This window comes from Pinus tabuliformis, chromosome J, assembly GCF_031772625.1.
Source record: "Pinus tabuliformis cultivar Carrire ecotype Pingquan chromosome J, CPIR1, whole genome shotgun sequence".
Lineage (NCBI taxonomy): Eukaryota > Viridiplantae > Streptophyta > Pinopsida > Pinales > Pinaceae > Pinus > Pinus tabuliformis.
The window spans coordinates 1,013,597,590-1,013,741,768 of record NC_142295.1 but is presented as its reverse complement, the minus strand read 5'-3'; the positions used below and the strand labels follow the sequence as shown (position 1 = coordinate 1,013,741,768).

Here is a 144,179-nt window from a genome sequence, read left to right as displayed (position 1 = left end):
AGCATTTCTTGTTGCACACTTTTCAACAGACAATGGAGGCATCACATTTTGGGGAAGGAAACGGTCATCCACACAGACCACTGACCCTTGCAGTTCATACAAATGCAAGGGAAGTTGTAGAATGATTATCATCAGAAGTGGTCCACATACCTACAACAGTTCCATTTAAATATCAAGTATAAGAAGAGCAACACCAATAATGTTTCAGATTGCCTCAGTCGACCACTGATCATGGCGTTAACCACCGTGCTCAATTGTTGTGGGCACGAGACTTCTGATTGGCCATCTCTCTACAAAAGCGACCCAGGATTTGGCCACACATACCAGACACTTTCGGAGGGTCAGCATGTTCCAAATTTTCACCTCCAGGATGCCCTATTATGCCACCTAGGTCACCTTTTTGTTCCTTCAAGCGAGCATGCCAAGATGATTTGGGAAGCGCATTGTAGTTGGGCTGCTACACATTTTAGGGTTGAGAAAATGGTGGCAGTACTGTAGAAGTATTTCTATTTGACGAATATTTGATAGGATGTCGAGAAGTACATCAGATCCTGCACTGCTTGCGACATTGCCAAATTGACCATCAAGAAGCAAGGCCTCTATCCTCTACTTCCTACCTCTAGTCGACCTTGGGAATCCATCTCCATGGATTACATGTCAGGCCTTCCTTATACTAAACATGGAAATGACCGTGTTTTTGTGGTCGTCAATAGATTCTTGAAGATGGCCATTATGGTGGCCTGCAAGAAGAATATCGTAGCAGAAGCCACTACTAAACTCTTCTTTGAACGAGTGTGGGTACACTTTGGGATCCCACTGTCTATCATCTCAGATCAGGATAATAGGTTCCTTAGTACATTTTGGTCCAGTGTCTGATTGATTCTAGACACCAAACTCACTAAATCCATAACTTTCTTTCCCCAAACTGATGGCGAGAGGTTGTCAATAGGATAATCACACACATTGTAGGCATGTACAACTCAAAGCATCCAAACACATGGGATGAGAGCCTCCCTTATGTTCAACATAGCTATAATCGGTCACTCCATAGCTCAAATGGCCACAACCCTTTTTAGGTGGGCTTGGGATTCCAGCCACTATGTCCCATTGATATTTCCACGCCATTTGCAGCTACTCAGGCAGATTTGGCTCATGTCCAGTTCGAAACTGATAAGGAAAACAACTTCATTGAGAAATCCAACATATCCACCAACAAGTCAACGAAATTTTGGAGAAATCAAATGCCAAGTACAAGCGACAACATTTTCAACATCGAGTGCCACATAAGTTTCAGGTGGCGAAAAAGTTTGGTTTCATTTACAAAAGGAACGCCTTATCGGAGCCTATTAGAAACTCAGACCACTCCGATATGGTCCTTACACCATACCAAGGTTGTGGGAGATAATGCATTTGAGCTCAGCATTCCCCCATTCCTTGGCCAGTACCTAGTGTTCAATGTGGACCGCCTTCGGCCATACTTTCGACCATTACTGGACACATCCAACATTGCATAACAACTCACACCAACAGAGTTAAATCCAGATTGCATGGAACAAGCTACAACTGATCGTATCATGGACACGCAGACCAATCACACTCACTAGCAGAAGATCCAACTGTATCGAGTTATTAAAGCAGGACAACTCCTTCACCAGGGCAAGTGGCTCACCAGGGACCAAGTTCAACAGAAGTTTCCTCATCTCATGGAGGAACTCAATGAAATGGGGACCGTTGCTTCCTAAGGGGGAGGAAATATTTGGGTGGATATTGGTGGCCACCCACCAATTCCACTTGGACCCCCACCATTGTTTCTTTTAGTTTTTCAGTTTCCTTAACTGTAGCTCAATTTACTATTTTTAGCAGTTTTTCGGGTCCTAAAATTCTGGAGCCATTTTGAAGCCCTAAACGACGTTTTTTTGGAAATCTACCACTAATGAATTAAAAAAAAATCATCTTTTCTGTTCTAGTCCTTGGAGAGATCTCTCCAATGGGGTATCATGCGCGTCAAATGGAGATAATATGACCAAGTCACGACCCTGGGAAGTTGGTTGTCCAACTAACCCCAACAGGACCCATAAACTCTTGGTGTTACATCTCCTCGGGTTAGGGTTTTGGTTGTTTAGGGTTTTCTCTTATTGTTCAATAATAAAAGGTCCTTGAGCCTCATTGTAAGGCAGTTCAGAGGCATGTAATTGCCACATCTCTTCTCAGAGATAAGCTACCATCGCCTGAGCTAGTTTATTTCCACTTCTGTTTGTAAGCATATTTTAGTATTTTACGTTAATGAAATGAAGTATTATTTCTGCTGCATCTCTGTATTTACGGTTATGTTTATGATTTGTTGTGTTCCTGTTTAAATCTGGATTAGCGATTCCAGTGGGTAATCGGTCCCATTGTTACCAAATTTCAACTGCCTTTACTGCTATGCAAGGTTCATTGATACTTGCGATTAGGGAAAATTTTAAGGATGGAAATTTATCTTAAAGTTTAGAAACCTTGGCGAATCCCACTAGTCCATAATATGAAATCTATAAAATGTTTGGAGATATTTTTGTAAAAATATTCAAATTTACAATATTTTTATATAGTTTATATATAATTTTTTGGCGATTTTTAGGGTAAAATAATTTCATTCTATAAAATTTCGGCTAATGATTGTTACAAAAAAATGGAAATTAGTGAATTCTTTTGGAAAAATTATAGAAAATCAGCCCATGGGCGAATATTAGCCCCTAAAATTTTCCTTGCTTGCAATCAATAGTATATGTCTCTCCCTCTCAGCCATGGTCAGAAATCTAAAATGTCTATAGAGGATGCAACTTTTAAAGTACACCTGTGAGTATAAGTTTCCCATGGGATTTCATGTTCATATTTTATATATTCTTCATATTTTTAGCTGTTTGCAATGTGGTTTGTCAATAAATCCACTCCGCACTTGGTTACATTAGAAAGAAGATTACACCTAACAGTATAAAGTTTTTCATTTCAACTAGATAGAGGTGTGGGGATTGAATAGACATTCTGAGTTTCAACATGCAGTAGATCAACGTGTTGGTTGTTTATGAGTGGTGTGATTTGAAGAGTATATGATAGATCATCTTATTTTTTCAGTCTTTATAAATTTTCATTTTTCATATTTCAGTATGAAAGAGTATCCCAATTAGTGTAGGCATATGGTTGCATTTCACAATTGCAGGTTGCAGTGTGTAGTAGCAGAGTATTCAAATGACAACAATGATACATTAGGATTGGTTATATTTCTACATAAGATGGAAGATCAATGGTTGATGGTTTTATGGTATGACTCCATGCCCAACACTAAAGGCAACCAGTCTACTAGTTCTCTGCATCCCACGAGGGGAGGCAGTTCCTAGTTGGAGCCAATGATGTAACATATTTAGTTTTGATAACTTAAATTTGCTGATATAATAGGTTTTAGTAGTTTAGAAATAATAAATGGGTCTGAAAGAGGAAATGTGCCCTCAAAATGTAAGTTTAAGTTTCATTAGCTGGTTGATTTAGTTAATCATGCATTCAGACATGATTAAATGATGTAATAAAGTAAATTCAAACATGGTTTAAAAACATATGAGAATGGATTTTTAGAAACTAAAAGAGGTTTCTATTTCTAACATCCTCTTGTGTAAAAACATCTGTCAGTTTTCTAACAACTATTATGATTTGGGAGATGCTAATGATTCTTTAAAGACATATTTTCTAAAAATTTCTTGTTTCAATCACATTTTTGCACAGCGTATTATGGATAATAAGAAATGAATTGTAGTAAAATGGAGGTGGTTTTTGTTCCCCAAATTCTAATACACAACAACCTCTCTCAGGTTTGTAACAAAGGTTATGGTTTGGGATATTCATATGAATCTTTGCAGGTATGTTTTCCCGACTTTTCTTATTTTTAGCTAATATTTGCCAATGCGGTTTCTAAGTAGGTGGAAATGAATTTTCACACACGGAAAGAGGTTTTGTTTCCAATATCATCATTTACAAAAAATTCTCTCCATTTTCTAAAATATCTTATGGTTTGGGAGAAACAAAGGTATTACAAGACCTTATTTTTCATAATTTCGGGAGGAAAAAGCTGAAAGATGGTTAGTGACTTGGAGGCCATCTCATGAAATATGAGTTGCAATCAAATTCAAATTGATATTCTTTATCAACAGAAATCCTTAAGGATAGTACCAAAACTCTTCAAATAGTTTTAGTTACCTTTATTTGTGTTCTATTTTTGCAATACAGTTTTCAGATATTTGTTATAGCTCTTAATATTTTTATCAAGATATTTTGTGAGGAAATTGTATAAATAATTCATCAATGGAAGTAATATGTGTGAGATTTTGATGCCGAGGCTCTTCACTTTGTAATAGGTTCTATTATAATATTTCTAATGAAAGCCTTCCGGCTCCAGTTTGATAGACTTTTGTGTTTTCTAGTATGACTTTCTAGTGTTTCATATCTTATTTCTACACATGTTCAAAGCATTTATATGAAGGTGTGGGTAAGTGTAGATTAAGTCTTAAACTCTCTGAAATCCCTTGTAAAATTATATCCTTTAGAAAGAGGCTAGGTTATTGGACTGTTTGTCCAAGATAACTCCTCTTTAAATGGTTTTTGATTTATGCCTTCTGATAGCCATTAAAATATAGTAGCTTGTTGGACTATCTATCCAAAATAGATCCTCTTATATTGGTTTCAGTTTGGCTTTCAATTTCCTTTGAATATATTTTGTTGGGCTATATAAATCTTCTACACGCATCCAAATTTTCCTATTTGTTAAGAATTCTATCTGATCGGTTAATTATTAGGAATCTTCTTACATTATTCTATCATAATCTTTGAAAAGCTAAGTCATTCTATTAGGCTAGAAGCTGAAACATTATGAAGGGACCCTATGAGAGAGGCGTTTAATCATGGATAGGGATTGTCATTGATTGCCAACCACCCCCAATTAAAACCATAAATCTCGCCATTGTGCTTCAAAGGTTGTTGTTTAGTGACAGGTGAACAACGTTAAACAAAGCCTCATAACACTTGAGGGAGCCCCCTCTAGTTCAAGGGCCAACTTGAACCTAAAGGCTAGTTGAGTTGGTTTCCTGGCGTGGTTTTTACATCCAAGGACTCCCTGTGGGAAATAGGCACAACATGACACTTAATGGCCACTACTTCAGTTGCCACTGGCTTGAATTTATTAGTTGAAACTATGATCTCATATAAATTCTCTTCCATATGTCTGACTTCTATATCTCTTTCTGATATAAGTCTTGCAATTATAAATTGTTTGTTTCTCAAAAGAAATCCTTGAGGAAGACATATCATATCTCTTAGCTATGTTATCTCATATCTGAATCTACCAAGGTGATAACCCATATATTCACTTAAATATCACAAACAAGTGCATTCATGCAGCTTCTGAAGCATGTTGAAATATTGCAAACAAAATTGAAGGACCATTTCTAATGCACATTTTGAAATGGAATAACTATAATTAATCAAACAAAAGTTTTGATGGATTATAAGATGGTGCAACTCTTTCTGTTATAAGCCTTGTGGCTAGCAATTCTTTGTTGCTCAAAAGAACTCTTTGAGGAAGACATCATCCTTTCTCTTAGCTATGTTATCTCACCTCTGAATCTACCAAGGTGATACCCCATATCTTCACTCAACTCTTGCAAACATGTGCATTCATGCAGCCCTTGGGGCACGTTGAAATATTACAAACAAAAGTGAAAAGATCATCTAATGAACATTTCTAAGATGGGATTTATGAAAGAAAATGTAGCAGAACTAGCTAAGTCTCTCTCATGTAGCTAGTTGTACTCTAAACTTCCATACTCTTCCCACCCAAAACATGTTTAGAATTAGCAGTACCATATTTTTATATATGAGAATAAATGTTGGTTTATTTTTTTTATATATGTGTACATAATTTTTGTTCCCACAACCATTCAACAGATGTCTAGGTATGACATTCAATCTTGTTGAATGCATGTTTTTTTTATATATATAGCTTTTCAATTGTCTGTATCCTACACGTGCTTGTTCAATTATCTCCTTTAGTGTTAGAATGAGCACCATTCTCATGGGAATACCTCCTTTAGGATCAAATATTCTCTCTAGTGTAACTTTGAACTAATCTGAGGTCTAGTACCCTACGATAGGAAGATAAGGTGATGAAAAGTATCAAGAATAGGGGCATATTGAACGTGCTACCCATCCCTAAGATAATATGGTCAAAATAATGTATAAGAGGGATTTGTCTTTCCTCAATTTATATAAGATGACAAGAAAGCCAATGACATAAGGTGAGACTAAGCCTTTGCAGGTAACTCAATTTTGTACAAGAACATAAGCCCTCAATTAAAATCAGGGTTGCATATTTCTAAGATAAATAAGGATAATTTTACAACACTGAGCAAAAATACCCCCATATTTGAGTAGCCATGAACCATGATATCCACTTGTCCTTACTCTAGATTCATTTGTAATAGTATGTTCTAGATAATCTCTGAATTTTACATAAAATTTGTACAACGAATCGTAACCACTCTATAGCCAAAGGGTAAATATAAAATTTCTTTAAATGTGTACTAGAAAGTTTGCTTCATTACTGCACGAAAATAAACACTATTAAAGTAGTAAGCTCTGATCAGGATATTTCTTTGAGATTCTTGATTCAAAAGGTGTTGTTCTATTCATGAGAAGCTGAAATGGCCAGAAATTCTACACATCGAGTTAACAACACATAGACACCAACATGAGCCAATCCTTGGCAAGGATGCGACTTCATAGTTTACAAGAGAAATTTTTCATGCTTTTTAGTTGGATGAGGATCCCTAGAATTTTGAAAAATAGCATAGTCATTACCCAAGTCTGCATAAAATCCACCTCTATGTCTTCTAAATTTCAATAATGATGCTGGAAAAAATAAAAAGGCGGTCTTATTGGTTGAGAGAAATCAATGTCAACCAAATTGCTAAAGTTTTGGCATGGTTGTGAAGAAACATACAAGACTGAATGTTATTATATAATAGTTAGGAAGTCTGAATTATGAATAGAAACTGCTATAGGAAAATAAATGTAGAAGAACCCAAGCACACCCCAACATTGCAGCACAACCATCTAACATTTTCAAGATCAGAAGAAAGATTGGTTAGAATTTTACTTTCCAGAAGGGAAAATATAGTCGTGTATGCCTTTGAGAGAACATATTTGGAATAGGGTTGTTGTTGTTTCCTTCAATCCCTTGAAATAATGGCTTCAAGATACATACATCAGAGCCTCCTAGAAGGATATAATAGGAGAACTCTTTCAATAAGATTTAGCAAGGGTGAATAAAGACTAGTAAGTTGCAAAAAATTCATTGACAAGGGTATATATTGTAGGACTGAAAAATGAATACCCATTTCCTGTTTATACAAGGAAATGATAACTATAATGTCTATCATGGATTTCTTTAAAAAAAATAACCACAACAATCTCAAGCATGCTTAGGCAAGAGAAACCATGTACTTTGGATTTATGGAATATGCCACATGGGAGATGACAAATAGATATCCCTGCATAGCTGGTATTGTTGAAGGTATAAATACCTTTCAAAACTAACTAGCTCATTCTGAAGAAATATCTTTGTTTATGAAAAAATAATAACACATTCCTTGTCAAAGATAGGGGGTGATATTTTATTGAAATTTGATTTTACACCTATTCATTAAGTGTAACCATATCTTGAATGTAAACATTCCTTCTAATCTTTGTTTGTTTTTTTTTTGACTGAAAGTTCTAATCAACATGAGTATTTAATCTTGGAAGTGAAACATCTTAGCACACAACAAAAATATTGTTTGGCTACTTCACATTTAACACTAGGATAGAAATGTCCTGCTACACTACAAAAGTATTATTAAACTATTTTAGATTAATACTCCCTAATGCAATATATTTGACATGAATGCAACAAACCCCTACAAAATCCTAAGTCATGGAATTGACTTAATTTGGAATTCATACTAACTTCTAAAATATTTTTCTTATTGTATAATAGAATACTTGTTTTGCCAAAGAAGCCCAAAATAATATAATCCAAGTGAAATGATACTAAATTTGGCTACTTCCAAGCATTGGAATTGTGCCTCCACTACCTTTGGCACTCAGAAGTGTACTTCCAGTTAAATTTGGGATATATAAATATGTTGTTGTAAAAAAAATGTTACAAAATACCACTTAACACTACAAGAAAAAAGGACATTTGTGAGGGTCGAAAAATGTCACCATAATCTCATTGGTGGCGGTCAAAAGAGCCTTTGTCACCAAAATTTGAACATCACCAAAGGTGGCATCGCCAAAAGTATGTTGTGGTGACATTCAAGGTCTGTCACCAATAATGATTTATAATGATATATAGTGACCATCACCATTTCATATGAGCAATGCTATACGACCTTAGTCTCCGTCACCAAAAAACTAAATGTCACCAAAGATGGCGTCTCCAAAAGTATACGTGTTGTGGTGACATTCAAGGTCTGTCACGAATAATGATTACAGTGACAAATAGTGACGGCCACCATTTCATATGAACAACAACAATTTACTATGATGGACCTTTCATGGTATTCACTATTAATTCATATATATGGAAACATTCATTGACCGCCACCATTTCATATTTTGGTGAGGATTGAAAAATGTCACCATAAGCTCATTTGTGACGGCCAAAAGAGCCTCCATCACAAAAAATTGAACGTCACCAAAGGACACACTACCAAAAGCATATTTTTTGTGGTGACATTCAAGCTCCACCACGAATAATGATTATAATGACAGTTAGTGACCATCACCATTTCATATGAACAACAACAACTTATGGTAATGGACCTTTCATGGTCATCACTATTGATGCACATATATGGTGGTGTTCATTTATCATCACCATTTCATATTTTGGTGAGGGTAAAAAATGTCACCATAAGCTCATTGGTGATTTTCAAAAGAATCTTCTTCACCAAAAACTAATCATCGCTATTTCATATGAATATCATGCCACAATGGAATCGAACCACCAACCTCCTGCTTGTAAAGCAAGTGCTCTTCCATTGAGCTAGCACCCTTTAAATAATTAGATTTTAAAAAATTAGACATTGAAGCTTTATAAATTGTAAGTTCTATAAATTTCAATAAATTATAAAACTTTGTAAAGCCTTGGAAGATATTTTACTAAACAAACAAACAAAATAGCATTGAAGTTGCATGTCCCTATCTAATGTTTATGGAAATTATGAAATGTGGGAGGGAAACATAGTTACCTATAAGATACTTAATATGTTTATTTGAATACTCAATTAGAAGTGAAAGTTTAAATACATTTATAACCTACAAATGGCCTATAATTATCAAAATAAAATTTACAATGACACCAAAGATTGGTTTCTTACTTTGTGAATCATGTAAATCTGTTGTGACAAAATAAAAATATGCCTCTTAAAGACAGATTTCCATGCTAAAAAGTAAAAAATAGTGAGTATATATGATGCAGATATGAATAATCACCTACAATACTTGAATCATATTGATTATAGGGTCTAGAAAACTAATTGGGAGTTCTTCTCATTATTAATTAATTCAAGATGTCAAAATACAATGATCAATGAAAATGATCTTGAAATATAAACACTAAACATATGTTAAAATTGTAAGCACAAAGTTTTGCTAATATTTGTTACACCAACAAAATATCCAAGGGGCATTACAACACTTCCTGATCCACACCAAGCATGAGTATCCAAAGATGCAATTACATGGGTACAAAGAAAGAACTATCTACCTCTCAATGATAACTATGTCCTCCCACAAGTACTTAAACTAGAAAAGGGGTGCAAAGACAAGAACCTCAAAGAAAAAAAACCTACACAATACAAAAATACACTTCAACCCCCCTCTACCTTTATACAATATATCTAGGGGGATAACGAAAAGATCCATAGAGAATAGTATTAGAGTGGGAAAATTAAAGATGATAAGCAAAAAAATAAGCAACAAAGAAATCTACTAATTTGAACATGTGTCCACATGTACCTAAAGATTAGAGGAAACAAAAGAACTAGACATGATTGGTTATGCACTTTATACAATGGGATTTAATTCTTTAGTAAGAAGGAATAAAATCCCAGCCTCTTTTCTACTCTCCTCTAGAATAAATCTTCTATATATGGCATTGGGGTTTATGATACACTCTATGCTTACTCTGCAATATTAAAACAAAGGGAGTTATGAAGCAACAAATCGCTAGGAATCCCAATTGAAGAAACCTTGAACTCTGAAAAAAAAAAACTTAAAAATACTCTCTAAATGAGGAAAACATCAAACATTTTTGCAATCTCCTGATAGGTGCTAGTTATAATGAAATATGCACGACTCATTGCAATCAAATCTGCAATAAACTGGAAAGAGAAGTGGTATTTTGTAGTGGTTTCCTCGTGATATGTTTTATGTGAGGAAGATAAACACAAGAAGAAATATCAAAAATTCCCTGGCTACAATAGGCTTATTCCTGTTTTTAGTAGTTGCATAGACAGTCACAACAAGAAGGGGTGTGTAACATTGTCATAAGAAGTAGTTTTACAAATAAGAATGCTGCATAGTTTGAGGGTATTAACTATGATAAATCAACAAGAAAAAGCTCTAGATATAGTGGTGTTTTAGCTCTACAAAAATCATCTAGGTAATACCATGCAGACATTTCCAGCTCTAGTGGGGCTTGGAGAAGACTGTGTTGTCATGAAAATTTTATACTACATACAAAACACAAGAGGATTAGAGCTGAGTTTGTGGTTGTAAAATTAGTACCAGAAGATTATTCTTTGGCAGAAACCATGTCATGACATGAGTAGGCCTATATACAGTTTGTGTTACTGTTTGTAGGTTGTTCATTCACAAGGATGGATTATGTTTTGGAGATTCCAATGGTCAAGGGAATTTTACATGCTACCTCATCTTTGTCGCAATCCAATTATGAAATAAAATATTCCAAGTTTGAACCTGGGTCATATTATTCTTGATCATCCCACTCTTCCTTTGATATTTCAATTTCTAATGCCTCGATGGAAAAAATCATGGGTTGATAACTGTTGAAGGGGTCTTGATGAGGGTTTACTTATGCTTACTGCCATATTTCTCTTCAACAATAGTACATAGTGAATGCACTAGCTCATATGCTTCACCGAGTTCTTGGGCAAGAAACGGTGCAGGATTTATTTGATAATTTTGCAAAATGGCATCAAATATTTCGCTTATTTCAATACAAAATTTGAGCAAGAAGTCCCTATCAAAATTTTTAACCAACTACTCATAGGACTCATTGTCTTCTTCAATGCTAAGAAGATTTTTTTTAGGGATGTCATTAAATATTGAAAGGTATCTTCATACCTATGAAATATTATGCCCCAACACTTGAGAAATTATTCAAAGAAAACTCTCATCGAATATTTTCTCTTTGGTTTGGAATAATATGTAAGCCAATTCCATCTCCAATACATTATATCCTTCAAAATGCAAAATACAAAACTATCATTATTTTCTTATCTATCTAAAATGAAGAGTGAATTTGTTTTTGGCACCTGTGACAAGATATAGAGAAAATGAAGGAGAGCCCAATATAGTTGAATTTACATTTTATAGTATATACTCCCCATGTATAGGCACCTAAAGAGGTTGGATGCATTTGCAAGTATTCATTGACAAGGTTTATTATCTTCCTTTTCTATCTTTTGCAATGCAGGAAAAACATCCAAGAAAGTAAAAATATATATGATAAAGACATCTACTATATCCAACAACTTTACAATTCATATCTAGGAATGAAACTTCCAATATATCATTGACTACATCTACACTTATAGCATTTTCCATCTTTATTTTAATGCACTATGGGTCTACAATGCAGATATTGACCTTCCATCCACAAGGTGCTCCTTGAATTCCGATTATTCAGCTACAGAAAGTTGTTCAACAATAAATTTGTCAACATTGATGCGAACATATTTTGATACACCAGGCCTTGGCCGTACCACAAGAACAACCCATGGTGGAAGAATGATGACGTCTTGAAAAATAAATCATATTGTCATGAGAATGAAATAAATATTCAAACATTTTAAGACAACTACATTGATTTTGAAATCAACTACTCCTTTATTTGAATAATGTTGCATATTTGTTAAATAATTGAAAATATTATTATACATATGTAGACCTAAACATATCTCTAAATAACCAAAAATGGAGATTGGCATTCATCATTCTCTCCTATTACCTCTACTAATCCATCTAATACTTGATGAGACTGCAAAATATTCTTCACATGTGATGCATATCTATAACCATGCAAAAAAATAAAAAATATTAATCCTTCATAAAACCATAGGATTAAAGGTTCACTTGGTGTATATAAACATCTTAAATGTCTAAATTATGTAAATCGTCCCTGATTTCCTCAATTTAAAGGCCATACATTCTGATAAAAATATTCATTAGCGAAGAGAGGTGGAAATCACCATGAAATCACAGAAGCAAATGGGAATTCCATAAAATTGAGAGCTTGTGTAGTGGGTTTAACAATAATCTATTCAATTTTAGGTTGGTATTGAGATCCATTGCTAGTTATATAACATGTTATGTTATGAAACCAGCTCACAAAAAGATAGAGAAGATAGATGAATGCCTTAGAAATAAGCCTCTTCGAGGGGTCAACCTCCTTTACATTACACAAATGAACAATTCTTGGATGATACAAATGACAATACCTCCTTTCTATATATAGGAGTCTCAGGGGTCATAATATAATCAGAGATGACATAAAAATAATAATGTAAGGGCACAATAATAACAATAATGAGATTCTATGGGGCACAATAATAACAATATGGGGACTACATGGGCACAACCATATAACAAGGGGGTTGTACTAATAACAATAAGGGGCTACACTAGTAGTATAGGGACCTAACATGCCCCTCTCCTTCAAAAAGTGTTGTCCTCAACGCTTGAGCAGTTCTTGATGCTTCCGTATAAATTCTTGTCCTCCCATGTGGAATATTTAGTGGGTAAGTTCTTCCACTTGATGAGATACTCTGAAATTGATCTATTTCGTAGCTATTGATTTCTCGGTTCTGTGACTTCTTCAAGTTCCAATATGATTTTTCCTTCCTTTTCAAGTTCTCGCAATATTGTTTGAACTGGGATCTTTTGCAACTTTTGAATGAGTTCCCACTCCTTTGGGCATATGGATATCTGTAAGGCCTGATGTTTGGAGGAACACTTCCTAGAATCAAATGAATAGCACGATCATGATCATGAATAGGTGGGATGCCTTTGGGAGTCTCAAATACCTTGGAATGATTGTCCAAAACGTTTTGGAGATATGAAGAAATACATGATTTCGATGTGGGATCCTCTAGTGAACATAATTTTGCAATTACGCCGCGTTGTTCTTTATTTAGAAGATTTTTCATGCTGTTAGAGTTGATTATATTTCCCATTTTCCCTTCAATACCCCTCAATTAAACATCCTTTCCTTCCCGAAAAAATTGCAAGAAAAGTTCTTGAAAATTAAAAGCTATCATACACAAAGATTGTAGCCATTGGACTCCTAGTAAAACATCAGCACCACCCATTAGAATGGAAATCATTGGGCTATTCAATACATATTCTCCCATGTATATCTTGATATTATGGCACTATCTAGAGCAATTTATGGTTCCTCCACTTGCAACCATCACTTGACACTCTAGTGCTGGATATAGGAAGCAATTCAATTCCTTGGCTATCTTACAAAATTAAATTCCTTGGCTATCTTACAATGAATAAAATTATGGGTACTTCCAGAATCAATCAACACTATCACCTTTTTCTTCTTGATATGTCCTTCTATCTTGATAATTTGAGGAGTGGTAATTTCTTCCAATGCATTACAAGATATGGTCGGATTCATTTCTTGATGCTCAATGTGATCTTTCACTTCTTGAACATTTTTCTTCTTGATATTTCCTTCTATATTGATAGTTTGAGGAGTGGTAATTCCAGCTAATGCATTACAAGATATGGTCGGATTCATTTCTTCTTTCTCGATGTGATCTTTCACTTCTTGAACCTTTTTCTTCTTAATATGTCCTTCTATCTTGAGAGTTTGAGGAGTGGTAATTCTTGCCAATGCTTTACAAGATATGGTCGGATTCATTTCTTCTTTCTCTGGGGTTGGTTTCTGGTGTGTATCCTCTTCTTTTGATGTTTCTTGATCCTTTTCTTCCTCCTCTTCAAAATCAATGTAAAATAATTTCTTCTCAGCACACTTATGACCTTTAATGTATTTGTTATCACAATTGTAACAAAGTCCTTTTTCTCCTTTTTCTTCCAATTTTTGTGGTGTCAACCTTGTAGGTTGTGGAAGGCTAGGAGAAACAACATTTCCATATTTATAGTTGTGAGGGGTAGAATTCCTTGTTGCCATAATTTTTCTTTCCACTTTTCTTGCCAACCCGAATGCCTTCTCTAATGAATCAGGTTCCCAAAGACGAACGTTATGTTGAATGTTATCCTTTAAAGTCCCTATGGAGACATCAATCCTCTGATTCTATGGAATATAATTTTCCCTTATATTCAATTTTTGAAAGTCCTCAATGTGCTTTGCCCTTGAACACTTTTGTTTGAGATTTATCAATTGGCTAAAGAAGGTGTTTCTCTTTGTATCCCATTAATGTGTTATCATTTCCTCCGTGAAAATTGACCACGTAACAAGTGGTTTACGAGAACAAAGCCCTTTATACCATAAAAATTGATCCTGTTCTAAATATGAAGATGCAATACGTACCTTTTGTAATAGTTGCACCTCATGTAGATCAAAATATTGCTCCATCTGTAGTATCCAATTTACTAGATCCTTGCCATCAAACTTCCTCATATTTCCTTTTCTTTAATTTAGGAGCTTGATCTTGAAACGACTCTAACTACGTAATTTTGGATCTTCCAATTCTGAAATCGTGACCTAAAGTATCCCTCTATGTCCTCTTTCAAGTGCCACCAGTGTGATCAAAATTGGATTCTCCAAGAAAGGGTTATGCACAAACTCCCAAGATGACCTGATTATCTACATTTTCAGAAGAGCGAACTTGTATGAAGTTACACGTGTCACTATTTTGCCCTTTGGATATAAAAAACATACACAAAAAACTTCAGTCTATCCTCTTTCTGTAACTTCTTACTAAATTGCAATCTGATGCTCATAGGGAAAGTTATGACGATTGTCCCAAGATCACCTGTTTGAGATATAATTCGGAAGTCTACAAAAACCCTAACTTCCTCATATCATATATCTGAAAATATAGCAAGAGTAGATCTGAAATTCAGAACCAAGGTTTAGACCGCTTTCTTCTCAAATTGGTTTTTTTTTAGCTTCTGAACCTTCGTAGAAAACATGGTATAGCGAAACTTCCACAATGACCTGTTTTAGATGAAATTCTGGAGCTTGCAAAAACCCTAACTTCCTCAGATCATATCTTCGAAACTATAGCGATACAAGATTTGAAATTTAGACCCAAGGGTCAGTGAGTTTGCACCTCAAATGGGTTTTTTTGTTAGATTCTGAAATGGTGCAAAACAAAAGTTATAGCGAAAATTCCATAATGACCTGTTTGGAGCAGCGAAACCCTAGAATCCAAAGCTCTGATACCAAATGTTATGAGACCAGCTCACAAAAAGATAGAAAAGATAGATGAACGCCTTATAAATAAGCCTCTTAGAGGGGGAAACCTCCTTTACATTACACAAATGAACAATTATTGGATGATACAAATGACAAGTCCTCCTTTCTATATATAGGAGTCTAAGGGGTCATAATATAATCAGAGTTGACATAACAATAACAATAACAATATAAGGGCACAATAATAAAAATAATGGGCTTCTATGGGGCACAATAATAAAAATATGGGGACTACATGGGCACAACCATATAACAAGGGGGTTGTACTAATAACAATAAGGTGTTACACTAGTAGTATAGGGACCTAACAGGTTATGATTTATTTTTGATGTTTTATTATCTTTCTTGTAAGATCAGTATGAACGTAGTAAAAATGTCAAGACATTGTTTATAATCTCATATGATGCCACTTGTAAAGTTTTCCATTCCTTCCATTTTCACCTTAGAAAAATACTCCCTTACATTGGACTGGGAAAATTCAGTCTTGGGGGTTATCTGAAGGAGTCACCTCATGAAAGAAATGTTTCATTGGAGAAAATGTAGTGTGGCATACTTAGTCTTATAGGTGGTTTGAGTGTGGGTCAAAGAGAGTTACAATGTTAAGTTATCCTTCAAAATATTTACACAAGTGGAATAGTTTTTCAATGAATTATATTCAAGGCCATGTACTTATAGAAATAACGAGCGTGTAATTCATAAATAAAGTACTTATAAATGTCATTATGCAATTACAATATTTTTTATAGTATTCCAAGTTATTTTCCTAATGGCATATGAAGGAAACACTCAATATTGATCACACATGAGTCACTTCAATATTCTTAATAGTGGTATCAACATCTAATATATCAGTGATACCAAATAATTATAAGCAGTATGTCGCAATACAAAAACAAGTAAAAAAGCATTGGTAATCCTTTTCAAACATGTGTACTTATTGATATTTTAGTATAAATCCAAAATTAGATTCATGATAACACATTCTAAGATTTCATAATAGTCATATCAACATCCATGTAGATATTAGCATTGAAATAAAACAAAGCTAAGTCCTACATGTTGCCTAAGTTAAGGGATGATTCAATAATATTTCTAGGCCAAAAGTAGAGGATTTTTCATGGGTAATTAATGGTGAATCAATGGTTCATGTACTCTTTCACCTTATTACAATATTGTTGACGGTGTTGGACCCACCAACATGTAAGGGGATCTCCCCGATGAGAAGTCCCAAATAGACCTCATACTGTTTGGTGTAGAAGTTCCAGTAGTGGGTCGTACGGTAATGCCTTGATTGCTATTTCACACAGAGGCAAGTAAGGTAACTATGTTGGCAACAAGGGTGTGACAGCTGCAGAGGTGCATGAGAGGTTCCAAGACACTGAGGGTGAAGTGAGTGTGCCCCTTGGAAACCTGTAATAGTACTCGTCTTGGAAGGGAACACACAAGCCAAGATGCATCACAAGATGGAAAGCAAGTTAGCGAGCAATCCAAAGTGATGGTTAAACCAACATCACATTTCAAAAAGATTCATACATACTTATACATAATAGTCCATACATGCATGCGTAAGAAAACTAATACATATATCATTTAGAGTAATCCATATAGCATAGAATACAATACAACATATGCATGAAACATTCTAGCTTTGTTATATAAGTGTAAGTTCCAGTCATACAATACATCCATGTCCAATCACTAGTTCCAATAGTGGAATGTTACAACCACAACCGCCTGCTCCTCCAAACAGATGTACTAGCTTTGCATAGTGGAGAAGCCAAGACTCGTTACAATATTGTCCAAGCTTTCTCTAAGATATTCCTATCGAAGCTTGGTTTAGCAAAAGCCTTTACAATGAGTTATGAGGTTTTATTTATACAAAAGAGTGGGGTGACACTTGACATTCTCCTTTGTGACAGTTCGTCTACCCTAACGACTCTTCATCTACTCTATGACTGTTACATCTAACTATTGACACTAGAACTTCCACTTGACATGACGTTACATTAGAATGCACATGTTCTCATGTGAGACAAAATGGCTTGAGCAAGCCATGCAAGACATGCAAGACATCACTGACACTCTGTCCATTGTGGTGAGACCAACTCTTTGACATGCTTGTGATGGTGAAGGTGGTGAGCTGATTCCAAGCTTGGTCATCCATGATGGTGTGCATGCACCCCATGGTGACATCTTGTTGAAGCGAACTCTTGCCTCTGTTGCATTCAAATGCATTGGTGTGGCTCCTTCATCCAAATTGTTTGCTGGCATATACATGGTCTTCTTGGTGCAACCAAACTGGGAACACACTCATGCATAGTGTTCATGCTGATCTTCCAGTATGTGCTGGTGGTCATGCAAATCAACTGTCAACGACATGCTCAACTCCAGTCAGAATTTCTTCTTGTATTTTCCTTGGTGAGTGTGCTGAATGGGTTGGATCGCATGCGTGCACACAATGACATGCATGGTGCTGAATCTATTGCATGTGATCAACAAAACTACTCATCATCTCTTCTTCGTGCCAGCTACTAGGATAGATCTATTACTTGTATGGGCATAGATTCATCTGTGAGTGCATGTTGCGCCCCCTGCTATTCTTGTTCCTGCTGCAACTCATTCACTTGTCTATATAGCTCATGTTCTCCCTTGAGTTGCTACATCAGTACATGCAACTCATTCTTTGTTCCATTCTCTATCTTCACATGATTACATTGTCACCTCACAGCCTGAGTCTCCAAAGTTACCTTCATCATCAGTGGATCTACTTGAGCTTTCAACTTTGTTCTGCCTCCATGTTGTCAACAACCTTCCTCTTGCATTCATTGCATCTACTATGTTGCCTTCAATTATTTTTCACGATTCTTCTCACTATGATGTTGTTGTCGTCATATCTTGATGTCCTTATCTATGAACAACTTGATGGCTTTGTGAGTAGGCAATCTCATAGACACTTGATTGACTTCATCCCCATGTACTCTGAATGGCGTCTTTGACTCTTCTCTCCTGGAAACCATTCTACTTGTGTCGATGAGAGGCAGATGAACACCTGTGATACCTAGAGACATGGAAACACTCATGGAAAGCAATCTGTCAATTGAAAGCCAAAATGAACTTGAGAATTGACTTGCAACATACCTATGTGAACGATCATGAAAGTTGTGTAATTTCCACCGGGAGGTTGGGAGATTGACTACCAAGGCTGCATAAGGCATATTCTGGGCTGTTGGGAGGCTAATTGATTACTGGAACTGCACAATGCAAAGACAAATATGGCTACTGACTGCTGGAATTGTGCAATGTGTAATATCAAATACCAATGGTTGCAGGCTCAGTGACAACATTCCACAATTTTCTGTGCCAACAGTCACTATCACTCATTATTGCGCAATGCAATATAGGAGGATAGTCACTGGGTAGAAATGTGCATTTCTTGAGAGGAAGACAAAGCCTTCCCTCTCAGGATTGCACAATGTTGTCTTGGTGAGGCGGAGTCTGGGCCAAGGCTACCTAGACTCGCCGATGGGAAACTAAAAGTGGAAGTGAATGCGGATGCATGGAGATGCTAAATGTAAGCATAAGTGAATGATCATGCATGCAAATGGTGAATGAAAGATTCATAAAATGGAACAACAAGAATGTGAGTGAGGCGAGTCGCTAAATCAGTGATCGTTCGTGAAAAAAAATTTCTTGCATGCGACAACAGTGAGATGTTAACGAAAACTGAAACAGTGCTAGTACAAGCTAGTATGTATCAAAACAAAAACAAGCGCTCACTGAAATCAAGTAGATAGTGTTCATACAAAGTGAAACACAAAAAGCGCCAGAAATGAAACACAAGACATGGAAAGTGGGCTTACCCCAAAAAAACTGAGCTGAATGTGCTGACAACTCCTAGATGCGATGTGGGATGTTAGAGTTGCAAGGTTGATGTGAGGAGTGAGATCGATAGCATCTAGTTGATGAGTTTTGATAAAATCGAGGTTGTGATGCGCATGCCACAAATCTAGGGAAAGCGACACTTGGTGGGAGGTTTGTAAAATGATCCTTGCATGTAACCTCCAACTACCAAAAATAGATCCCTAGAACAAGGGATGCCTTTGCATGCTGCCTTGGGAGAAGCAACTCATGCATGCAAGTCTATTTTGCTCGGTCTTGGAGGGAACCGGTGAACTCAGCTACACATGCAAGAGGATGCTCAATTGCAAGGAGAAAACGTGCACTTCTGGCTGGGAGCTGGGCTGGCTGCTCAGAATATTTGTGCAATTTCTGGGCAGAGCAACTGACTGCTACCCAAATTTGCACAAATTTTGGGTTGAGTAGCCCAGCTGGGAAGGATCGCGCAATTTTCTGGGTGAAGCTTGCTCAGTAGAATTACATAATTCTGGGGCCCATCAGGTTGTCAGTCAGGCTTCCATAATTTCTGAAGGGAAGGATGGTTTCCCTCCAGATTTGCTCAAATTCTTGAAGGAGCTGCTCAACCTGCTGCTGGACCAAGTCCGAATGGACATCTTGTGAGGGGAATGCATCAAGGTTTGATTGACAGGTTGTCATTCTACAAGAAAATCACTGAAGCTTGTGTACTTGATGAAGCAAGACATGCTACTCTGAAAGGTTGGTAGCGAGGCTCCAAAATGAAGCTAAGGAAAAATTTTGGAGGGTGGTTGTAGCCACTACAACACTTGGTGACACACTGGTAGAACTCCAACTCTCTTAATGGACCTTGTTCATGAAAAAAACGTTTAATAGCTCCAGAAGTATTGTTCAGTCCTTGGTTTCCACACTTTCTTGATTGTAAGATGTAGCATCCACCAAGCTCTTGGTCGATTGACACACATTCCAAGCCAAGCCAATATAATTGTTTCGATTGGGGCTGAGGGGTATATTGATGCACAAGCATTATAGTTGTCAGAGTCTTAGTTTCATCTTTGGTGTTTCTCTGCTACCAACAGACCTAGACAGTATCTCGGTGGAGTCACATAGGAAGACAAGCATGGCTCCACTGCCAGTGAGCCTGATCAGTGCCCTGACAAAGTTACTTGCATCAGCTCTCTGTGCAGGAATCCTTTCTCTTCTTTTGCCTTATTTTTCATTTTTTCAAACTTTTTTCACTTTTTCTTTTTTTCATTTTTCATCTTCATAACTGTGCATATAACTTATTCATTTTAGAGGCATAAGAGGGATCCCAACTTATTGAGAGAAGAAGAGGTTATTCATGTAGAGAATTAGCTTATTATACCTCTGACATGCCTATTAATGTTTTCCCCCTTGCCTTAATCTACTTGACTGAGCTGACAAGGATTAACCCAAATACAACCGACTAGAGTAGGTGATACTAGTTAGCGCACAAGCATTGTCTTTTGACCAAGGTTCACTTCGAAGAGTACGTATTTTCCATTGATGTATCATGGACTTAAGATGACAAGTTATTACATAAGAGAGAGGAAAACAAATAACCAAATGTTGATAACTGTACAAGTCCTCTTGTACTTTACCCATATTATTTCAAGAGTCATACATGGTTTCATGCGAAACTAACCTATGAACAAAACAAGGAAACAAAAACAAAGAAAATCAGAAGCAGAAGAAAAAGTGAAAGAAAAGCGAGTTAGCAAACAAGAAAGCAAGCAAACAGACAAAAAAAGTAAGTAAGGAAACAAGCATGCAAGAAAACATACTGAAAGAAAACACTACTTCTACTCCTAAGCTAACGGTGCATGGGCCATCTCATGTGAAGTGATACCTCCAACGTAGCCATCGGTGCATTGGTTGACCCATGTTGGCGAAGGCATGGTTCGTAAACAAGACAACTATGCAAACCAACAAACGAGAAAGATATAACAGTGAAGACAAACACACTCTGAGTTTACAAGTGACCATAGAACAAAGATGAGTGAAATTGCATGACATGCACTCTGTGGAGCTTCCATGGTGCTGTCTACACTGCATGCAAATGTTGAGTGTATTCATTCTCTTAACCATGACATGCAAGCAAACGTGATAGAGGTAGACCACTTACATTGTGCATGTGTGCTTGCTGTGTAAGATTCCTCCAATGCATGAGTGATGGGATCGTGTAGTTCGAGTGGAGGAAGCGAAATTTGGGTGTTTGGTTGATCTTCAATGCAAAGCAGAGAGTGATGAGGAGCCTTGAGTGTTTCAACAATTTCCTGATTGAAAGTGAAACCAACCCCAGGATAGTGAGGGCTTGACATAACCATCAACTTGAGCTGAAGTGCCTCGACATTCTGCTGGGTTTTGACTTCATTGGCAGATAGATCATCGTAGACTAGTGTCTTAGACAGATTAACAATGATTGAATCAACATCGTGATCAGATGAGGAAGTGAATAGATCATGACGACCAATATCATAAAATTCTGGATGTTTGTCGACATCCTCATGATTTGATGAATCAGGTGAAGGGGTATATGGGAAGCAAATATGTTCACCCTCTTTGTTTTCAGGAAATATAGATGACATATTGGACAAATTTTCTGAGGAATATGTGTCCTCTCTGCATTGTAATGACATACTGACAGATGACATGTCCTGTGAATGATAGGAAGTAGAAACATTGGGAAATGGGTTTTCACAGGGAAAATCAACAGTGGAAGAATCATAAGGGATCTCAGGATGAAGTGGATGAGGCACGGCTGGAAGGGAGTCATCCTTCACCATGGGTTCTTCTTTAGATTCCCACACACACTCATCACTGAAGTGTGTTGAGCAGGGTTTAGATATGTGAAGAAGATACTCAAATCATCCATAAAGAAATTCCCAATCGGTTTCATCTTCAGGAAAACGGTATGCAAGATTACAAAAGCGTGTGTAAAACTGATCAATGGATTCATCGAGTGCTTTTCATAATTTCATAATTTCTTGATCAAGTGCTTCATGGTCAAAGTGATTGAAAGCATGATATATCTCTGTGACTAGATGAACAAGAGAATGAATATATTTTTCGGGCGGTGTGACACACTAGTGCATTAGGTTCCCTTGAAGCGTGTGGATGAACAATGTGCAACTCATGTATTATTCAAAGAATCCATGTATTTCGCATGAGCCTATAACACCAACCACAAGCCTAACCAAGGTTGCATAGCCTCCACCATCATATGTTTTATGAGACAAGTTATCCGAGAGCTCTTTCGAGATAATGAAATCGTTTCCGTAAGACATATATTGAGAAAGAGAAACTCAGTAATTAGTCATGACAGATGTGTAGAGATTCAAAATAGATGTGAGGACCCAGCTTGTCATATTTCCCTCATTCTAGTGCCAAACTGTTGACGGTGCTGGATTCGCCAACATGTAAGGGGATCTCCATGGTGAGAAGTCCCAATTAGACCTTAGACTATTTGGTGTAGGAGTCCCAACAGTGGGTCGTATGGTAATGCCTTAACCACGATTTCGCATAGAGGCAAGTAAGATAACTCTGTTGGTAGCAAGGGTGTGAAAACTGCAGTAAGACAAGGGAGATACATGAGAGGTTCCAACACACTGAGGATGAGGTGAGTGTGCCCCTTGGAAACCTGTAATAGTACTCTGCTTGTAAGGGAACACACAAATGAAGATGCATCACAAGATGGAAAGCATGTTAACAAGCAATCCAAAGTGATGGTTAAACTAACATCACATTTCAAAATGATTCATACATACTTATACAGAATAGTCCATACATGAATTCATAAGCAAAAAAGTACATATATCATTTAGAGTAAACCAGATTGCATAGAATAAAATACAACATATGCATGAAACATGCTGGCTCTGTTATATTAAGTGTAAGTTCTAGTCATACAATACATCCATGTCCAACCACTAGTTCCAATAGTGAAATGTTACAGCCACAACCTCCTACTCCTCCAAAGAGATGTACTAGCTCTGTGGAGTGGAGAAGCCAAGGCTCATTACAATACTGTCCAATATTTCTCTAAGATACTCCTATCGAATCTTGGCTGACCAAAAGCCTTTACAATGAGTTATGAGGTTCTATTTATAGCGAAGGGTGGGGTGAACCTTGACATTCCCCTTTGTGACAGTTCATATACCCTCATGACTCTTCATCTACTCTATGACTTTTACATCCAACTATTGACACTTGAACTTCCACTTGACATGACGTTACATTACAATGCACATGTGCTCATGTGAGATAAAATGGCTTGAGCAAGCCATGCAATACATCACTGACACTCAGTCCTTTGTGGTGAGAATAAATCTTTGATATGCCTGTGATGGTGAAGGTGGTGAGCTGATGCCAAGCTTGGTCATCCGTGATGGTGTGCATGCACCCCATGGTGACATCTTGCTGAAGTGAACTCTTGCCTCCGTTCCATCTGGGTGCATTGGTGTGGCTACTTCATCCAATTCGTTTTCTAGCATGTGCATAGTCATCTTGGTGCAACCAAACTGGAAACACACTGATATGTAGTGTTCGTGTTGATCTTCCAGTGTGTGTTGGTGGTCATGTGCATCAATTTTCAACTACATGCCCATCTCTAGTCGAACTTTCTTCTTGTCTTCTCCTTGGTGAGTGTGCTAAATGGGTTTGATTGCATGCATGCGCACAATGACATGCATGCTCCTAAATCACTTGGATGTGATCAACAAAACTGGTCACCATGTCTACTCCGTACCATCTGCTGGGATGGATCTATAACTTGTACAAGCGCAATTTCATCCGTGAGTGCATGTTGCGCCCCCTGTTCTTCATGTTCCTACTGCAACTCATTCGCTTATCTGAGTAGCTCATGCTATCCCTTGAGTTGTTGCTTCAACACATGTAATTCCTTCTTTGTTCCATTCTCTATCTTCGCGTGATTGCTCCATCACCTCATAGCATGAGTCTCCAAAGTTTATTTCATCATCAGTGGATCTAATTGAGCTTGCAACCTTGTTCCACCTCTGTGTTGTGAACAACCTTCCTCTTGCATTTGTTGCATCCGATATGCTACCTTCAATTGTTGTTCATGACACTGCTTGTTGTGATGCTCCTGCCATCATATCTTGATGTCCTTGTCTATGAAAAACTTGATGTCTTCGTGAGTAGGCAAGCTCATAGACACTTGATTGATTACATCCCCAAGTGTGCTCCGAATGGTGTCTTTGACTCTGCTCTCCTGGAAACCATTCTACCTATGCTGCTGAGAGGCAGATGAACACTTGTGATTCCTGGAGACATGGAAACACTCATGGAAAGTAATCTGTCAGCCGAAAACCAAAATGAACTTGAGAACTGACTTGCAACATACCTGTGTGACTGATCATGAAGGTTACGCAATTTCTGCTGGGAGGCTGGGTGACTGACTACCAAGATTGCGCAAGGCACAGTCTAGGCTACTAGGAGGCTGACTGATTGATGGAACTGCGTAATAGATAGTCTAATATGTCTGATGACTAATGGAATTTCGCAATGTGCAATCTGAACTGGCAATGGTTGCAGGCTTAGTGACTGCATTACACAATTTTTTGGGTTAGCAGCCACTATCCCTCAGAATTGCACAATGCAAGACTGGAGGATAGTCACTAGGCATAAATGAACATTTCCTGAAAGGAAGACATAGCCTTCCCTCTCAGGATTGCGCAATGCTTTCTTGGTGAGGCGAAGTCTGTGCCAAGGCTACCCAGACTCGCGAATGGGAAACTGGAAGAGAAAGTGAATGCCGATGCATGGCGATGCTGAGTGTATGCATAAGTGAACGATCATTCATGTAAATGGTGAATGATAGATTCAGAAAACAAAACAACATGCATGTGAGTGAGGCAAGTCACTGAATCAATGAACGTTCATGAAAAACAGTTTCATGCATGCGACAAAAGTGAGATGTTAACGAAAATTGAAATGGTGGTAGTACAAGCTAGTATGTATCAAAAAGACAACAAGCACTCACTGAAATCAAGCAGATAGTTTTCGTACAAAGCAAAACACAAAAAGTGCCAGAAATGCGACACAAGACATGGAAAGCGGGCTTACCCCAAAATAACTGAGCTAAATGTGCCAAAAGCTAGTAGATGTGATGTGGGATGTCAGAGATGCAAGGATGATGTGAGGAGTGAGATCTACAGCATCTGGTTGATGATTTTTGATAAAATTGAGGTTGTGACGCGCTTGCCACAAATCTAGGAAAAGCGACACTTGGTGGAAGTTTCTGAAATGATCCTTGCATGTAACCTCCAACTACCAAAAATAGAGCCTTGAAATAGGGGATTCCTTTGCATGCTGCCTTGGGAGAAGCAACTCATGCATGCAAGTATGTTTTGCTCAGTCTTGGAGGGAACTGGTCAACTCAGCTACACATGCAAGAGGCTGCTCAATTGCAAGGAGAAAATGTGCATTTCTGGCTGGGAGTTGGGCTGGCTGCTCAGAACATTTGCCCAATTTCTGGGCGAAGTAGTTGACTGCTACCCAGATTTGTGAAAATTTTGGGCTAAGCAGCCAAGCTGGGAAGGATTGCATAATTTTCTGGGTGAATCTTGCTTAGTAGAATTACGTAATTTTAGGGCCCAACAGGCTATCAATCAGGATTGCAAAATTTCTAAAGGGAAGGCTAGTTGCTCTCTATATTTGGGCAACTTCTTGAAGGAGCTTCTTGACCTGCTACTGGACTAAGTCCGGATGAACAACCTATGAGGGGAATGCATCAAGGTTTGATCAACAAGTTGTCAGTCTACAAGAAAACCATTGAAGCTTGTGTACTTGACGAAGCAAGACATGCTGCTGTGAAAGGTTGGTAAGGAGGCTGCAAAATGAAGTTAAGGAAAAATTTTGGAGGGTGGTTGTAGCTGCTACAACAAGTATATTAGTAGTATTCAAGTCTGCGATAAGTGCATTGGAAAAAAAACAAGTTTATATCATCAAAATAGGAAATCATCTGTATAAAGAGGTCTAATGTGTGTGGGTAAGATCAGGGAAATGAAGAAGGTGAATTCCAATGGTTGGAGTTCATGAAACCTAATTCAAACCCTAGTTTCAGGGCTAGTAAAAGCTTATATCAGTACTAAATATGTAAACTCATAGCTAATGTTATGAAATGAGGTAAGGTACCTTGCCTAAGTAGGGTTAGTTTTAGTATTTTTAGGTTTTTAGGGTATTTTAGATTTGTTTTAGGGTTTTAAAAGTAAAACCTTGGGTCAAATGACCTAGGATGTATGGTTAGTGTTTTAGATAAAAGAGTGAGGTTAAGACTTTTAGAGAAAAGGCTAGTGGTTTTCCTTCAAGCCTTCATTGGGAAAATGGAATAAATAGTTTCCTAGACTAGGGTTTGATACATACTCATCCAAGATGAGTTATTGAAGACATATAGGGTTTTAATGATGGTCTTAACCAAAATAGGCCCTACCAAAACAAGCATTCAAATAAATACTTGAGCCCTAGAGACAATGGGGCGCCTTTACTAAGCTAGATGCTAGCTCCACAATTAATATCTAATGACCCAACTTCAAAACAAAGGCAACTGTACTTACCTGTCAATGAAAAAGAAACCCTAGCGCACCACATTCACTAAGCACCAATTCAAGAGAGAGATCAAGCCTTCAACAAGTTCACTATGTCATAGAAGAGCATCCAAAAGACAAAATAAGACAAGAAACAAAGTCAAAAATAACTTTCCTTCTTCACCAGTCAGTTAATATTTCTTACAAAGAGTTGAACCTCTACTTATGTGAGGTGCTAGGACCCTATTAGACATAAGAAAGTTTTTTTTTTGTCTTTTATATAAGCTAAATAATTGTGATGGGTAAATATCTTGTTGGTAAGACTTGGCAGAGGTGAGTAAAGGGAAAGGAAGGAGGACTTTTGGTATAAAATATAGAAAGAAAAATATGTGGATAATGCTGATGAGATTACCATCATTCAAACATAGGGCTACTAGCTTGGATCACTCATATGGGGTAATGTTTGGAACAACAAATATCTAGTCTGAAACCACCATTTTTTGGAAGTCAAGGTTAGAATGTCTACCTTCTTTTCAGATGATGCATGGAAATTAGAAGCCAAGATAAGGATGAAAATTGGACCTCTAGGATAACCATACCTCCCTCCTTAACCAGGGTCATATGCATATAAACCAAAATCAGTCAAGAATGAGTTAGAGTCACCAAGAAACTCATTGTAAATGTGTATTATGTGAAGGGAGAAATTAAAAGGAAGTGATATTGAAATAAGAAGGAAAATTTGGAAAACCACCTTTGAGACAAAAGAATCTACTATGATACAAGAAATGATATCCTAAGATGGGGCTCTTAATGATGAACTTTTTTTTTTTATGAAGGCATATATTATTGAGGATAAGCACAATGTTTTGTAGAAATAAACCATCCAAGAAAAGGTTTGGAATGCATAACACTATCCAAATATTTCCTTTTGCTTATTGAAAGAGGAATAATACTTATATAGGACAAAATAGTCAAGAGAGGATTTGAAAGGCCTTCAGTATTCTATATGAGTAGAGCCAATGGAGAAATGACTAAACACTTATTCAATGGGTATCTAGGAATTAATATTCTATGGGATGAAGGAGTTAGTATCCTTTTACAATTTGATCACTCATGGGACAATATCACCCAAACCATGGAAAATTGGAGAATCCTACCTTATGAGAATATAATTTTTAATCATTGTGTGGAATAACTGTAATCAAGTATTTAAAAAAAATTCATTGGAAATGGGAAGAAATTTGGATTATGATTCAAGAGAGCATTCAAGAATTAGTCAAGTTGCTCATGGATTTAGTCTAATGAAGGGAAGGTCAATGGAGGAGTATCATGTTGAAATATTCATGTATATAACTGCTAGGCAATTCCAAGGTTGTGTAGTTTGAGGCTGCATACCTCTAGTTCACAAAAATGCCCAACCTATTAAACATTTAAACTTGAGATATTACTGTAGCTCTCTAATCTCCAGGTGCATGTAAGACTCGAGGTTTAGATGGCTATGTACTATTTTATTTCTAATTGAAAAGAAAATGGACATTCCCTAAAATTGATAGCTTGTGTAGTGGGCTAACAATAAACTATTCAATTTTAGGTTACCATGATCCATTACCAATTATATGACAAGTTAAGATTTATTTTGATGTTTTATTATTTTTCCTTGTAAGATTAGCATGGTCACAATAAAAATGGCTAGACTCTTGTTGAATAGCGAGGACAAGGACCTTACATAAGCTAATATTAATACCCAATCAATCCTTTGAAGAAAAGATCATTCTTGAGAGATCTTACCTTTATATCAAAGTGTTGGTCCCCTGCCAAACAACCCCTTGTAGAATAAGGTATTGCAATGACCTTATTTGGTCTGGCACAGGATTAAGGGTAGCCTTATTTAAGTTTGCAATGATTGGGAATGGTATAGATTGGAAATACTTATTAATCATTTAGCTTTATACATACTAATACAACCCACAAACTAGGAATAATTTCTCCTTCATATCTATAAGATTATTTTCAAATGTTAAACTATAGCTTAAGAGTAAGGTCTTGTAGGAGACCATCATTTTCATGTTCTCTAGATCATTTTTTTCATATTCCTTTATTTATGGTTTAAAATTTTGACTATGTTTGTGTGTAGAGGATGTGATAGGTGTTTATTTGTGGTTTAAACTATAGACTACATTTGTGTGTGTGGGACGTGACAGGTGTGGATTCTATTTTTAGTATAGGAAAAGGAGAAATCCAACCTAGTCCTAACAAATTTGTTCAGGGATTCCATCTAGTGAAGAAAAATTCAACTCATCCTATGAAGGATTATCATGTTGAAGAATTCAAGAAAGTTTGGGACCATGAATTGGGACTATATGCCATATTTGATGGTCAATTAGGTGGCAATGTTCCCTCATAACTCTAGAAGAACTTGTTTTGAAATATCTTAAGTGAGCTAATTCAATGAGTGTAATGTTGTTAATATATATTGCAATCTATATGCCCATCTAATGGGTGTTTTCTGTAGACTATGGAATGCAAGACTGTTGTATTTCAACAATACTTTTTAGTGTCTTTCTGAGTTAGGTCTAGGCTCCGTATCTTATTGGGCCATGGGTTTCGATGGATGTGAGACAAAAGTGTTTTTTACTCAATTGAATCTATGGCATGTAATTAAAAACCCGAAGCTAGTAAATTATGACGTTAAAAACATGGTTAAAGCTTATGAGAATATGGACAAGGAATTTTTTTAACAAACTTCAAATTTGGATCGAGGTGGTTCTACAACTATCACAACCATCTTGATTTATGAGAAAAATCTCATTGTCACAAAATTTGGTGACTCTAGGGTAGTTTTGTGCCAATAAGGAAGGGCCATATAACTCTCAATTAATCATGGGCCATCCACCAGTGTTGAATGTGGAAGCATATAGAATAGAGGCGTTTTCATCTGAAACATGCTAGCTTTATTTCCATTATTAATAAAAGACAATCAAACATTTACTTCAGACTTAATATGGAAATTTCATAATGTAGCGTGAGTAATATTCTTGTGGTTTGTCATGAGGTTGTTATATTGGTTTAATCTCCTACAATTTCTTGAAAATGGAAATAGTATTCATTACTTCTGTTATTATTGTAGCCTTTCAACATAGATCTAATCAACCATTCAAACAATGAAATACCTCATCAAGAAAGTTCTAGCATGACAATCCAAAGCATTCCTCAATGATAAAGTAGAAAAATAGTCAAAATAGTATTCCCTCCACAGGATCTAATGAGTTTACAAGGTTAGGAGATTCTCTTTATATAAGAGGAGAGCTAAAAACCTCCTTAAATCAAAATAGAATGTCCATCCTAGATATGTTCTAGAAAGACAAAAAAAATTATTATATCTCAACTAATAGGGAGAGATAATGTATCAGCGACACATTCCAATTGACTTTTAGTGACCATAATGTCAAATGCATAGTCTATCGTGTTTCCACTGAGTGGGCAACAAATCATTTAAATTGGAAGAAATCAAAGCACTTTGTAGCCTTGTAATAATAATTAGTGAATTGAAAAAACTTAAAAAACAAACATAAACCATGGGTGCCCCCATGCATATTAGGAAGCACTTTTCATGAGAAGTTTGGTTGGTATATTTGAAAATGGAAAGGACAAGTATGGAATGGAATCTAGAGCAGTAACCATAGTGAGAGTTATAAATACATGGGGATGCTAAACACTTATAATAACAAAATTAAAAGCATGTGATTTCGGAAATTGGATTTCACACTACAAGAAAAAAGGACATTGGTGAGGGGGGGAAATTTCACCATAAGCTAATTGATGACGGTCAGAAGAGCCTTCATCACAAAAAACTGAACATCACCATAGGTGGTCTCGCCAAGAGTATATGTGTTGTAGTGAAATTCAAAGTCCGTCACCAATAATGACTTATAATGACGGATAATGACTGTCACCATTTCATATGAGGTGACAAACCATAGCCTCCGTCACCAAAAACTGAACATCACCAAAGGTGGCATTGCAAAAAGTATAGGTGTTGTAGTGACATTCAAAGTCCATCACCAATAATGATTTATAATGATGGATAGCAACTGTAACCATTTCATATGAGAAATGGTGACGAACCATAGCCTTTGTCACCAAAAATTGAACATCACCAAAGGTGGCGTCACCAAAAGTATAAGTGTTATGGTGACATTCAAGCTCTGTCACAAATATTGATTATAATGGCGGATAATGACCATCACCATTTCATATGAACAACAATGATTTATTGTGATGGATCTTTCATGGCCGTCACTATTGGTGCATATATATGGTGACATTTGTTGACCATCACCAAAATCCGCATTTCCAGAAGTATGTGTTGTGGTGACATTCAAGGTTTGTCTCGAATAATGACTATAATGTGGGATAGTGACCATCACCATTTCATATCAACAACAACGATTTATGGTTACAAACCTTTGAGGGTTGTCATTATTGATGCGTATACATGGTGGTGTTCATTAACTGTCACCATTTCATATTTTAGTCAGGGTCAAAAAATGTTACCAAAGCTCATTGGTGATGGTCAAAAGAGCCTTTTTCAACAAAAATTGATCGTCGTCATTCGATATGGATATCAGGTAACGATGGAATTGAACCACCAACCTCTTAATTGTAAAGCAAGTGCTCTTCCATTGAGCTAGTGCCCTTTAAACAATTAGACTTTTAAAAATTAAACCTTGAAACCTCATAAATTGTAAATTATACAACTTTCAATAAGTTAAAGTCTCAGAAATATTTTACTAAACAAGCAAAGCAACATCAAAGTTGCAGGTCCATACCTAATGGTTATGGAAGTTATGAAAAGTGGGTGAACGAAAAAGTAATTATGTATAAGAGAATCAATATGTTTAGTTGAATACTCAATTAGAAGTGAAACTCTGAAGACATTTATAATCTATAAATGACCGATAAATAGAAAATGGACCAAATATTGCAAAGAAAATGTCATAAGTGGATAGCATATGGAAGAAGAACATTTATGAAGACAAATTCAATATGTTATATGTTGAGTGAAAGAAAAATCTCAATGTTGTTGTTGCTTGGTGTTTAGATATCTAAATGATATCTAAACTTCTGTGCAAATGTAACACGGATCTCTAGAAACCATGAACGACATATGATAAAAATTTATATATATATATATATATATATATATATATATATATATATATATATATATATATATATATATATATATATATAGATATCCCCTTTACATTAACCAACATGCAATTTGGAATTTCACAAGTTCGCACTCAAAACATGACAACAACCAACAGATAAAAGAAATTGACTTGGATAGAAAGCAATAGCTTCACCTTTTTTTTTTCCAAGGAAAAAAACGGTAACTTTTTATTAAAAAGATAATGAAAAGTTACACTAGCAGATGCATTGAAGCATTCCGTATGCTGCCACAAGGGCCCGAGTGCTTTCGCACCCCACGCAACGTTAGAGGACTAACGTGCAAAAAGAATAAGAAAAGAGAAGAGAGGAGAGAGTATGAAAGGGGCAAAAACTGGAATCCAGCAGTGAGTAGAACTCACGCTTCAAGTTTTTCTCCCCTTTTTCTTTTCGACCTTGCGCCACTCTCCTTGTGTGGGCTCGATCGAAGCAATGACTAACTGTGTCTCTGTATTCTGTGGGCTAGGTTCTTTGTCTGAATCTGAAGTATCTGAGTGGTGGTGCCGTTTGGTGCCTCCCGTACTAGGATCCATGCTTGTCTCCATTGCCTTGTTGTCTGATGAGATTCCTTTCTGTTTCTCCATTTCTTGAGTTACCTCAGTTTTCTCTGCTGGAGGTTCTTCCTCTGCTGCTTCTGATTCTTCGTCCTCTGAATCTGGGGGAGAAAAATTCCAACCTTTCCTCTGCTTCCCTTTCTGCTTCTTTTTATTCTTGGCTTCTGGACATGTGCTTTGTAAGTGTCCTGTCTGCCTACAGATCCTACATCTGAAAGCGGTGTTTTCATAATCTAGTACCTGCAACCAGTTCTGTTGTTTGTAGATCAACCTTATATTTTCCGGCAGCCCTTTACTTAAGTCTGCTTCCACACAGATACGTGCGTAAGTGTAGATCCTTTCATCGATCCTGTCCAGGTCTGTTTTGATATATTTCCCTATGCTGTTGCCAATGCCTTCCAGAACTCGTTCATCCCAAAAGTGCAATGGAAGATTGTGTAGTCTAACCCAAACTGGAATTCTGGTTACCGTCATTTTATTTGGATCAAAATCTGGGAACCATGGAGTCACAAACAGCCCTGCTGTTCCCCAAAACCATGGCCCGACACTGATGTCTGTATCTCTGACTTCCTTGGATGTAAATCTTACTATGAAAAAACCCTTTGCACATAAATGAATGTCACACTCCATGGTCCAGCTGGTGAAGATCCAATGGAAAAGATCCATAGGTTTAGGCCAAAAGCTGTTGAAACGGCAAATTAAAGCTTGCGTTTCGTAGGACTTGACAAAATCATCGAGCCCTGAGGAATCTAAGTTTAAAGCTGGGGTTTGCTCTGACTGATATACTATGTATGGCCTGGGCATGTGTCCTCCTTGATCTGGGGAGAACCCTGAATTTCTGCTGCCCTGTAAAATGTTTTTATAGGATCCTTTTGGTTGCTGGGCTGCAGCTTTTTTCCCCTTGTCTCCCCCTGAGGAGCTTGTCTGTCCCTGAGGTATAGCCCCTCCTCTCAATCTGAGATTTAAAATAATGATTGATCCTGACCCAATCTCATAACTTTCCAAAGATCTACAGTCCTGGAGGGACCGCCTTCCACTGACCAGATGCTGGGCCTGAACTGGGTATCCCATTTCTGCCCATATTTGTTGTTTTAGCTGCATGGAGGTGTCTCCTGCATGAACCCATACTAATCGAGATTTCCCCTGAGGGGGTTTAATCAGAATCTGAAAACAAATATTTGTTACCTGCTTTGGCTGATGGCGAAATTCCAGATCTGGCTCCGTTTTGATTCGTTTTTCCTTTTGCATGTCTAGATCTGCATAAACTCTGCCCGATCTAGGATTGATGTCTCCGTTCTGCCGCCTGGACTCCAGCTGTACTCGGATAAAGGCTTGGTCATGTTCGATCTGGTGCCTCGGATCACTCTGTGCTCGGATATAGACTAGATCGTATGGATCTGAGCCAAAACTGCAATGATTGGGCCCGTGTGTTGTAGAAGGGAGCGGATCTGCATCATGCAGTCCCCCCCTGCCGATTCTCCGCGCGATCTGGGTTGGACAATGCCTAGCCTCTAAATGCCATATGCCAGGCAGGCTTCTTTGTTCAGGGCTGCAGATTGGAGCCTCAATCTTTCCCAGGAGAGTACCCTCCTCGTATCTCCACGCAACAATGGGAACCTCCGTTAATGCCTTCACCCTGTCTCGCTGAAGACTATACACAGAGCCACGCAGATCTAAGTGTATTTGGACCATTTGTCTCCGTGAGACCGACCATTTCTGTGCAGGTGCTTTCAGAAGAGACGACCTCCCACCAACGATCACCGTTTCCCCAGTCCCTGGTTCACCTTCGGCCCTTGAGGCAAGCTTGGGAACCGTTGCGGCAGCAACCAGATCTCTGTTCGAAACCCTAACCATCGCCATCGCCGCCTCTCAAAGAACTTCGCAATAGCTTCACCTTAATTCTTGAGCTGCTTCTATTTATTTGAGTTTGATTTGTGACATTATTTATCTGACAAGGAATCAGAATCACCACCAGTATTAAATTCATCCAACATGGAATTTGGAGATTCCACTGACGTCTTTGTTTTTGTTGCCATGTCTGAAAACCATGGAGATCCATGTCAATAGTAGAATAAGATGTGCGTCTTTTGCTCAAGAACACATTCCCTATTAACCATTGTTACCTAACAAAAGCCAAAGAGACAAGACAATATTAGCATACACATAATCCCCTACCTAAATATAATCATAACTTAGCTAAGAAGTCTAAAAGACATTCTTAATTAATAAACTTTGTATTTGGAAATTTTGTTTCTTTAGATTTAAAAAAGACTGTTGTACAACACTTCTGTCTATTTATCTAGGCAATTATATCATAGAATATGTCACATGGTAGCAATCTATAGTACCTAAAGTAAAAAGACAAATTCGCTCAAGAAAATAGATTTAGAAAAGAGCTTTGAAAACTATATGTTTGTCATCAAAGCTTTAATTAGTTGAGAAACAAACTAGTTGGAGTTTGAAAATAAAAGTCATTCATAGGAAACAAATAAGACAATGGCTAAAGTTTCTTTCATACAAATAAATCTAGAGTCACTATTGCCATTGTAGATAACTGAAATTTGGGCAGTGGTCTAATAGTTAGAGCTTATTTGTAGGGAAGACTCATCAATACCATCATTTTTTTTCCTCGACCTATTGTGTCTCTAGATCCAAATCATATAGCTTGTTATTCTCGAGTTCTACCTTACAAGTGTTGATTTTTGTCTCACCCTTTAAAAAAATATTCTACTACTCCATTTGATTTTTTCTTGTCAAGAGAATTGATAGGAACTTCCCATCCTCTGTTTTTCATCAATCAATAACCATCCATCAATGATATAAATAATAACAGATACACAACAAAGGACAAAGATGCACTTGTTGTATACCTATGTTCTAGGAATCATTTGACCTTACTAGTGCAAAGAGCTCACCCTGAAAAAATAACATCGGCGTGGAATTTACAAAAACAACTTAAGTCAACCTCCAAGTAAACCAATCAAAATATGAACATCCTTTTAATCAATAAAATCTCTGACTTAAAGTAAAAGTGGCCTAGAATTGAATGTTATATCAACCATGTCAAGTAACTAACATCGGGTGAGAAATATAGGACATGCATATTGGATTAGCGAAATAATTGATGTGATAAATCTCAAAATCAAACATATGACTTACAGCTAAGAAACACAAATAAATGACTTATAACTAAGACATGAGGTTGCCCTTTCAACCCTGTTGTTAAATAACTCTTCTTTATGTCATAGGCCATTAAACTTTTTCTAATACCAGGTGGAAGTGGTATTGTAACATTAACCTTTGATAGATTCTGTGTTCGGTACTACTTCTCAAGATCTACTCCATTACTAGCATTTGGGGCTAGATAAGATACATGCAAAAACCATCAACATGAAAATGAAATCTACATCCTTGTAAAAAAATGGGAGGGAAAAAAATCCACAAATTGAAACAGAGTATAGGATAACTCATTCCTACAACATGATTATCCTATCATGAACAATAAAAAAAATAAATCAGGAGAAATGTAATTTTTGCCACATTTTGACACTCATTTCCTTTTGCATATTCTATAAGAAATTGATGAAAAATGTTAGATAAAGCTTTTCAACATCAAGATTATATTAAAACATAAATTAACCACTCCAACACATATAATCCTAAACATAAGTATCTATACGTATAAGTATTTATTGAGGACATTGTATTTTGTGAAAATATGGAAGTCAAATCTTTGAAATAACACAATTTATGGTACCACTTCCTTACGAAGTCCATTCATTCGAGTATTTACAAAGTCCATTCAGGAATTTCTTCAAAGTTCAAAGTTCAAACAATTAACATGTAGCCTAAAAAAACTCAGATTTGAAAAGGAGATAACATAAATATGTAGAGTATATATCTCACATTTATATATCCTAATTTCCACACATTGAAATGACACTTTTTAGCATACTATTGTGAATTCAGCCCAAAATGCTAGAAAAAAATATTGGTAGTTATTTTTGTTAAAAATGGAAACTAGGGCCAAATTCCACTTTGAAAGGCTCCTTTGGGGAATATAATTGTGGCATTGAATTTCTCTTTTCGAGAGGACCAAAATCGATCTAAATATCGTCAAATTTGGATAAGTAGAAGTGGAATTTTGAATTTATGTTTCTCTCATGTAAATTATTTATGTTGGCCTCAATATATGTCAGCTTAAGAAGATCAAAAGTCACGTCCCCTCAACTCCATTGAATTGTATATATAGAGGAGAATTCTCTTTCATTTGGGACACATCAATCAAAATAAAAAGATATCTCTTTGGCAACAAAGATTAATGAGGATACATTTTGTTTATTGTTGGGATTGTTTTGGTTAGGGGTTTGTCATAATAGGTCCGAGTTTGGAAGCGATGCTTTGCTATGGTTAAGGAAAATCTTATATATGGGTTGTGACTTGTTTTGTATGGGACTTCTTCCTTTAGTTTGGTCGTATCTAGAAGATATTCTCACAGCTTGACCACAGGCCTTGAATCACCTGCCCAGGAAGCTGAAATACAATAGAAAGTCATTGACCTTATATGATAGTATTTAGGTTCTTGTTGAGGATGACATGGAAACTTAAAAACATGCTATGACTACTACAAATAATAGAGCCCTTGTAAGAAGAAAAAGTCCACATTGTTTACAAAATTCAAAGGCTGGAGTAGCATGCTTCAGAAGCCCTAATCCAAAACCACAAAGATAATATCAACGGTGACCTTAATGTGGTCATAAACCAGCTCCTTAAGTCAACGAAAGGGAGAATCATGTGAAATAAGGAAGGTCACAATATAAAGGAGGATTTTTGGATCTATCAACTTAGAAAGTAGTGGAATGTTGTTGCCCTAACCAGACCGATCTTGTACAACAATATGATTTGTCCTCTATGAAAAAGTTTCCCAGATTATAGGATTGAATGAATCTAAGAGAAGTGATGCCTAATATTCATATTGGCAAGTTATTTTATATCATTTATCTCTATCTTTCTCTACTAAACATTTGATGATAATAATAATAATATTTGATCAAGGGTTTTCCCGATCTTGGGGCTTTTCCCTAGCTTGAGCCATATTCTCGTGTCTTGGCTTGTCTTCTGCATCTATCATTTATGTTATTTCATCAGTTACTATTATATAATGTCTAATGTGATTGGTAAATGGATTAATGGGCATATGGTTGAATGAAGTATCTAACCTAAGCAAAGAACATGTTAATTGAAAATTAACATGATATCGGAGCTCAGGTATAGGTAAATCAAATCAGAGTTCAAATATAGGTTATTTCTCAAGGCCTTCTTCAAGACCTAATCAATAAACATGGGCAACGATCCTAAATATATTAAACTATCACGAGCAAAAGTTGGAAGACAACAAGGTATGTTCTTGTACTTTATAATAGTCCTACTCATCAAGCTTAAGACTATATCATCATCGTAAGCTTATAGAAAGATATTTTCTATGATCTCTGGAGGTACGGTCAATCCTCTACAAATCTTTATTTGAAATACTATTCTCATCTCTAGAAGGCTGATCAAGTGTAGGAGATATCTATGCTGGGTAGCGGATCCCCCCATAGCGGGTTTTTGGGGCTTGTAGTTTGAATTTTGGTCATTATAGGGTATAGACCCCACAAAATGCGGGTCAGAGTGCGAGAGTCTAGGGTTGTCCACCCTAAAATATTGTAAATTAATATAGAATGTGTCGGCCTACCCATTGTCCGCGGACCATGGGAATGTATAAATAGAGCGAGGCTCTAAGTGTAGAAGTCAGTTTTTAGTCTAAGCTTAGAAAAGTGATATGGGTTTGGAATACTGAATTAGCTCTGAGTCTGTAAGTCTGAGTCTTGGGTTGTAGGAGTAAGAAGAGGATCTGCAGCTGTGTGCGCAGAGGCTTGGTAAAGTCTACAACTATGTGTGCAGGCCCCTGCAGCTGAGTGTGCAAGGCGGAGTTGGGATTGCACTGGAACAGAAGATTAATAAAAGATAATCTGACTCTGGAATATTGTGCATCTGCTCGTAGATCTGTGTATTTATGCTTCTGTTATATCTTTGCATCTATTTACAGTGTATGATTGCGCACACTTATTATGAATGTTGAATGATTGATGAGCATATTGGGCGTACATAATTAAATTAAGATCTATAATAATAACACAGTAAGGACAAATAATCTAGAAAATGCCTCTTTACACTCTTTATAGAGCTACGTGAAGGTCAAACAACTATGTGGAGCAACGCAAGCATGCAGGATCGGTCCACGAACATCCCAAACTTCATCAAGACATCCCTAGGGTGTGGAAACCTGGTTCCAGCACCCTCCCCTACTACCTCGGGGGAGGCCTCAGTCTGTGCACCACAGACTGTTACCGAAAGGGCCGGTAGTTTTGGGATTTCTTTGGCTAAACCACTTCTAAACTTGGGTCAGGCCCAAACAAGACAACAAATGGTTCCATTGTTGGGACCGAGATCTGCCTAAGGGATGTCTGATGTTGGAACGCTAGAATCCCACGAAGAAGGAAATTGAAGAGTGGTTGGATTAGAAATTCATGAGTTTGTTATACAGAAAAAAAGAACTCCGCAACTATCTGAGAAAAGGTGGCTGGATCGCTACGTGTATATGGAAATCCACGAGATCTTCTTTGCATCCTTTCCACCAGAGCTGTATGATTGGATCACGAAGTTAGCCGACAGCTAGGGTAGGTACAAGCTCGATCAACCGATAGTGTGGACTCCGAAGTTAGTGTGAAGAATAGAAGCATAAGAAGATAATATCGTGTGAGCTGTGGACCATTGGCTCGACCGGATAATAGGAGGGTTTATCACTGAGTTTGCGATAGACACGACCATGAGCTATAGCGAAGAAAAATGGTGTTTTCTCAAAGGACCATGAGGTAGGTACATTAAATCCCTGAATACCTAGATTAATATGTTGTTATGTGAGAAGCAGATTATGTGAATACATTAATGTTTGGAATGACGCAGAGTGGAAAGATCTACAAAGGCACCGAGGGATTAGGGAATAACCACTTAATTTCACCTTCACGAGAGAGTGAGGAAAAGTGCGCTTGGGCTTCTTCGAGAAGTGCGGTCAGTTTGATAAGGCATCACATTCCGCAATTATCACCTCCACTTATGCCATCACATACTTCACCTACTTCACCTCCATCTTCAACCACCCCACCTCCACCAAACCTGAAGTTTAGCATGGTGAGCACGATCAATCTACCCGTATTCAGAGGAGTAGGAAATGAGGATCTAGATTAGTTCTGGTTCGTGGTAAGATTAGTGTGGGAAGCACATGGGGTCATAGATGACAACATTAAGAAGGCCACATTGGTGAGTGCGCTGCAGGATCGCGTGTTGACATGGTATCTCAAGCACTCGAATGATCACCCAAATGCAGGAATAGCAGAGATCCAGAATGCACTGAACAGAGAATTTAGCTAGCTGAAATCAGAGACGCAGTCAATCATCAGTTTCAAAGAAATCGTGATGCTTCCGAGTGAGACCCTCTGGGATCTAGATCAGCAGCTGAAGAGTATGATCCACGAGGCTAATATGACACTAACGGATGTGTAGCACCACACATGGTTTGTGGTGTCTTTGACACCACATCTTAGGATGGCCTTGTCACAGTAGAAGCTTTCAACCCAGGTAGAAGCATTAGAAATGGTGATGAGGTTGAATGAAACACCAATACAGGATCCAGGGTTGGGAGTACAACAAATCCACGTGCAACTATAGAATCTATGATTAGAGATGTAGAGTTTGAAGCAGGATAGGGCACCCCAGGCGGAGGCATGCAAAGAAGTGTGGTGCATAAATGCAAAGGCCAGGGCCATGACAAAGACCACTGTCCAGTATTCGCAAACTACTTGGTAGGAGGGGGACCAATTCCATTGAGGCCAGAGGCACAGGCAGGGCCAAGTGTGGCACCCATGCTTTGGTGTGTGATCTATCAGATAGGAGGAAAACACATGACAGATAATTGTTATTTGCTGTAGAAGTATACAAAGACTCCGCAGCAGCTGTTTTGTAATTTTGTAGATCGGTGGGCCATGACGAGCGTACTTGTCGCAACTATGAATTGATGATGGACTGGACCCCAGCATATATAATGCAGACAGAAACACAAGGCCTTGACCCAGCCGCGAGGATGGTGCATGCTAGATTTTAGGACCGAGGTTAAGGACGAGGAGGAATGGGACCAGGAAGGGGCTGCAAATAGTTAATTTGTTACAATTGTGGAACTACACTCGCGATTGTACCAACCCGATGAGAATATCTTATTCATGTTGAAATCAATTTGATCATGAAATGGTAGATTGTCCTTCATTGATTGCACAAATGTGCGAGAAAGGGGTACTATAGACTACTCCAACTCAAAATATTCAAATGATGAGGTCTGAACCACGCGAAGAAGACCCCATTGTGAATATGGTGCTCAGAAGTGGTGTAAGCACCAGAGAAGATAAGGGAAAGCAACTTGAGGAAGATACATGGGTTTGCAAGGCTCGTACAAAGGAACCTGAGTTTGACTTGGAACGTGCATAGGAGAGATTTATGGAAGCTAAGAAGAACTTCAAGGAGGCCTCTACCTCAGGTAGTAAGAATCAACTAGAGACAAGAATGGATCCTTCTATGCTTACTACCTTTCTAGAGACCTGCATGAAGTTCTTGCATGACAATAAGGTAGTCAAAGGACTACAAGTGCTGATCACTAGGTGCGCAGGGTCGGGTGAACCACACGTAGTTCGAAAACTAGGAAAACATACAATGCACACTAGGAGGGAGATGAGATTAACGACTCAGATTGGCAAATATGAGATGGACCAGGTAATCCTAGACTTGGGTTCGAATGTGAAAGTGTTACCAAAGTAGACATGAGAATGTATGGGTAGCACCGCTTTACAATGGCCCCCGATTCAATTGCAAATGGCGAACCAACAGAATATTTTGCCTATGGAGAGGTTGCAAGGGGTAACAGTTGATATCGAAGGCACGAGCACACATATGGACTTTGAAGTAATAGAAATTTTTTATGACAACAATCCTTATCCCGCGTTGCTAGGAATAGACTGGGCCATTGATATGAATGGAGTCATCAACCTGAAGAAGTGGAAGATGATATTTGAAAAAAAGTCCCTACGTGTAGTAGTTCCACTACAAGCAGCAAAAGGAGTGCGCTACACTAAACTTGTGCGTGACGATGACAACGATGATGAGATAGATTGAATCTACTAGATAATGGCGCAAGACTAGGATCATTTGAGCCTGACTGCAGATGGGAGAATCTCATGGGAACATGACAATTCCTGTACTTCAGATTCAGATGAAGAAGTAGAATGCTGGCAGAACTGGTTGCATAAAGTGACAACGATGAATTACAACATGACAATTAGATCACTGTGGTGCATGACGAAAGAAGCAAGGGAACTACCAACATATGATGGGGTAACAATGGTAGATGAATTCCTAGACAAATTTGAAAGTGCAGTACCGGAGAAACAGTGGTACGGTGCGCTGGAATGGGCATTGTGCGTGACACCCATGCAATGGTGGAGTACATATCAGAAGACTATTGGAAACTGGCGTGAAGTAGAAGTCAGATGTGCTTACGGTTTAGAATTTCCCAGCATCGAACGAGAGTTGGGCAACATGGATGAAGCAGTCTGCGCACCCACCTGTGTCGACGGATGCAGACGTGTGTTGTGAAAGCACATCCCAGACTTAGGATTGGAAAACAGAACCCAACGTGGCAGCAAGGAAAGTGACACACACCATAAATATTCCACTTCGGAGCCTTCACAAAGCTATGCGGAATCATGAACAGAGTTTACCAGACGAGATGAACTGATTGGGACCTGTGTGTGCCAATGATCTGATGGGCCTATAGAGCCATGTGCAAGAACCTGAGCACAGAAATGACTCCGAAGATGACGAGCAGAGTCGAGGCCATAACTTTGGGAAGGAATCTTCATGCAATTACGACAGCACGCGAGGACTAGAGCGAAGAGATTATGTAGCCATGTGATGAAAAACATATGCAGATCCAAGAAGCCATTCAGAAAAGGAATATTGAGATTTGCAAACTTGAAGAAGATCGAATATGACTGAAGCAAAAACACATATTAATGGACAAGGATGTTAGGAAACTGGAAACCAAAATCTCGCAAGCATTACGCATCGACAGAAGGACGAAGCCATGTATGGGAAGCCCTACCACCGCACTAGAAGATCGTCGCTGAGAATTTTTTACTACACTACCATGGCTATGACCGCACCTTATCAGACAATGTAACCAAGGAAGCACATCGTGTAAGGAAGAACGCAAGGCACTGACTGGCATGAGGATAACTAAGGAAGGCCTACAGACCGGGTTGGAAGGTGACTTAATGCCTCGCACCAATAGTACAACCACCTGACTAGCCAGAGGAAGCACAGTCTCAGTGCTCCCAGCAGTTGAAAGAGAGCTTGGGACTATAAACAAGTCTATAGGAGAGCTGCTTAGGAAGGAGGTTACGCGTAGGGTCAATATGTCATAGGGGTTGCGTTCATGCACAAGGGGCTGTGCTACCGTGCGGGTAGGCTGGAAAGTGACCATTGGTGTGACTGTTCATTACAAGATGTCCAAGTTAAGGCAATGAGGAGCGGGCAGCGGGCAATTAAGACATAAAGTCAGACTTAAATTTCGGGTTATCTACTGCCACTCTCGCATTAATGAGCCTAATATGCAGGGAATGGTCGAATTTGAATTCAAAAGGGCCTATAAATCACAGGTGGTTTTCCATCGAATGACCCTTGGAATTTTGAGAATTCAGTTGTTGCGTTATCAAGTGGGTATGAACCTGACAAACTTGGAGGTTGTAAGAGAAAGTTTGTGGTTTGAAGCATTTTTGAAGGAGACATAGGATTCCCTGATCAGCATAATGACAACAACCAAAGGAGCCACACAGATTTCTATGCCACCAGTAGTGGATGCACCGGAAATCCCTAAATCACCCCGGATGCCAAGGCCTAAAAATGACCCACAGGCAGCAGGGCCGGTCCGGATGTCTCTATGAAATCTGTGGTTTGGGAAGCTATCCATGGAAGAGAAGGGAAAAATGGCTAATATTGAGAGCGATGACGAGGAGGAGGATTTCCAAGAATTTGTAGAGGAAATTGAACCAAAGGTAGAAATGGAAGGAGACATCCAACCAGTACGCATCGCAACAAAGCTACCTAAGTATGTCCCTCTGCGAAAAGGGAGGGTAAAAGTACTTAAAGACTTGCATGCTATCATAAGCACACTCAAAACCTCGTTCCTCCCCGAGGGAATTCCGTTTGAAGGTTTGGTTGTGGGCCACGTACCCACGATGAAGTTTGAAGACTGGGACCTCGCGAATAACGAAAAGTTCCCTCGTTTAGAAAGAAGCTAACTAATGGAACATAGCAAGAAGGGGGCAGTTACAACACTGCAGCCACGAAAATGGCTACACAGGGTGGAGGAGGCTGAAATACTCCACCTCCTATCGATTCCACACTTTCATCGATCACCAATCATGATATTTTTCATCATGCAACTGCTTTGCCTAGTGCATAATGGGTACTTGTGGCTGGAGGAGCCCATTCCCATCACGGTGGAGCTTATTCATAGGATTTCTTGGCTTCCCTGTATGGGAAGGGGCCCCGCAGAAATAGCCAGTACAAGTGGAGACTTGGCGATTGTAGAGGCCATGAAAAAGAAATATAAGTTGGAGAAAAATCAGAGGGGTTACGTGATTACTAGCATTCAAGACAAAGGGGTCCGAGTTGCTACCTAGTTGTTGGTAAGAAAAGTGATGAGAAAATGTCATGGCAACGAGGTACTAGCAATGGTCATCGCGTTGGCTGAGTAATGCATAGAAGGGGTATGGTTCAACTGGGCAAAGTTCCTCTGCGAAGAGTTCCTGACAAACTGCAAGGAGGCTCAGGAGCAGGGTAAGACCTTCCACTATGTGTGGTTGCTCTTATCCATCTTGTTAGTTGTAGGGGAATTGCTGGAGGATTGTCCATTTCATCCCATGGACCAGGATTGGCCAGAGGTAGCAAAGTACGCGTCACTATGGGTGATGAAGGATGCCACGCGAATTTGTGAAACCAATATCTTCTAGGTACTGATGGAGGCAAGCATACGAATGTGGATCAACAAACGGTTGCACCTATCCCTATCTGTATATGACATTCTGCAGAGCTTTGTAGACTTTAAAGCAGATATGAACAATGTGTGTATTAGGGCACAGAAGGACCCGGAGTAGAAGTGGACCACACTCCCCTTTATCGCAAAAGATGATGTTGTTTTCGTGGTGCTCGACTCATGGCCACCGGAATGGCGTGCACTAGATCTGATAGTACGCAACGAGGCAGTAATACAAAGACAGAAGGAGGCTGCCAAGCTGTTGGAACAACAGAAAAGGAATGAGCAGCTTGCCAAGGAGGTAGGGATTTCCTGCGAAGCAGCGAAGGCCACCGCAAAGTAGACCAAGTCCACTAGTAAAACAACAGTAGCAAGGGCCACCACAATGCAAGAGGACAGAGGCCCAGACCTGACCACCGGACAAGGGGTAGATGATATGATGGAAGGCGTGGAGCCCACCACCACTTCTACACAATTGAAATGACCACGTGGGACGGAAGGAAGAGGGCTGTGTAAGAAGACCAAGGCTTCCAAGTTGGATGGGGAGCCTATTACACTGACCGAGGGTGACCTGTACGAAATTGGTGACACAGTCCGCGAAGTCACCAGAGAGGTGATCTAGGAAGAAATTATGGAGTAGCAGAATGTGTTGGGAGCACTCAGGGCGCAACTCCAGGAACTTCAGGTGCGACCCCCACAGTAGGGAACGATAGTCGTCTACGGGGCTACGGGTACATCAGCAACCGAGCAGTTGCTGCAGGCCAAAATGGCTAATACTGTCGCGTTGCTGAAAGGAGCACTGACAGTGGACAACATAGAGGATAGAGCCATGGTAGCTGGCTCAAGGGACTTGGCCTCAACTTGGTTGCCCTTCCGCGAGATGTAGTATACCAGCTTGCAGGATGGAGTGATGACAGAGCTCCACACTAGGGAAGGACATGTAGTATAGATTCTCAATGAACAACGAAGCAACATCAAGCAGTTGAACCTCCAACATGATGAAGCAATAGCATAGACTTAGCAGTTGGAGAAAAACATTGAAGAAGCATGTTGCCACGTCCTCGAGTTAGAGATTGCACCAAACTTACTAGTAGGAATACGGATCCACAAATTGGCCAGTGGATTCTGCAAAGCAAAGGAGGAAGCAGTGAGGATCCAGCTGGACCTCAACCTACAGATCGTGGAGCTATGGCTGAAGGAAAAGCCCTCTACACCCCTGAAATTCAGAGAGAAATGGCACTACGCCATTCAATCGGGGTTGGAAGTAATAGAGCGAGCCATACGGGATTGCACGAGCTTGTTAGATTAGTCACTAGTCACCCTCACTTCACTGCAGGAAGATCCAATGCTACACCGTTTAGAGACGCAAGTGTGGGAGTTGTAGCAGGCCTATGACAATGTCCGGGGGACCGCGCAGATGGTCGCCCTTACTCAACGACTTGTTGAGTCACAAAATGGGTATGTAGTTGCTATTAATTTCATCATACTTTTTCCTTTATTCTTATCTTTTCTATATCTTAATGTGTTACTCTATTGAGAAATTATGGTAAGAAATGAAGGAATTATTTGCAGTTACGATTTAGTTAACTTTTACCCTTCTTTATGTAGGAAAACAACAAAAGGGACAATTGTTGTTCCCTAACGAAGGGACAACAAAAACCAAAAAGCAAAGGCAGGAATGTGGCAACTGCGGACAAGGCTAAAGGCAAATCAGAAGGATCAGCGAAAGAAAGGAAAGGAGGTCTGAAGTTAGAAATCAGTTGTGAATCCCTCAGGATCGAGAGATCCTGAGGGATCACATTTACCATTTATCTTTTACCCTTTCTGATTATAAAAGAAGACGATTGTAAGAAGAAGGGGGGAATCTCTGTTATTATTGAAATTGTAATTTTAATTACAGACTCTTGCTGTTGAGAGAACATGGTTATATTGTAATGTTACTTAAATTCAATGATTAATACATAATTGAAGTTGTTGTTCCCTTGCGTTATCTGAAGTAACTTGGCAGTGTTCGCTGGAGGCTAAGGGCTCGGCCTCTGGTGGATTTAACTGCTTTCTTTGTGCCATACATTTTTGATTCTCACAGGTGTGATGGTTTGATAATTTTCTTGCTTTATGTGATTTTATCTCCTTCACTGTTTATTGTTTTCTTGTGTTGACAAAATATCTCTGCTTTATATGATTTACAACAATGTTGTTTGATTCTGTTTACCTTCATTGCATATTGAATTACTTTCAAATTGATTTAATCAACTGTAAAGAGTTTAATTATCACTATTGGACTCTCAGATTGATATCATTGCTATTTGGATTATTTAATGAAGATTGAGTTTAACTTAGTTTAAATTAGTTAAGAAGAGATGAGTTATCACTACTGTACTCTCAATTGATGCTGTTGTTACTTGAATTTCTGTAAGATTTGATTTTGTTAGAGGATTGAGTTTTCTTTAATTGCAATTGGAATTTATTAGATGCATCCATTTACTCTTGTATTAAAAGATCTATACTGCGATTTAGGAAACATTACTCTCTGAATTAATAGTAGCCACATACTGTGTACACTCTTGAAATAAGAGGACTTTCCCGAGTTGATAATTAATGTGGGATAATTAGGAGTTTTAAAAGGCACCTTTTATCATTCAACATTTTAGCGTCATTTCCGGGGAGAGTGTAGCCATTTTCAAAGAGTGATGTATATCTGATAATCGCTATTGAGGAAGAATTAGATATTGAAAATGGAAGGTAAGAACCTACATAATGAGCAAGTAAAGTGCTTGCTCCTCCACCCGCTTTTCAACACAATTACAGAAAACTGAAGTAGGTGTTTGATGCTTGTTTGTTGAGAGAGAACTAGATATTAAAAATGGAAGGTAAGAACTTGTGTACGGAGCACGTAAAATGCCTGCTCCCCCGCCCGCTTTCCAGCAAAATTGTTAGGAACTTAGGGTAGAGATAAACATTTGAATTGTTTGCATGAATGACTAAGAAGAAAAAAACTGAAAACAATCCAATTCCACTACCCAAACATGAAAAATCTAGGGGACCAGTGACCCTTAGATGATAAACTTTCATAGACGACATCTTAAAGAAAGTTGAATCTCAGCCATCAGTAGTTCCTCGAAATGTTTCTTCCAGACAACCTACTGTCTCCCATCGGGCCACAAGCTCACCATCTATAGCCTATGCTGAGGTCCACAACAAAACGATAGGAACTGAGTAGAGTTTTCAAGAAATTGAAAATTCGCGCTCAATTTCCTTACAAGAAGGGAATTCTTGTAATATTCATGAAGGAGGAGGAGAAACAAAGGAACCAAGATCCCCTCAGTTAGTAATTGAGCAAGGAACACCCAGTATCCCAGACCAAGGGAATGTTGTTAAGATCATTTCCAACCCTTCTAGAGACCCTAGGGATAACTCTCCAGCTCTAGAAATCCTGGAAGGGTATTGGCATATATTTGATAAAATGGCCAACAATCCGCAAGCACCCCAAACCTCTACATTACAGTATCCTATTGTTGACACAGCCGTCAACGCACCCATGAAATCCACCCCCCTACAAAATATTCCCACCTTTCATGGACTCACATCAAAGGATCCAGATGAATTTCTATTTGAATTTGATGTATTATGTCAGGGTTATTACTACACCATCAACCCCGAGAAACTAAAGCTGTTTCCCTCTATGTTAAAAGGAGCAGCACTGTGTTGGTTTATGGGACTAGGTGGGGGAACCATAAATGATTGGGATCAAATGAAAACCGCTTTCCTTAAAAAATATCAGGACTATTGCAGATCTAGGGAACTGAAAGACGAAATATTCCAAATGGTAGCAAGACCTAGTGAAATGTTGGAGGAGTATGTGGAGCATTTTGAATATAACCTCCAAAGGTCTCCCTATGAAAATCTACCTTTGCTTGATAATGTGCTAAAAACTACACTGATTAAAGGGATGAAAGACAAATGGATAGAGACATTAAATATTATGGGTAAAGGTGATATATATCAAGAAGACTATGCTAATATTATTAAATTGTGTATCAGGTGCTCAAGAGGGAGTACGAGATTGAAACCAGCAGAACGTAATATGACCACCAGGGACAATAAAATATCTGGCAGCAGCATTACTCGGGTAGAAATCGGTAACCTGCTGGAGGATTTCAAAATAGATATCTTGGGAACTTTGACGACGAAATTAGACATCATGCAAGCCAAGAAAAATTAGGTTGAAACAGAATAGAACCTGGTGATCTTCTACCCTAGATGTAGGAAGAATCATAGTCATAAAGAATGCTCACTAGATATAGTACAGACCTGTGCCATATGTACTAAAGATCACACCACAGAAAGTTGGGCATCACTCCTAGGGTTAAAAGCAGTCTTCAAGGAGGCAGAGGAAGAAACAGAACCAGTCTACCTGCTAAATTAGCATCACCAATGGCAAGCACAACAAACAGGTACGCCTACTAACCCATCTTCTTTCTTTCAACCCTCAGAATATAATGCTCAACAATACACAGGAGCTATGTGGCAGAATCAACCACCTTTTCCTTATTGGTCACAACAACCATTCTCTATGCCACCTTGGCCCAATCAATCAAATCAAAAAAATAGTTGGCCAAATTCCCTTTACTTCCCACCATTTTGGCAGAACAATACCTATCCACCCCAATGGCCACCCTCCACTTCACAGAACCAGAACGGGCAGTCAAGCTGGAAAAGACCTACTAACCAGCCAGTGTGAACAATCCCCCTGTCTCAACCTACACTAGCAGCACCTTACACATTGCAACAAAACCCTCAAACTAATCTACGACCATAGCTCCCAGCCCAGCCCAACCCAAATCCCAACAATAGACCCGTTCAATCTGTACAAATTATTGAATGACTAGAGACAAAAACTGAGTTGAGGGAGTGTAATGAACTCAAATTAAGGTCTGGACGGATAATTGAGTCAGAGGGGAATAAAAACATACAAATAGAAGATCCATTACCTATAAAACAAACACCTCAAATGGAGAATACGGTTAAATAGAAAAGCCACGATCAAACTATTATCTCTTCTCCACCATTTCTAGAGAGATTGATTATACCTCACCCAATAGAATATCCCGATTTCAATCTTCTGGGAGAATTAAAAAATATTTGTGTAAAAATACCCCTCCTCCAAGCTATTCAGGACATTCCCATTTATGCAAAAACTATTAAGGAATTATGTACTAAAAAGCCTAAGAGGAAAATAAAAACAACCCCAACTGTCAACGTAGTTGGAACTTCGTCCGATTTATTATCAGGCAAAGAAACACCAGTGAAATATGAGGACCAAGGAAACCCTATAGTCACAGTAAAATAAATGGATGTCCTTCCCTAATGCATTAGTTGATTTAGGAGCAGCCATTAATATTCTCAAAACAACAAACTGTTAAAAGCTTGGCATTACAACCCTGGATCCAACTACAACCCTACTGGAACTTGCTGATCGATTGGTTGTCAAACCAGAAGGGACATTACAGGATGTAATGGTGTCTATAGATTCTTGGGAATATCCAACATATTTCCTGATTATTAATCCTAGAAAGTAGTTAGATGGACATCCCCTAATTCTAGGAAGACCTTGGCTAGCAACTGCAGATGCTTACATAAGTTGTCGAATAGGCAGCATGATGATAGAAAGAGGAAGTAATGTGAAAAATCTAGCTTTATATCCTCCAGCCTAGCCAAGCCTAACAATAATAAAAATTAGAAAACAACCTGTATCATATTTAACTGAAAACATTTGATCACCGCTAACTGTAGAAGATGCTCTTGAATTTAAGGATCAAATAGAAGATGACATCATTAACACTTACATTAACTAACCAGATGCCGTATCCAATCTAAAATGTCACATGATCGAAGCAACCCTGGATAACGAAATGGAAGAAGATCCCTTAAAAGAGATTAATGACCAGAAAATACCAACAACTACTATTTATAACAACAAAACCATTGAAATTGAGCCAGGGAAAGTCCTAAACATCAACAAAAACCTAACCGATGACTAGGAGCAGACGCTTGTTCAACTCCTTAGAAAATATAAAGAGGCTTTCTCTTGGGATTACCCAAACATGAAATGGATTGGTCCCCAATTATGCATGCACCACATCTATACAGAGAAAGATGCGAGGCCCATTCGACAACCTCAACGGAGGTTAAACCCTCACCTTAAAGATGTTGTTACAGATGAACTACAAAAACTGTTAGATGTAAATTTTGATATATCCTATATATGATAGCAAATGGGTTTCTCCATTAGTTGTTGTGCCTAAAAAGAATGGAAAGTGGCATATATGTGTCGATTATAGAGAGCTTAATAAAGCAACCCAAAAAGACCATTTTCCCCTCCCGTTCATCGACCAAGTCTTGGACACATTAGCAGGTAAAAAATTCTTCTCTTTCCTGGACATCTTCAACGGCTACAATCAAATCCAAATTGCCCCTGAAGACCAGGATAAGACTACCTTCACCTGCCTTTGGGGAACATTTGCTTACAAGGTCTTACATTTTGGACAGTGTAATGCACCTGCCACATTCCAAAGGGCTATACTCAGCATTTTTTCAGACTTGATAAATTAAGGGCTTGAGGTGTACATGGATGACTTTACACTCTATGGAGATGACTTTGAGCCAGCATTAAAAACACTAGAGAAAGTTCTACAAAGATGCATTGCTACCAGGCTCTATTTAAGCCATGAAAAATGCCACATGATGATGACCGAGGGCCTCATCTTGGGTCACTACATCTTAGCAGCTGGAATTCAGGTAGATTCAATGAAAATTTAGATAATTCTCTTAATACCTACCCCATCCACACAAACTAAGGTGCGTAGTTTTTTTGGGATTTTCTGGATATTATAGAATATTTATAAAGAATTTCTCCCAAATTGCTACACCATTATATGCATTAACATGAAATATTGATTTCATTTGGATTGACAAATGTGACATTTATTTTGAAGATTTAAAACAACTAGTATCAATAGCCCTAGTATTATGGGGACCAAACTGGGATTTTCCATTTCAGATCTCATCCGATGCATTAGATATGGCCATTGGAGCAATTCTCTGTCAGGAGGAAGATATGAAACCATATGCGATATACTACATCAGCAAAAATTTATCTTGTAGGAATTTACAGGGTAAGTTCCTCAGATAGAACACCAAAGGACACCGCTCACAAACATATCACAGATCAATACACCAGTACTTTTGACGTGGTTAAAACCCTCAAAGAGGGAAATAGTCCACGGCCTGAGCCAACGCGGCCACTTCAGGCAATTTATTAATAAAAGAATGAAAATTTACATAAGCTTCTCTCATGAATGGTTAACCTACAAATGACCCTCCATGCTCTTTAAATAGAGATCATGGACCAATCGGGTGTTAAGCCACGGATCAAGTGTCGATAATACCGAGGAGAGAATGAACCGTCGGATCACTACATATCGTGACCGTCGGATTGTAAGTTACAAAATGTACATAGTAAAGAAACACACTTTACCTAACTCTATACTAGACCAAGTTATACTTAACTATTTCCTATGTGTCGGAATATCCTAACATCCCCCCTTAAGAACAAATTGGGATAGGATTGAAGGATTTACAAATATGACACAATAGGAGAAGGAAGGAGGCACTAGAGCCTATACCCCCTTAGTGACAACTTCCTGAACTCCAACCATAAATCGAAGTTTAGTGAACTTCGCCTCTGTGAGAGCCTTTGTAAAGATGTCTGCAACTTGATCATCTGTTGAACAATATTGCACTTCAAGAACATGGTCGTGGATGAGCTTTCTGATGAAGTGCATGTGCAGTTCAATGTGTTTGCTGCGCTGATGTTGGACTGGATCTTTGCATAGTTGAATGGCACTTTGATTATCACACTAAAGTGTGGTCGATGCTGCTGCTGAAATCCAAACTCTGACAGGATCTGACGAAGCCACAAGGCTTCCTTACTAGCTTCTACGGCACCACGATACTCTGCTTCTGCTAAAGAAAGAGAAATGGCACCTTGTTTCTTGCAAGCCCATGTAATAGGTCCTGAACCAAGAGTGAACACATAACCTGCAGTAGACTTCCGATCATCAGGGTCACCAACCCAATCGGAATCAGTGAAACCAACCAATAGAGGAGATGCTTCGACACTGTAATGAATCCCAAACTGAACTGTACCTCAAACATAATGAAGTATTCTCTTAGCTGCTTTCCAATGACTTTCATGTGGGTTTTGCATAAACCGAGCAACAAGGCCAACAACAAAGGAAAGGTCAGGACGAGTATGGGTTAGATACAAAAGTTTTCCTACAAGTTGACGGTATAAGGTAGCATCAACTTCAGGAGAAGTACAAGTGACTAAAAGTTTGACTCCAGACTGAAAGGGAGAAGGGGCTGGCTTATAGTCTTCCATGTGAAAATGGCGTAGAATATCACAGGCATACTTGGATTGGGAAAGGGAAATACCTTCCTTGGATTGCAAGACTTGAAGACCAAGAAAATAATGTAAGTGTCCTAAGTTTGTCATTTCAAACTTCCTTTTAAGGCTAGTCTTCACATGGTTTATAAGGTTGGGATCACTACCAGTCATGATAAGATCATCAACATAAAGACAAGAATGATAAGAGACTTGCCCACATTCTTGGTGTAGACAGTATTGTCAGAATGACACCTAGAAAAACCATTTTCTAAAAGAAAGTTATCCATTTTGGCATACCAAGCTCGAGGAGCTTGCTTGAGACCATAAAGGGATTTCTTAAGCCGACATACAAGGCTGGAGTCTGTTTGTATAAAGCCAATAGGTTGTTCCATATAGATTTCTTCATGCAAGTCCCCATGCAAGAAGGTGGATTTAACATCCATCTGATGGACTTCCCATTTGAAAGAGGCAGCAAGGGAAAGAACAAGGCGGATAGAGTTCATTTTGGCAACAGGGGAGAAGGTTTTAGTGTAGTCAATGCCTTCAACTTGTGAAAAACCCTTAGCAACAAGACGAGCTTTATGTTTATCAACTTTCCCATCTGGTCCATACTTGGTTCTATAAACCCATTTGCATCTAACAAGTTTTCATCCCTTTGGTAGAGGAACAAGATCCCATGTATCATTTGCCAATAATGAATGATATTCTTCATTCATAGCTGCTTCCCAATCTGGATGGCCTGAAGCTTCTGCAAAGGTGTCAGGATCATAATTCACTGAAGCTTGAGCCAGTAAAGAAGAGGCTCTATCAAACTGAGAACGTGTACGTCGCTGATCTGTAGGATCACCGGCAAGATCACTTGCTGCATCCCGAGTAGTACGAACCCATTTTGGAAGCTAAGGAGCTAAAGGAGGATCCTGAGAAGGTGGGGGAGGATTTTCATCCTCGCTTTCATCATCTGAAGAAGAAATATTTTCAAAAGTAGAAGAGATAGGGAGAGGTGGCACATCCACCGAACTAGGCTCGTAGGCCGATATATTTTCAGCAAACTTTACATCTCTTCTAATGATAACATTTTTGGACTTAAGTGGAATAAGTCTATATCCTTTGACATCTTCAGAATATCCAACAAAAATACATTTTTCACTCTTAGGTTCTAAAGCTTTATGTTTCTCATCTGGAATATGGGCCCATGCTTCACTTCCAAAAACAAGAAAGTGACTTACATCTAGTTTGATTGAGCTCCATTCTTCTTCTGGAGTGATATTCTTTAAAACCTTAGTAGGAGTGCAATTTATTATGTAATTTGCACAGTTAATTGCTTTTGCCCAATAATTAAGACTAAGTCCTTTAGATTGAAGCATACAATTAGCCATTTCCTTTAAGGTGCGATTCTTCCTTTCAGCTACACCATTTCGTTGTGGAGTATATGGAACAGTATGTTGCATTTGAATTCCATTCTCAGTGCAAAATTTGATGAATTTGTTGTTAACATATTCTCCGCCATTATCAGATCTTAGCTTAAGAATTTGATGTCCAGATTGTTTTTCAACAAAGGCCTTAAAGGCCAAGAACATGTTAAATACTTCACTCTTGAGTTTTAAGAAGTATACCCAAGTGCGTCTGGAGAAATCATCAATGAAAGTTAAGAAATACTTGTAGCCAGAGAATGAAACAACTGGAAGTGGACCACATAAATCACTATGCACGAGCTGTAAAGGGGCTGAGGCATGCCAAGAGGCACGTTTTTCAAAACTGTCCCGATGATGTTTTCTGAGTACACATCCGGAACAAACACCATCTCTGCAAGATACCATGGGAAGACCTGTCACCATATTTTCTTTACATAGATTCTGAAGAGAGCGATAGTTTAAGTGACCAAATCGCTCATGCCAAAGTTTGCTCACTTCATCATTATGAGCAAAAAATACTGAGGGAAGATTTGATGACCCAAAGTTGTGAAACTTATACAATCTTGTAGAATCATCAGCAATGCCAGTAGCTAAAATCTATCTAGGATCTCTTAGGTCCTTAATTACAACATCATGAGGTGAAAATTCAACGATTTTACCTTCACTTGAATGAGTTATCTGATATACAGATAGAAGGTTGCATGATAAGGTTGGAACACATAATACATCATTAAACTGACCATTGTCTAGATGAACAGTTCTAGTCCCTACAACACTAAGAGATCTATCATCACCAACATATATATTTTTGGTGTTACAATCATTTAAAGAAGAAAACATGGCTTTGTTTTTGGCCATGTGATAAGAAGCTCCAGAATCAATGAGCCACTCATGAGAATGAGAAGAAGAAGATACATTTAGTGCATAGCCAGACCGAGATGCTTGACAACCACATGCAGAAAGTGCCACTCCTGAAGATGAAGTTGAAGTTGAAGAGTGCTCCAAATGGATGTTATGCTTCTTCATTGCTGCTTCCAAGGCTTCCATCTTCTTAAAGCATTTGGATTCTAAGTGGCCATCTTAATTACAAAATTTGCAATGTCTATCAGTCTTCTTCCCTTTGTTTTTATTTGTCTTATCATTTTGTTGAAATGATTTTTCATTTTGAGGCTGAGATTGCCTAGGACCCTTGTTTGGTTTAGGACCATTCCTTTTAGGATACAACTTCTTAGGATTCTTTGGATTTGGTTGCTGCTGGGCGGCTAATGCTTTCTTAGAAGAGTTTCCAAGATTAAGAAGACCAAGGTGTAAGAGTTTTTCTTGTTCTCTTATTAAAGAATCACAAAAAAAATCAAAGGAAGGGGACTTGTAGTCTTGTCCTTGAGAAATGAAGGCTTCTCTTGTAGAATGGAAGGTGGAAACAAACACAGAGTAGGCTGGTCCCAACTTAGTAAGAATGGAATAGATAAGGTTACTATCTTCTTTCTTAACCTTAACACCTTCCAAGAGAATTATAAGGGTCTTGAATTTGGACAAAAAATCTTCAATGCAAGAAAAATTATTGGGGTCCAATGTAAGCAACTCATTTTCAAGTTGATGGGCTCTAAGTTCATTTTTTATTCCAAAAACTTTAGTAATCTGTTTCAATGCTTCATCAAGAGTATCAAGTTCTGCAATATGGAATCTAAGATCTGGAGAAATAGACATCCCTATCAACCCACATGCTTGATCTTGCCTATTTTCCCATTTAGCTGCCTTATCTTCATCTTTTGGTTTGGTTTCTTGGCCTGTGGCTATTCTGTAGAGACCTTTACTTCTAAGTAAATCCATAATGTAGGACCACCATTGGAAGTAGTTGGTGCTGTCAAGAATAACTTGGCATGGATTTTCCATTTTAACAGAAACTGAAGCTATAGATGCTAAAACTAAGTGTTCCAATGCAAATATCTCGAAAAATTAGGCTGTTTAAAAAAAAACGGTTCTGAAAACGGCTTCCGGATGAAGAAGTTATGGCATTTTGAAGAAAATTTGATGAAGATGCCAACGAAGTCCAGGAATGTGCAAAAATGGAAAATCTGCCCCCACAAAAAGGAGACTTGAACTCAAGACCTCTACTCTCATAAATTAGCTTTGGACCAAGTGAGCTATACAAAAAGTTTGAGAGAGAGAGAGAGGGGGGGGGGGGGGGGGGGTGGAGCTTTGGGTTGTGTGCTTGCTTTGAGAAAGCTCTTTTTCCCTACAAAACAAAAAAACACAAAACCCAACACGGACATGCAAAAAAAACGAACCTTGAGGCTCGAAGTTAGCTTTAGCCGGAAACTAAATATTTTCCTCAATGTTTCTGATTTTCCGAGATCACACTAAGGCACAGCGGAAAAGAGCATACACATCAGAAAAATCCTTCCTTTCTGTTTCTGATTTGCCCAGATCGCACAGAGTCGTGGGGCAAAGAGCATATGCAGAAATGAAAGGTATAGATCCGGTAATAAAAAAAGCTAAATAAACCAAAACCGAAGTAAACAGAGAGAAAATAACTGTAAACTGCAAATAAACACTGTATACCTCTAGATCTTAAAAATGACGCAGCTAGGGCTACCAGAAACCTTTTCGCGTGAAACGAAAGGGGTTCCTCACTGGAACAGATGCTACCAACACAACAGAGCAGTCCTCTAGGCTCGACAGCAGTCAGAAATAGTAGATCTAGGAAACAATAGTCGGATGCAGTTCTACCGGCTTCAGATTTGGATCACCAACGGACGCGGCCCTCAAATAGCTCTGATACCATGTAGGAATTTACAGGGTAAGTTCCTCAGATAGAACACTAAAGGACACCGCTCAAAAACAGATCACAGATAAATACACCAGTACTTTTGACGTGGTTAAAACCCTCAAAGAGGGAAACAGTCCACGGCCTGAGCCAACGCGACCACTTCAGGCAATTTATTAATAAAAGAATGAAAATTTACATAAGCTTCTCTCATGAACGGTTAACCTACAAATGACCCTCCATGCTCTTTAAATAGAGATCATGGACCAATCGGGTGTTAAGCCACGGATCAAGTGTCGATAATACCGAAGAGAGAATGAACTGTCAGATCACTACATATCGTGACCGTCGGATTGTAAGTTACAAAATGTACATAGTAAAGAAACACACTTTACCTAACTCTATACTAGACCAAGTTATACTTAACTATTTCCTATGTGTCGGAATATCCTAACATATCTCCTACTAAGTTGAATTACACTGTGACCGAAAAAGAATTTTTGGTTGTAATCTATGCTATTAACAAATTCATACATTGTATAACAGGATACCCTGTGGTTTTGTATACTGATCACTCTTCTATTAAATATCTAGCTAATACACCTGTTACAAATGGGAGAGTGACACGATAGTTGATCCTTTTGCAGGAATTCGACATAACAATCAAGGATTGACCAGGAAAGGAAGATTCGGTGTCCTATCACGTATATCAAAGATAGATGACTCGATAGCAGTAGAAGACTAGTTCCCCAATGAACACTTATTTGTTGTAACCGTGAAAACAACATGGTACATGGATGTCGCGAACTACCTAGCAGTGGGAAAATTACCCAAGCACTTGACGCCTAGTGAAAGAAAACAAATAGTACAATGCAACACTTGGTTCTCCCGGATCGGAGGATAACTCTTTCACACAAGAGCCGATATGCATATCCAAAGGTGTGTGAGGGAAGACGAAATCGTTGACATCCTAAAAGCTTGCCACAATGGACCTTGTAGTGGATATTTTGCAGACCGCAGGACTGGTCACAAAGTCTTATAGATGGGCTATTATTGGCCCACCATTTTTAAGGATGCCAAGAATTTTGTTCAAGCATGCGATAGTTGCCAAATATTGGGCCACCTTGGACAGTCTGACGAGATGTTCTTGCATCCACAGTTAGTCATTGAACCTTTTGAATGATGGGCGTTGGACTTTATCGACCCAATAAACCCATCATCTAATCAAAAGACATATATACTAGTTGCAACAGAATATGTGACAAAATGGGTGGAGGCAGAAGCATTACCACGGGCAATGGAGGACTCATTAACCCACTTTCTTTTCCAAATTTTTGTGCAATATGGCTTGCCAAGAGAAATAATCACGGATGGAGGACCAAAATTTGTAGGCCACAAGATGGTTGCTACATTAAAAAATCATCATATTATGCACAAAATCACATCTCCATACCACCCGCAGGCAAACGACCAATTAGAAAGTATCAATAAAGTAATCAAGGCTATACTAACAAAGACAGTTGCATCTCATAGACATGACTGGGCTACCCAATTGCCAGAAGCCCTGTGGTCATATCGCATGACATGGAGAAATACCACAAGATACTCCCCATACTAGTTAGTGTTTGGCAAAGAACCTATCTTCCTAATAGAATTTGAAATTCAGACATTGAGGATAGCTTAAGAAGTAGGTTTGGACCTGAATGAAGCACAGATTAATAGAATACATCAAATTAATGAATTGGATGAAATCCTACTATCAGCTCTTCAACATACTGCATTGATTCAACAACAACGAGCAAAATCGCATGATGCCCTCATTAAGAAGAAGATATTCCATGAAGGTGATTGGGCACTGCTGTACGATTCTAGGTTCCAGGATTTCCCAGGCAAACTCCAGACCAGATGGTTAGGTCCCTATGAGATAAAGGAGGTGCACGATAATGGCACCCTTACATTAACCACCATCGATGGGTCCGGTTACTCTTTTAAAGCAAATGGGCATAGAGTGCGCCTCTACCATAAACCGCTTACAAGGGAGTCCTTTTGCTAGCACATATGTGAAGATCCCATAATAAAAATTCTTGCTGAGGAGGGAAACCCTCCCATAACACCAGTCCAGTGAAGAATTTATTATGTTTTTGAAACCTGTACATAAATTTATCTTTCTGCTTTTTTCTATTTGATTGGATTTGCTTGGATAATAGATTGTATATTAGTTTTTTTATTTTGCCTTTGTTGTTCCTTCTAGGGAACAACGGTTGTTCCCTACAGGGAACAACAATTTTCTTGTGTATTTTGATTTGTTGTTCCTTACAGGAAACAACTATTGTTCCCAATTGGGGACAACAATTTTTGTGTATATTTCGCTTTGTTGTTCCCTCTAAGGAACAGCTATTGTTCCCTACAGGGAACAGTTGTTGTTCCCTAGAGGGAACAACAATTTTCGTGTAAATTTTGTTGTGTTGTCCCCTACAAAGAACAACTGCTATTCCCTCTACAGAATAGCCATTGTTCCCTCTAAGGAACAACCATTGTTCCCTCTAAGGAACAACAATTTTGGCTTGCAGTTTTTCTTCTTGCTGTTCCCTACAAGGAACAGTTGTTGTTCCCTCTAAGGAACAACAATTTTGGCGTTTAGTTTTTCTTCTTGCTGTTCTCTACAAGGAAAAACCATTTTTCCCTCTAAGGAACAACCATTGTTCCCTCTAAAGAAGAGCCGTTGTTCCCTTTAAGGAACAACTGCTGTTCCCTCTAAGGAATAACCGTTATTCCCTCTAAAAGAACAACAATTTTGGAATGCAGTTTTTCTTATTGTTGTTCCCTACAAGGAATAATTGTTTTTCCCTCTAAGGAACAACTGTTTTTCCCTCTAAGGAACATCAATTTCGGCGTGTATTTTTTCTTCTTGTTGTTCCCTACAAGGAACAGCTGTTGTTCCCTCTAAGGAACAGCTGTTGTTCCCTATAAGGAACAACAATTTTTTAGAGTGTATTTTCCTTGTTGTTCCTTACAGCAAACAACAATTTTCATGTGCATTATCTTTGTTGTTCCTTATAGGGAAAAACTACTGTTCCCTATAAGGAACAACACTTTTGCGTATGTATCTTTTTGTTTTTCCCTATAGGGAAGAACACCATCTGCGTGTACTTTTCATTTTTTGTTCCTTACAGGGAACAACTGTTGTTCCCTCTAAGGAACATCACCTTATTTTGTATGTATTTCCTTGTTGTTCCCTATAAGGAACAACACCTTCTATGTGGAGTTTTCTTTTACTGTTTCATAGCACTTTGGGAGTATTTTTTTGGAGAACACCCTTTCTTCCCTTTGCATGACCATCCCTTCTCACTCTTTATAACCCTCTTAATGGCATGAAAGATACAATACATATTTAAGGACAACAAATATGGAGTCTAGTGGAACAGGAAAATACCTTGAATACTATCATCTTTAACAGGATTGCTTTGTGATGATCAAAAAATGGAAAGGACATAGTTATCTATATCAGTTCACTATTCTCACTTTCACTATAAGCTAAACTAATTGATTATCTATAACATGCTGGTTCACCCTTTCCTATATAACCCTCTCTGTGTATTATCAATAATATTATGGGTATATTTTTTTTATATTGATATGTCAAACTTCTTCCGCCATCCCTACTCTTAAGGAGTGATGAGCCACCCTCTATGTATATATATATTCACTAACAAGTTTTATGATGTTTTTCCATAGATAGAGGATAGGGGGTCTCATCACGAGCCAACCTACCATGATCATAAGGAAACAACGAAGTGGCATTCCCACTATGGCCACCACACCAGGGATATGATCCAATGGATGCATAAACAAGCAATGTCCTTGGAAATAGGAGGTCTCATCACGAGCTAGCATGACCACTTTCGCTACTTCCCAGTGAATGGCAATGTATTCACCTGGTTACCAAGCCAACACATTGGTCTCTATTATGGACTTCATAAGACACTTCCCCAAATTATACATAGAGGACCATGGTTCCAAGGGTTAGAAAGGAACTCTATCGATGCTATGGACGCCTACAGGCAACAGAAGCTCTGCTGATGGTATTGAAGCTTTATTTTACATCAGCAATTATTGTAACACCCTATTCTTATGATTTTTTTTTATGGAGAGACTATGTCCCTAAAGTCCCCTGAACCTTTATACATGACTAATTTTGTACAAAATCAATCACAACAGTTTTACGTGGAATAAGGTAGTAAAGTATTATTTCTAGTGCATACTATCCCTCTTTCCTTCTCATATCACATCACGACAGCCTATCACTTATTGATAATTCTCATGTACAAGCCTTGATTTCACCACTCCAATATTCATTATGATCCTTGCATTAATAAGCGCACCTTGTCAAGACATTACCCCTGTACTTCGCTGCCAGCACTTTACGCTTTCATTCATTCGGTCGTAGGTGACCTATCATTTTGAAGGGGGGCGGGGACCTCCAACATACTTATGCATATGTGTCAGTTTTTCATTTGGTTTTGCAAAATGATACGACACTCTATGATCACAGAGCATGTGGTATGATGACAACCCTCAATAACGGTATGTATATTTATAAATTATCATCTGATATAGCCATTATAACAATTTGTTGTTCCATCACTCGGCTTTGTTTGTTGCATGCTATCTCTGTCACACTAACTATTTGTAGAATTCAGGTAGTGTGGGAGGAAGAACAGTATGCAGAGAACCGCTAATATTGAATGTTTCTGATGCAGCCAAAGAAATTTTAGCTCGAGCTAGGTGGATAGCATACTTTACATGATTTGAGCCACCCAGCGAGGAAATTTCCATTGAATTCCTATGAAATCTACAAAATGGACAATCCATGGTAAGGGGCAGGAAAATCACAGTATCAGACGTTGTGATAGCAGAAGTATTCGGGTTGCTAGCTGAAGGACCCGTATGGGCTAACAAACATTTGAAATTGCATGATGCGATCAAAACCTTAAAGGATGAAGGACATGAGTTGATCATCAAAGGAAAAGGTGTTCAACCATCATCACTTGGAGAAACATGGGGAGAACTAGCAAGAATCATCCAGAATTACATCACATGTGATGGGTGCAAAGACGTGGTAAGGTCGCATAAACTCAAACTCTTAGCAGTTCTGAAACAAAAGTGCTCTGTAAATTTACCTACATTATTGAATTTTTTACTGCATGACACTGCCGAGAGGATAAGATGATCCTAACACATAGAAACTGTAGTAAGCCACCACTGTCTGATTAGGCTGATAGTTAGCTATAACCTCGCCCAACAACAATCAAGCTGGGAGGAACTAATATTTGCTATCGAAGGAGGTTTAGCTCTATCTGTGCCTAACCCTGTTCCAAAAAGGAAAAGGACTACCCTTGCAAGAAACATACCCCAAAAGCGCAGACAATCCATAAGGTTGAGGAAAAAATTAGGAACGACCGAAAACCCCCAAGGCAGTATCAGTCAACCTATAGAATTATCTAGCCCAAGAAGTGAACAACACTTGCAGCTAGAAGGATAGGATAACCCTGAATCAGATCATGAGGAAGAAACAGGGCATTCTGGATATGAGCAAAGAAATGAATTAGGACTCCCCTCAACACCAAATACAAGTCCCCCAGGTGATTTATTGCACAATATCGAATTGTCCTAGATCCTGGCGAATATGAATGATTTCATACAGCCTGAAAGCCCACTCAATTTTAATTTGGGAGAAACCTAATCTCTAGAAAACTCTAGCCATGACAGAATTCTATTAGAAAATGTAAGTCGCGAAGTGGAAACAGGCACAGAGGCCATTCAAGAAGAGGTGAACCAACCTGGTGACATGCTTCCAGGAGAACCTAGCTTAGTAGGCCTAAACACAGAGAATATAGGGCAAATAGAAGGAGTAGAAATAAACCAGGAAAGCGATTACCAATATGGGGACACGGTTCTTTTAGAACAGAGCCAGGATGAGCAACCGGGCTCGTTAGAAGCAGAAGATATTAACAGAACAATTTCTCCTCCGAAAAAGTACAGAGAAAAATTGAAAAAACTTAGGAAGGAACAACATAGGCTTCACAAAATGGTAAAAATGCTTAGAAGAAAGATAAAAGAAATATCAGCGGGGAAGGTTCCAGACAAAACCCCAGAGACAGTAAACGTGGATGTTCAGACTGAATTATATGAAAGTAGGGCTACAAGGACTAAAAATAAGCCCATATTCACTCAACCTCTTAAGAAACATCATGCAATTCTTACAGAAGTAGCTTCCCAGACAGAGGTTGTACCCTCTTATAACATAGCTACTCAGATGGAGGTGGTACCCTCCTACAGAATGGCTACCCAGATAGAGGATTGGACCTCCCATAATAAAGAAACACAGACAGTAGGAATCACTTCTCATAGCAGAAGTACTCAGACAACCATTCAAGCCAAAGATGTCATGACACGCAATGAACCCATTATATTGAGTCTTCAAGAAGAATTAGCACAGGCTTGGCTCGCCTTAGAACGGCTTGAACAAGAAACCGTTTCCTAGCAAAAATTCCAATAATTGCTTAGGAAACTTCTGGACATGAATACATCAGAGAGTGAGACATTCGATAGATACCGAAAAGAAAAAGAGAAAATTGAGAAAATTAAGCTCAGATTAGAGAATTTCATGAGTCAAACAGACACTATCTGCTCATTATATACTAATGTCTTGGCATGCTAATCCCCTACCAATAATTATGCCTTATTTTTGTTAGAATGATACTTGTTGTTAAAAATTAAAGTCGTGAAAGCTAGAAAACCAATTGAATTAAAAAAAAATTTGAGGATTTTATAAATTGTTGCAAATAACGTGGGGTAAAATTTCAAAGATTGCTTTGTGAATTTTACCTACACAATTTTGTATTAGAGGAAGAGGTGGAAAATAACCCCAACCCTTTTGTGGGAGATGTTCAATTCCAAGCCTTTATCTCATTTACAGTCAATCAACTGAAATGGTTCAAGGTTCATAACGCGTTCCAAAGACAAGAGCATGGACTGGATCTTTGGGTAAGAAGTGAACCCAAGCACCCTTTGCAAATGCTTGCCAATCATAAGAGTCTGATGACAAGGGAAGGGGTGATTAAAATTTTAGGGCCTATTCAGAAAGAGATTGTACAAAAGGAGTAGAATACTTCCTCTCCATTCAGGAAAGCTCTTTGGCTACAACCAAGCTCAGGTGGACAGTCTCCACTAGTATTGTACAAGATAGAGATCCATTTAATTACAGAAATTTTAAACTAGCTGCGGACCGTTTTGTCACATATAGCAATCTCATTTTAAGAGAAGTTCCTTATTGGTTAGGATTTCAGTTCCATAGCCCCATCATTTGGTATCCTATTGAAGGTTATCGGGCTATATACGAATTGCTTGAAGGACAGACAGGGCCCGTTTTTGAGCTCTTGGCCTGAAATCATGGTTTTAGACCACTTTACGATGTTCCTTCTTTAGCCTATCCTTTAACTTCTCTGCATACGAATTACTTGCTTTTCATGAGACCATGAAATAGGGTAAGTAGAGGAATATGTTGAGTCACGAAATGGGTATGTAGTTGCTATTAATCTCATCATCCCTTTTCCTTTATTCTTATCTTTTCTATATCTTAATGCATTAATCTATTGAGGAATTATGGTAAGAAATGAAGGAATTATTTGCAGTTACGATTTAGCTAACTTTTACCCTCCTTTATGCAGGAAAACAACAAAAGGGACAATTATTGTTCCCTAACGAAGGGACAACAAAAACCAACAAGCAAAGGCAAGAACATGACGGTGGTGGAAAAGGCTAAATGTAATGCCCCACTTAAATCTTATCCTGGAAATTTTATTAATGTTTACATTATCTGAAAATATTGAGAAATATTGGTCTAATATAAAATCCATGGTTTCTGTTACACTAAAAAATGTCACCATGGCTATTTACAGTTAGTATGGCTCTATCAACAGTCATGCTATCCTCTTAGGCAAGTCTTATGCCTCTGCTCTCCATGTCAAACTCCAAAAAGAGAGAAAGTCTTTATAAATGTATTTATCTCTGGGTACGCAGGTTCTCTCAACCTTACCTGCGGGTACACACCCAATGTTCACAAAAGCTGCGTACTTGTATGCTCTGTATGTAAAGGGGCAGGTGCGTCCCCCTGTAAAGGTCAAAATGCACAAGTTTCATCTTTAAAAAGTTACTTGTGGTCATTTCTAGAGCATTCTAGAAGGTTGTTCGACGTGTATTGAGCGCCTCCAGATGGTTCATGTACCCCTACCAAAGAGGAACTTATCCCATCAATGAGGGAGCTATCCCATCCAAAGAGGGGATTATCCCATTGATGGTGGACCTGAATAACTTCCTCTAGACCACTATAAATACAGGCATTGGGCCAGAAGGAGGGGAGGTTGGAAGCTAAACATTTCTAAGGGTAGATGCTACTGGAATTAGGACTCCCATTTAGAAGCTTGTGAGGAGAGATTGCCATCTTTGCTTGTTCTATTTGGAAGTGGGTGAGCTTTGTCAAAGTAAAGGAGAACTCTTGATGGACCCTGGGAGGGACTTGCACAACACCAAGGCTCAGGTTGTAATTGTTCCTTTTGTTTCCTATGAATGCAAATGAGTCCATTCTTCTCAATAACTTGCTATTTATGAGTTGTTTCATGTACTCCTTGGTCTATGTGTTAAATATGTTTTATTCTATGAGATTATCAAGTGCTATTTAATCGTTTGATTGTTAGTGGATGCAGGTTTCAAAGTGAAGGAGGAGCTCATCCGGATCAGTGAGGCTGGACTGCTACAACAGCGTTGGATTACAGGTAGGATCTAAACACTTGATTTCTTATATAGTAAATGCATGTTTAGAGAAGGATTGCTCTTGTTTGTCTTGTTTTTCACTAGAGAGTCTTAGGCTCCTAGGGAGGTTGGTTGTGTCCGCACTATCGACTCTTTCCGCCTGACAAATTGGCGACTCCACTGGGGAATCCATTGATGTGAAAGTCTTTTCCTTTGTATGCAACTTTGATCTGAGAAAAGTCATTTATTTTCTGGTTTTTGGCTCTGTGACTTTGTTTTTGGGTGGGTTAGCTTAGGGTTAGATTGAATTTAGTTTTTCTTGGTTTTTTCAGTAGTACGCACCCTCTGAGAATTGCACAGTGCGTACTTGTACGCACTGTTGTTGTGTGCACAGAGCGGGCCCGCACCTGGCTTAACCGGTTGCCTTTTTTCTCTTAGATTTTTCTTTTTCTTAGTTTTTACTGCCCAGATCCATTAGTCTCTTGTCAAAGATCTTCACCTGAACTTGTTTCGATAGCATTGAGTGTTTTAGTGGATTTCATAGAAGTTTAAGCCCTAGGGTTTGATTTTTGAGTAGGTCTTGTAGTGACTTTGGCGGTAGAAGTTGTCAAGCCTTTGATCTCTCTGGTTTTGTCAGCATTCTTAGAAGTTAGACCTGTCATAAAGTCTACCTGTGAGAGCAACTTACCTTTGAGTGGTCTCTTTGGCAAATTTCGAAGTGCTTGTTGATTAAGTATTGAATTCCATTTTACAAAAAGAACAAAAAGATTTGAGTTTTGTTTTGACTGGTCTTTTGATTCTGCATTAGCTGGTCCTTGACTTGATTTTGGTCAAGTAAAACAACCTAGAATCATCTTTGTAGGCTTTTGCCTCGTTAGGTTTGCTTAGAGTAAATTTCTTTTTGATTTGCTTGTGAGTCAAGTTTTCATAGATTTTATAACTTTTGAGATTGATTTTCGTTAAAATAGATTTATATGCTTTATTAAATAAGAGAAAATACAAAAACATCTCCTTTGAAAAGTTTTGTTTCAAGTAGCTTTGAAGAGTTTTGAAAGAAAAAGAGTTTTTCGTGCACGTAAGGAGTGGTCATGTTTGTATGCTTGGAAAGATAAAGAGAATTGTTTCTTTGATTGTCTTTACTAAGAAAGTTGTTTTCTATAAAATTTTCATTTCTCAACTCTCTTAGTTAGGAATTTCATTGAAAGAGAAAAGTAGCGTAAATCATCCTAGGTGCATTTTTGTAGTGGTATGAGTTGAGTCTACACACCATTGGTTTCACTTCTGCTACCTTTTGTCTTTAAGAAAAACCATAAAATTAACGCTTAAAGTAAAATCAACGTAGTAACTTTTATTTACTAGGGCTCTGAAACACCAATTTAGATCAGGCTAGTGTCTTGGAGTAGGAGAGTAATTAACTCTCCAAGACAACAAAACCAAACAAGTAGCTTATCTTGTGATAGAATAAATCCAATTGTCTCATTTGTACTCTGGGAAAGCTCCTCTTAAAGGAGAAGCACGAACTCGTGTCCAAACCAGTGAGGGGATCAATCCTCCCTCGTTGGGAACGACGCCAGACACGCACGTATTACAAACGGTAAACCTCGGATTAACCATTGTCGAGGAGCCAGGGGTCACTTGTCGGTAAACCTTGGATTATTGTCAAGGAACCGGCAAGGGGATTGAGCTTGATACTCTGCCCTTGCGTGCTGTCGGAGTGTAGACTGTTCCCCCAGGTGCATTTGTTGCGGTTGGTAACCTTAGTGACCATTATCTTTAGGATTCTACCGAGGTGACGGTGGAGGGAAGATCCCACTGTACCTGGAGCAGACGTCGGCTAGACTCACTTGGATTTTCCGGGGGGTTCACTTCACTCGAGACGGTTAAAGTGGAGGAACTTGTGCCGGTCTATTCATTAAGCAGGTTGCCGGGGTAACTGTTCCACCCGCCACTTCTGTACTGAATCCGGCGATGTTGGGTTTCATCTCCAACTAGCGTTTTCGGTCTGGAAGGCTACTGTTTGTACTTGGTTTGACGCCCTAGATTCTTTAGGCGTGTGATTCAAATTTGTTTGGTTCTTTAGAGACTTTAGGTGGTTTTGATTTGAGATTTTACTTTGTTTTCGTGTGTAGTAGTTAAAATTTTTTAGCTGTGGCAGAATTACCGAGACAGTCCCGTAGACTTCGGGGCCAGTCTCCTGAAGTTGTTTCTGTAGCCGAATTGTTGAGAAGATCCCGTAGACTTAGGGGTGACCCTCCTCGAGACGACCCCAGTAATCTAGAAGGTTTGAAGGTCCTTGTAACTCCTCCTAGTGGCAGTAGAGTAGGTTCACCTGAAGAAGGAGAATCCTCCTTGGTAGTCCATTCAAATTACCAAGGTCTAGAGACAGGTTATAATCCCGAAGCTGTTACAGTTTCTGAGCTTGTTGGTAGTTTTTCGTCTGCTAGTGATACAGGCGAAGAACCTGAAATATCTGAACCTGTTACTCCGACTTCTAGTGTTCCAGATTCACCAAGAGTAGAACGAGTTATCACCGAAAATCTTCCTACTGGTCTGATTGCTATCGAAGAACTTGCTCCAGAGGAAGAAATAGGCGTCTCTAACCTTGAGGATCAACTTACTATTGAGCTCAGGGAGCGTGAATCTATCTTTTACAGTCCTCCTAGAAGTACTACTTGGTACCTTTCGTTAACCAATTATTTAGACAACTTAGGGGTAGGTTTTTCTACACCTCGTACTCCCTTTCCACCTAGAGGTATTTATACTCCTGTAAATATGTCTGGTCAGTCGTCCGTGTTTACTCAAACTCCTGAATCTTTCTTACACGGCGGTCCTTCTGTTCCCACCGGGTATCAATCACTTTCTGGTACCTTTGCGGGGGCATCTCCTCAACCCGTTGATCATGGGTTATTAGCTGGAAACAATGGTAATATACCATTGGGTGTAGGAGACATTTACATGATGTCAGGTTCAGTTCCCGTTTCCCAACCTCAAGGTGGCCAATTACCGCCTGGGGGGCAGCCTCAGTTAACGCCTGGGGGGCAACCTCAAGGTACACAAATCGTGTCTGGGGGGCAACCTCAAGGTCAGTATGTACCTATGGTGCAATACATGCCTCAAGGTCAACCCCAGCCTCAATATGTACCCCAGGGTCAACCTCAGTATCAATATTTACCCCAAGGATGGCAACCTCAAGGGTGTCAACCCCAAGGGTATCAATCTCAAGGGTATCAACCTCAAGGTCAAGGTCAACCCCAGTATCCGTATTTACCTCAAGGTCAATACTCGAGTCAAGGTTATCAACCACCTCAAGGTCAGTCATATGTTCAAGGTATGGGAACTGCACCTTTCAATTATCAATCCTATCCTCAATCCGGTTATGGATCTCAGTATCCTCAACCTGTTACGGGTCAATACCCCGGAATGATAGTGTGGGATCCATCACAAGGTCAACAGGTGTTGCAGCCAAGTATACAGTTGGTACCTCAAGCTGGACAACCCGTAGTTTCTGGTCCACCCCAGCAACCACAACCTGTCCAGTAAAATGTTCAAACTTCTGTAACTTCGGTAGCTACTCAGCCGCCAATTGCACCTAGTACTCCATCTCAAACGGCTGCTGCAACTGCCGCTACATCTGCCACACTTACTTCTGGAGTATCGACAGCTCCAGTTTCTACTATCTCTGTAACCACTCCTCAGACATCTTTACCGTTGTCTGGATCTACGATTCAAACCACGGTCCAGATGCCTATAGGTCAGCCTGGTATAAGTATGGTTGTCACTACTCAACCTCAATTTGTTCAACAACCATACCAGGGACAGTACCAACATGGGCAAGCTGTCCAACAGCCGGTTTACCAGTATCAACCGTATCCTGGGTACACTTATCAACAACTTCAACAACCCCAGTACGGTCCGGTTAATCCTGGTTTTCTAGGAGGACATAATATCCCTAATGCGACTCCTGTTCCTAGTTATCCTGGATATCCTCCTCCTGAGACTGGTCTTGTGACCCAGAGTTTTAGAGATCCTAACCGGCAGTTACCGTTTATCACAACTTTGGATTTACCAGACTTGACGCGCCTAACGAACGATCCAATTCAATATCTTCAGTTCTGGCCGCCAATGCCGAATAAGTTGCCCAGTGATATACCCAAGTTCGAAGGTAAGTCTGGAGAGGATCCGTCCAATCATGTGATGACTTACCACCTCTGGTGTGCTTCAAATTCTATCTCGGATGATTCGATCCGCTTACGTCTTTTCCAGCGTACACTCATTGGTCTCGCGGCCAAGTGGTACATTGAGTTACCACGGGCCTCTTTTTACAATTTTAGCCAGTTAGCTACCTCGTTCTTAACTCATTTTCAGTTGCCGGTCAGATACGATAACGGCACGGAGCTATTAACTTCACTAAAACAATCAACGTCCACGTATATTTCTGATCACATTCATGAGTGGAGACGTCGAAGAAGGTTAGTGAAAGTTTTTATCCCGGACCAAATCTTAGCTGAATGGTTTGTTAAATCATTATTACCGAAGATTATTGAAGATGTAGCTAAGGCCGGAGTAGTTACTGAGGAGCAAGTCATTGCTCAGGCGCAATACCTTGACTTAGTTTATACTCAGTCGGGTACGTTACACGAGAAGATTCCAGATCTTCCAAAATCGAATCAAATCGCTGCTGCTCCTTCGGGATCTCATGCCGCTGATGGTATGATTGGTATCGTGAATACAAAGAGTAAGAAGAAGCCTTCCAAGGCTTCAACTACTCCTATAATCACTTTGCCCGATTCCCCGACAGGAGAGTCTTCTCCTGAACTTTCTGCCGATATTCACGCTGTAGAGTCATCTACGGCCAAATCAAAAAACGGTGGAAAGAAGAAGGCTAAAGCAGACAAGGCTCCGAAGGAGAAAACGGAAAAGTCGGAAACCAATGACGAAAAGCGCAAACCTCGATATCCTTGTCTTATTTGTGAGGAGGATCATTTTACGAGAGATTGCCCTCATCGGGCCGAGGTTGTGAAAATAGTCAAAGGTTCTCCCACTCCTGCTGTGTTAAAAGACCCATTTCCAAAGCAGGAAAGTAAGATGATAGGTTCTTCCTCGACTGCCAGTGAAGAACCCATTTTGATGATGTCTCATGTGCGGATTGCGACTCGATCGCAAGATTATGGTAGTAAGAATCCTGTTGATGGTAAGGAAGCAGAATCTTCTCATTCTAACCCATCAACCTCAGCTCCTGGTTCCGATCCACTACAGATCGAAAAACCTAACCCGGACTTAGTAATCAAACCGCCCGCCAAGGGTGTACTTCGAAGGTCTTCTTTCAATCCACATGCGAGAGCAGCCCAGAATTACAACATTGTTGAGGACTTAGCTGTTTCACCCTCAGCAATGTCGGCTTTAGAAGTGCTGCAATCATGCCCAGCACAACGAAAATTACTTTTGTCGGCTATCGGAGCTGTTGATGTTCAGGATCCGAACCTAATAATCTTCGATCTAGAAAATAGTACACCGCGTCTACCCCATCAAATGGCTTTCCAAATTCCAGTGATAGTCAAGAACAGGCCCATTCATCGGACTGTGATTGATGAGGGAGCTTCTACGTGTATTATGTCGATTCAATGTTGGAGATCGCTTGGTTCTCCTTCGTTGAACCAATCCCCGACCATCCTTAAGGCCTTTGATGGCCGTGGGTTCCGTCCGTTTGGTATTCTACAGGAATTGCCTATAGGGGTAGAAGGTAAAACCGTTAGTCTGGATGTGGAGGTGGTTGATGCCCCTCTAGACTACAACCTTCTTTTGGGTCGAAGTTGGTCATATGCTATGACAGCGGTCGTTTCATCGGTCTTCAGAGTAATTAAGTTTCCACATAACGGTAAGATCATGACGATTGATCAGCTGACATACTTTTCATCCGACCCAGCCTCTTCAGAGAGTATCCAGCATGTCGGTAAGACGACAATCCCTTATAGGGACGTTGGCATAGGTTTAGTTAAAGATTCCGGTTTACTGGGAACTTTTCCTTTCCCTCCAATCAACGCAGACCCTTCATTTGCATCAATTCATATGATTACATCAGACAACATTATTTATGATGATCCTTGGATTGTCCCATCTGAATCTGAGATAGACTCATTCGGTGATGCTATGCCTTTGAGTCCATATGAAATTGCTTATGAAGCTATCATGTCTTTTACCGACTCGCGTTCAACCCAAATCGACCAAATGAATGTGGTCAGTGAAGAATCACTTTTCACATCAACCTTAGAACGGATAGCGTTTCCCGAAGTCGTGTCATCTGACGAACAACTTCGCGAAATCCTAAGTGTAGACGATCTACCATGGGAAGATCTCCATCACAGATCTTCGTTTTTACCTAAGGATGATGTTTTTGAAAATGATTTTTCATCTATCTTTACCGCTGAATACGTCAAAGACGCTCAGAATCCAACGAAACATTCTGATTTAGAGTTGAATTTAGGGAATATTTCTCGCACTATTCCCATTGATATTTCAGTGAAGCCCGGAATTGAGGAAAACATTCATATAGGTGCCTCATGTACAGAAGATGAAATCCAAACTTACAAGGCCCTATTCCAAGAATTCCGCGACGTGTTTGCCTGGTCGTACGAGAAAATGCCAGGAATCGATCCTATCATTGTTGTTCATGAAATAAAGACCTACCCGGACCCTAAACCCGTCCGGCAACGGCTGCGTCAAATTCACCCTCGGAAAGCGGCTGCAATTAAAGCAGAAGTCGAGAAGCTGTTGAAAGTAGGTTTCATTTATCCAATCCCGTTAACAGATTGGGTATCGAATATTGTTCTGGTCAACAAGAAACAAGGAACAATAAGAATCTGTATCGACTATAGGGATATAAATTGAGCTTGTCCAAAAGACAACTATCCTACGCCTTATATCGATCAAATTATTGATGATTGTGCCAGAAGTGAAATGTTTTCCTTCATGGATGGTTTTTCGGGCTATAATCAAATCAATATTCTACCTGCCGACCAACCAAAAAAGGCATTCATTTGTCCATGGGGGACATTTGCTTATTGCAAATTACCTTTTGGACTTAAAAATGCCGGGGCCACTTTTCAACGGGCGATGTCTTACGCATTTCATGACATCAAGCACATTGTGCAACCGTACCTCGATGATTTTCCTGCTCATTCTTTACATCGAGCTGATCACCTTGTCCACTTACGAGCAATCTTTATGAGGTGTCGGCATTATCGAATTCGGTTGAATCCCCACAAGTGCGTTTTCTGTATAGAAACGGGTCAATTGCTGGGATTTGTTGTTTCAAAAGCCGGCATTCGCGTCGATCCCTCGAAGGTCGAAGCTATCATCAAATTGCCTCCTCATTCGAGTTTGCACCAACTCCAAAGTTTGCAAGGGAAAGCGAAATTTTTACGCCGATTCATTCCAAACTACACCGAGTTCACTAAAGGTTTTACACGGTTGTTGAAACAGAACGCTCAATTCTTTTGGGATGAGATTGCCCAACAATCTTTTGATGCACTTAAACACGCGTTGACCCATGCACCGTTGTTGCATCCTCCCAACTACAACCAGGACTACTTCTTATACCTCGCAGCTTCACATTCCACTATTGGAATGGTGTTAGTTCAAGAAGATGAATTCGGAGCGCAACATGTGATATATTATCTTAGTAGGACATTAAACCCCACTGAGCTAAAATATTCACACGTGGAGAAATTGGCCCTGGCAGCCGTTCAAGCTGTCCAGCGTTTTCGTCACTACATTCTTCTCCGTAAAACTACAGTTATTTCGGATTGCAACCCTATGATTTATATTTTGACAAAAAAACTGCTAGGGGGCAAGTACTCTAAATGGATCGTTATCCTGCAAGAGTTCGACTTGGAGTTTGAAAAGTCCAAGTCTAAGAAATCCTTAGTTTTTGCGGAATTGATGTGTGATTTCCCGCATGCTGACACAGAAACTGTGGCAGAGGAGTCCATTGCGGACGAATCGTTGTTTCTTATCAGTACTTTAGATCCATGGTACGGGGATATAATCATCTATCTCCAAACCCAAACCTTCCGGCCTGAAGCTTCAAAGTCGGAACGTCGAAAAATTAGGTTTCAATCCCAGCAATACACGATTATTGGAGATACACTTTATCACCGGGGGGCAGACTTAGTTTTTCGACGTTGCTTAACTCACGAAGAGGCTGAGAGGGTTTTGAATGATTGTCACTCTGGAGCATGTGGCGGTCATATGTCTGGGTATGCCATAGCTCAGAAGGTGTTGCGCGCTGGCTATTTCTGGCCATCCATGTTTAAAGATTGTATCATTGCAGTCCGGAAATGCCACAACTGTCAAGTGTTTGATCGCAAGATGCGCGCACCACCTGCTCCTCTCCATCCTATAATTTCCGTTGGTCCATTCGCCAAATGGGGTATCGATTTTATTACTTGTAACCCTCACTCGGCCGGGGGGCATGCGTATATCATCCTCGCGGTTGATTATTTTACTAAATGGGCCGAGGCGATGCCTACATTCGACGCAAGCGGCAAAACAGCTGCAGTTTTCGTATTCAATCATATTATAACTAGGTTTGGTGTCCCACAAGCAATCATCACTGACCATGGGAGCCATTTTTGAAACATCATGATGACTGAGCTTACAAGCCAGCTTGGTTTGCGCCACGATAGCTCTACTCCTTATTATCCGCAAGCCAACGATTTGGTTGAGTCTATCAACAAAGTTCTGGTTATCATGATCCGACGAACCATTGGTATTCATCGGTCGAATTGGCACAACATGTTATTTTCAGCGCTATGGGCATACCGAACCTCAGTGAAAACTTCAACAGGGTTCACTCCTTTCCAGCTAGTTTATGGCTTGGAAGCTGTGTTACCCATTGAATGCGAAATCCCATCACTTCAAATGGCTGTCGAATTACTCCCAGCTACTTCCGAAGAGGAGAAACGTTTATTATACTTAGCTCAGTTAGATGAGACTCGACGTGACGCTGCATTGGCAATCGAGACTCACACAAAGCGAATGAAAGCTCAGTATGATAGAAATGTGACCCCTCGAAGTTTTTCGGAGGGAGACCTAGTGCTATTATATGATCAAGCTAACGATAAGCTAGGTGCTGGAAAATTCGTTCCTATGTGGCATGGACCCTACATTGTAAAGCGAAAGCTAGCAAAAGGGGCCTATGAGCTGGTAGATTTTGATGGGGACTCTTTGGGTAAACCCAGAAATGGACTTTACCTAAAGAGGTATTATGCTTAAATGGTGGGTATGGAGAATTTTTAGTTAGGTTAGGTTTTCTTTCTAGCTAGTATGTTTGTTAGTTTAGATAGTGTGCTTAGTTTAGAGAGTGTGTTTTTCGTCGTTATTCTGGCTTATCTTGGTTTTACTCTTGATATTGCAGATGTCGACGCCTCTCCAAACATACATTGGATTTGCTGATGGTGCTTGTCGTAGTACACGAAATATCTCTTCTGCAGCTTGGGTTATCTATTCGCCCTCTGACGAGTTAGTTTCTATGCATGGGGTAAGCCTCGGTCAAACGACGAACAACATTGCAGAATACAGTACAATGGTTGAATTATTATCTGAATCTATTTCATTTGGAATTCGATGTTTGATAGTGAGGTTAGATTCTGAACTTGTTGTATTACAGCTTAATAGAGTATATGCCATTAGAAATCCTGTGTTATTAAGATTGTTTTTGAGAGTGCGTCTCTTGGAACGTGAATTTGATTACATTGAATATCAGCATATTCCAAGGTCTTTAAATACATTAGCAGATGCAATTGCTTCTCGAATGTTGGACAGACATTTACAATAATCATGCAAGTAAATTTAAAAACATTTCATCACATATGTTAAACAAAATGAGCCGGTAATAATGATATATATATATATATATATAGGAGTGTGTCAAAAAAATATACATCGTCTTCGATCATAGGTTGAAAAACACCTTATGATCGGCAAAAATGATAAGTACAAAAAACCAAAAATGTCATATGTGTCTACAAAAACGACTAGCCAATCATTGGTGGTGCTCTCTATACGAGACCACTGCCCGCGCTACCCTACACAAGAACCTCCTAAAAGGTCCTGGGACTGCGACCACATAGCGCTGAAGTCGAATGGGAATGTCATCTATGGTGGTCTCTGGTATATCCGCCGTCAGACGCTCTAGATCCTGTTCCAGCTCGGCTAAGGTCTCTGCGGCCGCATCCTGTGGGGCTGGTGCTGGTACAGCTGGTACTCTCCTCTCAAAAGCCCGGAGGTTGGCTGGACGCCGTGGACCTACATCTGCATTTTGAAAATTTGTGCTGTCAGTTTTGAGGCGATATAAAAAACCAAAAAATACATAATTTAAAAACTCGTGGAAAATGAAGTACCTCTGTCGTCCCATTGTTCTCCCTGTGGAAGAACCATGTCCGGATCACCTCGAAAATCTACTCCGGCATACGGAAAGTCCTGGATCGCAAAAACCTGGTCCTCTAACTAGTGAAAATAACCAGTAGGGAATCGAACAACTGCTGCGCCCTCGTCAGGATGCCGGGCCATCACCGTAACCCATCGTATCAGCTTTGGCTCCCGAGGACCCAAGATATCAACAGTGAGATGCTGAGGGATCAGCATCGGAACTCTCTCTAAGGCAAAGCTCACAACTAGAGGCCCATATCCAAAGGTCTTCAGTTGTCCGTTCTTTGCCCTAGTCAGTTGGCCCTTCATGTTGGCCGACACAGCATCGCACCAGTTGAAGATGGTGCCTCGAAAACAGTCAATCGCCATCCGCATTTGGGACCCGGTGGCAATATGTAAAGCGGCTGCGCCACAAATTCTGGTAACCGTGAAAGCTATAACCATGAGTTCACGCCAAGAGATGTATTTGATTTCTATGCCTTTCGCATGGTTTTGATTGGGTATGCACCAATCTGCCCGGAGACTAGCAAGGGATTGGCCACCCGGCCTAGTCCCGGCTAGATTGAGTTGCTCGCCCCTATTTGGCAAGCCAGTGAGAAAGTATATGTCAGAGGGCTCTATCTCGAGCTGGTGCCCTCCGATGTAAAAGCATTGCTCATGAATGTTCCATCTCTCAACCAGCCACTCCAAGAATCTCACCTGAGCCCTCATGCCAGGTATGGCCCAGTATTTATATAGTCCGCATGCTTTTAGGGCATCAATGGAAGGTTGGTGACCCATTGCGGCTAAATCAACGTCCTCGTGCTCTCTTTCTCTCCAATCCAACATGGTGAGTGCCCTACACACCAAGAAATAAAGGTTAGAATTAATTTGGGAAAATTTAAATGGTTATTTTTGGGGTTTGGGGTTTCAAATTCCGCCCTTCGCGGGGTGCGCACCCAGCGTTTAGGACACAGAGTGCCGGTACGCAGCTGGCCTGAAGGTGGGCTGCGTACCCCGACCTTTTTCCTGTGTAGGAAAAGGTCGGGGGACGCAGGTCACCCTTAGGGCACCTGCGTACCCCGCATAGCGGTTTTTAAAACCTAAAAACCCCCCAAAAACCAAAACTAAAACCTAAAACAAAATTTTAATCGGATGAAATTGAAGAAGAGGATGTTGTGAAATACCTGGAAGAGACGGCATTCGATTCTGACGGTCGGATTCTCCGCAATGACCACGGGAAGTTGCTTGCCAAAAGCCCTTTTCTCAACCTCAACAGTAAAATGGTAAAAATGACATGGTAAAAAGTCTTTTTATAGGTTTTTTGGATGAATGAATGCTAGGTTTGTTTATTTTTCACCATGGAAGGATATTTTTCAATGCATTTTTGCCTATCTTAAACAGGTATGAGTAATGTGTCGTTTTTGTGCAGGACAAAGGGATTTAGAGGGAAAATTGTCATTTTTCACGAACCAAAATATCAGAGTCATCTTTTAAGCCCTTTTCTAACTCCTAAAATATGAAAAGATTGCCGAGCGTTTCTTTTACACTCGTTAAAACAGAATTAAAAGACGGTCCCCTTATAGCCCTTTTCTGACCGTAAAAACAGGAAAAGGTTGCCGGGTTTTTGTTGTTTCAAAATCGATACTGGAAATAAAACGACGTGTCCTTGATCGCTTTTTACTTTTCAGGTCAGTGGCACTAATTATGAAAGTACTCCTTGGTCGCAAGATCAAGCGGTTCCCCCAGGTATTATTTTATACTTTTTCGGGCTTGGGGGACACAAATCTACGAAAAAGTTCAACTTGGAGTCTTCTTAAGTTTTTCAGACTCTCTAAAATTGAAAAACGCCGAGTTTCTCCTATACTGGGCTCGTTAAAATTTCACAGTAAAGGACCTGTTCAATTACAAACAGGAACGAACTACTCCTTCCTAGGGTTCGAATCAAAACTAGGTTGGACTCATCCGAAGGATGAGCTTATAATCAAGCATATGTTATCCTCCTCAAGCTTGTTAAAAATAAAGAGGTACTTGCCAGAAATGGTGGGGGAAAAGAGAGAGGAATGAGCCTATTTGTTATCTTTTGTCTCAGAAGAAACTTTATTACCACTCTTGGACACGACACTTTTCATTCACCTGGGTTGGGAAATCCTTTACCTCACAGTTGATCAAACCACTTTGAAAGCCTTCAGTCGGGTTTCGGGGATTAACTTTGAGTTGTTTATCACTAAACCATTTGTTGTGTCGTTATGTGTTCAAGAGGTCTGCAAGCAAAACTTTCATCTGCAAAATACTTGTCATCCATTTGACCATCCCTGAGTCAGTCCTTACAGCAACATTTCTTCAACTTGAACAAATGATTTCGTGTTGTGGGCTTGCCTGCAACGGGTCACTTTCTATCGACATCAGCACATTATCTAGAGAGATGACTTAGAAATCGTCAGTACCTTGAAGTCTGCATGCATCAATGGCAGGTTTCTCGCCTTTGACGTCAGTTTACATCATTGACTCTCGATCGAAGGATTCCGTGAAATGTTCGACATCAACTCATTCATTCACATCTCATGGATTGTACTGGGTACTTTGAGAACCATTGACATTACTGGTGGTCTCTCTCACACTTGTTAACAGTTTACATCATCGACTGGTAATCAAGTGGTTTCTACCATGTTCGACATCAACTCATTTATTCGCATGGCTAGAATCGTACCAATTCGGGAAGTAGAAATGAAGACCCTGGATCTAGTTTCCACCATCCAGGCTGCGAGGAGTTTTGTATTCATTATCTAAGTAGACTAATCATAAACAGATGGCTGCGCCCATACTGTGTCTACAAAAGTCTATGATTATGATGTACTACAAGATCATTCCTGTATCAGAGTAGTTAGTCTGTTAGTTAAAGTTTTGATCTGAGTATGGGAATGCCTACCTCAGTGATGATATAATCTCATACATGTATTTTGTGTTGAAAATTGCAGGTTCTGACCAGGCTCTCCATGAGATAATCCTTGAAATGATAAAGCGCTTCACCCTTCCTAGATAATACAAAACCCTAATCTATTACAGGCTTCGCACTTTAGGGGGCAATCTGTTACACTAAAAAATGTCACCATGGCTATTTACAGTTAGTATGGCTCTATCAACAGTCATGCTATCCTCTTAGGCAAGTCTTATGCCTCTGCTCTCCATGTCAAACTCCAAAAAGAGAGAAAGTCTTTATAAATGTATTTATCTCTGGGTACGCAGGTTCTCTCAACCTTACCTGCGGGTACGCACCCAATGTTCACAAAAGCTGCGTACTTGTACGCTCTGTATGTAAAGGGGCAGGTGCGTCCCCCTGTAAAGGTCAAAATGCGCAAGTTTCATCTTTAAAAAGTTACTTGTGGTCATTTCTAGAGCATTCTAGAAGGTTGTTCGACGTGTATTGAGCGCCTCCAGATGGTTCATGTACCCCTACCAAAGAGGAACTTATCCCATCAATGAGGGAGCTATCCCATCCAAAGAGGGGATTATCCCATTGATGGTGGACCTGAATAACTTCCTCTAGACCACTATAAATACAGGCATTGGGCCAGAAGGAGGGGAGGTTGGAAGCTAAACATTTCTAAGGGTAGATGCTGCTAGAATTAGGACTCCCATTTAGAAGCTTGTGAGGAGAGATTGCCATCTTTGCTTGTTCTATTTGGAAGTGGGTGAGCTTTGTCAAATTAAAGGAGAACTCTTGATGGACCCTGGGAGGGACTTGCACAACACCAAGGCTCAGGTTGTAATTGTTCCTTTTTTCTCCTATTAATGCAAATGAGTCCATTCTTCTCAATAACTTGTTATTTATGAGTTGTTTCATGTACTCCTTGGTCTATGTGTTAAATATGTTTTATTCTATGAGATTATCAAGTGCTATTTAATCATTTGATTGTTAGTGGATGCAGGTTTCAAAGTGAAGGAGGAGCTCATCCGGATCAGTGAGGCTGGACTGCTACAACAGCGTTGGATTACAGGTAGGATCTAAACACTTGATTTCTTATATAGTAAATGCATGTTTAGAGAAGGATTGCTCTTGTTTGTCTTGTTTGTCACTAGAGAGTCTTAGGATCCTAGGGAGGTTGGTTGTGTCTGCACTATCGACTCTCTCCGCCTGACAGAGATGTTCAATTCCAAGCCTTTATCTCATTTGCAGTCAATCAACTGAAATGGTTCAAGGTTCATAACGCGTTCCAAAGACAAGAGCATGGAATGGATCTTTGGGTAAGAAGTGAACCCAAGCACCCTTTGCAAATGCTTGCCAATCATAAGAGTCTGATGACAAGGGAAGGGGTGATTAAAATTTTAGGGCCTATTCAGAAAGAGATTGTACAAAAGGAGTAGAATACTTCCTCTCCATTCAGGAAAGCTCTTTGGCTGCAACCAAGCTCAGGTGGACAGTCTCCACTAGTATTGTACAAGATAGAGAGCCATTTAATTACAGAAATTTTAAACTAGCTGCGGACCGTTTTGTCACATATAGCAATCTCATTTTAAGAGAAGTTCCTTATTGGTTAGGATGTCAGTTCCATAGCCCCATCATTTGGTATCCTATTGAAGGTTATCGGGCTATATACGAATTGCTTGAAGGACAGACATGGCCCGTCTTTGAGCTCTTGGCCCGAAATCATGGTTTTAGACCACTTTACGATGTTCCTTCTTTAGCCTATTCTTTAACTTCTCTGCATACGAATTACTTGCTTTTCATGAGACCATGAAATAGGGTAAGCAGAGGAATATGTTGAGTCACGAAATGGGTATGTAGTTGCTATTAATCTCATCATCCCTTTTCCTTTATTCTTATCTTTTCTATATCTTAATGCATTAATCTATTGAGGAATTATGGTAAGAAATGAAGGAATTATTTGCAGTTATGATTTAGCTAACTTTTACCCTCCTTTATGCAGGAAAACAACAAAAGGGACAATTATTGTTCCCTAACGAAGGGACAACAAAAACCAACAAGCAAAGGCAAGAACATGACGGTGGTGGAAAAGGCTAAATGTAATGCCCCACTTAAATCTTATCCTGGAAATTTTATTAATGTTTACATTATCTGAAAATATTGAGAAATATTGGTCTAATATAAAATCCATGGTTTCTATTATTCAAATTCCCAAATTACTTTCTCAAATTGAATCTTAGGTAGGATATGGTCTCCTTCCATTATTTCAAATAATATATGTATTCATCTCACATTCCCCAATGTACCCTCACATTTACTAGGGATAAGACATGGTCCTCTCCATGTAAGTACATCTCACATTCCCCAATGTACCCTCACATTTACTAGGGAGAAGACATGGTCCTCTCCAACTCATTATTAATATATATATTCATTTCACATCCCTCAATGTACCCTCACATTTACTAGGGTGAAGACATGGTCCTTTCCATGTAATTACATCTTACATTCCCAAATGTACCCTCACATTTACTTGGGAGAAGACATAGTTCTCTCCATTTAATCATCAATATATATATTCATCTCACATTCCCAAATGTACTTTTCAGATTTACTTGGGAAAAGACATGGTACTTTCCCATTAAAGTCCCAATTTTATATTCATGTCACATTTCCAAATGTACTCCCAGCTTTACTTGGGAGAAGAGAAGTCAACTGTAAGGATGAATGAGAAGTTAATGACATTAATGAGAGTTGGTTGAGGAGGAGAAGGGAAGGAGGGTATAAAAAGGGAAGGGGGGGTCTTGCTTAGGAGGAGGGGGGTTAGTTGTGATTGTTTGGACTTGTTGTGTTTTTGGAGACCTTAGGAACCTGTGGAGGTTTCTCGGGTTGTTGAGAGGAGGGAAATATTATTATCTTGGTTTGAATCTTTCATCTTGGACACACACACTCCATCTGGTTGGACTTGGGCTCGGAGGGCTAGGGAACCTGTGGAGGTTTCTTGGGCTAGGGATTATTTCCTAGTTGGCTGGGAGGTAAATCTAGTTGGGTCCGTTAAGAGGAGCATTCAGCAGGAGCAGTAGGACAAAGGTATCTCCATCAGCCACCGGTACAGGTATTCCTCCATAGACTACTCTTGTAAAGTTTATTAGAATGAAATATTCACCTTGATTTATGTTGATTATAATGTAAATGATAAAATTTTATTTGTTTAAAAGTTGTGTAAGTAAGAAAGTTATCTCCTCTTATCGCATTTAATTTCAGAAGAAATTAGATATGTTATCAGACCCTAGAATAGGGCTCTTACACATGGTATTAGAGCTTTGGTTCAAAATCTGGACCCAAAGCCCACTAAAACCCAAATGCCGCTAGAGGGAGGACTTGAACCTCCGATCTTATAGCTGTTAAGCTGTTGTGGTTAATAGCCCTTTACCCATGAAAGCATCTAAATTTTGGTGCTTCGCAACCCGATTAGAGCATCTTAATTCTGGTGCATGTAATATTAAAAAAATGAAATAAAGAGCCAACTTATTGATCCCCTAATAATTGTCATAATGTTCAAAAGAAAAAACATGAAAAGTCATATTTTATTAAACAAAAACAATCTTAACCTTAGTCTGTTTTATGGATCCACCTTAATACTGTTTAATAAACAAAAAAAAAAAAAAAAACCCCACCGCCCCACTCTTGAAATCCAGAGCTTTTTGGCTGAGCCAGCTGTGAAGAAGTAGAGCCTAGTATACAAAGCAAGGGCTGCCATGGTTGGCCTACAGGAGAATTGGGTCGATGTGGAGACAGATGATGAAACCCATTTAAGCGGGATCTCAGATAGGAATTATGTGAAGGAGTTGGAGGAGTTTTCGGAGGAATGGAGGAGGAAGATTGCCTGGCTCTACGAGGAATTGCCTGCACATGACCCGGCTCCCATGATTAGAATCCTCAACCGACAACGGAAATGGATTCAGCAGGAGGATGTCAAATATATCATTATGAATCTTCTTCGAATACGCGAAAGGAATATCGGTCACAGAGTGTATAAATGGATGATCCAGCAAGATTGGTTTGAATTTGACCCTGAACTTGCTAGTAAACTAGCAGACATTCTGGCCAAGGACCTCAAGTTGTAAGATGTCGTGATGTGTTTGATGATATCATTAACCGAGGCTATGTGCCTTGTGAATCTACATTCAATTTCTCATTTTAAGCTTACAAATAAATTAAGTGCCCTTCAATCTTCTATATCTAGCACACTCAGATCATCTACTCATGTCACACATCCATCATTGAATCCCATAATTCTTAATTGATCATGAACTGGAAGAAATGACATGCTCTTTCATGTTAAAATGTTCGATTCTCATCACTATAGAGAGTATTCTCATGTCCTTGCAGCAAATGCAATCTGCATGCTAAGTTGTGTAGCCAAAAAGGTTCATTCTCTCTATGCTTATTGTGTTAAAATTTCCGACTCTATTTTAGTCTCTTTAATCCCTTCCTGAGAGTCAGAATCACTCATGGACTCAGAACTCCCCTCATTAAACTCGTCCTCTGAATAAAAATCAGTGTCTTCATTTCCTGCTCCATTTTCAATAACTCTAGCTTTAGGTTTCAAAAACTCTTTCAATGGATCCAATATGTAAGGCTCCATCAACTCCCAAACCCAGATTGCATCCTTACCTTGACATCGTATCTGAAACTGCTTTCCCTTCCTTTTTATGACACAATTTATTGACTTCATTCTCAAGGCTTTCCCAACACATTCAACATCTTCAACTTTATAGTTTTGTGCATAAAATATAACATCTCCAGAGGTGCTCTTACGTCCACCATACATATACCAGTATGCTAGAACACTGGGGAGATAGCCACCGATGTATAAGCCGTGGCATTACCATCTGTCCCCTTGGTCTAAATTGATTTGCATAAAATCGAAAACTACCATGACTCACAGTAGAAAAATGAGGCGGTATGTCTTCAGCTTGAATTTTCAATTGATCAACTGGTTTCAGCCATTCATAAAATGTGTCGTATATGTGTGCTTTCAATACATCCTGTACCTCAAATTTTTCATTGAACTCAAACTGAACTTCAAAAGTCTTGTTCTCATCTTGTGATTCTACCTTAGCACCAGAAAAAAATATAGCAATTAAAATCTCACGCTGCTCTGCAACAAGTTTCAAGCTGAGACGCTTATTAACATTTTTGTTGCCCAAATTGAGCAATGGTTTTATTTGTAGCATCAATGTGGGATCAACGTCATATTTCTTATGACAAATTCCATCATACAATTGTTTGATCCTTTCTTCTTGACTAGCATTGATATCCCTCTAGCATTATATTGCACATGTTGATTTAATACCAATTGCACCATCCCTTTGCAACTCTGCAAAAACCCCCTCAGCCCTCTCCAGCATGCCACATTTATTCAAGGATTCAAGATATATTTCATAAGCTGCCCGATTAGGTCGACACTTTGCCATACATCGAGAAAATGTGGATTCTACTTCACCATACATAGATAGGCACATATACATTTGCATCAAGTCCACATAGGATGGTTGTAGTGGCTTCAAACCACTATCCTCAAATTGCTTCATAAAATTTTCCGCATGTTCTTTTTCTTGGGCTTTTGACATTATCTCAATAATTTTCAGATAAGCAATCACACTCATGGAGACTCCTTCCTCCTGCATTTTTGTGAATATCTCCAAAGACTTCATAGGTTGTCCAGCCTTGGCATAAACTTCCATTTGATACACATAAGCCTGAGAAGTGAGACCTACAGCAGTGTCAACTAACTTTGCCCAAGTTCTTTCAGCCTGTTTTACATCTACACGTCTTGAACAGACCCTGAGTATTGAGATAAGTAAGTCTCTACTTTCCTTAAATCCTGCTTGCTTCATCTCATTTCTTAGACAGACTATTCTTTCATGATCTATATAATTTGGTAGCTGTGAAGCCATATTAAACCTTCATAAATATCCTCCTTTATCCTATGCCTTGCTGTTTTCAAATTTTGAAACACAGCTTCTGCTGGTCTTAAATGATGTTTCACAGTCCCTCCTGTGCCACTTAATAGGGCCTTAAAAAGAGAATTTTGTAAGCTGAGACTTGGCTGATACCCTCCAAGTTGAATCATACGATTGTATATGTCACAGGCTTCATCAACAAAACCTTTAATTGGTGCTTCAATGTAAGCAACAATGAGAAGAATGAATGCTAGTGAGCGCACCTACAATCTTCAGTGAGAAATTATTTAATGATGATGGCAAGAACAAAGTTGATCCTATAGTGTAGAAGAGATCAAAGAATGAAGTTGATCCTCTAGTGTCGAGGTCAATAATGAAGTTGATCCTATAGTGTAGAAGAGGTCAAGAACGAAATTGATGCTACAATGTAGAAGAGATCAGTGGACAGTAATACATACCTCACCACCACTACCTTGATGCAATGTATGCTATGAGTTTAGTTCAAGGTTTAAGCAGGATCCAAGTATATATATATATTATAACAAAGAGTACACTGTGGTAAACCAATGGTACATGCAATTTTAGTATTTGTACATTTGTGAGTGCTCTGGCTTTGTTGGATACATGGATAACGATTGAGCAAGCTCCATTGCATAATATAATAGGAGCCAATATATCAACGTGAAAAGCACACAATGCACATCTCCCAGAACGATTAGGGCCTTTGTTTCCTTCACTATTATATTTGTGTATCTTAGTACACCCAAAAGAAATGCATACCCACTAAATATAAAGGATATTTGTGGCAAAGGTGGCCTCATAATATTCTTGGAATACATAACCAGGGGCGCCTATCTTCATCTTAGAATTGTTTGCAAGGGGTCCAGTTTTCATGCTTCCAAAGCTAGAGATAATGGCCTAGTCCCTCTGAAAATATGTCTTCTCTGTACGCATGAGACGTGTTTCAAACCCATCATCAGTTTTAACAACAGGTTTCATCTCCCCTCCTTGGAAGTAACCTTCCCTGATCTTGAAACATCCTCAATATACCCAATAAACAATACTCATAGCATGTCTCCACAATCATGAGAACCATCTTGATAAGCATGAGAACCATCCTGATAAGCATGGCATCTCTATTCTTGAGGAATTTGGGTTGTTCTCAAAATTTTCACTAGACAGTCTGTCTGCCCCCTGCAAATTTAATGTGGTAGGTGACCAAACCAACGTAGGAGCATAGCCATATGAATTTGGAGTGGCTCAACCAATTCTCATAAAAATGGAAGCTGATCTGCCCAAGTGCATGTGATTATTTCTAGCATGTTCTCATGCATACGAGCCTTTGTTAGCATGATAAACTAAATGTTGGTCAAATAATGCATTTGACGAAGCGTTGAAATTCTGACATAGGTTGATTACATATATCCTTCTTTTTGGATGGAAATTGCAGTAACGTACATGAGTACGAATGCATACCAAATGTCAGCCCAAGGAGTTGATGGCTTTATGAATCAATCCTTCTCTTCCAAAATTTTCTTCGCAAAATAGTATCTAAATGCAACAATGTTGATAAATTGTAAATTCAACAGTGTTGATCCATTGTAAAAATGACCGAGGTAACTTGTTTCTCCAACACCACAACCCTTTGCCTACTCCACTGTTCCATTAAAATCAATGTGCTCTAATAGGCAACACTTTACCCCAGAAAATCTGATAGCCAACTTCAATCTGCATACTCTCTGTACGCAACCTAAAGTTGTTAAGATTCTTTCATCTTGAGCATAGTTTGAATTGGCTAGTTGAGGCCCAAATTCAAGGTTATAGCCTTACAGACTCAATGATTTCTGGGTAAAGTGTTTGCCAACAGCATTGCATCAAATCATTGCTTCAAACCCATAATATCAGCAATAGTGCAGATCACTATCACTTGGCAGAATAAAATGACAGAGCAGTCTTGAGCCCTAAACTTTACTAACTCAAAATCGAAACAAAAATCGTGGCCTAACTCATTTCCATAACTGGTGAAATGGTTTTTAGTATTTACTGGTTTATTTGTAATTAAAATTTCATATCATAGTATTTATCATCAGTTGTGATATCTGTTTTAGAAATGGGTTTCAATTTTGTGGCTTTGTTGGTAATAGGATGGAGATGTAGTCACGATTACTATGATGTTGTTTCCTAATGGCGGAAAAACTATTGTCTGGCCCATATCCATTAGTCAGACATGCTCATGAAGATGTGTAGTGTGGTAGCAAGTTCTGGTTTAATTGCTATGATCATCAATGGATACAGTGGTCATGGCAAAACCTTTTTTTTCTTAAGCCCATAAACTTGCAGAAATCATCACTTTAGACAAACTGAATTCAGAAGCTTATTCTTCAATGGGCTTTATTTCCCTGCATGGTCTGTGTATGTTTATGACTACCTGCATAAATATCAAGTTACTGTATTTTAATCTTTGGTTGATGTCCATCCTCTGCCTCCGGAACGTCAATAATGTGTGACCTACTTATGGTGCTGTAGGGTGTTGTTCTCTACAGCCTGCTTGATTTGTATTGGTGTATGGTTTTGGACCCTTTACTTGATCTTCGTCGTACGCTTCAGAGCCTCTGATGATTTACTTTACACTGATGTTTGTGTAGATCCTTTCCCTATTTCATCTTCTTATCCTTGTAGGTTATTGTTTCTGAGCCTTTAACTGAGATCCATCCTTTGCTTTGGGGACAATGATGATGTACATTCTACTCGATATGTAGATTGTTGCCCTCTGCAATCTTCTTATCCTTATCAGGTTATAGTTTCTGAGCCATTTTTTGATATCCTTATCCTTTTGATGTGCAGTCCAATCACGAGTTTGTAACTTTGTGGAACGTTGCCCTCTGCAATATGCTTATCCTTTGCTGAAGAACTGCCGAGATTTAGAGTGGGAGCACAGTTCTATCCTTTTTCCTTGGCCTGTTATCAAGCTCAGGGGGCCACATTTGTTCCTCTTTATAGTCCCTTTTTGCAACTTTCTGACATGAGGGATATCAGTGATCATTCATATAGATAGTTCATTACCTCCTTTTATGTTTAAGATTAAATCATATTGCAGTAGCGACTGTAAAGTGTGCCTTGTTAGTGAAAGGGATTCAGACACAAACAATTTTCTAGTTTTCTAGAGCAGGAAGAAACTTAATATGCAAAATAGCACTTGGAAACTTGCACGTGATAGACCATAAAAGCTAAATAAAGAACCTGAGTACAGCCAAAGCTACATACAAATTGGATGGATATGTAGATATTCATTGCCAAGCATTTTACTCTAGGCAACATTATTAGCTGACATAGTGTTTGGCCTCCCTAGTTAACGGATGGGACTTCATTCTGTTTCTGCTGTCAGGTCTATGTTGCTAGTAATAGTCCATGACAGAAAATAATTTGTTTCTTTGGGTCCAATCGTGCTTTCCAGACTCTAGAGTCTGTCGGTTCTTCTTTCTCTAAGGGAACTGGAGCTAAAAGTAGTTCAATTTCTACTGAATGCTATTAAGTGTTACTATCTATAGGAGCTTGCTCGCATTCTTGCAATTTTGAATATTATTGATTTTTATTGATTGTTTTTGACAAATTCTAGTTAAAACCTCCATCACCATGGGAGCAGTTGTCTTCCAGTTAATTAATCTCATCATTGGACAGTTCCTGCATTGTGACAATATCCTTACAAGATTATATTTATCTTCAAGTTGTTCTCCAAACAACCATCTTCAAGTGATTAACTGTCTTCATGTCATGAAAATAATTTGGTCTTTTGTTGGCTAGACTGAGACGATTACAGTTAGGGGATATCACCTAGGCTTGGACACATCTTCAGATCCGAGGAGTCTCCTGTAAATGGTATGTTATATTGACCCAATCGTCTAAGGCCAATCTTCAAAGAAGTTAGGGAGTCTTTTGTAGTTTTTCTAGCTTCTTTACATTTAAAATCTCCCATATATATTATGACTTGTTGACCCAACGCGCTTAGGCTCATCTCCAAAAAAGCTAGGAGTCCTTTGTGATTATCCCAGCGTCATTACATTTGAAGATTGTTTCCCTCGTACCTTCATGGCTTCAAAAGTGAGAAATAGGCTTTATATTAAAATAGATCTTCAACATACTTCTACTACAAGTTGGTTCTATGTTGATGTTATGCTTGCGTCAAATACATTTTACAAACAAAGCTAGATTCTCCCTTTGAATAATAATAATAATAATAATAATAATAATAATAAGGTCATGGCCAAGCTAGACATGAAACTGGTTTATGAGACCCCTTGTTTTTGGGACAAGGGATCCGCCTCCTTGCAGTGATTTGACTACTAAAGTCTGTGGAGGTTTACCTTCTCTACTCCCCTCTAGATTTGAATCTATGACCTCTTACAAAGAAATACATGTTCTTAACTATTAAGCCCACCAAGGCCATTATAAGCTTTATCTTTGTACAAATTTTAATCTTAACATTGCATGCTTACTGTAGATGAATGATTATAGAAATAAGGAGATGAGGTCGTTAAGCTTCTTGGAACCTATAAATGGAGACACCAAATCTGCAATATAGTGAGGATGTCACAACGAAGACCTAAATTTAGTTTATGGTTGTAATGCTCATGACTTCGGTTGACTAGCACGTGTCATTTAAATACCCTCTACTTTAAACATGGGGATATAGTATAGAGTGGTTTGAGTTACTACGAAGCCCAAAACATGCCAAGAGTTTTCCCTAAGTGATCTAGTACTATACTTACCATTAGATAGTTTTTTTTAAGGCATGGTTAATTGGTTAAAGTGTTCTTAATTGAATTGAACTTGTCCAAAAATCGATTTTCGCTAGAATGCATCAATCTAGCATGGTGAGATTCAGTGTAATGGTTTCTTATAATACATACATATTAAGCCTAGTCTTGTAACTAAGTATGCTTTGTCATGTTGTTTGTTTATGAAGACAAAGAAATCTAGAAAGTAACCAAGAAATTAGTTAATAATGAATAGGTACAGGTAACAAGGAAAAACAATAAAACTAGCAGGCAAACAATCCAAAGAAAAATGGGCTGACATGATGTAACCTAAGGTTGAGGAAAAGAGGATGCCAACAATTATTGCATGGTGCATAATAGATGGAGGCCTGACAAAGATGGTCTAGTGGGGTAGAATTTTCTAGTGAAAACATAGATTGAATACTATGGACTTATGTAAGGCTTACTGTGATAGTTATTTTTAGTGATCTTAAATTAAATGAGAAGATCAATTCATAGAGAATTTGGGATTTTAGAATGGAAGCTTATTTAGTCAATAAAGGACCAGTGAAAATATTAGGATACACTTTTACCCTTATTCTAGTGTTGAATAAAAATGTTGTGAAAAATAATGTGTCTCTAGTTTTGGATAAAAGGACCCTCAACTTTCTTCACAACTTTTGTGGTCACTGGCCACTTATGAAAGGAGTAGGCATCTTTAGAAATGCTATGCCACTTAGAGGGGAAATACTAATAGCAGCAGGGCAAAGGCAATTATTCCTTTCGTTTAATTATTTCTCATTTGTCTGGTCATATTGTGAGCTGCAGTATATATCATGAAATTGTTTTGGTACTAGTAAACAATGATTAAATATATAATAAATTTGAACCTTTTGACATTTAGAGGACATTTCTCTCAATTTACAAAAAAAAAATAAAGTATGAAAATCATGTTGGAAACAATTTTTGAAGTTTTGAGTCTTTTATTTTCAAGATTAACTAAATGGGTTTGGAAGATGAAAAACCATCAAATTGGAAGAGTGGGACTTTTATATTCATTAAGTTTTTAAAGAAATTATATGCATAAAACTTATACTAGCACCTTCTAGTGGAATTGATAGTGCACTAATCCGTTGCTTGCCATTATTTTGGTTTTGGTACCACCTTATAGCATATCCGGGTTCAAATGCTATTTTCCATGATGGACAGTTGAATCTGTTTCAACTCTAATTGTTATTGAGGGGTTCCACAAGGATGTCACATGAGCGTTTATGATGCCCATTTTAACGTAGATAGCCACCTATGTTAAGGTTCTATTTTGCAGTTCCATGTTGTTATTTATGAACATTATATACATTTGGTTGGACACGTGAAAATCAATTGATGGATTTGGTATTAATGATGGAAATGTTGGATGTATGACCAAATATATGACTTACTTGGTTACAATCTATCTAGCGCATGACTTGTCAGAGTTATTGTTGCATCGTATAGGCTTATATAGATATGATTTATCTAATCGATGACTTAGTGAAATTATGATTTATCTGATGTAATATTTATTTCCAGTATGAACAACAAAAATTGACACGTGGACATTGGGCTTAATAAACATGATGTTTAAGATCATGTATCTATATCTATTTTGTGGTTATATATATGCATGGATGAGAACTAAACTACAGATTGGAAAGAACCGTATGATAACCAAGATCTACTATTCTATTGGGTAAGGTCGAGATGACCAACGAGGAAAGGTATGATATACATTGTCTATTACATTTGGTATCTACTTGATATGCACTCTTATGACATGAGTAAAAAGAAAATGACAGGTGGCAAGACGACTTGACTGGATTATTCGATGACAAGTCCAACCAGCTCTGTAGTGTGGTCCGTGTTAGGGCGTTGACTCTAGTTCTGAAGGAGGGGTGGAGGCATTTGCCACCGTGTATCCTCCGAAACCTGGAATCGTGGGAGGGCAGTGGTGGACACGCTCCCCTAGACGTGTGATGATGATTTCCAGTTGCCTGCTGGGAAAGTTAGGTTGATATATTCGACGCTTCCACCATGTCGGTTTTATCAATGGTTAGTATGGCCATTGCTACTGATAAAGCAGCAGAGGACGGATAGGGTGGGGACGGAAGTAGGTCAAGATGGATAGGAGGATATAGATCAGTTGGAGACTCTTGATGGGAAGTAATGTCATTATCTGACTTATCAAATTCTATTGCTATAACTCTCTCTGATTTGCTAGGCTTTCGAACTCCTTGTATCTTTTCATTCTAACTTCAGGACGAAGTTTTCTGAAGGAGGGGTGTATGTAATGCCCCACTGAAATCTTATCCTAGAAATTTTATTAATGTTTACATTATCTGAAAATATTGAGAAATATTGGTCTAATATAAAATCCATGGTTTTTATTATTCAAATTCCCAAATTACTTTCTCAAATTGAATCTTAGGTAGGATATGGTCTCCTTCCATTATTTCAAATAATATATGTATTCATCTCACATTCCCCAATGTACCCTCACATGTACTAGGGAGAAGACATGGTCCTCTCTATGTAAATACATCTCACATTCCCCAATGTACCCTCACATTTACTAGGGAGAAGACATGGTCCTCTCCAACTCATTATTAATATATATATTCATTTCACATCCCCCAATGTACCCTCATATTTACTAGGGTGAAGACATGGTCCTTTCCATGTAATTACATCTCACATTCCCCAATGTACCCTTACATCTCATATATATTCATCTCACATTCCCAAATGTACTTTTCAGATTTACTTGGGAAACGACATGGTCCTTTCCCATTAAATTCCCAATTTTATATTCATGTCACATTTCCAAATGTACTCCCAGCTTTACTTGGGAGAAGAGAAGTTATCTGTAAGGATGGATGAGAAGTTAATGACATTAATGAGAGGTGGTTGAGGAGGAGAAGGGAAGGAGGGTATAAAAAGGGAAGAGGGGGTCTTGCTTAGGAGGAGGGGGGTTGGTTGTGATTGTTTGGACTTGTTGTGTTTTTGGAGACCTTAGGAACCTGTGGAGGTTTCTCGGGTTATTGAGAGGAGGGAAGTATTATTATCTTGGTCTAAATCTTTCATCTTGGACACACACACTGCATCTGGTTGGACTTGGGCTCGGAGGGCTAGGGAACCTGTGGAGGTTTCCTGGGCTAGGGATTATTTCCTAGATGGCTGGGAGGTAAATCTAGTTGGGTCCGTCAAAAGGAGCATTCAGTAGGAGCAGCAGGACAAAGGTATCTCCATCAGCCACCGGTACAGGTATTCCTTCATAGACTACTCTTGTAAAGTTTATTAGAATGAAATATTCACCTTAATTTATGTTGATTATAATGTAAATGATAAAATTTTACTTGTTTAAAAGCCGTGTAAGTAAGTAAGTTATCTCCTCTTATCGCATTTAATTTCAGAAGAAATTAAATCTGTTAGCAGACCCTAGAATAGTGCTCTTACACTAAAGGAAAATCAGAAGGATCAACATAAGAAAGGAAAGGATGCCTGAAGTTAGAAATCGGTTGCGAATCCCTCAGGATCGAGAGATCCTGACGGATCACATTTACCATTTATATTTTACCCTTTCTGATTATGAAAGGAGACAATTGTAAGAAGAAGGGGGGATCTCTGTTATTATTGGAATTGTAATTTTAATTACAGACTCTCGTTGTTGAGAGAACACGGTTATATTGTAATGTTACTTACATTCGATGATTAATACATAATTGAAGTTGTTGTTCCCTCATGTTATCTGAAGTAACTTGGCAGTGTTCGCTGGCGGCTAAGGGCCTGACCTCTGGTGGATTTAACTGCTTTCTTTGTGCCATACATTTCTGATTCTCACAAGTGGTGAGCCCCAATATTGAAACAATAACGGTGCAACTCCTGGGACTCCCTTCTTTAATTTTATCAACCCGGTAGTTCGTAACAAACTTGGAAGCGACGGTGCTGTATGCACAAGTACTAGCTCTTGCCGCAGATGTCACTTGGTCAACTGTCACAAGTCCACTAGGGGCTTAAGCCAACTTTGATGAGCTCTGAGAAGAAGATTTTTAACTGATGGATGAAAGCCAACTCAAAGGAAGCTAATCTACTTGCAAAAAGAAACTGAAAATATGAAAGGAAATGCAAACCCTAATTTTACCAGCTAGCCCTATTGATGCAAAAAAGAGGATGCAAGCCACTGAAAGAGATGCAAGTGACTTCTAGGAAGGTAAAATGCATCTGTCTAAGTTATCACTATCTGAAGAAGACATCTTTTTGTAATTTTGAATAAATTGTCAGAATTATCATGCATGTGCTTTAACTGTTTTTGACTGTGCAGAGGTGGATTGTCGAGAGGAAATGCTTGGAGGAGGTCGGGAAGGTTTAGAGAGGGCCTAAGGGGTTCCTAACACCCTTCCAGAGAGTTTCACAGAGTTTGGCTATCAAGAAACCTCATTCATGAGCTTCTACAGGAAGTCTGCAGGGGTTCTACAGGATGTCTTGGAATTTCTACAGGATGTCTGTAATTTTTCTATAGGATGTTCAGAAATGGGATTTTGGAGGATGGATGGAGGAAGAAAGATGAAGGAGTGGGTATGGAGGTGAGATAGGGGTGTGAGGATGTCCAGGACTTGGTGAATGAGGCTGAAGAGTGGCTAAGGCGATTGGGTTGGTTCAAAGGTAAGAGAAACAATGTTGTGTGAGAGTATAGGAACTAGGGTAGAGTGTGAAAACGTACCAAATGAGAGGCAGGAATCTAAGTTAGGGGATGGAGCAGATGGGATTGATGGAGTACAGGTGGATGGAGAGGTATTACAGGCACTCTACACGTTATCTTTCGAATTAGACAAATGAAGACTTGGAAAATCAAGAAGCTAATTATTTGGACCTAATCTGACCTAGATAACAGCAAAGGAAATGAAGAGAAGTTTATTTGCAATGAAACCATGTGAAATAACTTATGCAACAAAGCAATCAAGAATCTGAACATGTAACCAACTTCTGCAAATAAAAATCGAACACTAATGATTGCATGGCGAAGCAAAGAAAGTGTTTTTGTTGGCAGTAAAGTCACCTTTGTCCCAGCTCATGATCCCACTGAGGGAGAGGTGAGATCAGAGGTGCTTGATGGCCTTTTTCTGGAGATCTTCCCTATTAAGAACCTATCAAATCAATCTGAACATGAAAATCTATTTTAATCATCAAAAACGACCTAAATAACAAAACAAGATTTAGATCTAAATAACAGATTTTATTCTAAGAATGCAGCAAAGACACATAAAGGTAAACAAAGGAGGTACTGGGCACTTGAGATGGGCCCAACCCCAAGATCTGTAGCCTCCTAAGAGAGATTTGGAGCTGGTGCAAAGCTGGATTCATCTTTATTGATCAAAAGAATAGTTACATTCCAAAAACTGTCCACAAGGAAAACTTGAAAATGTGTTGAAATGCAGAGCTAACCTACTGCCTAAAAAATGACTAAAAGAATGACTAAAATCGAACTACAAACTAACTAAATTCTACCTACAAAGTGACTAACTGAAATGAGGCCCTAATCCCTCTTATTTATACAAATTGAGGACCCCAACAGCCCTCCTAAACTTTAGGAACTCGACTGCCAAAACTTGTAGTTAACAACACTTTTACTAGCACTTGGTCGGCTGCCCTTGTGATAATTGATTTGGTGGCCCTTGAACTCCGAGATGATGGTGGAGAATTCAAGGTAAGGGCCCATAAATTAAGGGGACACCTTCCTACAAATCCTCTCCCTTGTTCTTCCACGAATTTGGCTGCCAAGTGCTCATTAAAACCTTTGATTTTGTCTCAAAATTGACTAAAAATCTGCACAAAGCACCCATTAGACTTGTTGGCATAATGACTAACCCAATTCACTCTATTAGCATAAATATAATAAAAAACATGCAATAAAATAATGATAATGGTGGATTAAGTCGAATTAGGAGGTTGAATGAGTCCATATAATTATCCATTTTTGGGGCTCATCATCACCCCCCTACTGAAAGTGTTGCTCATCCTCTGAGCAACTAATCTATCTCCTTATCTTTGATGGCCTTGGTGGCCTCCCTGTCATGCCAAGCTTCTGAAGTGATGTCCTCTTCTCGGTCATGAAACCATGCTTTTCTCTCTGCTTCTTCCCACTGCCTGTGCTCCTTTTCCTAGAGAATTCTCAGCGTCCTGTAGAACTGTCTCAACATCCTGTAGAGAGGCCTTTGTGTCCAACATTTTCATTATTTCTCTCCAGGTGGATGTCTTCGGACTTCCCCATTCATAAGTGATGGATGCCTTGGAGGGAGACCTCTCCTTTTCTGTAGCTGGGGTGTCCACAATCGTGATTTGTTCTTTTGACGATTTTTCCTTTTGTTGCCCTTTTTCCAGAATTCTTGTAGAAAGTCCTGTGCTGACTGTTTTCTGGCTTCCTGTAGAAATGGTTTCAACTGTTTTGGTCTGCTTGGCTGGATGTGGCTCTTCCTCCTTTTTTTCCCTCTTCTTTTGTCTTCTCTGCCTCTGTTAGCTTGCTTCCTCACGCTCTATTTTGGCTTTCTTCTCATCTTGTTTAGCTTCTGCCTTCTCTGCTGTAGTCTTTTTCTTTTCTGTTCTTCCTTTGTTTTGCCCTCTGCTTGAATGATTTGTGCTCCCTCATCATTGGTTTTTTCACATTCTTCAGGCTTGATTCTTCCCTAGAATTGCATCGCTTCTTTTGCATAAACATGCAACAAATAAAACTGTTTGTTTTCTTCTTCTCTTGAAGCCAGAAATTTTGCAAAACCCATGTTTTCTTCTAAAAAGACAGCTCATTGCCCCTCTTGTAAACTTGTTAATGCTCCTGGAATGTTCGTGTTTTTCACAACAACAACTTCCAATTTTTTCTCTCTTCAAACTTTTCCAACCTGAATTTGCTTCTTAGTTTTTTGAAAAGAAATCAAATTTTTTTTTTTTTTAGAAAGTGGACAGTCTTGCAAATTCATTCTTTCACATAGGCTTAGTTCCTATGGTTGCATCTCTCTTTTCAGAAGAATGTGAGAAATAGAAAAACAAATTTTGGATGTAGAGCAGGAAAATGGAGAGACTGTGAATAACCCATAGAAGGAAAAAAAACATGGGCAGTCTTTTAAGCTTCACTTCCTTTTTTTCAACCCAATATTGTGTCTTTAATCCTCCACCTTATATAAACATCATATGCAGAGCAGTTTCCTGAGCCTACCTCTTTTCAAGCTCCAAACTTGATGAAGAAAAACTCGGGCTTCTCTGCTTCGGAAGGATATACCGTACTTCTTGTAGAACGTCTTCCTGTAGAACGCCCCTGCACCTCTGAATGAGCCCGATATGCAGCAGAATCTCAAACTAAGCTGAAAAGCTTGTGGAGGACGACGGGTTAACAGATTGTGGGAGCAGAGGACACGTACTTCGGCTAAGAACGTTGCAAGTGCAAATTAATCAGCGGGTGGTGAGAGTCAGCCGAGCATTCTTTAATTGCTGCGTGATTTGCGGTGAGGGAGTGAAGTGGCCAACATGTGCGCTGGCCCATGCAGACGGTGGTGCTGTCATGAAACATCCTATTTCCTACCTGTGATCAGTCCATCAATTATGTTGAAGGTCAAACAGTCACCATTACATGTTTCCCGATTTCCTCCTGAGATGGCTGAGCGCACATGTCTCATTCACCCACCGAGCGCTGTTGAACTGGATGAGGGTGGCTAGTTAGCTGGCCACCAATTTTTTTAATCCCAACCATCTCATTTCTCATGCAGTTTCCAAATTACATTCATGCAATCAGAGGAATGAGTTTTAGTCACGTACCTGGAAGTCGAATGGTTGCTGTGAGGTGCTGTGGCCTTTCATTTGCTACATGCACTGGTTTCTGTGGTTGCATGGTGGCTTGGTTGCTGATTCATGGCTATTTTTTCTTGTGCAGGTATACTCTGGCTGGATTCATGTTGTAGGAGCTGGCTTCACGTTCAGATCTGCACCCTCAAGCTACTGATGTCGAATTTTCACAGGACCGAAACTTGTTTCCGCCATTGCTCCCGAACGATAGATCAGATCGATCTGAAACTTGCTGAGCATGTTCCTACCATCATTATGCACCTCCCATAGCAAAATTGTGATCAATGGATGCACAACTTTCGAGAAAAAAGGAAAATGGTTTAATATTACAGAGATCAATTCCTCGGAAACCGTGCATCGGAATCGGCTGAAACTACTTGGGTAGGCTACTATCACCCATGTGCATCTCCCCATGAAACAGGTTTTGAAACGAATGCATGGATATGGAGAAAATGCAAAAATGGCTGAAGGTGATGGAGGCTGGTTTCTTGGAAACAGTGCATCGGAATGGGCTGAAATTGCTCGGGCATGTTGCCATTGTCCCTATAAAACTCCCCCTGTAACAATTTTGCAAGTGGATGCATGGTTTTCAAGCTAGGGAAGAAACAAATTCTGTTCTATGTATTTTTTCTTCAAAGCATTCTGCAAGTTTTTGCATGGTAGAAAAAATGAGCTTGGGTTGTGATGCAGGCATGGAGATGATGGAGGAAGAGTTTGAAGATAGCAGGAGGACTTCTGAACCCTTGAGGAAGCTATCATGTTTGCAAACTACCTTTTTGAAATCCATTTCTAGCTTCCTTTAATTTCTACAGGAACTTCCTGTAGAAGCACAATGAGGTGGAAAAAATGATGGAGAAAGGTGAGGGATGGAAACAGGGGTGCTTGCAGGCCTAAGCAACAGATTCCAACCATTAGATTCCCTTTTTAAAATTGAATTTGGTTCGTCCGAAGGTTCTACAGGATGTTTCAGAACTTCCTATAGAAACGCCTGGAACTTCCTGTAGAAAATCCTGGAACTTCCTGTAGAAAGCCAAATCCTGACCTGCATGTGACCAAATCCTAGGAGAGGTGAGTGGTCATGGAGGGAGTGTCTGAAGGGATGTCCTAGAGCCTGGTACAGACTCCTGTCCTCATTTTGTGTGCCCCTCTTTTCCTGCAAAGTATTCACTGCAACCTGCAATTTTTCACAGAGATTAGTCCTGCTTTCTTTTTTCTTTTTTTTTCTTTTTTTCTTTTTTCGTTTTTTTTGAAAACAACTAGGGCGCCTCATGGAGGTTTTCACCCTAACTGCCTGCCTTGGGCGCCTCCAAGGGAGTTTTTCACCCAAGGATCTTATTCTCTTTTTCTTCTTTTTTCCAACCCATTGAGCACCTAATGGAGGTTTTCAATCAATGAGCCAATCTAAGGCGCCTCCGAGGAGGTTTTCACCTTAGATTTTTCCTCTTATTTCCATTTTTTCATTTTTTTTCTTTTTTTCTTTTTTCTTTTTTCTCTTTTTTTTCTACCCTACCCTACTTGAAAAACAAAATTCTTTTCAAGTATAAGAATACTTCCAATGGAGCCATGTGCACATTGAGATTAGAGACAAGATGATGTGGAGGCTTAAAATTCATGCTTTGACAGCTATACGGATTTCAGAGACCAAATGATCTGACTTTGAAGGGATTAAACATAGTTGAGGAAGAGAGTACCGCTACAACTTAGTGACTGTCTGGAACCATATCTCAATATAGCTTTGATATCCTTGGTCCTTTTGCTAATCTGGATCATTCTTCGTGTCACCTTCTATCATGACCCTCACATCTTCCTCTTTTTGCTGATTTTTCTCTTGACTACATGGAGGGTTTGATGGTAACCATGAGGAAGCTTTCTCGATCTCTGATTCTGATCTCTTCTCTTCATCAAGTGCAGCCCATGGTTCTTTGATCTCCTCTGTTGAATCTTCTTTTGCCTTTGGTCCTCCAATATTGTCAATATAATCTCTGTTTTGCAACAGTCTTCCTGAGCTATGGTGAAGATCATTGAGCGCAAGAGGAGTAATTTGGACATGTTGTGCCTCAGCTTTGCAATTGGGTTGAGCTATTCCAATGTGCGGGTTTGGAAATGGTGGTATGGGTAGTTGAGTGGGGGTGTATATTTGAGATGGAGGTGGATGGTGTTGTGGTTGGGCAGGTGGTGGAGGCAAAGGAGTGGGAGGAGGGTTGTACTGGGGCCTCCACCCTTGATGAGGTGCATTCCACCGAGGTTGTGGCTGAGCATAAGAGTGAAACGAATGAACAACTGGCTGGGCATAATATGGATCTGTGAAGGAACAAGGAGGAGGTGTGAACCAAGAAGGATGAGCAGGGGGACCCCAAGAAGGCATGAAAGTGGCTTGATAGGGGTCATAATAGGTCTGGGATGTTCCTTGCATTCCCTGCTGGTAAGGTATGGGTCCATGTGACCTCCTTTGGTTCATGAAATAGAGTGGTTCAGTGACTCCTTTGGCCCTCTGATATGCATCTTTAAGTCCAGGCAAGGAAGGGCACTGATTCGTAGGATGGTATTCTTCATAGACGAAACACACTTCTAGGGAGTGCATTGGACATTCATTCCTAGGATGCTTTCTAGTGCATTTGGGACAAAAGATGTCCAAAGTCCTCTTGGCTTCCTCTTGCTTCCTTTGGATCCACAGGGTATCCAATTGCATGGCAAGAAACTGCCTTATATCACTCTTGAAATCTTCCATCTGATTTTCAAATTCGTTTTTGGACAAGGTACTGCTCCCAACATTTCTGCTTGTAGCCATTTGCTCCAAAGGAATGTTTTCTTCTTCTTGTTCCCTTGAGGTTCTTCAAATATGTCTTGCTGTCCACCTAAGGGTTCTTTAATCACAGCCATCGAAGAAGAGAGAAGTTTGGCTGTGTGAAGCAGTGGGGGTGTTGTGCAATCATTTTTCTAACTTATCTCTACTCCTACAAGGCAGGAAAGGAAATTTTTTTGGTTGATTTTTGTATTTTTCTACTTGTACCTACAAAACTGAAATAGATTGAACTGCAACTAACTAAAATCTTTCTTGCTGAAATGAAAATGCGGAATTGAAATGAAAGCAGAAAATGACTAATCTATTTTGCTCAAATGAAATTGTAGGAATGAAATGCTAGTCTACGCTTACAGAATTGAAATTGTGGAATTGAAATGCTAGTCTACGCTTGCAGAATTGAAATTGTGGAATTGAAATGCTAATCTATGAAAGCAGGAAATATCTACTCTACTTTTGCGGAAATGAAATGAAATAAACTACTTAGTAGAAGGTTGTAGTCGAAACTAGAAGAAAAGCAGCAATCACCAATTCTCTGACGCTTCCCTGGCAACGGTGCCAAAAAGAGTGGTGAGCCCCAGTATTGCAACAATAATGCTGAAACTCTTGGGACTCCCTTCTTTAATTTTATGAACCCGGTAGTTCGTAACAAACTTGGAAGCGACAGTGTTGTATGCACAAGTACTAGCACTTGCCACAACTGTCACTTGGTCAGCTGCCACAAGTCCAATAGGGGCTTAAGCCAACTTCGATGAGCTCTGAGAAGAAGCTTTTTAACTGATGGATGAAAGCTAACTCAAAGGAAGCTAATCTACTTGCAGAAAGAAACTAAAAAGATGAAAGGAAATGCAAACCCTAGCAAACCCTAATTTTACCAGCTAGCCCTACTGATGTGAAAAAGAGGATGCAAGCACTGAAAGAGATGCCATTGACTTCTAGGAAGGTAAAATTCATCTGTCTAAGTTATCACTATCCGAAGAAAACATCTTTTTGTATTTTTGAATAAATTGTCAGAATTATCATGCATGTGCTTTAACTGTTTTTGACTGTGCAGAGGCGGATTGGCAAGAGGAAATGCTTGGAGGAGGTCGGGAAGGTTCAGAGAGGGCCTAAGGGGTCCCTAACACCCTTCCAGAGAGTTTCACAGAGTTTGGATATCAAGAAACCTCATTCATGAGCTTCTACAGGAAGTCTGCAGGGGTTCTACAGGATCTTCTGGAATTTCTACAGGATGTCTGTAATTTTTCTACAGGATGTTCAGGAATGGGATTTTGGAGGATGGATGGAGGAAGAAAGATGAAGGAGTGGGTATGGAGGTGAGATAGGGGTGTGAGGATGTCCAGGACTTGGTGAATGAGGCTGAAGAGTGGCTAAGGTGATTGGGTTGGTTCAAAGGTAAGAGAAGCAATGTTGTGTGAGAGTATATGAACTAGGGTAGAGTGTCAAAACGTACCAAAGGAGAGGCAGGAATCTAAGTTATGGGATGGAGCAGATGGGATTGATTGAGTACAAGTGGATGGAGAGGTATTACAGTCACTCTGCACGTTATCTTTCGAATTAGACAAATGAAGACTTGGAAAATCAAGAAGCTAATTACTTTGACCTAATCTGACCTAGATAACAGCAAAGGAAATGAAGAGAAGCTTATTTGCAATGAAACCATGTGAAATAACTTATGCAACGAAGAAATCAAGAATCTGAACATGTAACCAACTTCTGCAAATAAGAATCGAACACTAATGATTGCATGGCGAAGCAAAGAAAGTGTTTTTGTTGGCAGCAAAGTCACCTTTGTCTCAGCTCATGATCCCACTGAGGGAGAGGTGAGATCAGAGGTGCTTGATGGCCTTTTTCAGAAGATCTTCCCTATTAAGAACCTATCAAATCAATCTGAACATGAAAATCTATTTTAATCATCAAAAACAACCTAAATAACAAAACAAGATTTAAATCTAAATAGCAGATTTTATTCTAAGAATGCAACAAAGACACATAAAGGTAAACAAAGGAGGTACTGGGCACTTGATATGGGCCCAACCCCAAGAGCTATAGCCTCCTAAGAGAGATTTAGAGCTGGTGCAAAGCTGGATTCATCTTTATTGATCAAAAGAATAGTTACATTCCAAAAACTGTCCACAAGGAAAATTTGAAAATGTGCTGAAATGTAGAGCTAACCTACTACCTAAAAAATGACTAAAAGAATGACTAAAATCGAAATAAAAACTAGCTAAATTTTGCCTACAAAGTGATTAACTGAAATGAGGCCCTAAGCCCTCTTATTTATACAAATTGAGAACCCTAACAACCCTCCTAAACTTTAGGAACTCGGCTGCCAAAACTTGTAGTTAACAGCACTTTTACTAGCACTTGCTCGACTTCCCTTGTGATAATTGATTTGGTGGCCCTTGAACTCCGAGATGATAGTGGAGAATTCAAGGTAAGGGCCCATAAATGAAGGGGACACATTCCTACAAATCCTCTCCCTTGTTCTTCCATGAATTTGGCTGCCAAGTGCTCATTAAAACCTTTGATTTTGTCTCAAAATTGACTAAAAATCTGCACAAAGCACCCATTAGACTTGTTGGCATAATGACTAACCCAATTCACTCTATTAGCATAAATATAATAAAAAACATGCAATAAACTAATGAGAATGGTGGATTAAGTTGAATTAGGAGGTTGCATGAGCCCATATAATTATCCATTTTTGGGGCTCATCAACAAGTGTGATGGTTTGATAGTTTTCTTGCTTTATGTGATTTTATCTCCTTTGCTGTTTATTGTTTTCTTGTGTTGACATAATATCTCTGCTTTATGTGATTTACACCACTATCGTTTAATTCTGTTTACCTTCATTGCAGATTGAATTACTTTCAAATTGATTTAATCAACTGTAAATAGTTTAATTATCGCTATTGGACTCTCAGATTGATATTGTTGCTATTTGGATTATTTAATGAAGATTGAGTTTGACTTAAATTAAATCAGTTAAGAAGAGATGAGTTATCACTACTGTACTCTCAACTGATGTTGTTGTTACTTGAATTGCTGTAAGATTTGATTTCTTTAGAGGATTGAGTTTTCTTTAATTTCAATTGGAATTTATGAGATGCATCCATTTACTCTTGTATTAAAAACTCTATACTATGATTTATGAAACATTACTCTCTGAATTAATAGCAGCCACACACTGTGTACACTCTTGAAATAAGAGGTCTTGCTCGGGTTGATAATTAATGTGGGATAATTAGGAGTTTTAAAAGGCACCTTTTATCAGTAAACACGACTAAACAAAATGAAGGAAGCCTAGGCTCTAAAGGAACAGGTGAATGCCACGCGCTAGAAAGAAGTAGGGCTTAAAGCACGCATCCAACCTTGGCTCGAGGAAGCATTCATGGTCACCACTATGATCGAGGGAAAGCTGGCCCAGATGCAGGATACATATGCGTTAAGGCAAGAAGGTGCCTCGAAAAACGATGCATCAGAGAGTCGCACACAACTAATATAGCGGACAACAGAGGAATGTGTGGCAGACGTTAGCGAAGCACAGAAGTTGCTGGAGGAACTCCGCACAAAGATCACCGCACCAGCCGAGTGACTCAGGACGAGTCAAAATGATTGTGTTGGGGACATATTGGGTAGCGGATCCACCCATAGTGGGTTTTTGGGGCTTGTAGTCTGAATTTTGGTCATTGTAGGGTAAAGACCTTGCAAAATGCAAGCGCAGAGCGTGAGAGTCTAGGGTTGTCCACCCTAAAATATTGTAAATTAATATAGAATGTGTCGGCCTACCCATGGTCCGCAGACCATGGGAATGTATAAATAGAGCGAGGCTCTAAGTGTAGAAGTTAGTTTTTAGTGTAAGCTTGGAAAAGTGATATGGGTTTGGAATACTGAATTAGCTCTGAGTCTATAAGTCTGAGTCTTAGGTTTTAGGAGTAAGAAGAGGTTCCACAGTTGTGTGTGTAGAGGCTTGGTAGAGTCTGCAGCTGTGTGCACAGGCCCCTGCAGCTGAGTGCACAGGGAAAAGTTGGGATTGTACTGGAACAGAAGATTAATAAAAGATAAGCCGACTTTGGAATATTGTGCATCTACTCATAGATCTGCGTATTTATGCTTCTGTTATATCTTTGCATCTCTTTACAATGTATGATTGTGTGCACTTATTATGAATGTTGAATGATTGATTAGAATATTGGGTCCACATAATTAAATTAAGATCTATAATAATAACACTGTAAGGACAAAGAATCTAGACAATGCCTCTTCGCGCTCTTTACAGAGCTACGTGAAGGTCAGACGACTGTGGGGAGAAGTGCAAGCGCGCAAGATTGGTTTGCTAACATCCCAGAATTCATCAAGACATCCCTAGGGTTGTTGGGTTGTGTTATATTTTTTCCATGACTAGCCCACGTAGTTAACCGGGGGTTAGAGGGGGGGAGGTCACAGGGGGTTTGAGGGGCACCCATAACCCCACTTTATGTGGTTCAGGGTAGCACCTTGAAAAATTCTGGTTTTGGAACCTATGTTAGGTTGGGCGGACCCACCTATGGTTTTGTGCATGATTTTCGCACATGTTTTTTGGACACGATGGTTTTCGGTCCATGGTATTAGAAGCGATGGCTTTCATTCCATGGTATTGGATGCTTCTACATGTATAAATCTGTATTGTAACATTGAAAGGAACATAATGAAAAATCAAGCTGGTAGTCCCAGTTTTGGGATCCAGGGGAAAATCTCTGTGTATATGTGTTTTATGTGTTATGCTCTCGCATTGTTTATTTTCTGTGTTTTAGAATTCGTATGCAGGTAATTTCTGTATGGGGTTAAAACCTACATTTGGGATCAAAGCTATTTTGGCTTCAAGGGGATGCCTTTGTTGCTGAGGGGTTTCGCTCGGGCCTGTGGTAGACCATGTTCAGTGGGAGATCTGCGAGGTCGATTCTAGTGGTGAAAGAAGATGGCGAGCAGTAGAAAGATAGAGATCAAAAAATTTAATGGTCAGAGTTTTGAGTTGTGGAAACTCAAGATGGAGGATCTGTTGGTGGATAAAGATCAGTGGATCGAGGTAGATCCAGGTACTAAACCAATGGGAGTGTCCAATGAAGAATGGAAGAAGTTGTATCGGAAGGCAAAGAGCACAATACGATTGTGTGTCTCAGATTCAGTATTGTTGAATGTATCAGGGGAAGCTACGACGAAGGCTTTGTGGGACAAGTTAGGGACTTTGTACCAATCTAAGTCTCTGGTGAATAAACTATTCCTACAGAGAAAGTTGTATAACCTGAGGATGAAAGATGGAGACTCAGTGACAGAGTATCTGAATGCAATTAATACTATGGTAAGTCAGTTAGCATCTGTTGATATTAAAATTTCAGATGAAGATAAGTGCATTAGTTTGTTGTGTTCTCTATGAGATTCGTGGGATAGTCTAGTTATTGCAATAGGTAGCAATGCAACTGCCTTGCAGAGTGATGAAATAGTCTCAGCTTTGCTGACGGAGGAGATGAGATGAAAAAATATGGAGATCCAGAGTGGTGATGCCTTGTCTGTATGATGACGGTCCCAGAATAGAAACAAAAATAAGTCATCGAGTGGGAGATCTAAATCTAGAGGGAGATCTAAATCTCTAGGAAAACCTGTAAAGGTGGTGTGCTGGAAATGCTGAAAGGAAGGCCACTTCAAAAGGGATTGTAAATCTAAAGCTCCTGACAAAGGAAAGGGATATGATGAGGCTCCTTCTGCAGAGGCAAAAACCACCTCAGATGAAGGTTGGGATGTGTACTTGGCTTCTTCAAGTACACATGTAGATCATGCGGCATGGTTGATTGACTCAGGTGCATCATTTCACTTCACTCTCCATAGAGAGTGGTTCTGCCAGTATGAGAAATATGATGGTGGTGATGTCTTCTTGGGGGATGACAGGAAGGCTAAAATCGTTGGTTGCAGAAAGGTAAAGTTGAAGTTACAAGGTGGAAGAGTTAGAACACTTATGGGTGTTCTACATATTCCTGCATTGGCCAGAAATCTAATTTCTGTAAGCAAGCTGGATGATGCAGGTGTAAAAACAATGTTCGAGAAGGATACCCGCAAGATGGTTTAGGGATCACTGGTATTGATGCGGGGAGTTCGGATTGGAACTTTGTACAAGCTGCAAGGTAGCACGGTTGTTGATGGGTACAATAGTTCTATGGTTCTTAAAAGTGGAGCATAAAATCTAGTGGTCTCTGGAGAGAAGACCATGCCATGGCATCAAAGGCTTGGACATATTGGAGAGAAAGACCTTCGAATACTTCATGGTAAAGGTATGGTAGAAGGTATGAGTAATAGCTCTCTAGATTCTGATTTCTGTGAAAATTGTGTATATGGGAAGCAGAATCGGGTGAGTTTCCCCTCTGGTGGTCAGAGGGTGAAACAGATATTAAAGCTTGTGCACAGTGATGTGTTTGGACCTGTGAAGGTTCCATCACTGGGTAATTCTGTGTACTATGTATCATTTATAGATGACTTCTCAAGGAATACATGGATATATTTCCTTAAGAAGAAATCTGAATTCTTTGATAGGTTTAAAGAATTTAAGGCTTTGGTGGAAACCAAACAGAGAAGAAGATAAAGGTGCTGAGGACAGATAATGGTGAAGATTTTTGCAGTAAGGAATTTGAAGAATTCTGTAAGAAGTGTGGTATAGAACGGTAGAAGACTACTCCATATACACCTCAACAAAATGGAGTTGCAGAAAGAATGAATAGGACATTGATGGAAATGGCAAGAAGCATGCTCAGTGGTGCCAGGTTATGACAGGAATTCTGGGCAGAGGCGGTGGATACTGCATGTTACCTGGTCAACAGGTCACCTTCATCAGCGTTGGAGGATAAGACTCCACAAGAGGTATGGACTGGTAAGAAACCCTCTCTTTCACATCTGAGGGTATTTGGATGTGATGCATATGTACATGTTCCAAAGGAGAAACAAACCAGGTTGGATAGTAAATCTGAAAAGTGCATCTTTATTGGGTATAAGGATGGTTTAAAGGGTTATAAGCTTTCGAACCCAGTCACACAGAAATTTGTGTATAGTCGAGATGTGGTGTTCAGAGAGGTGAAAGATGTTATTAAACATGAAGTCCAACCAAAGGAACATGAGAAGACAGAGTTTGAGATAAAGGAGGAAGAATCAGACTCTACAGCAGAGGAGGAATCAGAAGATGAAGAGCCACAAACTCTAGCTGTGAGAAGATCAGTTCGAGAAAGAAGGCAGCCAGAGAGGTATAGTCCATCTGCTTTCTGTTCAAATTTTTCTTTGTCTGTTACTGATGATGATCCCAGAACTATGAAGGAAGCAGTGGATTCAGAGGATGGAAAACTCTGGAAAGAGACCATGGTTGATGAAATGGCATCTTTGCACAAAAATTAGGCTTGGGATCTGGTGGAGTTGCTAGCTGGGAGGAAACCCATTGGCAGCAAATGGGTGTTCAAAAAGAAGACAAATGTAGAAGGAACAATGGAGAAATACAAAGCTTTGTTGGTAGCGAAAGGTTATTCCCAGGTACCGGGAATTGATTTTGGTGATATTTTTTCTCCTGTTGTCAAGGTAACTTCTATTAGATTACTTTTATTTGTCGCTGCTGATTTTGATTGAGGTAGAACATATGGATGTGAAGGCAACATTTCTTCACGGGGATTTGGAAGAGGAAATCTACATGAAGCAACCTGAAGGCTTTGTAGTGAAGGGTAAGAAAGAATTGGTATGCAAGTTAAAGAATTCTCTGTATGGGTTAAAATAGTCACCAAGGATGTGGTATCAAAAATTTGATACATTTATATGGGTACTTGGCTTCACCAGAAGCAAAGCAAATCACTGTGTGTATTTTAAATTAATTGGTGACAATGTTATTTATCTGGTCTTGTATTTGGATTATATGTTGCTGGTTGGAAATGACAAAGAAATTATCCATGATTTGAAGACCCAATTGTCCTCCAAATTCGACATGAAAGATCTTGGTGCTGCAAACTATATTTTTGGCATGGAAATTAAAAGACATCGGGAAAAGAGGAAGCTCTAGTTAAACCAGAGGAAGTATGTTGAGACAATACTGCAGAGGTTTAATATGCAGGATAGTAAACTAGTGAAGGTTCCTATTCCTGTAGGTGTGAGGTTATCTACTGAACAGTGTCCCAAGACACAAGAAGAGGAAGAGGACATGTCCCGTGTTCCATATGCAAGTATAGTCGGTAGCCTGATGTATGTAATGTCTATACTAGACCAGACATTGTACATGCAGTGGGAGTATTGAGCAGGTTTATGTCAAAACCAGGGAAGGAGCATTGGACAATAGTGAAGTGGGTTTTCAGGTATTTGCGTGGCACTAGTGATTATGGTTTGTGCTACCAAGGAAGACCAGGATTGGATAGATTGTTGGATATTCATGGCTTTGTTGATGCAGGCTGGGTTGGAGATCTGGATCAGAGAAGATCTACAAGTGGGTATGTGTTTAACCTATTTGGAGGTGCAGTTAGTTGGATGAGTAAGAAACAATCTGTAGTGGCACTATCAACTACAGAGGCAGAATACATGGTAGCCACTCATGCAAGCAAGGAAGTAGTTTGGTTGCAGAGGTTGTGTTCAAGTATGGGGTTAGTACAGGAAGCTATAAGGATAGACTGTGACAGCCAAAGTGCAATTTTCTTAGCAAAGAACCCTGCATATCATTCAAAGACAAAGCACATTGATGTTCAGTATCACTTTGTGAGGGATATGATAGAAGACAAAAAGGTGTTGCTGGTAAAGGTGGACACTTTGAAGAATACTGAAGATGCATTGACAAAATCTGTGAGCTCTAAAGTTCTCTTGGTGTAGAGAGACAATGGGCATTTCAGGGCTGGGAAAATGACTAAGCTCTCTTGTGGTCCCCTGTGGAAAGAAAACAACAAGTGGGAGAATGTTGTTTTGTGTTATATTCTTTCCACGACTAGCCCACGTAGTTAACCGGGGGTTAGAGGGGGGGATGTCACAGGGGGTTTGAGGGGCACTCGTAACCCCACTTTATGGGGTCTGGGGCAGCGCCCTGAATTTTTTTGGTTTTGGAACCTATGTTAGGTTGGGCGGACCCACCTATGGTTTTGTGCATGATTTTTTCACATGTTTTTTGGATGTGACGATTTTTAATACATGGTATTGGACGCAATGGTTTTCGGTCCATGGTATTGGATGCTTCTGCATGTATAAATATGTATTGTAACATTGAAAGGAACATAATGAAAAATCAAGCTGGTAGTCCCGATTTTGGGATCCAAGGGAAAATCTCTGTGTATATGTGTTTTATGTGTTATGCTCTCGCATTGTTTATTTTCTGTGTTTTAGAATTCGTATGCAGGTAATTTCTGTATGGGGTTAAACCCTACAAGGGTGTAGAAACCTGGTTCCAACACCCTCCCCTACTACCTCAGGTGAGGCCTTGGTCCATGCACCATGGACCGTTGCCGAAAGGGCTAGTAGTTTTGGGATTTGTTTGGCTAAACCACTTTTAAACTTAGGTCAGGCCCCAACAAGCCAACAATCTATCTAAGATATATCGAATACTTCAGATAACAAGTATAGGCTTGCATTCATTCTATCATTACTTTTGAAGTTGATATTCTTTCCTAAGAAGTTACAGTCCTGGACATCAATCAAGAGTACCAAATCCTAGACCAAAACATATTTCGGAAGGGTCCCATAATATAAAATTCCTCCATCAAATTTTCAGCATGATCACCATGATCATTGATTAGTATCAACTGTTCAGCACCTATTCTCTCTATTATTTCCTCTGGTTTTGGAAGGATATTTTGCTTTGAAGATATAAATTTTCTGTGATAGGGTCAATTCAATATGATGCCATGCTTAAAGGATCGAATCATCTAACTTGTTGCAAGAATAAGGCCGAGGGATTGCATAAGATAAAAGCTAAGGAAGAATCATATTGATCTCAAGAGACATATTATGGTTATGGTGGAGGTATCCCTAAAACAAGGTTATCGATAATATGAGCATTGGAAGGTTTGATTAGTCAACAATTGGCACTCGATGGCCATTTTACACAATATCTCGACCTCCTTGAAGGTCATTGTTGTAGTGAAATTATAGTATATTGATTTTGGTGAAAGCTGCAGTAACTATGCAGACTTGGTTATTATTATTTGGAAGGCTCATATTTGAACCCTGTGGCATATTGAATTTGATCCCTGACTGAATCATGATAACCTTGTCATTAGTATAACTTTTTGGCCTCCTTGAGAGAGAACTGATTCATTATTCCATCCTACAACTCGCAAGTTGATTGGCTATTAACTTTAGATATATGTGAGCATGAAAGTTTAAATAAGTCATCTTTGTCAATATTCTGATAGAGGTAAACTATAGCAGTAAGACCAAGATGACTCCACTTGATGGAAAACAATAACACAAATGAGACTAAATGAACACAATCCACATAAAAATGGTTTTAAACTTTTATTGTTGAATATCTTACAATTGTGATAATTATCATCAACACATGTATCTATTTTCCTTTGATAACACTACAGTTTGATAACATAAAAGCAATATAGCTGAAACACAAACAAAACATTTACTACATGCAGAATTGCTTTCCAAGACACTCATCATATTTGTAGACATGTGTTTGTGCATTATTGTTGTGACACTTGCTATTTCCAAACTAAGGAAAAGATGGACAAAGATAAAAATAACTTGGTGAAGTTGAAGGCTATATTTTCCTTATTAACATCTTCCTTTGACAAGGATATTAGGCATCTATAGGTCTTTGGGCACTCAACACTAGATGTTAATTGAATGAATGCACAAGGCCAGATTTAGCATACTTCCTTATCTCCCTTAGCTACTCAGATGAAATTTCTCCCTAGGAAGTTCCAGATGATCAGAACCTCCCATGTGTTTAGAGAACTTAATAGGACAACATATATTCTCTCAAAGGAAGGACTGCAGTTGTTGGAGAACTAAATTTTGGAGAAGGAATTAATTGGTGGTCATTTATCTTATTTAAGAGAAAATCATAATAGGTTCCACAACATGGAGAACTTCCTTCAGAGAATTCATATCAAACTACAATTGTTTAACATTTTTAATTTTCATTAAACAGAGAAAGGTAGTTTTATTGATGTCTAACAAATGAAAAAAAAATATGCCAATGAGACTAGAATGTACAATCAATAATTACCAATCTGTAGGGGTGTCCTGGGCTACCCTGAAAGCATGAAGAGAAACTTTTTTAGTTTTGTTAGAGTGCACTTGTGCCAAATTTTTAATTCTAAATTTGGTTGCTCTTTACAGAAAACTTCCACACAAGTTTCCCTGAGATCCTACTTTTATCAATAAATGATACCCACATTTAGTGCAAAAACCACTAGTGGAGTCTTAAGGCCTGCTAGTCATTAGGGAAGTTGATTATTAGGATTACTTGTGACATCCTATGTATTTTTCAAATGCTAATACAACATATATAATTCTTATGTATTTTAGAAACTCCAATACAAAATCAATATTACTAGGAGCCATCAAGGCCAACAAATATATTTTCAACCATATAGTTGGCGTTGATGACTCCTAGTAATATTGTTGCCTTCACTAAATGTATGTGTAAGATGAATTCTACTCACATGCAAATATATGCTTCTAAGAAATAGCGTGAAAGTTATTAAGGATCATTTAAGAGGAAATTTCCAAATCATGCAGGTTAATTTTGTGTGCAAGTGTTGTAAAATTTAAATATACCTGGCTCTGGTGTGCAGTGCTCTATTTACATTTTCCTAAAGGCAGATAGAATCATGTACCTCATGTGGACTGCTCTGTTTACTTTGTCCTAAAGGCAGATAACATTGATTAGAAGTGGTGAGGTATACTCATCTAGACAATTGAAAGAGCTATTTTGTTTACTGTCATGTCTTGAGGCTCCACTTCTCAACATACCACAAACACCTGAAACAGTGTTGGTGGAAAGGCATGACACCATGGCAAAGGTCGTACCACATCTTTCAATGAACTTGTATGAACCTGAAGCTTCTGGAATTCCAAGAAACTATTTTTATTGATGTTGTCACTAACCCGTCCCTTTCTTCTTAGAACTCTAAGAAGCATAATGTCCATCCATACTTGAAGCTTCTACAATTCTTGCAAACTATTTTATTGTTATTGTTGCTTACCCTTCCCCTACTTCTCAAGATACTGAGAATTATATGGGCCATGCTTCTTGCACTTGATATGGATTAAATTATTCTTCTGTTGGTTAGAAGAGCTTGAATCTTCCTTCTTCTTCTAACCCTTCACAAATCATATTTTATTTCCTCCTTTCCTCACCCTCCCAACGAGAGCTAGCTCTGGTACATCCTCATCACTGATTGAAACCATCTCCAATCTCATTTCCTCCTCGATAAATGCATCCCACAAACTTTCAATTGAGGGTAGATTCTCACAAGCACATACAAACTATACAAAATGGTGCCAAGATGGACCAAAGCCATTCAAACTGATCCAAATTAGTCCATTATATTCTACCTTGTCATCAAGTGTAGCTTGTTGATCTCTCAACTCTTGATCTTTATCAGATAGATAACTACTGTATTAGTGTTTCTCATGCAAGTAATGGATGTTTTCTTCATTAAGAGCATTATCCTAGACATGTTCTCACTCCAATACAATGTAATCAAGGTAATATGCATTTCCCTATCAATCATTTTCTCTACAATGAAAGGGGTTAGATGATTCTTCACCAAATCCAAAACTATTCATTCCATTTTGATCATTTTCTAATCATGCTCAGCCAACTCTTTGGTATCTGTTGAAAGTAAAATCTCCTTCTCCACGAGGTACCACAATTCAACCTCTTCCAAGAGGTGCTACATATTGAACTATAATGGAGTTGGAAGTACCCTCCAACATGTGACAATCCTGTTAGTGTTCGAATTTGCCTCAGGCTGAGGAAGGCAAAACTCGAAGCCACATCAAACCACGCTCAGCCTCGTAGCTAGCCCTACGAGGACAAGAGAGGGCTCTCTCCGATCAATCTCGGCAAAAGGTAATCAAAGAGGCTCGAGATGACTGAATTGATGACTAATTTTAGGCTAGGTATGAAGTACAAGGACTATGGAATTTATTTTTTGAAGTTTTGTTGAATTCAAGGGAAAGACAATTTTGGGTGCGGTGATGAGGCACAACTTTTGCAGAGGTCTACTTGGGGCAAGATAGGCGATTGTTTTGATGCCTTTAAAGTGATTGAATGAATAGAATTGATAGGTGAGGAGCTAAGGAGAGCAAGGAAGTCTCAAGGATTCTCCTTAAACTGAAGAAAACATGGAAAATTAAACAAACTTAAAGGCAAAGCATAGCAAATTTATGGATTCTACCTTAACACTTCATTTGTTTAATTGCAGAAGATTAAATAAGGAAAGTGGTACACATACACAACTTACAAGTATTGAGAGAAACACACCATCAACACATAAGGCCACATGAATCCCAAATAGTGCTACAAAACCCTGGTCTATCCTTTGCCACAATTGCAGAGAAAATATGTACAATAGTGTATGAAGCTATTCCCAAGAGACCAACCCTGAAAATGACTAAGAAAATACATAATATAGGCAAGATAACACATTCCCTTGCCTCTAGGGGTCGATCTCATCATCCAAGGAGCTGTTTCAACCAATTCTAAACAAAGCACTACAATCTAGGCAGTCAAAACAACTTGCCTCTATAAGCTAGGAAACCAATTCATTCATTAAATTTTTGCTATTTTATGAATGAACCATCTAGAATAGGTAAATAAGTGTCAAGTCAACATAAAGTTACATTAATTACATCAAGGAGGGTGAAAAATCTCATCACAAGTCAAAACTGGTCAAACTGGCTTCGTTTCCTGAGCTGAAGATGAAAACTGTGCAAAAAATCCTGATGCATAGCGTGCCTTTCCACCTGCTTTTGGGGCACTTCCCGGCATCCAAATTGAGCTCAGGTTGGCTTGTTGGAAAGCCCTGGATGTCTAATTTCCAACCCAAGTGGAATTTTCCAATTTTATGTCCATTTACCCCTCCAAAAGTGCATTTTCCCAAGGCTGCTACCCGTGTGTCCAAAAAGGGGCAGTGAGGTCATTGTTTGCATGTTTTTTGACCTTTTGGGAACCCAAACCTTGATGAAATGCCTTGGAAGTGGCTGAGTAGGTGTATTTCATCATGAAAAATCCAAAAATGTAAACCTTTCGTGATTTGGACCTCCCAATTTTAAGGGTAGCACGCGGCGCGCTATGCGTTGAGCCCAAAAACCTGTTTTTTACACAAAAATTTCAAAATTGACAAAATTTTCCCCAAACTTGTTGAAATTTGGGCTGGGGGTCCCCAATCAATTACTATGCTCAGTCAAAGAGGCTTCGACCAAAATTTGGAGTGGATCGGGCTTTTTCCGCCGTTTAAGTGCCTTGCTCAATCGCGTCTTAAGGATCTTCATTTTCGCTTTGCAAACATGCATGCGGGCCCAGTAATGATTCTTCATGTGACGAAGCAAGTATTTGTCTCTATTGGCCTTTGCCAACAACCCCTCCAAGTGTCGGTTGACCTTCTCAAGCACAAATTTCCATGCAACAGGTGTCAAATCACCCGGTCTTTTACGGGCCAACCTACGGTCTTCACGGATTCGTTGCAGCTCTATAAGTCTGTGCTCGTCCTCTAACTGTTTATTGCGCTGCTCCAAGTATTTGATCCGACATTTTGCCTTCAGCAACTTCTCATTCAATCTATCAATTTCGGTCTTTTCCACATCAGTCAATGCAAAATCAATATCATGACCACCTGAATGGCCCTCCTCATGCTTGGGCTTCTTGCCCTTATCTTGTACCTGCGGTGCTGCTGTCGAAAGTGAGGCCCCTTCCACACAAGGTGGAGATAACACTCGTTGTGTCGATGAAGTCAACGAGACCCCCTCCACCCCGGGTGGACATAGTACTCATCGTGTAGATGCAAATAATGCCCTGTGTCCTCGCTGATATGTCACACATGCTGGAGCGCTGACATGCTCTGTCTCAGGAATGTCAAACTGATGTGAAGGCCCTCCCTCATCATGAACAATCTCAGGAGGTGGCTGTAATGGTGCAAAGTAATCACGGGAGATGAAATCTTCCCAAGTAATGCCCTGCTGTGCCAACTGATGCATCACTACAATTTTAATCAATGCATAATGATAGATGCTCTTATGCTGATGTGCTGGGCTCTTCCTTTGTACTAAAGGCACCATCCTCTCTATGTTGCAACACATGAAAAATGGAATGTTCATCATACGTACCCTGGTAAAATACATCAACAAACGGACATGGTACGCATAGAGACGTGAGAATCTGCCCTCGCAACTGAAATATCGAATGATGGTTTCATCAATGGTGCATACTCATCCCTTAGGAATCTGAAAGGAAAAACTACAGTCAAGTGTCTTACACATCCGGGCTTAATATATGGCTCATAGTGAAATCTGTCTAACTGCTAGCGTTTACTCCATTCTTCCCCTACATTTGGTATCCCAGTGGCCTGCGCAATAATCTCGGGTGACAAGGTGAAATTCACTCCGGCAAGGTTTACATGACCATCCTGAAAATGTAGAACAAATAAACAGACTAGTTCCCGATGACGTTGGATTTGTGAGATCCGCTCACAGTATTCAAAACATGATTGATACCGAAAACAGTCCATTGCAAGTGGACAAGCTTGCAATTGAGCCAAAGAAGTAGGCTCCTCCCTGACATGCCGACCACCTTTGCCACCTTTGTGATACCTCCTTGGCACACTTACCTCTGGTGTAGAATCACTATCATAATCCTTCTCATAAGCTGACTCGGTCTCTGAAATGTTCTTTAAAAACAAGGTAGCTCGAATATATATATGCTGATATACAACTGTGTGCAAAATTGACTGTAGACTTTTTCTTTTTCTCAAAATGCTGTGACCAAGGGGACACAAATATACAAGGGAATTGTTAGGAAAGGGGAAACATTAGGGAAATGGGGACAATGGAAATAAAACAAGGAATTTAGGGAAGGGAAGGGACATGAAAATCTTTAAGTTTTAGGGTTTGGGATGAGGTAGGGTAGGACAAATATGTTTGTAGTAGAAGGGAGGGGTTAGGATTGGAGGGAGAATAGTATAGGGTTTTATGAGGAATTATTGGGAAATTATTGGTGAATATAGGGGGTGGGAAACACAAGAAATGGGAAAACCTTGGCAACATTTATGTTTGAAAACCCTACAACAATCTTGGCATTTAAATCCTCACAGTAAACTAATGGAAAATGAGGGTTTTTACACTTGGTTTTTCATGGCAAATAAAGCATAATTTCTTTACATAAATCTTTCAAAACCAAGAACGAGCCGTGGATAAAAGCCTACCTGTGATTTGATGCATGAGAAGAGGTGTTTGAGTGTGTTTCAGGTAAAGTTCTGGGCATAAACTCCAATGCGTAGCGCACCTCACCCAACGCGCCGCGTGCTCCTGATGCACCTCACCCGTGTAAAATTGCACTGAGAATTGTGGCCTGATGCGTAGCGCGCCACTGGTGCGTAGTGCGCCCAACCTGATGCGTAGCACGCCCTGGAAACAACCCGATTTGCCCACAAACTCACAAAATCGCCTTAGAACAATGCTCTTTGCTCTTGGAATGTGGAATGGGTTGCAAATGAGGAGAAACATCTTCATATAGACTCCTTGTTAATTTTTGCTTAACCCAAAACCCATTTTCCTATGTTTGGTTGTTGACACTTTTTGAAAATTAATAGGCTTTGACCTTTTTGGTTTCCCCTTTAAAATTGGTTGAAATAATGATTTTCACTGATAATTTTTTGCAGGGATAGCTCTGATATGCTCTGGCAAAGGAGACCAAGGCTGCACTTGAACGATTGAAGAACTGAAAATTTTGACAATTTTTTCAAAAATGAGATGGCGACTTATCTTCAAAACAGAGTTTTGAAGAGAAGTCCTAATTCAGATGTACAATGATGAAAATTATTGAAGTGATGATCTATCAAAGACATCCCTCTGGCCTGCTGGTCTTCTAAGACTTTTCAAGACAAAATTGACCCAACCCTAGACCTAAGACCTCAAAATTTAAAACATGATTGTAAATGACCTTTGAAGACTTATTTTAATAAACAGGCCTAAACCAGCAGTGCCAAGCATGAGGGGAATGAGTGACACAACCCACTCCATCAGAGTTATGGCATGCCTAACGAAATGCAACCGATCAAAAACTGATGGGACACCTAATCATGAAATGAAAAAGAGCTTTGATCTCTGATGGAGGGATAACTAGACTGACTCTAACATTAGCTCCAATGGGGATGGTAGCTCCTTGGAGATGCCAAGAAACACAGATCTCTGTAAGAGCTAGACAGTGCCTTCATTCATTGGGTGATGGAGTCATTATTCCGACACAAAATCTTGAGAATTTGACTGAAAAAGCAAAAACTGCTTTGACCGAACTAGACTCAAAACTAAAAGATTTTGACAACTGACTTGACAAACTTAGACTAACTAACTTTCATTTTCAGAATTATAGCCTTCACCTCGGGCCCCAGACTGAAGATGATAAGTTAGTTTACATGTACAATAGAATAAAAGTAAAATGATATGTACAATGATGATGAAATGAGCAGAAAATACTCAAAAGTAGTATCTCTTTAATAGCCGACCATTAATCAGCCCTCCAGGACATTCATCTCCATTCATTTCTTTGAGGAGGAAAGCGTTTTGGCTGCGATATGCTGCAATCTTGTAAGGACCCTTCCATAAATTTTCAAATTTTCCATGCTTTCCTTTGTCTTCATGTCGAGCATCCCATCTCAAAACTACCTCATCTAGCTGAAATGTGTCCGCCTTTGCTTTCCCGTCATAAATCTTTTTGATGCGCTCCTACAACTTGCAAGTGTTTTGAAATACCTCCTCCCGTGTCTTCTGTAAATGAATCATCTGATTAATCCTTCTTTGCATAGGATCTTCCTCACTACCCGCTTCTTGAAGCAATTTGACTACCGGGACAGCAAGCGAAGTTGGAAAAACCATGTCTATTCCGTACACCAACTCGAAACGAGAAACGCCAATAGACTTTTTCTGACTCACCCTATCAGCCCATAGTGCATTTATCAACTTCTTGTTCCAGCCCTTTTTACTGATTTCCAACAATTTCTTAATGATATTAACCAAAGATTTATTAGATGACTCCGCCAATCCATTTCCTTGAGGATGGTATGCGGTTGAATGTCCCAAGCTGATATTGTACTTATAACAAAACTCAACCATCCTTTTTGACTTAAATGCTGCTGCATTATCTGTGATTAACTTACTTGGGCATCCAAAACGTGACAAAATATTGGTTTCAAGAAAAGAGATAATTACCGCATCCGTGGCTTGTCGAGTAGGAATTGCTTCAATCCATTTTGTGAAGTAGTCTGTGGCTGTCAATATCCATCGATGCTGTCCTGATGATGCCGGATGAATTTCCCCGATGAAATTCAATCCCCACTGCTGAAAAGGTGTGTTGACTTCAATTGGTTTGAGAAGCAAAGGCTGTAGTTTCTGCTTCCCTTCAAAAATTTGGCATTCATGACAATTCCTAACAGCCTTATATACATCTGAAAATAATGAAGGCCAATAATAACCTGCCCTTAGAATTTTGTTCGCTGTGGTTTTCCAAAATAGATGGCCTCCACAGTCACCTCTATGAAAGTCTTCCACAACTCTTTTGGCTTCCTCCTCTACCAAACAATTCAATAACATTCCACCAGGATCTTTCCAATACAATGCAGAATTTAGTATGCAGAATTTTGCAGCTTTCAATTTCAATGTTCTACTTTTGTTTCTAGGCATTCCGGGAGGTGAAGACAAATGCTGAAGTACATATAAAATGTCAGCATACCACGGAGAAGAAAGAAACATTTCAGATACCTGAACGGATGAATCCTCCTCATCTTCATCAGACATAGCAGCAATCAAATTTATGTCTAGAACTTGCAAATTCGTTTCAGCCATTAACTTGGCGAGTCCTTGACCTTTGATCAGCTGAGTTGGTTTAATCTCCACATCATACTCTAATAACGCAACAATCCACTTACCCCGCCTGCCTTCTAGATCTGCCTGTACTAAAATATCTTTAACTACTGCATTAGGAACATAAGCTAGAATATGGGAATGCAATATATACACACGGAAATCTTTCAAGGCCTTTACAAGCGCAAGTGCTTGATTCTCAATGATGTTATATTTCAATGCTCCATCTCTTATAATCCGACTGAAAAAAGCAATGGGCTTTTCAACACCTTCCCTCTTCTGCATTAATACAACTGCCAAAGTGTGCTCAGAAGCAAATGAGAACAAAATAAAATCCTGAGTGTAGTCTGGGCTGATCAAAATAGGAGTTGAAGAAAGAGCTTACTTCACTAAATTAAATGATTTCACCGCCTCTTCGGTCCACTTTACCTGACTGTCCTTTTTCAGCATGCTCGTGATTTCTCTACGATGCTCTGCTAGATTTGGAATGAAGCGACGCAAAAAATTCAGTTTACCATTGAAGGACTGTATTTCTTTCTTGTTCCAGGGCTGTTCAATTTGCTGAATGGCTTCAACACATGCAGGGTCAATACGGATGCCATCTTTAGATATGATGTGGCCAAGAAGTTTTCCCTCATCCATGGCGAAAAGACTCTTTTTCGGATTCAGCGAAATGCCATATTTTCTGCACTTTTGGAAAACAGTTTTCAAATGATACAAATGTTCCTCATCAGAATTTGAAAACACGGTTAAGTCATCAAGATAAACAACTAAAAATACATCTTTCTCATTGGCGAAAGCCATGTCCATTGTGCGCTAAAAGGTGGCTCCTGCATTTTTCAAACCAAACGGCATCTTTGCATAATGAAATGTTCCCCATGGAGTAATGAATGCTGTCTTGTCACGATCATCTTCATGTACTAAAATCTGATTGTATCCTAAATAGCTGTCGAGTAGTGACATTCTTGATGCTCCAACTAATCGCTGCAATATATGGTCCATTTTGGGCAGCGGATAATTGTCTTTTAAGGACACCTTATTCAAATTTCTGAAGTCAATACATAAACGAATCTCACCTGTTTTCTTCCTTACTGGTACCAAGTTTGATATCCAATCTGAAAATTGGATAGGCACAATAATTCCTGACTTATGCAATCTGTTTACCTCCTTTTCAATTGATGGTAGCAGCTTCGGATTAATTCTTCTCAACTTTTGATGAAAAGGCTTCTAATTTGGCTTAATAGGAATAGTATGTTGAATGATATTTGTGTCATATGTTTTTAGATCTGAGTAATCCCATGCAAAAACATCAGAAAATAAAGACAACAATTTCACATAGTCTGCTTTCACCTTTGGTAACAATGACTTTGATAGCTTTACTCGCTTGGGATTCTCAGCTGTCCCAATGTTTACCTCTTCAACACCTTTTTCAGTCAGCCTTAATGTCGGTTTGCGGGCCTCATCATCTTGGTCAAACAGCTCCTCTAAAGGAATCAATCCTTTAGGAATAATGTTGTCTTTAAGTTGCAGCACGTCCATTTGATTTACTTGTATATTATCACTACCATCATCATGTTCAGTATCTATTGAGGTATCTTTGAACTTACCCTTATTTTGCAGAAACTGATTGATCTCCTCATCATCTTGAAAGACTTTCCAACATCGCTGATTGTCTGGGACGGTGGGAAGATGTTTCACATGAATCTCAAACTTGTTGCTAGAATTCATCGGAATTTTTAAATTGCTTGCTGCTTTAGCAAGTCCATCAGCAACACCATTTTGTATGCGAGGCACACATGTCAAGGTATGATCAGAAAATAACTTCAAAATATCTAAGAATGCATTTTGATATGCCCTCATACGAGGATGCTTGGCCTGAAACTCACCCTTAACTTGCTTTATCACCAACTTGGAATCACCATAGACTGCAATCTTCTTTGCTTTCAGCTTTCTAAGAATCTTAAGGCCAGCAATGAGAGCCTCATATTCTGCCTCATTATTTGAACAGTCAAATGCTAGTTTATAGGAACACACTCTCACCTTGCTTGGAACTTTGTCTTGAGCGGAAAAGGGACTTCGAATCCACACACCAATACCAGCACCATCACTACCTACTGCGCCATCAAAATCCATGGTCCAAAGACCATCCTCATCTTCTTCCAAGTGTTGAAATTGTGTTAGCTCTGTTTTTTCTGTTTGCTGCACCTTATCTTCAGCTGATTGCTCCATAGTAGCTGGCTTTTCTCCTCTTTCCTTTTGCAGAACTTCTCTGAAATTTTCAGTGATCTTTGGTATATCTTCCGCCTGAACTAACTGACTATCTAGATCATTAAAACTATCAGTAAATAAAACAAATGACTCAAAATCTGTATGTACGTAATTTACAGGATGATTGATTGGCTTCTCTTTGCTGTTTATCATGTATTTCATCTTTTGCTCTCAATATAGTTTTCTCATTTCACCGAAGACTGGAATTGTAGCATAAGAAAAGTCTAACTGTAGAGTACCCTTCAAATTAGCCCCCCAAGATCTTGAAAGTAGCATACCAAACCGTGGGGGAATGTCCGCCACAACCACATCCATCAAGACATTCTTCGCTGGGATTTGGTCTAAGCTAACAACTAAATCTTTGATGAGCCCGATACATCTTACACGGCTGGAATCAAATGAATTCAAATCATGATATTTCCTTGTAATGTCTAACCCCAACTTCTCCATGATCGCCTTTGGCATCAAATTGTGCGAAGCACCCGAATCGAACATAGCATTGTGCAAAACATATTCATGCAATCTCAAACTGATATAAAAGGGAGGAACATCACTTTCAGGGGACTCACCATCCAATGCTGGCCCGAATATCAATTCTGGCTGATCATCTTCAACGTTCACCGTGTCAAACATGGGATCAAAATTCAGAATTTTAGAGACTTGACCTCGATAGCTACTGTTTTTCATGATTTCAGTCAAGGGAATAGATACTTTTAATTTGGAAATTTCATTTTACAAACTAAATGCTGAAACTTTGTCGACTTCTTTGACCATAACTTCTCTCCTATCTTTGATTATATTTACCTGATTTGTCCTTTCTGCTGCTGATATCTTGCTAGTTGTGGAATCAATTGTCTCCTTTCCTTTCTTCTGTGGTATTGGTGAATCCGTCTTTGGTGTTGTAGCTTCTTTTCTTTTCTGAATTGAATTGATAGGCACATCTCCGTTTCTCAATGAATACTGCTTCTGTTGAGTGGACAAGGCATTCAAATATCCTCTTTGGTAATCATCTAAATCTGCATCATTAGCTAAGATGAAATCTTCATCTTGCTGGGCGCCTGAACTTTCTCCATACTCTTCTTCTTCAGTGATATAAATGGGCAGATCATCAGGAGTAAAGAAGTGATTTTGGTCCCCTACTACATCAGCATCTTCATCTGAATCTTGACTCACAAAATTCTGCAAAAGAGGAGTCTTGATCGGTTGCTGGGCTGCCGGCTCTTGTACTCTTTGTTCATGCTGCTTAATTCTGAACTGAGGTTGTTGCTGGCCACGGTAATTTGGATTACGAATTTGTGGTTCTGATTTGTCAAGGTTGATTCTTTTGAACATTTTTTCCATCTCACGAAGCCAAGGCGGTTCTGATGTAGATTCTTCCTTTATAGTCACTCTTTTCTCTGCCTTCAACAATGCTCTCTTGTCATTCAGATTCGCCTCAACATTAACAACAATCTTTTGCATATCTTCTAAAGTAGGCGGATCTCTATCCCGTAATGAATAAGCCATCTCCGGATCAAAACCATCCGGGAATTTGAGAAGAGCTGATTTTCTAGATGGTCTTAAATCATCCGGAATAGCATTATAAACTGTATTGAACCTGATAATGTAGTCTTGGACAGACTCACCATGATTGCGTTTGATATTATTGTACTTGGCATTGATTTGAAGTGGATCCTTTCTGAGTTCCTAACGATCTAGAAACTGTTTCTGAAGTTCAGCCAACGTAGGTATACTTCTGGCTCCCAAGCCTTTGAACCATTTTCTTACCTCTCCTCCGAATGTTTGCACAAACAATCGCATAGTTACATCCTCTTCATCAATCTCATATAAATCACAAAAATTAGCCATTTTGTCTATGTGCTGCTGAGCGGACACACTTTGAGGAGTGCCATCAAATAAAGGAATCTTACTCTGATAATCCGTGGGCATATCATGCAAATCTTGAGGAAGAGAGAGAGGAGCAAACCGAGCAGCCATTGCTCTAGGCGGATTTGGTTTGGGAGTAGTTGGTGGAGTAGATGTAACCGAAGTATGAGGAGTATGAGGAGGTGTATGCAGAGGAGAAGCAATGTGGGATGAAGGAGGGGAATTAGCTGCAGATTCTGAATAAGTAATTATAGGTTGCACAGGAATGGTGGGAATGAAAGGCGGTTCGGTAGGATTTTTCGAAGCGGAAGCCGTGACAGCAGATCCAATATTCTCAGATGCAGCTTCTAGGAAATCAGCAAGATTTGCAGCCTAAATGTCACTCTGAAGGTGCCTCAAGATAAAATTTTCAATTAATTTATTATGTTTTTCAACTTTAAGAGCTGCAGCAAAGTCAGGATTTGGAACGAGAGAATCAAGTTCACTTTCGGATTGAGTATTAAACAGCGACAATTCAAATTTCTCGTCAAAGTCAAGTTCTTCAAGATACTCAAAAATTGCAGGACATGAATGAGATTTAACCAAGGGAGTCGCCGAGCTTTCTTGATGGAGGATTTTTTGAACCAAGTTTGGATTTTCGTAAATAGGAAGTGGATCTGGATCGGGATTTAATCTCGTGTATCTTCTAGAAGCCATTGTGGAATTGTTCGGAACAATCAAAGGGACACAATAAATTTCAACCTATCAATTTGCTAGACTCAACCATCCAAGGTCTATAACAAATAAGGGTACTGGGGTAAATGCAAATGAAGTGCTACATTCACAAGCTCACCGGAGATCGACTGAAGCAGCGTTTATCTACTTTCGCTTATGCATAGCAAAAGCGTTTCGAAGGCTACCTAGCATAACTTCAGACTCCGTCTAAGACTCATGAAACAAACACATCAACCAGCAAACCTTTTCTCCCCAGTATGGTCGCCACTATGTTAGCGTTCGAATTTGCCTCAGGCTGAGGAAGGCAAAACTCGAGGCCACATCAAACCACGCTTAGCCTCGTAGCTAGCCCTACGAGGACAGGAGAGGGCTCTCCCTAATCAATCTCGGCAAAAGGTAATCAAAGAGGCTCGAGATGACTGAATTGATGACTAATTTTAGGCTAGGTATGAAGTACAAGGACTATGGAATTTATTTTTTGAAGTTTTGTTGAATTCAAGGGAAAGGCAATTTTGGGTGCGGGGATGAGGCACAACTTTTGCAGAGGTCTACTTGGGGCAAGATAGGCGATTGTTTTGATGCCTTTAAAGTGATTGAATGAATAGAATTGATAGGTGAGGAGCTAAGGAGAGCAAGGAAGTCTCAAGGATTCTCCTTAAACTGAAGAAAACATGGAAAATTAAACAAACTTAAAGGCAGAGCATAGCAAATTTATGGATTCTACCTTAACACTTCATCTGTTTAATTGCAGAAGATTAAATAAGGAAAGTGGTACACATACACAACTTACAAGTACTGAGAGAAACACACCATCAACACATAAGGCCACATGAATCCCAAATAGTGCTGCAAAACCCTGGTCTATCCTTTGCCAAAATTGCAGAGAAAATATGTACAATAGTGTATCAAGCTATTCCCAAGAGTCCAACCCTGAAAATGACTAAGAAAATACATAATATAGGCAAGCTAACACATTCCCTTGCCTCTAGGGGTCGAGCTCATCATCCTAGGAGCTGTTTCAACCAATTCTAAACAAAGCACTACAATCTAGGCAGTCAAAACAACTTGCCTCTATAAGCTAGGAAACCAATTCATTCATTAAATTTTTGCTATTTTATGAATGAATCATCTAGAATAGGTAAATGAGTGTCAAGTCAACATAAATTTACATTAATTACATCAAGGAGGGTGAAAAATCCCATCACAAGTCAAAACTGGTCAAACTGGCTTTGTTTCCTGAGCTGAAGATGAAAACTGTGCAAAAAATCCTGATGCGTAGCGCGCCTTTCCACCTACTTTTGGGGCACTTCCTAGCATCCAAATTGAGCTCAAGTTGGCTTGTTAGAAATACCTAGATATCTACTTCCAACCCAAGTGGAATTTTCCAATTTTATGTCCATTTGCCCCTCCAAAAGTGCATTCTCCCAAGGCTGCTACCTGTGTGTCCAAAAAGGGGCAGTGAGGTCATTTTTTTCATGTTTTTTGACCTTTTGGGGACCCAAACCTTGATGAAATGCCTTGGCAGTGGCTGAGCAGGTGTATTTCATCATGACAAATCCAAAAGTGCAAACCTTTCGTGATTTGGACCTCCCAATTTTAAGGGTAGTGTGCGACGCGCTACGTGTTGAGCCCAAAAACCTGTTTTTTACACAAAAATTTCAACATTGACAGAATTTTCCCCAAACTTGTTGAAATTTGGGCTGGGGGTCCCCAATCAAGTACTATGCTTAGTCAAAGAGGCTTCAGCCAAAATTTGGAGTGGATCGGGCTTTTTCCGTCGTTTAAGTGCCTTGCTCAATCGCCTCTTAAGGATCTTCATTTTCGCTTTGCAAACATGCATGCGGGCCCAGTAATGATTCTTCATGTGACGAAGCAAGTCTTTGTCTCTATTGGCCTTTGCCAACAACCCCTCCAAGTTTCGGTTGACCTTCTCAAGCACAAATTACCGTGCAACAGGTGTCAAATCACCTGGTCTTTTACAGGCCAACCTACGGTCTTCACGGATTCGTTGCAGCTCTATAAGTGTGTGCTCGTCCTCTAACTATTTATTGCACTGCTCCAAGTATTTGATCCAACATTCTGCCTTCAGCAACTTCTCATTCAATCTATCAATTTCGGTCTTTTCCACATCAGTCAATGCAACATCAATATCATGACCACCTGAATGGCCCTCCTCATGCTTGGGCTTCTTGCCCTTATCTTGTACCTGCTTTGCTGCTCTCGAAAGTGAGGCCCCTTCCACACAAGGTGGAGATAACACTCGCTATGATGATGAAGTCAACAAAACCCCTTCCACCCCGGGTGGAGATAGTACTCATCGTGTAGATGCAAATAAGGCCCTGTGTCCTCGATGATATGTCACACATGCTGGAGCACTGACATGCTCTGTCTCAGGAATGTCAAACTGATGTGAAGGCCCTCCCTCATCAAGAACAATCTCAGGAGGTGGCTGTAATGGTGCAAAGTAATCACGGGAGATGAAATCTTCCCGAGTAATGCCCTGCTGTGCCAACTGATGCATCACTACAATTTTAATCAATGCATAATGATAGATGCTCTTATGCTGATGTGCTGGGCTCTTCCTTTGTACTAAAGGCACCATCCTCTTTATGTTGCGACAAATGAAAAATGGAATGTTCATCATACGTACCCTGGTAAAATACATCAACAAACGGACATGGTACACATAGAGACGTGAGAATCTGCCCTCGCAACTGAAATATCAAATGATGAGTTTCATCAATGGTGCATACTCATCCCTTAGGAATCTGAAAGGAAAAACTGCAGTCAAGTGTCTTACACATCCGGGCTTAATATATGGCTCATAGTGAAATCTGTCTAACTGCTGGCGTTTACTCCATTCTTCCCCTACATTTGGTATCCCAGTGGCATGCGCAATAATCTCGGGTGACAAGGTGAAATTCACTCCGGCAAGGTTTACATGACCATCCTACAAATGTAGAACAAATAAACAGACTAGTTCCCGATGACGTTGGATTTGTGAGATCCGCTCACAGTATTCAAAACATGATTGATACCGAAAACAGTCCATTGCAAGTGGACAAGCTTGAAATTGAGCCAAAGAAGTAGGCTCCTCCCTGACATGCCGACCACCTTTGCCACATTTATGATACCTCCTTGGCACACTTACCTCTGGTGTAGAATCACTATCATAATCCTGTTCATAAGCTGACTCAGTCTCTGACATGTTCTTTAAAAACAAGGTAGCTCGAATATATATATGCTGATATACAACTGTGTGCAAAATTAACTGTAGACTTTTTCTTTTTCTCAAAATGCTGTGACCAAGGGGACACAAATATACAAGGGAATTGTTAGGAAAGGGGAAACATTAGGGAAATGGGGATAATGGAAATAAAACAAGGAATTTAGGGAAGGGAAGGGACATGAAAATCTTTAAGTTTTAGGGTTTGGGATGAGGTAGGGTAGGAAAAATATGTTTGTAGTAGAAGGGAGGGGTTAGGATTGGAGGGAGAATAGTATAGGGTTTTATGAGGAATTATTGGGGAAATTATTGGTGAATATAGGGGGTGGGAAACAAAAGAAATTGGAAAACCTTGGCAACATTTATGTTTGAAAACCCTACAGCAATCTTGGCATTTAAATCCTCACAACAAACTAATGGAAAATGAGGGTTTTTACACTTGGTTTTTCATGGCAAATATAGCATAATTTCCTTACATAAATCTTTCAAAACCAAGAACGAGCCGTGGATAAAAGCCTACCTGTGATCTGATGCATGAGAAGAGGTGTTTGAGTGTGTTTCAGGCAAAGTTCTGGGCATAAACTCCAATGGGTAGCGTGCCTCACCCAATGCGCCGCACACTCCTGATGCGCCTCACCCATTTAAAATTGCACTGAGAATTGTGGCCTGATGCGTAGCGCGCCACTGGTGCGTAGCGCGCCCAACCTGATGCATAGCGCGCCCTCGAAACGGCCCGATTTGCCCACAAACTCACAAAATCGCCTTAGAACAATGCTCTTTGCTCTTGGAATGTGGAATGGGTTGCAGATGAGGAGAAACATCTTCATATAGACTCCTTGTTGATTTTTGCTTAACCCAAAACCCATTTTCTTATGTTTGGTTGTTGACACTTTTTGAAAATTAATAGGCTTTGACCTTTTTGGTTTCCCCTTTAAAATTGGTTGAAATAATGATTTTCACTGATAATTTTTTGCAGGGATAGCTCTGATATGCTCTGGCAAAGGAGACCAAGGCTGCACTTGAACGATTGAAGAACTGAAAATTTTGACATTTTTTTCAAAAATGAGATGGCGACTTATCTTCAAAACAAGTTTTGAAGAGAAGTCCTAATTCAGCTGTACAATGATGAAAATTATTGAAGTGACGATCTATCAAAGACATCCCTCTGGCCTGCTGGTCTTCTAAGACTTTTCAAGACAAAATTGACCCAACCCTAGACCTAAGACCTCAAAATTTAAAACATGATTGTAAATGACCTTTGAAGACTTATTTTAATAAACAGGCCTGAACCAGCAATGCCAAGCATGAGGGGAATGAGTGACACAACCCACTCCACCAGAGTTATGACATGCCTAACGAAATGAAACCGATCAAAAACTAATGGGACACCTAATCATGAAATGCAAAAGAGCTTTGATCTCTGATGGAGGGATAACTAGACCGACTCTAACAAATCTTAAAGACCCTAACTACTTTTGATTACAACTCTTTAAAAAAACATGAGAACATATCAAGAACTAAGAATCAAACCTGCAACCTCTTATATGTGGAGGCCACCTTTTGCAAACACTCAAAATAACACTCTAATCCTTGGAGCAACTGGGACATCACACCCCATGGGCCACAACCTTTAACCAGTTGAAATTTGCTTCACTTACCGAAACTCGAGCATCCCACCCTTGAAACCCTTCAACAACTCCCTCTAATAAGTTGCAATCCTAGCCATGCACAACTTCCTATTTGTTTTAGTGCAATTGCTTCGATACCATGTAACCCAAAAAAAGTAAGTAAATTTTGCACTAAAAGAATATTCCTAAGATCATAGTTAATTTAAAGCCCTTGATGGGTATACTAGAATCTACAAAAACACACTACAGAAAAATAATAAGAGCATGTACACAGATCTGAACTCTTAATCACATATATCTTCTATTGAATGCAAAGCAAAGAAAATACAATGCAATACCTCAAAACCAAAATATTTCTAACCCACATTGAAGTGTTCACTACATCTGCTTTATAGAATAGGAAGATGAGAAAATATAAAAAGTATATGGTCACATGCATGAAGCACTTAAGGTGACTTGGTCAAATGCTAGCCCAAGTTTAATCATCTAGTGTACCCTTGCTACATGGATAAGTGTACTAGGTAAGTGCATCTCAACTGGAAGGCAAACAGAAGCATGCATCCCCTTCCTTGAGAATTATGCCCCCTACCTAGACTGGAAGCTTATCATGCAAAAGAACTCCAATTATATAGGGTTTGTGCCCTCCAAATATTAGATCATGCATGTAGAACTCAATTGAACTGAACTGAATAAAAAATGGAATTGCTTAATCTTAAACAACATGTAAATTGAAATTAATTGAGGGTAGCAAAACTGGAAATATACCGTATACTCTCTTACATAACAACACCTCCCTCATACTATAATGTGCATAGGAACCGTGACAAACTGCTTCCATTATTACTGTTGTATGGACCTGCAAAAAGTACACCCTTACTACTATTGTACCTGCCAATTAAGTGCACCCTAGTATTGTGGAGAAGACTGTTAGAGTTAAACAAGGTAGAAAATCTAACAAAGGATATGAACCAACTAATCAAAAAAAATATTACCATAGTGATAAATTGAATCCTTAAAAGAGTGACTAGCGTGGGAAGACATAGAGTTAAGTCAAACAAAGTATAAATCTTTGCCATAGATGAGACAAAATTTCCTACATGGTTTTAAGAAAATTCATCTCAATGGGAAAATAAATTGTTTCAAACCCCAAGATTGAAAGGAAATTGAATTAATGTACAACAAAATATTATTATTTTGTTACGCTGCATCTGCATTTACTCAGAGTTGTTTATTTGATGCTATATAATTCTTAAAGCCATGTTCAACCTATAATGAGTCTCTAGCTTTTTTGTTCTTAAAGTTGTAGGCCTATTTTAGAAAAGACATAGGCTTTGATCATGATGAAATGTAGTTAGAGGGTTTTTTTTGTATTTTTATATTTTTCACAGTTTAGTTTTAATTATTCATTTTTCCATACCAAGTAAGAAATAAAACAAACCATTAGCAGACAAAGAAGATATCAATCAGAGCTAAACATGTAAAATAGAATGGATAAAGGATATACAAATGCATAATGGAAAGTTTAACTCAAAAACTGAATAGACATTATGGTGTTAATAGTACCTATATAGCATGATTTGATATTAGGAGTAAAGACACACCAAGTCCATCGAATGCCTCTTTCCAATAACCCTTAGTAAGAGTTTGCCAAAATCCCTTTGATTTTCCAAATGCACTAGTTTACATCCTAGCAGAAGTTATGCCCAGTGGCTTTCCAAAACAAAATAAACCTATGTATAAATTTGAGCAAGAAATGTACAAGTCAAACTACCAAAATTTGGCTATAAAATCCAAATCAATAGGACAAAGAAGGAAGAAAAGGAGTTGTACCTGTATTATCATAGTTGTGCAAGCGTTAGTTGCAACGACTACAGCCAAATTTGCCTTTGTTCCCATATACTTGTTCATATGTTTCAAGTAAAATCTCTTAGACTATAACTATAATAGTATTGATTAAATTTCTGATGTATAATTACTTGATGAAAATTGAATAAGCTAAACTAATGGTAAATAATATCACAAGTAATTATTTGTAGATCAAAAAAGGTTTTTTAACATGGTATCAGAGAAGTGAGATCAGGCAGTGGAGTGTGTCTTGGTGGAATGATCTTGCATCAAACAAATCTATGTATTTTCCTTGGAACTAATTTATCCTCATATCTGAGAATTCAAGCTTGCATTACGTAAAGATCCATTAGCTCTAGCACCATTATTATACACAACTACTTTTGAATTTTTGTTTTATCTTATTCTAGAATAGGTGTAAGGAGGTGATAATGATGATTCTCCATAGTCAAGTCGAAGGGAGTTGTAACATCAGCTATGTGGAATAGTAGATATTAATTCATGCCAATTTGCAATCCCAAGGGCATGGTTTTATGCAGTCTCCTCTACTCTGATTTTCTTTGAGTGCCACAAATATAAAAAACTGAAGGCAAAGTAAATTGTAATAATATTACTCTATATTCGAAGAGTTTTCACATAATTTATAGACATGCATGGGAAGATGTACATATATATGGCAAAGATAAACATACTATGCATGCCCAAGAATGTCATATCCATATAGAGCAAACCATAATAAACCCAAAAACATGAAAGAGAAAGACCCCCATGCATGCAAAAACAAACCCAAAAAATTCTTACCTAGATAACGGACGAGAATATAAGAAATAAACTTACAAAATGGATCAACAACATATATCCATATTCTATCAACCCTCATGAACAAAACTCAGTCACAGGTAGCTCCATCTCACCAGCTGCAGGCATCCTCTAGACCCATTCCTTTGAGCGCACAAACCTTGGAGGCGACTCTCAAGTGCAAGCATGCTTTAAGCATTCATTTTTTGTTGTTTTACCAGCACCATTAGGACTTCCAGTAAACTTCAATGGCTTGTAGAAGGTGATGACAAGGATATTTTCTAGGATTTCCTCTATCGCATTGATGGTATCATCATGACTTTATCAGTTCAAGTAGAGCTAAAGAGTCCAAGCAAAAGCCATTATCATTGACCCATATTATCATATTATCAAGAAGGGAACAATATTATCATTGAACCATTTATCTGCAACTGACTGGCTCACCAAGAGATCGGAAATATCTTCATTCCTAACCATCGCAGAGACCTTAATATAGGTGTTAGAGAGCACCTTGAGGATGACTAGATAGGTACTATAGATTTTAACCCTACCAACCTTCAATACCTAGATCAAGTCAATAGATTCTTGTACAGAGGGTAGGTTGTCACCACTGCCCATAAGCGACACTGATGGTGTAATCCTCTGCATCTATGCAACAATGACAAAAAGAAAAAGATAAAACATTGAAAAACTATTGAAAATCATGCATGATCTGTATATAATCAAATACATAGGAATGATAGGATAAGGCATAATAAGGCCTGAAATTTCATTGGAATGGTTGAAAACAATCAAAATAATATGGGGGAAATGTGAGCTCAATCCATAAAATTTTCAGAAAAGGGAAGCACAATGAATATCAGAAGCAACATGTAGATTTTTGTTTTTCAAATTAAATAAATACATTATTTCATTTTTCCAAAAGTATCTTAAAACACCCTGATACAACAATCTCAACAACGACTAGTGTGGATAATCCCTACTTCCTTCCAAGAACGAGATCCAAATGGTAGCCAGACAGTTTACAATGTAAAATCACGGTATTTTACTAGGTAGACTTACGTAGTGCAGGATATTTTCAAGGGAAACCTTATCAACACAGTAGGGACATTCAGAGATGAAACATTGGAAAACCATTGATATTTACTTGTATAGACTATCGGTTGAAATAAGGGAAACCCCATAGGCAAATATATGCTAATACCAACAGGAAAAGATAAGGGAACCAAAAGCAGATATATGTTAGTACTAATAGATTATTTATTGGGGTTATTTAGGGTTGTTTGGCTGAATAATTATTATCTTTCTCATTTAGATTCAAATTTTAGCCAGTGATATGATGAGCTATAATGCCTTGATAAATATGTTTGTAATGGCTTTGTGCTTATGAATATTGTTGTATTGGCTTCCAGATTTGTGAACTCTGAAATGATTACACCTGTGGGTTGGTTTGTACCAACAACTTCACTCTAACCCTCCTACTGAGAAAAAGATCGATTTCTTTCCTCTGGAAAAAATGTTAGTACCATAAGGAACCCAACCCATGGAATGTTAGTACCAATAGGAAAAAGATAAGGAACCCATGGAATTTTCATCCAAATTTATTCTGACAAAGGATTTATACCAAGAAACAAAATCAATGGTTGTCAGAAGCCCATAAGAAAGAAAAAAACATTATTGTATCCCTTGAAATTGCTTCAATACGCAACTTATGAAAATAAGAGAAACCAAAGTGATATTAAAAGAAAATATATACATGAATGACTACTTACAAGCATGAATTATGACTCCAAAAATGGCTAAGAGAAGCCAGAAAACCGTAGGTCCTGGAGTTGGAATTGTATCAATACTTCCCATTACATGAATAATTTGCAGTACCCAAAGTAGAATTTGTTAATTTAAAGAAATGAACACAGAAGTTGTTGTCACGTATGAATTCCTTTCACATAGACACTCTAATCCAATAAAGTTATATGGGAGACCTGAATACACCCATCAGTTAAATACAAAAAGTGTAGAAATGGCCCACCAAACGATAAGAGTCCTACTTATTTTCATAATTTAAGGGTTTTCACCGATCTAAAAATAGAAAATGAATAAATGGAATGGGAACATACTAGTTGTGACATCACCATCGAGGCTCTAGACTGACATCATTTGGGTTTTCTGCTCTTGCTCTTTTATTATGATAAATGGTTCCTCAAACTCATCAAATGTCAATGCCCTCCCTGCAAACAGTAAAAAAATGCAGCATAGGGATTAAAGCCTAAACATACAAGTGTGAAGCAAGAAAACAATGGATTTTGAACCAAAGACCTGAGGTGTGTGTACTCCTCTCCTCTTTGTGTGAAAAACTAAAAATGCAGTGAATCTCCTCTCTGTGTGGAACACTGAAAATGCAATGAAATTGAAAATGAAACATACCTTGGATTAATCAATGGAGAGAAGATCAGTTAGTGGGGTTCTATAACCATAATTCGCAACTCTCTAAAATCTGTTTTTTTCTCCGACCTTGTGAAAAGTGAAAATATACTACATTTTCTAGAACTTAAACAAAGAAGGGGGCTAGGAGGGATTTTCAAATATGCTAAAATTTTCCCTCTTGAGAAAACAATAATTACATTATTTTATTTTCTAAATATATTATTTTATTTTATAAATACATTATATTATTTTCACTTAAATACATTATACACTATTTTATTTTCTCTTGGATAGTATGTTTTTAGTTGTATTTCAGAAACTAATGCTCTTGGGAAGTTTTTTTGTTGTGTTTAAAAGCATTTTTTTTGCATATTTGGCGTATTTATCATAATAATGATAATAATTTAATTTTAAGATTATTGTTTTTATGCAAGTTAATGGAGGTGGAGATACTCTATTTTTGGAATTTGGATGTGAGACCTATCAGAAGGAAACATGTACTCTTAACTTGCTTGTATTGAAAATATTTAAGTTTTCTTGCATATTAAGCGGGTGAAAACAAAAGAGAGTATATAGTAAGCTGATTTAATAATTAAAAACAAGTGTTAGTTTCTTAAAAGTCACATGACAAATTTGGAAGGAGTAGGGTAGGTACCCTAGGTTAAATATATTCAAATTATTGTGTGAATGGGTTTGTAAGACCCTATGTTTTTATCTTGATAAAATGGAGTCCTCTCCAAGTCACTCACATAGTTTAGGTTTTCATTAGCAAAGTAGGTGCTTTCCCTTAAGATGTAAACATTTCATTTTAAATAGTGTGATGATGTGGTTTCCGCGAGGCATTAAAAGATGGAATGAGAATGCACATTTGGGATGGTAGTGTTCTGTTCTACTCGAGGGATGGGTGCATGTCCAATAAGACTCTAACAAGGGTTGATGAGATGAAATAGTTAGAGGGGTTGTGGGGTTGTGGTCTCACTCAGAGGTGTATAAAAGCAGGTTATGCACCATGAGAAGTTGTGAAGCTAACTTAAGACATTTGACAAGTTTTAGAAAGGCAACTTGGCAATGATACTAAGTGAAGATTCTTTGATCGAAGTTGATAGCCTCTCCTTGCACTACCACTTTGCAAAATGAAGAAGAAATGTGAAATATATGTGCAACCCACTAAAGAGATTGGCAAGGTTGTTGCAACATATATAGGTGGTTTTTTCATGTTGTAGAAGGAGGTATTGGAACTTGGAAGGTGACCATTGGAGTATATTTCTCATGGGGTGTTAAGGAGGTGCAAGGATTTGATAAAGAATGAATACACAAATCTAACAAATAGGTCATATTGGAATAGAATAGTTTTTTTTGGACATCCAAAGTTGAAGGTGCATTTTGTGGAGGTGTAGCCTAGGTGCTTGGATGTGGGCCACATCTTACGATTATCTTGGAATTTTTGTGTTGTTAGTGGTGTTAGTGCATTGTGTTTGATTAACACTAGCTATAATATGTTCCATGAAGGAAAAAAGCGCATGAGTTTCAGATGGCTTAACCATTTCACATGGTAGGGTGTGTTATGCCCTAGTTTTGAAGAGACAATTAGAACCATATTAGAGTGTGATGGGTTGTACCATGGACTTAGGTCCACGTAAATGGGTTGAGGTGTAAAGGTACCCCATGAGTTGAGGAAAATGATTCCAATGCTTACCTATATAGAGTGTTTATGATATAATATTATGATTTTTGTTGGGGAATGGAAGAGGAAGATAAGAGAGGAGAGGCACTAACATCTTTTGTAAATAAATCAAAAGGAAGGAAAAACGTCTCCTATTAGTAGGATTTTTCAAGTTGCCTATTCAATAGGACTAAATTTTAGTTGGATATAGGGAGTTGGCCTCAAAAGAAATGACTGGGTACTCTATAAATCCAAGACCTAACATATTCAAGATAGTCCATTAAATAGATCCGTCTTGGGAAAAGGTTGCAAAGGCTAAGGTTAAAATATCCCCTTTTTAATGTGGGTTTTAAACCTTCCATTCGAGAATGCTAAAAACAAGGTCATTGTCTTGAAAGGAAGTCCTTTATTCTACCAAAACCTAATTCCAATGCTTAATCCACGGTGTGATGCTTTATATTTGAGTTTGGCCTTGAATGTTGAGATCTATCTTTTAGTCCATTTATCAATTTGTTGTTTCACTTATGTGTTGAGAAGATCTTAAGGGTTATAGAGGATAAGATAGTTATTTTCCAATACCCATCCCTTGAAACCTTGTAAAGAGATAGTGTGCCCCATTTTTTTTCATAATATTTCAACCACAAACTCTTCCTATGAGGATTCCCTTTAAGAGAGGGTTTGTAAATGAAGTGGAAAAAAACAAAATTTCATGTTGAGTCAGAGGAGGGGTATAGATTACAGGTGTCTGTAAAGGTCTTGACAACAGTAAAGGGGAATGGAGTTTTCCTCCTATTTCAACGCCTTCTATTCCACCATTCAAGGTGCTAAAGGGAACTAACTTTAAGGTTCATAGGTGAAATATCACAAAGATCTTAAAAATGAGAAGGTAGGTGCGATTTAGCATAAGATTGATTCTTCAATGGTTGACTTTTTGGGTGAGATTTCCCAGTAAATGGAAAAAATTGAAGACCTACTAAAAAATTGAAGACCTACTACCTATAGATTACGTAGGTTATGAGAAAATGTTTCCTAATGTTCAAAGAGTCTCTCCATATTTTGTCCATGAGATCCATGGCAACTATGTTCAAGTGTTGATAACTCGTGTTAAGATATCGTCCTTGATTCAGGGCACATATACCTATTCAACTAGTGGTGGAGAGTCTAACTAATGAGTAGGAAAGGTTGCTCATTTACAAGGTTGGAATGAATCAAGAATTCTCCCTCTCTGCCCAACTCTATGATGAGAAGTGTGCATAATGGATTTATTATTGTAAAAAATTACAAATATTGGATTATATTGAAGTTAGAGTGCTTGAAGTGATTGCCTCCACCTACAAATATTTAAAGGAACTATGTGTTTTTCAATTAGACCCTTCTGGTCAAGGAACTGCAAAAGAGTAAGGCCTTATCATTATTATTAAGGGGTTGTCCTAACCTCACCTATTTAATAACTTCTTTTGTCAAATGACAAATCAAACTTTGGTTATTGTTGCAAGAAACTAAATTTCCCTCTTCTCACTTGTTTATAATGTATATTATTGATCCCAACAAATTAGATCATGTGATAAGAAACCTCTACTTGAAGGTTTTGGAGAAATTGTTCAATATTGTAAAAATTTACAATGTTTATCTTTCACTAACTTTCTCATGAACAATTCCTTTCAAAGTATTCTAAACAGATACCTGGAACAACCAATGCCAATATTATCCCTCTTTATTAACATTCATGGAGGAATGTTATTATTGATAACAAAAATAGGTCACACTTAGAAGTAGATTTGAGATATCTGAATGGATCGACACTGCGAGCTACCAATGAAAGCCTAAGATTATAGAGAAACCAATGACCACTAAAACACTAATGAAATCTAAAGTCGTGTTCTGATCGGGGTTGCAAGGGAAGCTACAGAAAGAGGTTACCCTATGGATTAAGGTTTGAATGGTGGAAGAGTGCTTATTGATGTTCCAGAACCCAAGCATGACAATGTAAACACTTAGTACTAGAGGAAGGACCTAAAGGGAAGGATTCTATTAAGCGGGGAACTATGAGAATGTCATGAGGATGGATGCAGATGACTTTTGAAAGGCCAGGGATATAAGAGCGGAAAGGAGAGCACATATGGTGTAGAAATGGCTAAGGGCCATGCAGAAAATTAAAATGTGGCAGAAGGAATTGCACCAAGAAGGAGTGGTGCTAAGAGATCCAGAAGAGGGAGAAAGTATGGAAGGATGTTTAGCGGGAAGGGCAAAGACGACTGCAACCAAAGTGGGTCCAGAAGGTGATAGGGACCCACCCCCACCAATGGAAATGGGGATAATTGACAGTAGGGTGGATATGAAATCAACATAGGATGTTGTGCCATAATATGTTGGATGAAATGCATTGAGCTATGAGATTTCCCCATATTTAATGGTATAGATTCAGTAAATTCATTTATCAACAAGATTGAAGAAATGGTTATTGAAGAACATAAAGTACCTCTACTAAATGCTGCATTACAAGCGACACCACCAATATGGTGGGGAGTTCGCCGCAACTACCTTCAAGAAAGGGAGAAGATCAAAATAGCCATGGAAGTAAGATTCAGACAAGTGGGGGAGTACGCTTAATATTTCATCAAATATAGTGGGGACTCTAACCCTCAACAACATTTGAAAAATTGTAAGGAGAGATGGAATTGGGAAGGAGTTCGAAAGGATCTATGGCTTCATGGTTTTATACAAACCCTAAGAACCTTTCCAAAATCTTGGTATGTACAAGAAGAAATAAGGAAACATATTGGAGATTGGGAAAATTTTGTTGATTAGTTTGTTAATATCTTTTGATTTTTAGACCACAAAAAGAGGTTGACTGAGGTGCTGCAGGCTGTCAAGCAGATTCTTCTCACCTTGAGCCAGCTAATGGAGGGGTGCATAGATCATAATACTTTACAACATATCTACGAGTCTAGATATCATGAAGAAATAGCCTGTGGGAAGGTGGAAAAAGACCCTTATAAAGATGATCTGTAGGAATTACAACATCTCTCATTCCACGAAAATGAAGAGGAAAGGGATATCAAGGATGAACTTGTCAATGATGATACACATTTACTCCCATTGAAGTTGCAAAAGCATAACATCGAGACCGATGACAAACCCAAGTTAGCCTCAATTGGATATTTTTAGGATAAGTAGACTACAAAGGAAATTGTCGACCTCCTCAAAGAACATGAAGACTTGTTCCCTTCATCGGTTTCAAAACTAAAGGGGATCAAGGGAGATACAAGGGAGATTAAAATCATGCTAAAACCATATGCAAAGCTAGTAAAGCATCGACCATACCCACTGAAAGCGAGGGTTAAGGAGAGAGTGAAAAAAGAATAGACAAGATGTTAGACATAGGGCTTATATCTCTGGTGGACGAGGCAAAGTGGGTAAGTCTGATTTTGATATGAAAAAATAAATTCATTATAGAGATAAAGGTCTATGTGGACTACCGTAGTATGAACAATGCTTGTGTGCATGATTATTTTCCTACACCATTCAGTGATTAAGTTCTATATAATGTAGCGAGGAATGAAGCCTACTCTTTTATGGATGGATTCTTTAGTTATCACCAAGTTAGGATCGCAGAAGAGGATAAGAAGAAAACTACATTTACCACAAAATGGCGTTCCTATTCCTATCATGTTATGCCATTCAGTCTCAAGAATGCACCTGCATTGTTGTCAAGAATTATGATTTCCACCTTTAGAGATTATGTCCACATGTTCCTACAAGTCTATATGGATGACTGGACAGTCTATAGTATGCTGAAGAAACACTCCAGTCTACTCAGAATCATGTTCGATTGATGTATACAACTATAGATCTCGCTAAATTTGAAGAAGTACTGCATATTTGCAGTCCCTTTTGGCACACTTTTGGGCCACATAGTGTGCAAAGAAGGAGTATGTGTATATCTTTCTAAGGTTGTAGTGATCATGAATATGGACCCACCCGCAAGTGTAAAGTAGCTCAGATCCATCTTGGGACATACCGGGTACTACAGGAGGTTTATTCGCAACTACACCTCGATTACTGCAATGATGGAAAAGATATTGAGGAAGGTTGGATGATTCGTGTGGTTAGAAGAATGTGAGGGTGCACTCAACATATTGAAAGTAAAACTCGTAATTACATTGATCCTCGTCTACCCCGACTGGAACAAATAGTTCCATGTCGATATTTATGCATCAGGCGTTGCTCTGGGTGTTGTTCTGGCTCAGGCGGGGGAAGGTAGCCTCAACCACCCAATTTTTTTTACCAGCAGAAAACTTCCCACAGTAGAAAATAACTATACTACAACTGAGATGGAGGCACTTGTGATGGTATATTCACTCCAAAAATTCATAAACTATATACTAGGAGGCCCATTCAAGTTTTTCACTTAACATTCCACTTTGAAATATTTAGTGAACAAGCCTGTCCAATGTGCTACTCCAGTCCTATTGCAGAACACAGAATTGATCACTCAAAGCCTTGGGCCTATTTTGATGGTGCCTCTCAAGGTGAGCCCTACTAGGAGGGGCAAGAAACATCTTGCATACCAGTGAGTCTCATGTAATCATATTTAAGGTAGGCATTGGTAAAGGGTTCAACAACAAGGCTGAGTTGATGGCACTAAAGCTTATCTAAACTTTGGTAGTAGAATATGGGGTTCCAGAATTTCTAATATTTGACAATTCTCAATGTGCTATAAAATGACTCAATAGGTAGTATACTCTACAAATATCTACCATCACTAATGAGGAAATTCTTGGTATTGTTGAGGGGCTTACCCAAGTTGCCTTTGCTCATATTTTCAGAGAAAGAAGTCAAGGGTTAGATATCCTGTCAAAAGGTCTCGAGCTTTAGCCTGGGGAATGGTTTGTTTAAGAATATTTAAATGGCTGCACACTGAATATCCCCACTTTCCTTTCCTTTGATCAGTGGACTCTTGGATTCTTTTTTTATTTCTCATAGTTGAATGTACATTTTTTGTATGAGAGGATTGTTTAATTTTTTTGGATTAGAACTATATGCCGCCCTACCTAGAGGTATGCAACAACAGAAAGAATCAAAATATGCATAATTTTTTAGAGTGACATCTAGAGATGAATAGGCCTAGTATTTTAGAATAATAACCATGAATAAAAATATAACCTTTTCCTAGTAAAAAAAGGGCACAAGAAAGGCCATGATTAAGGAGCATTTCTCGAAGAAGTATAGGAATATAAGCAAAAAGAGTTCTGATCTTTGTCCTCAATAGATACCAACAACACCAATAATAGATAATAGGAGGCCATCAAATCCAAAAACACGCATATTGAATGCATACCTCTTGTTCCATCCCTGAACACCTTGGAAACACGTAGTGGATTTTTCTTCAACCATCTCGGTTGACATTTTCACCCTAATGCCTTCAAAAACATGTCACAACAACCACGATGGTGGGGTTTGAATTTGATCCCTTGTATTCATCTATGCTTGAATATCATATGGTTTTATATCAATATTGACTGCAAGAGTGGTTCAATCGCACTCCCACTCCCACTCCTACTCCCACTCCCACTCCCACTCCCACTCCCACTCCCGCATTGGCAGAGGAAATTTCATCCCCTAAATGGATAGAAAAATGTTTTGGGTTATGGAAATCCGAGGTAGAGAGGACTGCATAATAAGCAAGGTAGAGATATGGCCCACCTTCAATGGTCTTCTCATCTCTCGAACCTGGAGCGTGTAAGAGAAATAATACTAGAATGATAATATTTAAAAAATTTAGTCATAAGAGAAACAATATTAGAGAGGTGTAATATTTAAAAAATTTAGTCATAATGATCCATATGCTTTGATATAAAATAAACTTTAAAAATGTGAAATTTTAAAATCTCTTGTGTAGCTATCTATTGTCAAGTATAATATCACAATAATTTATGTCGGTAATGGTGTGATGATTTCTTTTATTTTTTAAAGGAACTTTTTCTAGACCTACACCTCATTAAGCATAAATCATTTTAACATATACCTACTTTTGAAGTAATATAAATCATCCTATGGCTATCCTCAAAAGAATTGTCACCCATAGCCTTAGTGATAGTGTAAGGCTTGTGTCAAATTGGTATGAGCTTCTTATAGGAGTTTGTAAATTTTCCTTTATGCAAGTCCAACCATAACTCGTCACCGACCTGAAACTTATGTCGAACCCAATGGATTGTGTATCTACTTGTACTTGGATTTGGAAACTTTCTACAAAATATCATGAATTCATTGTTGAATTTGTCGGATACGTTCCTCAAAATTGGTTTCTTTACATATCTCATAACAAGTATAGGAGGTATCTTCATGTGTTATACTATGAATATAGCTACATCAATTTGTGCCAATTGTTGGGACCCCAAGCACACCTGAAAAGGCTTGTGGCAATAGAAATATGAAGAGTTATGTCAAATTCATGTTGAAAATATGGAAGGCTTTCAACACGTGTATGTGGATGCTCAGAATTATATACTCTAAAGACATCTAAAATAATTCTATTAACTACTACTTTCTATTTTTCAATCTAGGGATGGAAGGTAGTGGATTTGGTCAAGCTTGATGTCCATCATGGACCAAAGGTCAAACCAAAAAATACTAAGGAACCTATTATACCTATCAAGAAATATGGTATTTGGAAACCCAAAGTGAACAAAATTATGCTCGAAGAAGAACTTATGAGTGGATTTGGTTGTGACAATCTTCTTACAAGGTGCCAAAAATCCCATCCTAAGGAAACAATGAGCAACAAAAAAAAAAATCTATTACCATGCTCGATTGAGGGAAAAATGACATAAAATCCATGGGAACTAATTCCCAAGGATTATCTAGAGTAGGCAAAGGCCTACAATTGGTGTGGATGGTCATTTCCTTTGGTAGAATATAATTCTTCCACTACTTATAGGATTTGGAAATAGAATGTAGCTTTTTGTCATATGTTGGGTATCTTTGAAACCCATCATAGAGTGTTTGGCTATGATAGACCATTGAATTTGTGTGTCGTATGGGAACTACATCGACAACATGAACGATTGGCTCATAGGGTCCCTGTTGTGTATCCATTCATCGAATAATGGTGTTGGAGATAATATTTTTTCCACAAAGAAGAGAACCAGAAATAGGCTCATGAAGGCCATCAATATCTACTGGAGGGGTTTCAATTAAAGAAATAATGAATACAAAAGTTGTGGTCAATAGGATAGGGATCATCAAGATGTTGAGCCATCCAATGTAAAGATGGTTTTGAGTGCTAGTGATCTATTCACATAAAAGAACCCATAAATTTGTGCTTTGGGATACCCCCAAGATTCA

General features: G+C 38.9%; 1 pseudogene; it reads right to left on the bottom strand.

Moving 5' to 3' along the window:
- Positions 1-84,387: 84,387 nt before the first annotated feature.
- Positions 84,388-124,009, bottom strand: LOC149230298 (pentatricopeptide repeat-containing protein OTP51, chloroplastic-like; annotated as a pseudogene).
- Between the last annotated feature and the right edge of the window lie 20,170 nt (positions 124,010-144,179).